Source organism: Adiantum capillus-veneris, chromosome 30, assembly GCF_014529385.1.
Source record: "Adiantum capillus-veneris isolate H3 chromosome 30, ASM1452938v2, whole genome shotgun sequence".
In the NCBI taxonomy this organism is placed as follows: Eukaryota; Viridiplantae; Streptophyta; class Polypodiopsida; order Polypodiales; family Pteridaceae; genus Adiantum; species Adiantum capillus-veneris.
The window spans coordinates 63197659-63341837 of NC_140960.1; the positions used below are offsets into that span (position 1 = coordinate 63197659).

Consider the following 144179-nt stretch of genomic DNA (forward strand, 5'->3'; position numbering starts at 1 on the left):
CCTCTTTTGAGTTGGGTATTTGATTTCTTTATTAAAACTAAGTTGGTGCCAAAAATTAGAGGCCCCTCTTTACACTTGAGTTCATGGGTGGTTCTTATCACTTATTCCATGGGATAGCATAGTAATTAACCATTTCATGCGCAGCTATCCCAATGGTAATGCTAACCACATCATGGAAAATAGGGAGGGATTTAAATGGTAAGCAATGTCTTTTATGATGAACCACACTTCATTAAGGAAGAAGAAGACTTAGAAGTATTTGAAAGCATGGCATGGTAATTGGTTCAAAGCTTTAATCTATGTAGCGAGGATAATAATTGTAAAGAGAGAATACAATATTTGGTAGATAGAAGTGCAATTATTATTATTATTATTGTGTGATGAAAAAAAGTAGAGAAATACATCTCCATATTTCTTCTCAAGAAGAAGGATAGGATAGGAGAGTCCATTTCTAGCTTCTAAAGATTGGTGGCTTTTGGTTTTGAATGATTGGTAGTGGGTGGTGTGACAACAGGAAAAGCTATCTTTACATGCTCTCGTTGTGCTAGTCTTGGCCACAATTCTCTTACTTGCAAAGCTCCAATAGTTGATTGAATATGGACCAAAAATTTGTACCTTTGTGTTGAGCTATGTCTCTCTTGTTGATTGAATATGCACCAAAAATGTGTGCTTGCAAAGCTGAGTCTATCTGTATGTGATCTCTCTTGCCGTCTCTCATCTATTTGTATATGTCTCTCTCGTTTGCCGGTTAAGGGTTTAGGATAACAAAATAGACGGCATGTGGATCGTCTGCATTAACATCCTTTCTACGTTGAAGAGGGTACAATATCTTTGCAAAGAGAATGCTTCCTTATAATTTTGCCCAATTTCATGAAAGTCCATGTGGTCTCTTGGCAAGTTTGTGAAGAAAGCTATGCCAAAATTTACTCCATTATTGTGTATACCAATTGTTTAACCATGCTTCTGCAAGCTGGTGGAAGCTCGATGCGACAAAAATCTCTTGCTTCTGAAGAGAACTTCGAGACTCTCAAATCAGAGTGAAGGTAACTTCTGAACAACTCAACGATGGCTTCTGAATGCTCAAAGAGCAGTAGATGATAGCCTTGTCTTGGAGTACACTAGTTGCACCATTGGGAGAAAGTTGCACTAGCAGTTCCTTTTTCCTCAGAAGCCCAAATCCATCCTCTTCTATTGAAGATTTTTCAGCTGTGGGAGGGCATTTTACCATCGTGCGATTTGGAGGAACTGGTTTTCCACATGATGGTGGTTTTTGGTTTGGCCATGCCTAAAGGTTTGCCGTTGTTGACATGTAACAGACACAAGCGAGAGCTTTGGAGAAGGATTATGTTGCAACTTTGAAAAAGTATTGCGCGTTGCACAATTTAAAGAAGCACTACAAAGTGAGATTATACAAGACGGGTATTTTGGGCCTTTTGAAAATGTGAGGGGTATATTGGAAGTTTTGTCAAATTAGAGGGGTATTTTGGTAATTTTTCCTTTCATAAATATTCTCTCTCTCTCTCTCTCTCTCTCTCTCTCTCTCTCTCTCCACACACACTCTCTCTCTCTTTCTCTCTCTCTCTCTCTCTCTCTCTCTCTCAGAGTGTGTGTGTGTGTGGAGACTCAGTCTCTCTCTCTCTCTCTCTCTCTCTCTCTCTCTCTCTCTCTCTCTCTCTCTCAGAGTGTGTGTGTGTGTGGAGACTCAGAGAGAGAGCACTCAGAGTGTGTGTGTGTGTGGAGAGAGAGAGAGAGAGAGAGAGAGAGAGAGAGAGAGAGAGAGATCTCACTCAGAGTGTGTGTGTGTGTGGAGATCTCTCTCAGAGTGTGTGTGTGTGTGGAGACTCAGAGAGAGAGCACTCAGAGTGTGTGTGTGTGTGGAGAGAGAGAGAGAGAGAGATCTCACTCAGAGTGTGTGTGTGTGTGGAGACTCAGAGTGAGAGAGAGAGAGAGAGAGAGAGAGCACTCAGAGTGTGTGTGTGTGTGTGTGGAGAGAGAGAGAGAGAGAGAGAGAGAGAGAGAGAGAGAGGTAAGTGGCCAATTGAAAAAAAGAAGGGAAAATTACCAAATTCCCTCTAATTTGTGGAAATTTCTAAAATACCACTCAAATTTCAAAAATTCCAGAGAGGCTGCTTGTCTGCGCACCGTGAAGGTAGCGAAAGAATTCATTAAGAACAAGGCGAGAGAGAGCAAGCAGGGTCTGCCTTGCGCCCTCCCCCGCTTACCATCCTTGTTGGCCTATCCGCCCTATAGACATCTCTCTCTCTCTCTCTCTCTCTCCACTACTCGGCCTACTGCAGGCGCTGATATATTGATCTCTCTCTTTTGCTTGGCAGCCAGCCACTTTCTTCTTTGTCGTGCACGAAACGGATGGTTGGAGGTAGTCACCTGGAACTGCTAAAAGTATGCAAAGGATAAGCAATCGTTTCGATGTTCTTGCTCCGAATGGGCTTCTTCCTTCTCCGCTCCTGCCGACCATGGCCCGTGGCTCAGCAGCAATACCTGCCAATTAGAAAGGTGATCTTCCATCTGCGCCACTGCTCCCATGGCCATTGTACTAGCAGCAAGGTGATGAAGGAGGTGCTACTGTAAACATCCTTGCTTCCACACTCTCTTCAAGTATAGGGGATGCAGCCAGCTGCGTACTTTCAGCCTGCATATTAACTCTCTTTCCCTCAGACGAGAATTGCCTTCATGAGAAAATTTGGCCTCTTCATGAGAATGTGATGCCTATTTTGCACCCCCTTTGGTAAGTTGGACAGTAGGAAAAAAGAAAAATTTGCTCCTTACTCAACTACTCACACAGGTTGCAAATGAACCTTGTAATCGAAGCTTAATTGTGCATAAGTATAGTGTGAATCAAGTGCTAATCTTAAGAAACCATGCGTCATGCAATTCAACCATTCGGATTGATCTCTTGTTCTAAGTAAGAAGAAACCATTCGAATTTGGAATTATAACAACGAAAACATACTTCTTTCTTTTGCTCACACGCATTCGACAAGCAACGAGGCACATCATCTAGGTGCATAGATGAATCCTTACATGCCAAGATACCCCCGCTCTTATACCAAATGTGAGACGCTCTTATCTCACGAAGATGGTGGAATCACAAAATTCTCTGGTTAACATGAGAAACAAGAGAGAGAAGATGAAAATAGAGCTAAGTATGTGTAAATCTCCACCCAACCGTTGCGTTTATAGGGAAATACCTTACTTTTTTAGAACTTCTAAAACGATCCATGAGACCTTAAACTTGAGGCTCCATTGCAACATCGTCCATTTCCCTTTGGCATACCTCTCCCACGTTTGCAACTTTTCCTACTTATAAGCACCTCCAAGTGTAAGAAAGATTCCTAGCTACTTGCTACAATCCATGGTTAATTTTGGTACCTTTGTCCTTGTATTCTACAGCTTGCACTTGATATACCTAACCATTGAGCCTACTTCCACACTTGTACTTGGTTTATCTTTAGGGCCTAGGCATTTTCCAAAGACCCTATATACTCCCAAATCTCATAAATTCACTGACCTTTGATTGCTTGCCACTTTGTAATTATGCCAGGTTTTACCAGCAGATGTCTAAAATATGCAAATTTTTCAAAAGACAACTACCCACATTGGAACTAAATGATCCACCATATTCTTATTGTCAAGGGCATTTGGAACACTGTAGTATTGTACAAGGTTTTGATGTAAGACCAAGTTCTATGCATACAATATGTTCTGTGGATGATGGTTTAAGTTCTAGTAGTTTTGATGATGCTTAGTGTTGTTTTGCCTACTACAAAATAATCATGTTGAGATACTAGGGATGCATAAGCTCATGCATTGGTTGCCATTTCCATTAAGTGTTCCATCACTCAACATATTTTCTCAACATAGACAGCAAAATAGACATGGGATACTTCTTATTAGACTTTTTCCTCCACATTTAGCTTGTGACATCATGTGAAGTTTGATGGTCTTGTCTCTGTATTGCCACAAGAGACCCAGCCCAAAAAAAAAAAAAAGATTGAGCAGCATGTTGTTGACCTGTCATTTTTGGATGCAGAGCAAAAGAAGAATGTTGATGTTGCCACTTCTAATGCTTTGGCAAGTTCCAGGTCTCTCCCCATAGCTATTGATTCTTCAAACAACAATATGTCTAAGAATTTGCGTGGTAAAGTCAAGAAGAAATTGAAACTTTGTTACTATAGGGAAAATAATCATCTCATAAAGCAATTCCCTAAGCTTAAAGCTAAAGAGGCTCAGAAGAAAGAGGCAAATGCAGCCATTGCAGATGCTTCTACCAATGCATTGTGCAAGTTGCAGAATGTGCTTTTAGTGTGCAGTGTCAATATGATCCATCTGTTCATAATGCATGTGTTGAAGAATATGTGGATTATGTGTGGTACTTTTACAGTGGTGCAAATCAGCACATGATGTCTCATCGTGATTTGTTCACTTCTCTTGAGACTGCATCTACCAAGAATAAATCATGTCATTTGTGTCAACAATGCCTCTTACCTAGCTCAGGAAATTGGAAAGATTGTGCTTACTATTGTAGGTCGTAGCTCTTTCACATTTTTGGATGCTTTGTATGTGCATGGAATCAAGAAGAATCTTTTGTGTATGTCTACACTTGCAAAACTTTATCTAGTAGTTAAGTTTTTAGGTGATAGATATATTGTCGCTTTTATTGATACTTTTGTGGCATCTGGTACTTTTTTTGTGGTTTGTATAAGTACAATGAATACAAGAAATGTGTGGAGTTTCAGCATACACGGATTTTGATCGCCACATGTATAGATTTTGATTCTAAGGCTATCTCATATACAAAACTTTTTTGTTTTGATCATCTGATTTTGTTAGTTGGCTGATCTTACAAAAATCTAATATGGTTGCTTCATTGTCTCCTCTTAAGGTACCATTGAAACATGTATATCAAGGCTTTATTTTTTGAAAGGTATAGTGTTCTAAATTTTCGAAGGATGGTTATGTGCAGACTATTCACAAATTGAAGCTTATATACAATGATGCTTGTGGTCCTATTCGGGTCCTATGCGTGGAAAATTTGTGGATGTATGACTTTGTGGGAATTCTATGTACTGTCAGATTTACTGCAGCCTTTGTTGAGGGTCAAGTGAGGTTTTATTGAGCTGGGGAATTCTCGAATGTTGAGATCCTTTCGGTTATACAGGTCTTGGAGTGATCCCTCGAGCACCCTTAGATAGGCAGCTAGGATGTATTGACTGTGAGTTAGACAGTTGGGATTGCATCTTTGCTTTACTGCCATTGAGTCATTGTCGCAGTCTATGCTTATAGGACAGTGACAAGACAGTGAGAGACAGTACAGGTGCAGGACAGGTTTACCCACAGCTTACAGTGTTAGAGAGACAGTGTTTTTTGAGTTGTTTTTTGGTCTGTTTTTTAGTACACCAGAGACATTTTACAAAGGAGACTCTGCCGAAATTTTTGCAGAATCTGAAGCTTTCTTGGTTCATTTGACAGGTTGATATTGGTTCAGAGGTCAGTTTACAGGGGAAACTCTGCCGAATTTTTCCCAGGAAAGTAAACTACTATGAAGCGTAGCTATGGCTGGATCACAGGACACTGCTCTTTACAATATCAAGAAGCTGGATGGAACCAATTTCCCATTGTGGAAGAAGCAGATTTGGCACGTGTTGGTACAAAAGAAGCAGATAAAACCTATAAAGCTCAAGGGGATAAAACCACAAGATATGGACGAAGATGAATGGAGTGAAATGGATGAATTGGCACTTTCTACCATTATGCTGACTTTGGCAGAAAGCGTTTACTTTCAATGTAGCAGACGAGATGTCGGCTTATCAAGCATGGACAAAGCTGAGTGATCTTTATGAGAAGCAGAGTACAGCTTCACAAGTATACTGGCTTAAGAAGCTTGTTGACTTGAAGATGAAAGAACGGACACCTATGTCCAATCATCTGAATGAATTCAACACCATCTACAGTCAGTTGTCAGCTCAAGGTGTCAAGTTTGATGAACCTGTTAGAGCTATGTTCCTATTGATCACATTGCCGGAAAGTTGGGACACTTTTCGCACAGCTTTGAGTAATTCTGCACCTCTAGATGGTTTGACCATAGCAGGTGTAGAAGGCAGTATGCTTACTAAAAAAACCAACAGAAAGACAATGGACAAAGGCAAAGGAACATCCTTAGTTGTCAGGGAAAGGACCAAAGAAAAGTACAAAGGTGGAAAGAGGGATCAGTCTCGTAGCAAGTCCCGCAGTGCTAAAGGCAAGAGTGACATAGAATGCTACCATTGTGGCAAGAAGGGTCACATGAAAAGAGACTGCAGAGAATGGAAAGCAGAAAAAGGCAAAGAGAAAGCAGAAGACCATGGTGAGAAGAACAAGTCCTCAGTGAAGATTCAAGAAATAAATGTGACAAACACTGTTGCAGAGGATGACAGTCTAGTGTCAGGAGATATCTACTTCTTGAAAAATACAATGGACTCAGCTCTTCTTACAGCATCTGATGGAAATGCACTGAGTGACTGGATTATAGACTCAGGGGCATCACTTCCTGTGTCTCCAAACAAGGAGTGGTTTACCTCTTATGTGACCACTAAAGATCATGTTCGGCTAGGCAATGGGCAGACATGTGAGAACTTAGGTGTTGGAGATGTTCAATTGAAGTTTCAGAATGGCTCTTCTTTCACGCTGAAGAATGTGAGACATGTTCCTGCAATTACAAAGAGCTTGATGAGCACACGTTTACTTGATGATGCTGGCTATGTCACCACTTTTGGACAGAACATGTGGAAGATATCCAAGGGTTCTATGACAGTAGCACATGGAGTAAAGTCTGCAGGACTTTACATGATTTATGCATCAAATGTCTCTAAAAATTCTAATCAATGTAACCGAGCAGCCGAACGTTTCTTTGTGGCATAGCCGGTTAGGACATATGTCCAAGAAGGGAATGGAAATCTTGTCTCGTTCTGGTTATTTGCCTGGCTTGTCATTTAATGATTTTGAATTCTGTGAACATTGTCTGTATGGTAAGAAAACACAACAGCCACATAAGCATAGAAGCAGTAGAAGAGATCCACAGTTGGCACTTGTTCATAGTGATTTGTGTGGACCTATGCCTAGCCTATCTCTAGGGGGAGCTTCTTACTTTATGACATTTATAGATGATTACTCGAGGAAAGTATGGGTTTACTTTCTCAAGCACAAGGATGAAGCGTTTAGTGTTTTCAAAACGTTTGTGACACTTGTGGAGAATCAGAGTGGCAAGAAGCTTAAATGCTTACGCACTGACAATGGTGGAGAGTATGTTTCAAAGGTTTTTCAGGACTTTTGTGAGTCAAAAGGTATAAAACGTGAACTTACTGCTCCTTACAATCCTCCTCAAAATGGTGTTGCTGAGAGGATGAATAGGACCATACAAGAGAAGGTCAGAAGTATGTTGTCTAATGCACAATTTCCAAATGGGTTTTGGGTTGAAGCTGTATCAACAGCTGTTCATCTTATAAATAGATCTCCTAGCAAGGTTTTGCAGAAGAATTCGGTGTGGCAGAGATGGTATGGTCAGGCAAAATTCCCTCATACAAGCATCTCAGAGTCTTTGGCTGTGAGGCATATACTCATGTTCCAAAGGAATTTAGGAACAAACTTGAGCCAAAGAGTAGAAAGTGCATCTTTCTAGGCTATGGTAATTCTGGTGAGATGGGGTACAGACTTTGGGATCCCGAATCCAGAAAGGTTATCCGCAGCAATGATGTTCACTTTAATGAAGCCAAATATCATTCTAAACCAGAGAGGGTTGAGGAGATTAGAAGAGTTGTCTTCCAAGAAGATGGACCTCCACGTGCAAGACAAAATGCCAGGGCTCAAGAGGAGCAAGGACAGGATAGAGTGGAACCACAGGTTGTGGTTGAGCCTGAGCCATCTATTTTGAGTAGATCTGGACGTATCACGCGACCTCCTGATAGGTTTGTTCCATCTATGAACTATGTCATGTTGACTGATTGCAATGAGCCTTCATGTTACAAGGAAGCAGTGAAAATGAAGGACTCCGGGAATTGGCAATTGGCCATGCAGTCAGAGATGACAGCTCTGCATAAAAACCAGACATGGAAGCTAGTTAAATTACCACATGGAAAAAAGGCTCTACCTTGTAAATGGGTTTACAGGTATAAGATCACCGCTCATGATAGTCAGCTAAAGTACAAAGTAAGGCTTGTTGCCAAGGGCTTTAAGAAAGAACAAGGCATTGACTTTGATGAAGTCTTCTCTCCGGTGGTCAAGATGACTACATTGAGATGCTTTCTTGCATTGGTTGCCATATTAGATTTGGTGTTGCACCAAATGGATGTCAAGACAGCGTTCTTGCATGGTGATTTAGATGTGGAAATTTACATGCAGCAGCCACAAGGTTTTGTTGAGAAAGGCAAGGAAGATTTGGTATGCCAGTTGTTAAAGAGTCTTTATGGCTTAAAACAATCACCGAGGGCATGGTACCATAAGTTCCACAAGTTTATGCTTTCTCAAGGCTACAAACGTAGTGAGTTCCATCACTGTCTATATACAAAGAAGGCTAAGGATGGCAGGTTGCCGATCCTTATTTTGTATGTGGATGACATGTTGATTGCTGGCAAGCACTTGGAAGAAATTTCAGCTTTGAATTCAAAGATGGCAAAATCGTTTGACATGAAAGACATGGGTGAGGCAAGTCATATACTTGGTATGTGCATTGAGAGAGACAGATCAAAGAAGTTGATTTGGTTATCTCAAACATAGTATATTGACAAGGTTTTGCAACGTTTCAATATGGAGAAGGGAAAGGCATTGAGTGTTCCATTGCCACCATATGTGAAACTTAGCAAACAAGATTGTCCTGTTTCTGAGGAAGAACAGGCTGAAATGGATAAGATTCCATATGCATCTGCAGTGGGTAGTTTGATGTATGCAATGATTGCTACTCGCCCAGACATTGCATTTGCAGTGGGAGTAGTAAGTCAATACATGTCAAACCCAGGCAAGAAACATTGGGAGGCAGTGAAAGGAATATTGAGATACCTGAAAGCTACAAAGAGTATGTGCATATGCTATGGGAGTCAGGAGCTAAGTGTAAAGGGTTTTACAGACTCAGATTATGCAGGTGACTTAGACAACCGAAGGTCTACGTCAAGATATGTCTTTACATTGGCTGGTGGAGCAGTATCATGGCGTTCTAGATTACAAGATTGTGTTACTCCGTCTACTACAGAGGCTGAATATGTTGCAGCATCAAAGGCATGCAAAGAATCAATTTGGCTTAATCGACTAGTAACAGATTTGGGAATCAAAGAAGAGATGCATGTGTTATATTGTGATAGTCAAAGTGCTATACAATTGGCTCGCAATCCAGTTTATCACTCAAAGACAAAGCATGTGGATGTGAAGTATCATTTCATCTGGGAAATGCTTGAGGATAAGCAACTTCAGCTTGTCAAAGTTCACACCACAGAAAATCATGTTGATCTACTTACAAAAGGACTTCCCTCAGAGAGCTTTGCGCATTTTCGCAAGCAGTTAGGTGTAGGGTAGTACATCTCTTGTATATTAGCTTGTATAGTAGCTTCTCTCACACTTAAAGTACCACATTGGACTTTAAGTGGGAGGTTGTTGGGGTATAAAGCCCAATGTGGTCGCCCAGGTAAGTGGGCGGGCCGCCAGGTATGTACACATATTCTTTTGTGAAAACCTAATAAGATCTCACTATGCTCTACACATTATAGTAGAGCGAGTTCACCATATCGTCGTGCTCTTCTTCTCGCACTCTCTCTCGCGTCGCACTTCCGCTCGTACTCCTTCACATATTACTAACCTTTAAGGCTAACTTCAATACCTCTTTTGAGATGTCAGATTTAGGGCTTTTGCATCATAAGCAGGTTTATGGACGTATTGCTTTGTGCCAGACAAAATATATTGAGACACTAATGTGTAGACTCAGTCTTGAGTGTTGTAAGCCTATTTCCTAGCCTTCAAGAGATAGGTTTAAATCTTAGTCTTCATGATGTTGAAGATTGCTTTGATGTCACGCTCTATCAACAAGCTGTTGTTTGCATCATTTAGATATTCATTATTATGAGGCCAAAAGTTTAGTATGCAATCTCACAAGTGAGCTAACTTATCCATAGCCTAGTGTCTATGCATTGGTGAAGACAATTAAGCACATCTTTCGCTACTTGAATGGCACTATATATCTTGGGTTGTTTTAACTCAAGGGGGATTATAGGGGATTATTGCTATTAGACTTACATGGTTTTTCAAACTTGGATTGTGTTGGTTGAGCTATGACACTCGAGTCTGCACTAGTGATCTTTGTTCCATGCTCGGTAGCTTATGCATATCTTGTTTGAGCAAGAAGCAGCCTACAGTGGCCACTTCTAGCTATGAGGCTCACTCCCGGCTCAATAAAGGGTCTTCACAACTAATATTGAGTGCATTTGGCTCAAACACCTTCTAACTACTAGGTGTGGCTATCACCACCACCTTTACAAATGGCAAGAGTGCTTTTGCAATTGCAAGGAATCCAATGTTTCATGCTCGCATAAAGCACATTGAGGTGCATTATCATTATGTCAGGGAGAGTATCTACAGGAGAGGTCAATCACTTATGTACCTACACAAGACAACCCTGCTGATCTTTTTAAAAAGATTTTTCTTGTGAGAAGTTTCAAGAATATTTATCTCTTTTGTGGACTAATCACATTGGCACAAGGAACTATGTTGCACCACTAGATCCATGCCTCCTTCAAGTCGAATGGGTTTCATTGGGGAGCCATGAGTATGTATCCGCATGGACTTGTTAAAACACCTTTTCAAAGTGCATATAAACTTGCAACCATCATTACTAGAGTTCTCAAAATCAGTGTGAAAGTCCAACAACAACATAGCATTGCCTTTCTAACCCTTTTTCAAGTAGGTTGTGGGGAGCCCCATCAACAACCAACATAAAAGACGTAATTTAAGCAATAAACTCGTAGAGCAATCAAAGGATATTTCGGCCAATACACAAACCAAATTGAAAATGGATGCTTTGGACAAAAGAAATCTTGATTGGTAAGAGAAATATCTACATGATAAAAGTAATCTTAACTACTATTGCATTGTATGTGGCTAATTACAATCTCTAGCAAAGTTTACAATAAAGGGCAAAATAGTTAAGAACGTGGTTGCTCCGTTAGAGACATATCACTTTCTAGGTACTTAGATGGATGATAGGGTAGACAAATAAACAATAGTAAGGGGGTATTCCAAGATTTTTCTTCAAAATCCACGATTACCATCAACTATCTTCAAAATGCGCTCCCCAAATCTAGGCATATGGTCACTTGCCAGAGAGTTCCCTATACATAACTTCTAGCTCATGTTCATCACATCACTCCTAGGGGGATTTGTTATCGTATTATGGTCACTCAAAATAGTCCAAGTACCTTTTTCCCTCTTTAAGAGATATTTTTTCCCCATCTTTTTAAATGCATATCACCCGAGGGCAAGCCTTATCTTTATATTTGTGCACTTAGTAATACTACTTCCCATGTTGTGTGCTCTTCAGCTTCTCCTCCTCTTCTCTATGCTTGTGCGCATTCTTGCGGCTATATTTCCAACATTTTCTTTTCTACTATCTTCTCTACCTCTCATCTCCTACATCATGTACATGCATAACACTCCACTTATACAGGTGCATATGGCCATTGTCTCTCACTCTCTCTCATATTTCTCCATGGATGTGATGTCGGACTCAACTTTCAATGAATGCACAGCCAACTATGGTATTTTGAATGTACATTCATGTATTTTCCATAGGATGTTGTGCCTCCATGGTTGCTCAATGCTCCTCTCGGCCCCCCATGGCTTATGGAGCAAGGATGTAAACTCATCAAGCCTGGAAATATCTTGAGATTGCATCTCCAAACGGGTTTTAAGGTTTCCCTTAGGCAATGGAGGAACTAATTTGTACTCTCTTTTAGAAAAAGCTCCAACAACGGATCGGAATGCAATTGTTCCTAACATGAATCATCTATTTTCTCTCATGTTGCTGCTCTCCAACTCTCATTTGGAATACCTCACCAAAATCTATCACATAACCTTTTGTGGTTGGTAACCCCATGGCCAAACATCTTTGCAATTAGTCAAAGTCTCACTTTCCACGTATGGTGATTTTGTGAAGAGAGAACCTTTGTAAAATTGCTCATGATCTCTGCACAATGCAGAATGCCACAATGCATCAAAGATTTATTATTGCATCAAAGATTTTTCCATGTCACAGCAAAGCATCAAGGATTTACTATTGTACCAAGTTTGAGAAAGTAGCTGATGGCCAAATCAGCCACCATTAATTGAGTTTATTAATTTTTATAATCCAAAATGGCCTTTGTTTTCTTCGTCTAAAAAACAATATATCTCTATGTGTCACCATAATGTGCAAGATTATGAGTCCATTGGGGAGTTAGTGTCCTCCTTTCTTGCTTTTATTTGAGGAAGAAATAGAGAAGTACTACTCAAATTACCCACTCGAATATTTAGAGTCAAGAAGCTCACTTAGTGTCAAGAAGCTCAATTAGTACCCTCAATAGTTAGCATATAAGTAGTGTGTTATTCTCCTACAAACTCTAATTTTTCAGCAATGAGATAATCCAATTCTATGGGTTTTTTTTTTTAACAATCCTTTATCATTTACCTCAATCCCATTGTTGTACCCTATAACATTACTTGTTGAAACATATAGTCAAGAGAGGTTTTTGTGTCAGCAAATGAGTAGGTCCCCAAAATTTATCATAATATGCTGGATTATACCTACTTTATTTAAGTTAGATTTGAGGAAGGCTTAGAGAAGCGTTGCTAATTACCCTCTTAGATATCAAGAGCCATGAAAAGTCAAGCATTTTTTAGCATTCTTATGGCAGTATCAAGATAACTTAAATGTATGGTTCAACAAACCAATCCCAAGACAAGGCAACTCAATCAACTCACAGAGGTTTAGAAAAGCTAATAGTTAGAACAGTGAGTCTCTGACTAGTAGGGCAACATGTATATACCTGTGATTATTTCTACCATCAAAAGAAGGTGAGAAAGTTATTGTCCTACTAATCTTCAAGCAAGAATGACAACAAAAACCCAAATTTTAGAGATATCATTTAGTATCAGATTGTAGATTAGGATAGCCATCTAAAATCAACATGATCATCATCGATTATAGGTCTACTTTGAGTGATATTTTTAACATATAGCATGTACTTAAAGATAATGAAGTTAGGTTAACTAAATAGTTTTTAACAAAATAGCAATGCCCAAAAACAAGGCAACATCTAAAGAATGATTAATATTAAAAAGCAAAAGAATCATATCTTTAAAACTTATTCGTTTCAATAAGTGTGTTTCTGTCCATATTCAACATCTAGATTGTGAAGCAAGGTACCATGGTAAACAACCTTTCTTGATGACATAATCTTAAGTTCAGAGTGAAGATACTATAGTCCTCCTCCTCAAAGCACAAATTAGTCCAAGCATTGTTCTAATCTATAAGTCTATTGAGAAGGACCGGTAAAGGTATTGTCTCCTCGGGCATAGAATCTTTTATGTATAATCAAAGCTTTTTCTGGAAACAGAAAAGTAGATCAACACAAAATGCTTCCATTTACCCAAGCAGAGCTTATTCTCAATCAAGTGCATCTTTTTAGGTATATAGGACATCCCCATCAAGGTCCAAGGGCAGAGCATTTGCGCCGTTCATTTACTTACCATTAAAAGCCGCACTCTACCAAAAGCCGCTGGATCTCTGACAAGTCAATTAATAAACACTGTATTGGCACTACTAAAGAATTGTTGTGCACTGTTACAAGAAGATCTTCATGCTCAGAGACCACTCTTTGGCACCCCTCCCCTAGATCTTGAAGGCCATGAAAAGTCTTTAACATATTGATGTATGGGTTTTGACCTACCATACCTGCATAATGTGTGCTTAAGGCAAGTTGCTTCCCTCTTTCTTTTACTCTAAAAGCTCCCCCCCCCCCCCCCTCCCCCCCCCCTCTCTCGCTCTCTCTCTCTCTCACGAGCAACTCCTCGTCGGCTAGATCTTTAAGGTCTCTTGGGATAGTTTCCTACGACGTTAAAACTCTCTTATTCTTCTTCTTCTTCTTCTTCTTCTCTCTCTCTCTCTCTCTCTCTCTCTCTCTCTCTCTCTCTCTCATGCAGGCAGTTATGCCTTGTGAGATCCTTAAAAGTTCTTGGCCTTTTCAGTTTGTTTCAATGGAAGCACATGTGAACAAGTTAAAATATGTTGGTCATCACAATATTAATAATCCACATGATCACAATCTTGTTGACCTTCTCTTTAACACCTATGAAAGCATCCGGCGCACGTGATCATGGCTCATTAAATTACTAGCAAGGAAATTCAAAGTTATGGTTGTACAAAAAGTAAAACTAATAGCATAATGCAAAACCTCATGCTTAGTTGAAATACTCTAGAAGCTTTACACATTTCTTCTGGACAATGTTAGTAGGAAGCATAATTAATTAGAACTTAAGGACTATTCAACAAGGCCACTTAAGAGGTCTCAATTTTCAGCACGCCTTCAGGTTCGACCCCTGCGACATGCACATGCAGGTGTGCGGGCACAACCCTATAAAACTACCTGGTGTGAAGCATCACAGAGGGGGAAAAAAAAAGAGAGGTCTTCATTTTGAAGTTGAATGCAATAAGTGCCCACCATAAGACAAGGCTACAGAGAAGGATATCAAGCCACCAAAAGCAGTCACTGGTGAAGAGCTCTCAATTTATTACGAGGATAATGAAAAACTTGTGGAAGCTTGATACAAAAGCCGTGTCTTCTAACAAAGCGGTTTCTTTTATGAATGCATGACATTTTTTGGACAACTGTCTCTTGGCAAGATAGATTACAACTTGACAAAAGTGTGTTTTTCAAGTAGAATGGTCAACCTGACAGAGGAATCCTGCTGTACCTTGCAGATGGCCCTCCAGCAGTGCCTTCAAGCGTAAGGACTGAACGCAATCACTTTCGACTGCTTTCGCCTGATTTTGCTCCAAGTTTGGTTGCCTCAAGTGCTTTCATTGTAGAAAAGAGATCGAGCACCTTGCGGCATGACTTCTAAACCCGCAGCCACTTTTTAACTGTGCTTGAGTTGCACACATTCAAGCAGGAAATGGACCAGGGTTTAATTGCTTCATTCATCAGGTATAAAAGATTTTCTTGAAAAAAACAAAACCGTCCTTGGCTAATCATCTTCTTCTCTTTGAGTGGGTCGGCCAATTTTCTGGGCCTGATACATCTCAGCAACCTGCAATTGGATCCTTGTGATAATCAGAACAAGCTCCATACTACTTATGTGCACTTGAGATACTTACCTGTTCTGCTGAAGTGGCTTGTTCAGGGGACTTGTCGGTTCTGAGACGCAGAAGACGGGGAAATCGAAGAGATATACCCTACAATTTGTGCCAAACCAAAATGGCAATGAGCCTAAAGCTTTGCTCTCTTTCAAAAAGCAAACCTCTTTAAAGCATATTGAGCTGACCTTGGCCGGGTCTACTTTCCCTATGGCTGCACGATGAACAGGACTTATTTAAATCTGCAGCCTTTACTTCCCAGACCTGAATAAATGAAAAATTGTTAGAAGTGCACTAAGATAAGAGAAAATTGCAACCTTTAAGCTCACCTCTACAGGTTCAAACCAAACATCAACTCCAAGTGTTTCCCCAAATCGATAATATTGCTGTGAAGAATAAAAAAATTGTACATGGTTGGCGGACTGATCAAACAAGGAAAACAAAGTACCATTGGTTTTTGGCTAATAAACCTTTGGCATTGGAATGACCTTGGCCCGCAAACTTGCGGACCGCTCTTCCAGCACAGCTTCTGAAAATCCAGTTCCTAAAATACCACAGGTAAATTACTGACGATCTTGTAACAGGATATAAAACAAAAGAGAATATGCAAACTCTAGGTCGTTACCAATCTTGCAAACACTTTGATATTCCTCCGTCTCTTCATCGTAGCAGGCCAGAAGAAAAGCCCCATAGACCCCTGCGAGACAGCAAGACAGTTTTAGGCTGCAATCCTTACCCAAATGAAGGTCCAGATAACGATACTCACCTGTCCTCTTTCCTCGTCCATGAAACGCTCCAATAGGCACAAGATCAAACGAGTCTCCAACACTGCGAGCAATTTACACAGGCTCATTTTCCACATCTTGAACACCTCTCAGTAGACACAAGAGATCAATTGTCATCAAGATAATTCAATAATAGATTATGTACTGGTAGAGTTCAAGCCTTGCATTGTCAAGGTTGTGGGATATTATCCCTCGACACACCCGCATCCAGTAAGGCAGGTCCATAGGCACTGTGTAGTAAGTGAAATGTGAGGTCTTACTTTGACTCTAAAACTGCATCCAGTAAGGCAGGTCCATAGCCACTGTCTGCTGAGTCCCCATAACCATCTCCTAACCATAGTCATTCATAATCATATATGTATGGCAGAGAGACCAGGCTGAACAATATCTATCCAGCTTGTGTTACTCAAATATAAGGCACATTTATTTGGCTTACTACCTGATTTAAATTTTGTAACGTCTAAAATGAATAATAAATTGGTCACATGTTATCCTTGTTCTCTGATTTACCTGTCCTCTCTACCCTTCGGTCTGACCTCAAAGTACAGAAAACATCCAAATAAAGAAGAAAAAGCCACAGCTCTTCGTACTTCAACCTTATAAGAGAAATTGTTAGCAAATACTAAATACTGGCAATAAGTTTTTCACGAGCCCTTGATAAGCTGACCTCTCCATATAGTCCTTTTTAAGCTTTAGCCAGTTGTTGGAGCGCTTCGAGGGTTCATAGGTAGCCTCCTTCTCAAGAGTCTTTATAATCAATCCCTCACAACTGGAAGCACAAAGGATTGTGCAACCACAGTGAGCAAATACCATAGAGCTTTTACGGCAGGTAGTGAAAAACATTCAACAAGAAAAACATACCTGTGATTTACAGCATCTTGCAAGAAAGTCTGTATTGTTTCTAAATCAGTAGAGATTGTCGCTTTTGCAAAACTAAACTCCTTTGGAATCTCCACAAAAGATTTGTACAATTGCTACACCAACTTCTAAAAAATGAGCTCTCTCTCTCTCTCTCTCTCTCTCTCTCTCTCTCTCTCACACACACACACACACACACACATGGAGCCAGCACAGTGGATTATGTCATGGCACAGCCGAGTCACGGTTGGACCCAGACTTGGTGTGGCAGTGGATCATGCTCTTGTATCGTTGACCATCTCTTTTTAGTTTAGTGTAGCACACAGGCCACGGGCAGCAGCCCCTACTCGCTACACCTTCACGCGGGAGACGGACTCTGTATACATAGATGGGATCTACAGACGCCTGTGCACAGAGGAGCCAGAGCGACCTCTAGAGGAGCTTACTCCTATACTGACACAGACACTACATGATGCAGCAGTAGAGGCATACCCACATACCCAGCCTGAGCAGAGACGCCGTTCGGGGAGCATGCCCCTGAACAGTTGGTATGATGAGGAATGCCGGGACACTAGAGCTAGACTTCAGAGGGAGGTGCTTTTGGGGGACATCACTCACAGACAATCACAAATTGACTTCCGACGCCTAGTGCGGCGGAAGAAGAGGGCATTTTTGGCTTGCCTATAGCAAGATCTATACCAGCTATTCTTGATTCAGGACTTACATGAGCATGGCAGCTCTTTCATGAGCACTCCCCCCCTCCATCACTTTTATAGAGGCCTGGGGCCAGTACGCATCATCTCTGTACACAATTCCTGAGCAGCCCCCCCTTCCTAACCCCCCCCCCCGTTCCATGCCCACACACATGTGCTTTTTTCACCGCTGAGATGGTGAGGAAGGCCATTGACAAGATGAGGACTGGGAGAGCATATGATCATGATGGCTTAGTGGCTGAGCATTTCATGCATGACAGAGATCTACTAGCAGAGCTTCTAGCAGTTATGTTTAACCGTGCCATGTGTGAGGGCTTGCCTAATACTTGGAGCCTATCTACTATTGTACCTATCTTCAAGTCGGGAGACCCTATGGAGCCTCACGCATTCACATATGGCCAGGAGACAGTGGAGTATACAGATGCTTACACTTACCTTGGAGTGGTTTTTAGTGGGCCAGCTTTTTCATTGAGGAGGGCAGCAGAGACTAGATTGACCAGAGCCCATGCAGCATTGGGTAGATTGGAAAGGATGTGTTCACAGGTTCAGTTTCAGGAGCCTCGGACGAAGCTTTGGCTCTCTGACACTTTGGTGGCTTTTGCATTGCTTTATGGAGCTGAGATTTGGGGACCTTCATTGGATCATCACGGGAGGACAGGCCGCATTGATGGATGGGGAGACATGGAGAAGCCTCTGGTCTCTATGATCTCGCGGCTCATTAGAGCTAAGCCTTCACTACCACGTGCTATTGTCCGAGCAAAGCTAGCTGCCCTCCACTAGTGGTTGAGGCACTCACCAGATCTGTCTCCTTCATACACCGCATGTGGGAACTTCCCAGAGACAGATATGCCCGCCTTGCACTTGAGTCCTCTCGACAGTTAGCCATGCAAGGAGATACATCATGCTGGTATGGGGAGATGACATCATGGTTTCAGGCGCATGGGTTCAACATAGACAGATTGCCTCCCTTCCAGTACTCACAGGATGCACCCTCTCTGACTCTTACACAATCCGAGATCACCAAGCTCATCCGCCAAGACCTGACTCAGCTAGACACCAGGAGGACATGGATACAGCCAGCACACGAGCTGGGCACGAAGATGGCTTTCTACAGAGAGCATCTTCTCCAGCTTACGGAGGACGGTTTTGTGACGAGGCCCAAATACATGGACACCCACTTGTCTCATGGGATACGATGTGCTATAGGCTAGATATACACATCTTCACACCAGCTGTGGATCGAGACTGAGAGATACAGCGGAGTACCAACAAAGGCCAGGACATGCTCCCTGTGTGACATCGAGCCTGAGACAGAGTTGCATTACACATGCCACTGCCCCGTCTACTACGAGATACGAGGCCGCTTCCATTGCTTGTTCAAAGAGGGCTTTGGACCACTCTCCAGAGTCATGCAGTACGAGGATCGAAGATGCCTGGGTTTGTTTTTGCTCGAGCTGCGCAGACACAGAGAGAGCTTGATGAGAGGAGAGGCTAACCAGTCTCAAGAGACAGATCACAAACTTCTTCAGAGCTGCCACTGGACACCCGGAGGAGCTACTACCACAGCAGAGCTCGTCGCCTCACACCAGAGGCACACTGATCAATCGAACTACTGAGTTGGGGAGATCCAAACGCCCACGACTGCGGAGAACTACACAGCATCAACGGAGGCTGCATCAGAGGATTCGGATCACTTTGGCCCGACATGCACGACGCCCAGTCAGACTACTGACCATGGAGGAGATTGATGAGATCCGCCAGCGATCGATGCTGGATCTTTTGTGATCTAGCTATCCCAGCTAGCTGCTTAGTTCACACCTAGCAGTTTAGGATTCCATAGTATTTTATTTTGTCATTTTGTCATCTTGTTACTCTAACTTCGTATCAGACCCACCACATTGTAACTTTCTTGTCTCATAGGTCACTTTGGCCTTTTGAAGACGTTAATATAACATTTCATTTCATTTCATCATCATCATCTCCATCTCTCTCTCTCTCTCTCTCTCTCTCTCTCTCTCTCTCTCTCTCTCTCTCTCTCTCTCTCTCTCTCTCTCTCTCTCTCTCTCTCTCTCTCTCGAAACGTTTCAAAAACCTCAAAACCCCGAAACGTTTCATGTCACACTGTTCACCACATGTAACCTTTTGGTCTCATAGGTCATTTTGGCCTTTTCAAGACGTTAATATTACATTTCATTTCATTTCTCTCTCTCTCTCTCTCTCTCTCTCTCTCTCTCTCTCTCTCTCTCTCTCTCTCTCTCTCTCTCTTTACCATGCTTTCGTTTAGGGTTTGCTGCTGTATTTTAGGGTTCGCGACCTGTTTTTAGGGCTCGCGACCTGTATTTTAGGATTCGCGACCCTTTTTTTTTCCTTTTTTTTCTTTTCTTTTTTTTCTTTTTTTTTTTGGGGTTGTTGGACAGATCTGCGTTTTAGGGTTTGCTGCATTTTCTGCACTTTAGAAACATCAATCCTCTCTTCTCTCTCTCTCTCTCTCTCTCTCTCTCTCTCTCTCTCTCTCTCTCATGTCATCCCCAACCTCACCTATGGCAACAAGCAAACTCAAATATATGCTTCACTCCAAACGAATTTCCATCATTGAATTGGAAATGAAAGCATGGAGAAAAGAGATGGAAGATTGGAGGAACGCGAAGACCGTTTTCCTCCGAAAAAATGAAGAAAAGGAGAAGAGGTGGAAGGACGAGAAGGATCATCTTCTCAACAAGATCGCCACGTTGGAGAATAGCATTTTGGACCTCCACAAAGAAGTGTTGGAAACACGGTCAAAAAATGGGCTTGAAGAGGGGGAATTTCAACCCTCTTTGAGGGAAGAAATTGACAACATCAATGAGGAGAAGAAGTCATGGGCCGCGGTCATATCCGAAACGCAAAAGAAAGTAGAGGAGGCCGAAAAATGGATTGAGGTTGCCAAGAAAGGGAAAGGTAAGGAAGCTCCTTGTACACCCACTCTTATCAACATGACCCTCGAAGAGGAACAAAGAAGGAGGATGCGGGCTCTACATGTGAGGGTAACCGGCCTCAAGGACATAAACAATGTGGAAAAAGAGGTCACAAGCCTCACATCAATGATGGGGGTGGAGAAGCCTTCACACACAAAGGCATGGAGAGTGGGCAAGAAGAGTGAGGGCCCCGGAGAATCTTCAAAGGAAAGAGCTCTCATACTACGCTTCCCTTCATTGGAAGAGAAGAAGGAATTCTTGAGGAAGAGACCTACTCTCAAGAAGACAGGTATTTTCTTAGGCGATGACCTCACTCTCTCACAACTTGCGCATATGAGAGAAGTAATGCCCGAGATTCAAGCGGCAAGGGAGAAGGGGAAGATGGCCTTTTACAGAGATGGTCGGGTGGTGATTGTAGAGCGGCGCTCTACATGACGGTGCGAGACCTATGGGACCACATTGAGGATGGCGACTTGGAATTGTAATGGGTCTATGAGCTTGGATGTTGGTGCCTTTGAGGACAGTTTCAGAGACAAGGACATTGTTTTCTTTTCAGAGACTCACCAGGCCCCTGGCCAACTGTTGCCACATGTGGTGGGATACAAATGGGAGACAGCCCACAGAACAGTCACGAGATCTGAGCATGGGAGTAGAGGTTCAAGAGGAGTAGCGGTGTTGTTTAGGGAGGAGCTACAGCCACTACTACATATTGTACGGAGAGATGATCAGGCTAGATACATGTGGGTGAGGCTGAGAGCTGACACAGGTCGATTTCTATATATTGCTATATGTTACTTCCCCCCCAGTACGTCAGTATATGCTGTATCCAGAGGGCAGTCGCCTTTCTCAATTCTAGATGATGATATATGGGAGTTTTCTAGGGATGGTGATATCATCCTCCTAGGAGACTTCAATGCTCGAACGGGCAACTGTCAGACAGTCTTCTACGACACTTCAGATGAGATGCTTAGAGAGTTGGATGTGGGTGAGCTGGGGTTTGACAGATGCTCACATGACAGAGAGCAGACTGAGTATGGGAGACGTATGGAGAGGCCCTTGGTATCTATGATCTCCCGATTGATTAGAGCCAAGGCCTCCGTACCTCACGCGATCATTCGAGCAGAGCTAGCTGCCCCCCCCATGGAGATTGAGGCGCTTACCAGATCAGTGTCCTTTCTGCACAGCCTATGGGATACTACTAGAGACAGATATGCTAGACTGGCCCTTGAGTCTTCCAGACAGTTAGCTCTACAGGGGGACACTTCATGCTGGTATGCACAGATGACTTCATGGTTTCAGACGCATAGCTTCACCATGGACAGGTTGCCCCCTTTCCAGTATTCTCTTCAGGCACCCTCGCTGTCTCTTACACGGGTGGAGATCACTAGACTCATTCGTCAGGACCTGATCCAGCTCGACACCAGGAAGACATGGATAGAGCCGCCTCAGGAGTTGAGCACGAAGATGGCTTTCTATAGAGAGCATCTTCTCCACCTCACAGGAGATGGGTTTGTGATTCGACCCAGCTACATGGACACACATATGTCTCATGGTTTGCGTTGTGCCATTGGTCAGATACGCACATCCTCACATCAGCTCGAGATTGAGACTGGTAGATTCAGAGGGATACCAGCAGACAGCAGGATATGCCGATTATGCCAGAGAGAGCCAGAGACAGAGTTGCACTACATATGTCATTGCACAGTGTTCTATGAGATACGGGGGCGTTTCCACTGCTTATTCAGAGAGGGTTTTGGTCCTCTATCTAGGGTCATGAGTTATGAGGATCAGAGATGTCTTGGACTATATCTACTTGAGTTACACAGGTATAGAGACACTTTACTGGGGAGAGCTAGAGAGAGGCAGTCCCAGAGACACATTACAGATTTCTTTTCACTAGATATGGGACAGCCAGAGGAGCAGCCACCACTGCAGAGCTCGTCCCACACTCATTCGACCACTACTGGCACTCTCATCGACCGAGCATTGGAGCTACAGAGATACAGACGACCGCGACTGAGGAGAGGAGCTACACAGCATCGACGGAGACTACAACAGAAGATTCGAGCCATACTCTCTCGACATCCAGAGTGCAGATGAGGATGGATCCTCACCATTTCTTCCATCTTTGTTTCACACACTGTTACATCCAGTTTACCGGGTACCTATTGTATCAGCTGCTACACCCACGTAGTTTTAGATTGTAGTAGTAGTAGTAGTAGTATTTTGTTCCACTTCTAGTTCTTTTCTAGTTCTTTTGTACCCAGACATGGTATTAGATTCACTATTTTGTAACTGATTGGTCTCATAGGTCATTTTGGCCTTTTGAAGACGTTAATATAACATTTCATTTCATTTCATTTCTCCATGCACGACGCCCAATCAGACTACTGACCATGAAGGAGATTGATGAGATCCGCCAGCGATAGATGTTGGATCTCCTGTGATCTAGCTATCCCAGCTAGCTGTTTAGCTACTTAGTTCACACCTAGCAGTTTAGGATTCCATAGTATTTTATTTTGTCATTTTGTCATTTTGTCATTCCGTAATTTTGTCATCTTGTTACTCCATGTATCAGATCCACCACATTGTAACTTTCTGGTCTCAGAGGTCACATTGGCCTTTTGAAGACGTTAATATAACATTTCATTTCATTTCATCTCTCTCTCTCTCTCTCTCTCTCTCTCTCTCTCTCTCTCTCTCTCTCTCTCTCTCTCTCTCTCTCTCTCTCTCTCTCTCTCTCTCTCTCTCTCTCTCTCTCTCTCTCTCTCTCTCTCTCTCTCTCTCTCTCTCTCTCTCTCTCTCTCTCTCTCTCTCTCTCTCTCTCTCTCTCTCTCTCTCTCTCTCTCTCTCTCTCTCTCTCTCTCTCTCTCTCTCAGACGCCTTGTGCCACGGAAGAAGAGGACTTATCTTTCTCGGTTAGAGGAGGAATTGTACAAGCTATTCCTGAGCCAAGACTCAGCGAGGCATGGAGATTTTTTCATGAGCATTCCCCCCTACCGGCTATCACATCAACCAAGATTTGGGGCGCATATGCAGCATCTCTTCACACAGTTCCAGGACAGCAATCTCTGCCCGACCCTCTCGAGCCATGCCCACAAACATGCACTTTCTTTACTGTTGAGATGGTAAAGAAATCCATTGACAAGATGAGGACCAGGAGAGCATACGATCATGATGGATTGATGGCAGAGCACTTTATACATGAGATATGCCTGCAGAGCTTCTTGCAATAATGTTCAACCGAGCCATGTGTAAGGGTTTCCTGGATACATGGAAATTGTCTACTATTGTGCCTATCTTCAAGGCAGGAGACACCATGGTACCAGGGCATTACCGTACTATCATGATTGGGCACACGCTAGCCAGGTTGTAAGCATCCATTCTTGAGCAGCACCTGAGCAGATGGGCAAAGAGAGCTGGCATTCGGGCATTAGACTAAGAAGGTTTCAAGAAGGGTTTTTCTACTCTTGATCATATATTGACACTTAGAGCTGTTATTGAGGAAAACAGATCACATTGTAGGAGGATTTAATGTACCTTTGTGGACTTTCGCAAAGCATTTGATACAGTTTCGAGAGCTCAATTGATGCAAAGACTATAGGAGATGGGAGTACCCACAGAGCTGATTTGGACAGTCATGGCTTTATACAGGACAATTGTGGGGCAGGTTCGTACTCCCAAGGGGTTATCTGAGCATATTCACTCCACTGTTGGAATGAAACACGGATGCCCACTCTCCCCTACATTGTTTGGTTTGTATGTAGACGAGGTTTCTAATTACATTGAGAGGGGAGGTGATAGAGGAGCACAGCTAGCAGGGACATGGATTTCATTACTACTCTATGCAGATGATATTGTGTTGATCTCAGATTCGCCACAGGGTATGCAACGACACTTGGATTGATGCATTGCACACTTTTGCTAGTGATAGCACTTCTCCGTGAACCTTGGCAAGACCAGAGTTCAACACCACAGCACAATGGGTCATGCAATCTGCACCGACCTTCACATATGGTCAGTAGACGTTTGAGTATAAAAACGCATACACTTACCTGGGAGTGGTCTTCAATGGTCCAAAGTTCTCCCTGAGGAGAGCAACAAAGACCAGACTGACGAGAGCATATGCAGCTTTGGGGAGCATGGAGAGGATGTGTTCGAAGATTCAGTTTCAGGAACATCGAACAAAGCTCTCACTATTTGACACATTGGTTACTTCAGCTATACTTTATGGGGTGCAGATATAAGGACCATCATAGCCGAGCTGGCAATACTGATGGATGGAGATGTATGGAGAGGCCTCTGGTCTCCGATTTCCCAGATGATTAATGCACGAGATTACTCGTGCAAAGCTTGCTGCTCCCCCGCTGGTCATAGAGGCAATCTGGGATCTCCCCAAGGATAGATATGCTTGCCTAGCTTTGGAGTCTTCTCGACAGCTTGCCTTGGAGGGAGACACATCTTGTTGGTATGCACAGATGACATCCTGGTTTCAGCTACATGGATTGAGTATGGACAGACTACCCATAGTCACAGGGGACGCCCATTTTTGGGCTTCCTGCCCTCTTTTTTACACTAAAACTCCATTTGAGCCCTGTCCCCCGTTCCCCGTCCCCTAACGCGTCCCTTGTGACTATGAGACTACACCAGATGCACCCTCCTTGTCTCTCACACGGACCGAGATTACCCACCTCATCAGTCAAGATTTGATTCAGCTAGACACCAGGAGAACTTGGACAGAGCCGACACAAGAGCTTGGCACGAAGATGGCTTTCCACAGAGAGCATCTTCTCCAACTAACAGAGGTTGGCTATGTGATCAGACCTGCCTATATGGACACTCATTTATCCCAAGCAATATGATGTGCTATTGGTCAAATGCACACATCATCGCATCAACTAGAGTAACAAGAGGATTTAGTTTACAAGCACTGACAAAAGAAGAGAAAGATTCCTCTACTACAAAAACTAAAGAAAAAGGGTGAAAGAAGAAGTACCATCATAGTATAGGGTAAGTGAACCTGATAAAGGAAAAGTCCAAAGGAAAGAAAGTTGAAGAGCCAAATGTGCCAAAAAGTTGGAAGCAACCATGAAAAGAGTGGAAAAAAGAAGTGCAGCCAAGGAGTCTACTACCAATACTAAGCGAACAGTAACATGAAGAACAAAGTGAAGATAATTTCACCTACCTAGCAGATCGTACGGATGCTGGCGTGGCGAGGCCGTACAGAATTTCTGCAATTTACGTTGCAGGTGCCATGTGGCAGGCTGTACGGATTTCCACAATTTGCACTGGGCTGCTGACGTGGCAATTTTGTGAGCTTTTGGGATCAGCTGCTTTTGGGCTTAGTGCTTTTGAACCTACTTGCTTTTGGGGCTTTGCTTTTGGGTATCCCTTCTAAGAATAAAAGATTTCACTCTACAGAGGTCCCTCCGGAGTTGTACTTTACAATGATCAATGATAAAGAAATACCGAAAGGGGCGCCAATCTTTGGGGCCAATGCTTTTGGGCACAGAACTCAATGGTGCCATCTCTCTCTCTCTCTCTCTCTCTCTCTCTCTCTCTCTCTATATATATATATATATATATATATATATAAAATCAAGTTCAATGATTTTGAAGTTTCTGTTCGTGTGTTGCTATTGATTTCTCGCTTGGAGTGTCCAAGCCGGTTACAATGGTATCAGAGCTCAGAACAATTCTTCTTCTACGGAGGATCTGGTCCCCTCAGCAGCACACTGATTTTCTGTGAAACACCTTTCGGACAAGCAGATGCGGTGGGCAAAGACTTGGTCACAATTTCACTTTCAGATTGTGCATGATCAGGGACACAACAGTGTGGTGGCAGATGCACTATCTCGTAAGCCTTAGGTCTTGGCTACTTCAACAGTTCATCACCACAGCTTCGAGGATATGGTAGATTAGTATGCCACAGATCCAGATTTTGCAGACATCTTTAATCGACGAGAGAGTGGGAAAGTGGTTGCGGGCTATCCGCTCATGGAAGGCTATTTGATGCGGGAAAAAAAAAAAGAACTACCTGTGTGTGACACAAGAGTTGAGAAATAAGGTTTTGACAGAGCACCCAATCGCGGTATAGAAACAACCAGTGACAGGTGTGCAACGGTTCTTCTACGGGCCAAGGATCAAAAAGGATGTGGACGAGTTTGTTTGATATGCCAAAAGGTCAAGTTTGACAGGCATAAGACACCAAATCTTTTGCAACCTTTATCGGTCCCTAGCCAACCATGGGAAAGTATAGCAATGGATTTCATTTTTTATCTTCCCAAGACTCCGAGTGGGCATGATGAAATTTGAACAGTCATCGACAGATTTAATAAGCAGGCTCTTTTTTTTTTTCCGATCAAGAAGAAGTTAAGCTCGATCATTTGGCTAAACTGTTTGTCTCACAAATTTTCCGATCACATGGTATGCATGAGTCCATTGTTTCGGACAGATCCCCGATTCACTAGTTTGTTTTGGAGGGCAATCTCGGAGAACAGTGGCATGCGGTTGCAGTTCTCGACAGACCGACAATTTGAGATAGCCAATTCAGTGGTTTGGGGCTTCAACAAAAGGCTCAAAAAAAGTATTTACCCTTGGTGGAGTTTGACTACAACAACAAAGTGCATACGAGGAGGCGCCATTTGAGATCATCGAGGGTGCTGAGAAGGTTCCACCTATTCTAGGCACCCAAGATAAGATTTTTGAAGCAGATCAGTATGATCTAAATCTGGAGATTGCTTTTGCAAAGGTGCACGAGTCTCTTGAGAAGTCTCAAGCAAGGCATAAGAAGGCACTGAACATGCATCGATGTGACTTGCAGCTGAAGGAGTGATTGGGGGTTTGAGAAGGCAAGCCTTTGTAAACAAAAGGGGAAGAAGCGGCTTTCTCCAAAGCTAAGTAGGCGATACTATGGCCCTTTCTAGATTCAAGAGAAGATCAATGATGTATCCTTCAAATTGAAGTTACCAAATACTTGGAAGATACACACTGCATTTCATGTGAGTTTGTTGAAAACCTTTCAAGGGTGAGGTGCCACTGAATAGGGAGCCTGAGGAGCAACCTAAAGTGGAAGAGAACGAGGAGATTCTCGTTCCGAACACATTCTGGCTCACAAGGAAAGGAAAGTGAAAGGTAAAGTGAATGGCGGTTCATAGTCAAGAACTATCCGGTATTGGGTGCGACAGTGGATGGTGGAGAACCTAGCAGACACTCCTCGGATAGTGGAACTTTACTTTGAGGCTTTTGGTCTAGCTTCGACTATTCCAAGAGATCCCAATGATCAACGGGTTGAGTCTAGTGCAACCAAGAACTCCACAAGAAGAGAGTTACTCCGCTCCTTTGTCATAGATTACCTAGATGGAATAAAGTCACTGACTTCCTTTGGATTTCACGGATACTGACGGCGCTGACAGTATTCTGTTTAATGACTTTATGAAAGAAGTACTTTGAACTGGGAACTCTAGAAATAAATCTGTTACATGTGCTCTCTCATGTGAGTAGTGTTTGAGTGCATGTTTGAAAGACGAAATGACTACAACATTACAGTCTTGTTCTTCGAAGAGATGAGATGGACATGATAGTAACAAGATTTAGTCAATCAAGACATCAACAAGAGATCAGTGGAAGATCTGGATGTGATTGCTAAATAAGTTACAATAGATCAAGATGCTCATCCAAGATCTCAACGGGGGTAGTGATTTGAATGTTCATTGACTACCGTCTTTGTCCAAGTGTTGGATATGTGTTGTCTAGTGCATCAGTACTTAGAGTTAGTATCTATTGAACTAGTTTCTGGCTTTTGTCGATTTTACAGGCCTAATCAACGGCGACAACAATTCTTTCAAGAGGAAATGTCACAAGGAGATAGCGTGGCATGACCAATTGGCAGTGAAATGGTCGAGTGAACAAGAGAAACTAAACGGACTAACTTGAAGGACTTTTGAAGCACCGATTGTGGGGCCTAAAATCCTAAAGACCAAAAGCTTGAGAGGTTTTCGTAAACTGCACTGACATGCTGACCTGGCAAGGCCGTACGGAATTTTTGTGTTTTACGCTGCAGATGCAAGGTTGAACGCATTTCCGCGATTTATGTTGGATTGCTGACGTGGCAGTTTTTACGTGAGCTTTTGGGATCAACTGCTTTTGGGCTTAGTGCTTTTGAACCTGCTTGCTTTTAGGGCTCTGCTTTTGGGCATCCCTTCTAAGAATAAAAGAGCCCTTGGGACCTCACTCTGCAGAGCATCTAGACGCAGAGTCTGAGAGCAGAGGTCGCTCAAGAGTTGTACTTTGCGATCATCAATGATAAGGAAATACCGAAAGGGGTGCCAATCTTTGGGGCCAATGCTCCTGGGCGTTAACTATGTCGTGTCGTGTCGTGTCGTCTCTCTCTCTCTCTCTCTCTCTCTCTCTCTCTCTCTCTCTCTCTCTCTCTCTCTCTCTCTCTCTCTCATAACAGGTCTTGAGTTCAATTCTCGTCGAATAGATCTTTGAGTCTCTTTGGATATGTCACAAGACGGGCACCAAGTGCCAATAGAAAAGAACAGACTAAACAGACTTTTAGCACTTCAATAACAACTGAACTGAAAGAGAGAGAGGACACGGAGTGGCGGAATTCCACCCCAGAGAGTATTGGCCCCAAACCTAAGCGCCCCTTTCGGTATTTCTTTATATTGCATCAACATAATACAAGCCAGAACTCCAGACTCTGCACCTTCTCTAGGAAGCATGCCAAAGAATGAGCCCTAACCTCATATTTAAAGGCCCTAGGCCCCAAAAGCAGTTTACAGTAAAAAGCCTTTAAACTCAAAAGCTTCTGGTCCAAAAAGCAATGTCAAAAGCTGCTAGCGTAATTTACGGAAATCCGTGCAGCCTGCCACGTCATCATGCCAATGTAATTTTCGGAAATCTCTGAGGTCGTCAGTTTTTGTGTATGTACGGATCCTGCTTTATTTTAATCCTTTATGTCACTTGGGGCCCCATCGAACGGGGTCCCCATAAGTTGGTAGGACTTTGTAAGGTCTCTGATCCTAATCAAAAGAGCACCATTGTACCTTGAAATGAATATAATGAAAAAAGTTACTATTTTTAGCAGTTTTCCGAATTCTGTCAGTGCCATGATGTTTAGAATGTTTTAAAGCTTCAAAATGTGAATTAAAATAATTTTTGTAAAAAAATTACAAAAATAGTAAGTTTTTGGTCACCCGACTCGTCCAGTTTTGACCGTCTCGAAAAACTGCACCTGTACCCCGAATTTGAAAAAATGCATTTTCGGACCCCGAGGACTGCTAAATATGGCAGGTACTCGGGCCGGTACGCCTTAGTTAGAGCTTGCTATAGCAATTTTCGGCATCAAAATCCGACTCGTACGATCCATTTTAGCTTAAAATCCATTTTTCCCAAAATTGTCCGGGGAGGCACCGGAGACTCGAGGCTGTGTGGGAGCAGGTTCCAAGCCACTCCAGGTCAGCTTTAGCAGCTAGGGGACGCCCTCTTGCCTCGTGGGAGTCTTGGGAGAGTTTCTAAGCTTGCTACTAAGTGTGAGAGTCAGTTAACCAAGCCACCAAGTGTCCAGTCAGTTAACTGGACACTTGGTGGGTAGGCAACTAAACTTGCCATGCTTAACTAGAGAGGCTCCCAGATGCAAATAGCAACCCATATCGATTTTCAGCTTGAGGAGGCCTATTTAAAGGTGTGCTCTCACACACACACCTACACACACCTTGGGGAGGTGCTGCCGGTACGCACAGTTTTTGAAGGAGAAGCAAGGAGGGAGATGCTGCCGAAATTCTCATCTTGAGGATTCATTGGATCAAAAAAATCAAAGGATTCTCAACCCCTAATCACGGTACTTATGGTTAAATTACGGCTCTTCTTTATTCTCATCATTACTCTCTCATATTCTTCGTCTATTATGCCTACTTGTAGCTACAATTCCCAATAGCTGCTCTCTAAGTTTACATAGCTATACTCCATTACATAATCATCATTCAATTAGATAAATTATGCACCCATTCATCATCCTTAATCAAGGTTTAATACATGATTAGGAAAGATTATCTCTCTAGGCAGCTTAGTTAATAAATTGTCAGTTAGTAATAATGTAGATTTGATGGAATTCACTCTCTTATCATTCAATAGTATTGTAATTAAATTAGACCCAATCTTATCCCACATTAAAATGTGATTAAGGCTGAAAAATTAAACCGTCATTAGGCCATTAGGAAAAAGGATTTCTATCACACATGCCTGCGGTAATTCTGCATCTTCAAGTGCACTAGGAAAATGATTGAACTTGCTTACTTCATCTCTTTTGTAAATCAATTAGTAAAATTTTGAATTTCTTAATCATCTAAGCCAAGTGATTACCTTTAGAGCCATTTCCCATAGGACAAGTAAGAAACTGCCTATAAAATTGCTAGGTCTCGAAGGGGAAATCTAAACTCTTGCATAAGGAGGATTCTTTAATAAATCTAATCTGTCAATTGGTTTGTTATGATGCTCTCGAACTTTAGCTCTTTTTCAAGTTCATCATTTAAAGTAGTGAGTAAAATGACCCCGGTTAAGAGAACTCGCTTCGGTGGTGCCCACGACCGCGAGGCGGGAACAAGCAATGTCAATGGAAAGGGAAAAGCTCCCATGGACGAACAAATACCGGCCATCTGACGGACCATTGACGAAGAAATGGAAGAGGTAGGTCATAATTTTATTCAAGTCGTTTGACTTAACATTGCACACGTTTAGTTAGGAATGAACATATCCCCAAAACATGTTGGAGAAATCCGACGGAAACCTCGGCACTGAACTCATTTGTACATTAAAGTCTAAAGTAGGAAAGAAATGATTGATGGATATGCTGCTAGGAAAAATTTAGCTCGACATGTTCATTCTATTTCCAATGTTGAATCGGTCCTAACCCCCCTATTGATCACAGGGGGCAGAGTTCCTCGTTAAAGGGCTCTTGAATCCACGACTTGCTTTTTATGCGATGGATACCCACGACTTGCTTTCTATGCGGTGGGAACCCACGTCTTGCTTTCTATGTGGTGGGAGTGTCCATACCGTGCTTTCTATGCGGTGGACATACCTAGTTGTATGGACAGCTAGGCGACAACGGAAGGAGTAAACTCTCGCTGGAGGTAGAATGTTGTACCTCCAGAACATTGGAATTTTAATGAATAAGTTTCAGTAGAATTTTTACTAGAATACTTTCTTGGTGTTGTTTGCAATACTGGTTGAAGGGCTTTCTTAACGAACAATGTGATTCGAAATTAATCAAGGAATGTTTATGTTGAACAATCATTGTGATAGTAATTAGGTCACACAAGGAAGTGTGAGTGTGGGGATGGAAAGTGAGGGCTTGGCGCAGGTTGCCAATGCCTATGAGATGGGTGGTCCCGATTGGTCGGGAACTCTCTGTCCCCATAGTGTTCAATTCGATATTAGTAATACTCATTGCCCCTAGAGCGGTGAAATCTCGAGAGTACGTGCCTCTGAAACATGGGGAAAAAGACACTCGGGGTTTCTCTCCTCTTGGATGGTGGGTCTTAGGATCGCTAGATAGTTTAAGTATGCTTCCCTTGCGAGATGGAGCTAGATCTCATTGCTAGTAGGTTCGAGCTTGACTCACTTTGTGATGAGAGATCGTCCGCTAGCTGAACCCCGAACCACTTTGTTTGCTTTCCCTATAGATCTAGTGGCCACCAGGTTCACCATCAGATCCGCTGTTTGATATGGCGGGGTGGGGACCTCACACCTGGTATCAGAGCCTAGGTTAGGCTGGGAAATAAAGTCGTACTGTTTGAATATTTAAAAAGGAATTGAAAGTATATAGGTAGCTGATCCGAATTCCTTGCATTGGTGTTGCAGGAAGACCCCGGCTAGAATATCGGAAGTTCCAAGTGTTTGAGCTTACTTATGAGCAAGCTTGACGATCCCCAGTTTACCAATTTAGGCGAGGTGTCATGGAGATACTGATGAAGGCTCATACTGCACACTCCACTCGCATTGATAGAGGATAGAAACTTGATTGGACATTTCCAGGAGGGGTTTACTACATCAACGCTCGGAAGCTAGGATCCTTGGCTACCGATTTGAAGAAGATACGTTGGAGAGAAGAGTTGAGGGTGGTGGAGTTATTCTACTTGTTGCCTACCCGATTGGACTTGACTGTTTCAGGCGACTCCAATCAAACCATCAATGACTGGCTCTTGGAAAAGGTCACCGAGGTGATCTCAGCAAACAGAGTCAAAACTTTTGGAGTACCAAAAGAGGAATTCCGGCTTGATATCTTAGTTTATTATCAACTCAAGGATGAGTACAGGAACTACTTCACGAACGAAGTAGTGCATCATGTGAATACCATCTCCTAGGCGTATTTTATACGCAATCCATAAAGCCATGTAATAAGTTGATCATCAGTTATCCTAAACCTTGAGGGGTTTCGATTGTAATAAATTTTCATCAATAAAGTGCTTTTTGTCTCTGAATCTCTATCTCTTGATAAAGTGGAATCTTGAATTTCAATTAAAGTCTCGTGTCTATTTTGAAATCCAAGTAATGGTATCAAGAATCTCATATAACCCATGTAAGTACCGCCTGTTGCTCTGTACTCGGCAGCGCAAGAGAAGAAGCTCCTCCTTAAGCAAGCCAAACCTCCGATCTTTAAGGGCGAGGGGACAAACGTGGAGAGAGATACGGAAGTGTGGATGGAAGCCATGGACGACTACTTTGAAGCTGCGGGGACCCAACCCGTAAATCAGACCACGCTTGCGATGTTCCGCTTGACTGGCGATGCCAAGATATGGTGGAAGCAACATTGCAGGGACATGGATATTAAGGGATCTTCCCAATCTTGGGAAGACATCAAAGCTGCGATAATGGAGCATTATTTACCACCTGCCTATAGAACCTTGAGGATGAATGAATTCTTTTCACTTCGGCAGCTGAGTTAATCTGTCGAAGAATATTATGCAAAGTTTGTCACTCTTCGGAGATATGCTCCTAAGATGACCTTGGAACAACAGGTGGCGAGGTTCTGGCAAGGGCTAATCGACCCTTTGAATACTCGGTTGGAAGCTCTCAGGCCAACGACACTACAGGATGCCTTGTTGAGGACCAAACCTCTAGCTCTTGAAGTACAAAAGGTTAATCAGAACAAGAGGAATCATTGGACAAAGAGGGCAAGGACAACTGTTTGGAATAACAGACCAGCCAACCAAGCATATGACCAACGCCCTATTCTGGCTACCACCACAACCATGGAGTTCCTTGATGTTCAATGCTATGGTTGCGGCGAGTATGGGCATTACAGATCCAAGTGCCCCAGGAACATTTAGGCAACCAACGCCAATGCCATACCCTTGAATGCCCATGGGCGTGGCCAAGCTAACGGAAGAGGAGGACGTGGAAGGATGAACAGAGGGCGAGGACGTGGAGCTACCGCCAGAGTAAATGCCGCAGTGGTACAACCAACTGTGGGTGACGAAGCAGTGGAGAGAGCAACCCTACATGCTGCAATTGACAATCCCAATGGTTGCGAGCAATACGCAGTCATTCATACGCCAGGATCTCTCAGAGGTGAACAAGTTAACTTCCTTATAGATTGTGGTAGTACTCTTTCATTTCTTTCACCCAGATGCATGAGGAAGTTAAGGCTAGATAAGTATCCAACAAGCAAGCTAGTTGTAGAGTTAGCAAACGGCAAGGAAGTAGTATCTCAACATTCTGCAGGAAAAATCGACTTTGATTTAGGAGGACACCCAACTTCTGCCCAATTTCGAACCCTACCCTTAGGATTCTTTGATGGGATACTAGGGATGGACTCGCTAAAGCAAAATAAGGCCCACATCCATTGTGCACAAGGAAACTTTACCTTTACAGATAACTTGGGTGATGAAACCTTAATCTAGGGGGAAAATGAGAGACCTAGGGCTACTCTAGTTAAGGCCAGCAGACTTTTGAAGGGACTAAGAAAGGAACAACAAATTTATGCGGTAAAGCTCAACAAAGTTGACCAATCAGATACCTCACTTCGACCAAACTGGTTGAGGGAATATGATGATGTGTTCCCAGAAGACCTTACGAATCTTCCGTCACATAGAGAGGTAGATCATGAGATTGAGACTATCCTTGGATGTGAACCTATCTCAAAAAGACCTTATAAGATGTCACTTCCAAAGGCCATCGAACTCAAGGAACAACTTAGGCAACTCATTGAGCAAGGATTCATTCGACCCAGTACTTCTCCTTGGGGTGCACCAGTTCTTTTTCAGAAGAAGAAAGATGGAACCTTAAGGCTATGCATAGATTATCGTGGACTGAACCAGGTAACTGTCAAGAACAAGTATCCAATTCCAAGGATCGACGAACTTTTGGACAGACTCCACAACGCCAAAATGTTTACAAAGATTGATCTAAGGTCAAGATATTACCAAATCAGGATCAAGGAATCAGATATTCCAAAAACAGCTTTCAATACTAAGTATGGGGACTACGAATTCACAGTAATGTCTTTTGGTCTAACAAATGCTCCTGCAAGCTTCAATCGACTTATGCAAGATATTTTCAGACCTTACCTGAATGATTTTGTCTTGGTTTTCTTTGATGACATTCTGATCTATTCTAAGAACGAGACAGATCACGAAGAACATGTTCGCAAAGTACTTGATCTTCTTCCGGAACACCAACTTTACGCTAAAGAGAGCAAGTGCACTTTTTTCTCACCAAAGGTCAACTATTTTGGATTTGTCATATCGGCTAAAGGGATTTCAGTAGACCCAGACAAAGTCAAGTATATCGTTGACTAGCCTCAACCATCCACCGTCAGCGAAGTAAGAGGATTTCTTGGAATAAGGGGATGGTACAGGATTTTTGTCAAGGATTATGCACGTATTGCTGCACCTTTGACGGAACTCCTAAAGAAAGGAATGAGGATCGAATGAAAGATCGAGCACGAGTCTATAGCTTTGCTAAGCTAAAAGAATTCTTGGTCTCAACTCCTATTTTAAAGCTTCCAGACTTCAGTAAAGAATTTGAAGTAGCGACAGATGCTAGCAAATTTGCTCTAGGCGGAGTTCTTACTCAAGAAGGAAGACCAGTGGCGTATACTTCGCGAAAGCTGAGGGATCACGAGAAGAATTACCCTACTCATGATTTGGAACTTTTAGCAGTTATACATGCGCTGAAGTTATGGAGACATTATCTTTTCGGACGCAAGTTTCAGCTGGTTACAGACCACAAGAGCTTAAAATGGATTTTTACTCAACCTATTCTCAACATGCGACAACGGCGATGGATAGAGCTATTACAGGAATATGACCTTGACATAAAGTATAGACCAGGAAAGGAAAATACAGTTGCAGATGGTCTTAGCCGAAAATCCTTTCTCGGAGCTATCTCTATTCCAAATAACCCTATCTGGGATAGAATCAAAGAAGCATCCTTGGTAGATCCAGAGTATCAACGTATAGTGTCATTAGTTCAACAGAATGAGATGCCTGAAACTAAAGATTACTCTCTTATGAGAGGATGTCTTTACTACAGACATAGACTCTGTGTACCTAGAGACTCAGCTCTAAAGAAGGCATCCGGACATCCAGGCTATGCTAAAACTCTTCATGCTGTCAGGAGGAGTTATTTTTGGTCTGGAATGAAAGGAGACATACTTCGCTATGTGAGGCAATGTCTTTCTTGTCAGAGGATAAAGGCCGAAAGAATCAAGTTACCAGGGCAACTTCAACCTCTTGACATACCCCAGATGAAATGGGAATGCATCAGTATGGATTTTGTTACAGGATTACCTTCTACAGGAGGTTATGATTCTGTTTTTGTGGTTGTTGATATGCTCACAAAAGTGGCTCATCTGATACGCGTAAAGACAACCTTTACTGCTTCAGATATTAGCCGGATATTCATCAAGGAGATTTTTAGGCTACATGGTCTACCCAAGCGTATCGTCAGTGATAGAGATGCCAAGTTTACATCAAAATTTTGGACTTCTCTTTTCCAATCTATTGGGTCACAATTAGCTTTCAGTACAGCGTATCATCCACAGACAGATAGACAAACTGAAAGAGTTAATCAAGTCATCGAGGACATTCTCAGAGCCTTATTGTTCGCAAGAGCCAAAGGTTACAATATCTACCTTTGGTGGAGTATGCTTACAACTCTTCCGAACACAGAAGCATTGGAATGTCACCTTTCAAAGCTCTTTATGGACAGGAGTGTTTAGCACCACTGAACTTCTCAGATCCAACCATCAGGGTAGAAGCCTCTAGGAAGATGTTAGAAGATATGGAAGCGCAGACTAGAGCTATTCGCCAGGACATTCAGGCCGCTCAGGATAGACAGAAGCACTATGTAGATAAGAACCGTTTAGAAAGAACTTTCAAAGAAGGGGATAAGGTTTTTCTGCGAGTCCGACCAAAGAAAAGCAACTTATCTCTAGGCAGATAGAAGAAGCTAAATCCAAGGTATTGTGGACCATTCGAGATCATTAAGGTTGTGAGTGACCAACCTTACAAGCTAAAGTTACCTGCAAACTTGAAGGTTCATGATGTGTTCCATGTCAGCTTACTCAAACCCTATATTCCTAACCCTGATCAATTCTTGGACTCAGATCAGATAGTCATGCCAGCACAAGGAGTTCTCGAGCTCCAACCCAACTACGTACTGGAAACAAGGGAAAGGAAGTTACGCAACAGAACTATCACGGAGCATCTGGTAAAGTGGAAGGATTACCCTCAAGAAGATACAACTTGGGAGGACGAACCAACACTCATAAAAGATTACCCAAACACATTCTTGAGACGAGGACATCTCAAATTTTTCACGTTGGGGAGGTTGTAAGGTCTCTGACTCCGATCAAAAGAGCACCATTGTACCTTGAAATGAATATAATAAAAAAAGTTACTATTTTTAGCAGTTTTCCGAATTCTGTCAGTGCCATGATGTTTAGAATGTTTTAAAGCTTCGAAATGTGAATTAAAATAATTTTTGTAAAAAAATTCCAAAAATAGTAAGTTTTTGGTCACCCGACTCGTCTAATTTTTACCGTCTCGAAAAACTGCACCCGTACTCCGAATTTGAAAAAATGCATTTTTGGATCTCGAGGGCTGCTAAATATGGCAGGTACTCGCGCCGGTACGCCTTAGTTAGAGCTTGCTATAGCAATTTTCGGCATCAAAATCCGACCCGTATGACCTATTTTACCCTAAAATCCATTTTTTCCAAAATTGTCCGAGGAGGCACCAGGGGCTCGAGGCTGTGTGGGAGCAGATTCCAGGCCACTCCAGGTCAGCTTTAGCAGCTACGGGGCACCCTCTTGCCTTGTGAGAGTCTTGGGAGAGTTTCTAAGCTTGCTACTAAGTGTGAAAGTCAGTTCACCAAGCCAATTGGACACTTCGTGGGTAGGCAACTAGACTTGCCATGCTTAACTAGACAGGCTCCCAGATGCAAATAGCAACCCAGATCGATTTTCAGCTTGAGGAGGCCTATTTAAAGGTGTGCTCTCACACACACACCTACACACACCTTGGGGAGGTGCTGCCGGTACGCACAGTTTTTGAAGGAGAAGCAAGGAGGGAGATGCTGCCGAAATTCTCATCTTGAGGATTCATTGGATCAGAAAAATCAAAGGATTCTCAGCCCCTAATCACAGTACTTATGGTTAAATTACGGCTCTTCTTTATTCTCATCATTACTCTCTCATATTCTTCGTCTATTATGCCTGCTTGTAGCTACAATTCCCAATAGCTGCTCTCTAAGTTTACATAGCTATACTCCATTACATAATCATCATTCAATTAGATAAATTATGCACCCATTCATCATCCTTAATCAAGGTTTAATACATGATTAGAAAAGATTATCTCTCTAGGCAGCTTAGTTAATAAATTGTCAGTTAGTAATAATGTAGATTTGATGGAATTCACTCTCTTATCATTCAATAGTATTGTAATTAAATTAGACCCAATCTTATCCCACATTAAAATGCGATTGAGGCTGAAAAATTAAACCGTCATTAGGCCATTAGGAAAAAGGATTTCTATCACACATGCCTGCGGTAATTCTGCATCTTCAAGTGCACTAGGAAAATAATTGAACTTCCTTACTTTCATCTCTTTTGTAAATCAATTAGTAAAATTCTGAATTTCTTAATCATCTAAGCCAAGTGATTACCTTTAGAGCCATTTCCCATAGGACAAGTAAGAAACTGCCTATAAAATTGCTAAGTCTCGAAGGGGAAATCTAAACTCTTGCATAAGGAGGATTCTGTAATAAATCTAATCTGTCAATTGGTTTGTTATGATGCTCTCGAACTTTAGCTCTTTTTCAAGTTTATCATTTAAAGTAGTGAGTAAAATGGCACCGGTTAAGAGAACTCGCTTCGGTGGTGCCCACGACCGCGAAGCGGGAACAAGCAATGTCAATGGAAAGGGAAAAGCTTCCATGAACGAACAAATACTGGCCATCTCACGGACCATTGACGAAGAAATGGAAGAGGTATGTCATAATTTTATTCAAGTCGTTTGAATTAACATTGCACACGTTTAGTTAGGAATGAACATATCCCCAAAACATGTTGGAGAAATCCGACGGAAACCTCGGCATTGAACTCATTTGTATATTAAAGTCTAAAGTAGGAAAGAAATGATTGATGGGTATGCTATTTGCAATAGGAAAGAATGTCTGCTAGGGAAAATTTAGCTCGACATGTTCATTTTATTTCCAATGTTGAATCAGTCATGACCCCCCTACTGATCACAGGGGGCAAAGTTCATCGTTAAAGGGCTCTTGAATCCACGACTTGCTTTTTATGCGGCCGATACCCACGACTTGCTTTCTATGCGGTGGGAACCCACGTCTTGCTTTCTATGCGATGGGACTGTCCATGTCGTGCTTTCTATGCGGTGGACATACCTAGTTGTATGGGCAGCTAGGCGACAACGGGAGGAGTAAACTCTCAATGGAGGGGGAATATTGTACCTCCAGAACATTGGAATTTTAATGAATAAGTTTCAGTAGAATTTTTACTAGAATACTGTCTTGGTGTTGTTTGCAATACTGGTTAAAGGGCTGTCTTAACGAACAATGTGATTCGGAATTAATCAAGGAATGTTTATGTTGAACAATCATTGTGGTAGTAATTAGGTCACACAAGGAAGTGTGAGTGTGGGGGTGGAAAGTGGGGGCTTGGCTCAAGTTGCCAATGCCTATGAGATGGGTGGTCCCGATTGGTCGGGAACTCTCTGTCCCCATAGTGTTCAATTCGATATTAGTAATACTCATTGCCTCTAGAGCGGTGAAATCTCGAGAGTACGTGCCTCTGAAACATGGGGAAAAAGACACTCGGGGTTTCTCTCCTCTTGGAAGATGGGTCTTAGGATCGCTAGATAGTTTAAGTACGCTTCCCCTGCGAGGTGGAGCTAAATCTCATTGCTAGTAGGCTCGAGCTCGACTCACTTTGTGATGAGAGATCGTCCGCTAGCTGAACCATGAACCACTTTGTTTGCTTCCGCTATAGATCTAGTGGCCACCAGGTTCACCATCAGATCCGTTGTTTGATATGGCGGGGTGGGGACCTCACACCTGGGACTTCTTCTTCTGTTACTTGTTCTTCTTAGGTTTAGGCCCCTCGGCCGGCTTCTGTAAGTTGACTCCATTCTTTAGGCTTTGACACGTCAGCAGTTTGTTACATCTCCCCTTCTTGAAAGAGAGTAATCGTCCACGATACAGCATATCTGCAAAACAACTCAAGTTAGCTTAAAAATTTCCGAGGGACATTCCAAGGGACAATCAATTTGCTCTTTTTATTAAGGAGTTAGCTTCTCCTTTCTGCTCTTTTGATTAAGGAGTTAGCTTCTCCTTACTGCTCTTTTGATCAAGGAGTTAGCTTCTCCTTTCGATTGTTTTAATCAAGGAGTTAGCTTCTCCTTTCTGCTCTTTTGATCAAGGAGTTAGCTTCTCCTTTCGTCCAGATCGGAACTCTTGATATTCCGGTGTAGTAAAATTAGCCATCAGACCTAGACCGTACTGATCTTCCACGGGTGTCTTGATGCACTAAAATTACATACCCAAGCAATCTCATCCAATTAGGAATATTCAGTAGTTGGTACATCACAATGCAACACAAATGCTCACATATGCATGTTACAAGACATAGAAACATAAAGTCGCCGATGAACACTCCCCCCGCAAATAGCCATCTAGGTCCGGGCCATGAGCTATTCACCAATCATTGAAACCAGTATTAAAACCGGAGTCAAACAATTCAAATCGGCACCAAAACAGGTTCAAAACAGATACCATCCATTTCAAATAAATTTCAAACAGGATCATCAAACAAGTTCTCAAACAGATTTCAAACTTAAAAAGCAATCTCGACATCAATCGAGCTCGAAAAGTCGATTGACTTTCCATCCTGGAACCTGCATCAAAAATTAGGGTTAGGTTCATTCCGTAAGGTCGTAGCCGAGCACAGCATGGTCCATCAGCTTGGACAGATAGTGTTTCGTTGGCGGCGATGGTAGTCCCAAGATAGCAATCGCACCGAACTTCCAAGGTTATCAACTCGAGAGAGACATCTACTGAGAGATGTCGAGAAATTTCAAGATATAATCTGCTAGGGTTTCCATGGCAAGCATTTTAGGATACCCCACTCTGCCAAAAGTTGCACTCCAAAGAAGATGTCAGAAACCATATAACTTCGGGCGAAAAAGTTTTGAAAGCTTGCAAGTCCTTGGAGTATGCTGCTTGGTAGCTGTAGACATCAACATCTGCATGGCCCTGCTTCTGAGAAAAACAGTGACTTGAAACAAATCTGGATCCTTCTCTTGCAAGTGATCTTAATTGGCTTATGCCTTGTAAGACATGAGCGGTGAAGACGGGAGTGCGCCCGATGCACGATGAAGTAAGGGTGGGAGTGGCTAATAAGTCCGGGTTGGAGGGCGAAGATACCTCGAATAAAATTCCAATAGCTCTGTCTGTTCTTTGGTAGGACCGGTATGCTTTCAGAAAAGCACACGCCTGATGCTTTGATACCACTGTCACATGACGGGCACCACATGCCAATAGAAAAGAACAGACTAAACAGACTTTTAGCACTTCAATAACAATTGAACTGAAAGAGAAAGACGACACGGAGTGGCGGAATTCCACCCCAGAGAGTATTGGCCCCAAACCTTGGCGCCCCTTTCGGTATTTCTTTATATTGCATCAACACAGTACAAGCCAAACTCCAGACTCTGCACCTTCTCCAGGAAGCATGCCAAAGAATGAGCCCTAACCTCATATTTAAAGGCCCTAGGCCCCAAAAGCAGTTTACAGTCAAAAGCCTTTAAAACTCAAAAGCTTCTGGTCCAAAAAGCAATGCCAAAAGCTGCCAGCGTACTTTACGAAAATCTGTACAGCCTGCCACGTCATCAGCCAGCGAAAAACACGAAAATCCGTACAGCCAACCACGTCATCATGCCAACGCAATTTTCGGAAATCTGCCATGTCATCAATTTGGCGTGTGTCCAGATCCTGCTTTATTTTAATCCTTTGTCACTTGGGGCCCCATTGAACGGGGTCCCCATAAGTTGGTAGGACTTCTTCTTCTGTTACTTGTTCTTCTTAGGGTTTAGGCCCCTCGGCCGGCTTCTGTAAGTTGACTTCATTCTTTAGGCTTTGACACGTCAACAGTGTGTGTATTAATAAAACGAGGAAGTGTCACGAGCAACGGAAGATTTAGCTCAGATCTAGTACTCCGCACAAACACAAGGGACACTTTAATTCACTTGAAAGAACTGAACTGAACTGAAAGAAAAAGAGAGACGAGAGAGAAAAGAGACGACACAAGGATGTCGGGTCCCAACCCTCAAGGGCTCCCTTGCTCTGTTGCCAGAGCGAGTACTTTCTTTATTCTTACACAAATGCTCATACAATGACTAAATGTTGAGAGGCTGATGCTAATGGGTACTGATGTTGTGATACTTGATGACGACGATGTCAAGGCTGAAATCTGAAAACGCTAGGTACTTCTGTTGTGGATCTGCAATCTGCGGCGAGGATCTGCAATATGCGGGGAGGATCTGCAACCGATCGAGTGCCTGCCTCCTTATGTCTCTACATTCATCTACCAATCCTAGCACCCAATGGGTTTCTTTTATAGTTTCTTTAGCCATTTGTCCTACCTACATTCCAACAAGGGTAAATGAAAAGTCACTTATTAATAAATGACTTAAAAGGGGTGGTAAAATGCATGCATGATGAAATGTTGTCTTGTGCAAGAGAGGGTAATGCAACTATGACCGGCGGCCTGGACATGCACGTCCTACTAGAGGCTCACAAAGGTGCCAAGCTCAGTCCTAAGCTATTGGATCATGCTAGACTATGGTAGAACATGTCCACGTAGCGCAAGTGAGGTGCGCACGTGACATCATCCCCTGTTGAAGGTGAGACACAACTACCAGACTTCTATCTGTACTTCTGATGTTGATTGCTTCTGGTTCATGTGGATGCATAACCAATGAAGATTCCTCCAAACGGGTGGGTACTACGGATATAGTTCTAGTGCAATGTAAACACCTACCATATGAATTATCAGGTAGCCTTACTACTGTCGTAGAATTCTAGCCTTCCTGCTGACTCTGCCTTGCGAGCAAGTACGACCACTCGAATAGTCTTGTCATGAAAACATTGCGGATGAAGCTGAAAGGTAAGGGTGCTCATAGGTAAATCTATCGCAAAATACCAGCCTTCTTGCTGACTCTACCTTGTGAGCAAGTACGACCACTCGAATAGTCTTGTTGTGAAAACATTACGGGGAAGCTGAAAGGTAAGGGTGCTCGGAGGTAAATCCAAGGGTATCTTGTCAACGGAAGTGCATGCACGCTACATGCGAATGCAAATGCAGAAGAGGTTGGGGATCCTGTCTCCAACTCCTTCCATATCCGTATAAGAGGCAAGTGGTTGCCGTGTATCCGATGCCGATCTTCCTCCAAAGACATGGCAATGAAGATGGGATTTGTCAAGTCCATGGTCGGGACTCGAAGATGCTTTCAAAAAAAAAACTGGGAGAGGTTCCTTGCGTTCTTGGTTCTGCTTTGGTTCTTTGGGTTCTTAGGTCTTGATGGTTCTTGAGATTCTTCCCTTGAGTTTGCGAAGCCGAAGTACGCACAGAGCTCTAATACCAATGTTAGGTGCAACGGAAGTGTTTATGGATTTAGCTTAGATCTAGTACTCCGCACAAATACGAGGGAGACTTTACTTCACTTGAAAGAACTGAACTGAACTGAAAGAAAGAGAGAGACAAGAGAGAGAAAAGAGACGACACAGAGATGTCGGGTCCCAAAGGGACCCCTTGCTCTGTTGCCAGAGCAAGTACTTTCTTTATTCTTGCACAAATGCTCATACAATGACTAAATGCTGAGATGCTGATGCTAATGGGTACTAAAGTTGTGATACTTGATGACAACGATGGCGACACAATGATGACGATAACAATGTCGACGACGATGATGATGTCAAGACTGAAATCTAAAAACACTAGGTACTTCTGCTGTGGATCTACAATCTACGACGGTACTGCGGCGAGGATCTGCAACCGCCAATGCATGCAAAACCGAAATGCAAAAATGCTAGCTGATCTGGGCTGAATCTGCAAAGCACTGGCTGCTTTGAGCTGAAACCAAAAACGTTAGGCTGATCTCGGTGCTCATGGTCGATGCGGCAAGGTTCCGCAACCGAGAAGGGTGTGGTACGGCAAGGTTGTAACAAACTTGGACACCCCAAGTTAAGATTCTACCGCGACACAACAGAGATTCACTTCAAAACAATTCACAAAATTTACACGACCCGACGTAGTTCCATGCCCAGAGGTATTGGCCCCAAAGACTGGCGCCCCTTTTGGTATTTCTTTTTGTATTAACATGTGTTCAAAGTACAAGAGAGCGGACAAGTGCTCACTCTCAGACTCTGCGTCTAGATGCTCTAAGAACTGAGGCCTTGCCCACTTATTTAAAGGTACAAGGGATGCCCAAAAGCAAAGCCCCAAAGCATTAAACTCAAAAGCTTTTAATTCTCAAAAGCAATTGTCCCAAAAGTTGTCATTAAAATCAGCCAACGTAGATTGCGCAATTCCGTACAGCCACGTCAGCAACGTAATTTCCACCGCAATTTTTGGGCTGCCACATCAGGCTTGTTGGCGCAATATCCGGGACCTACTGCCACGTCAGCAGTGTGGTCCATGTGTGTGGGCACTGCCACGTCATCAATTTGTGACATATACCCCTCTTGAAAAGAATTGTAATTGTCCTCGATTATGCCTGCAAAAACAGACAGAGGCCATAAAGTCTTAGTAGACATTGACTGTTAGTACCGACGCACTAGGCACAACACATCTAGCACATGTACCAATCGACAGTCACATCACTAGACACCACTCGACATCATAGGACATCACATGACAAATCACATTCAAATTCATTCCAAATCTCAGACCATGATTAATCGGCAACGTATTTAGTAATCGCATCTAGATCCAGTCGGGACCTCACAGATGCCTGATTAACTAATCCATATTGCAATCATGTCTATAGAGATTTATGAGACGGAAATGCTGCAGTCATTTCGTCTTTCAGTTTCTGCACTCAAACAAGTCAAGTACAAATCAATCAACATCATTTTCATTTTTGGGAATTCCAATTCATAAAGTCATACAGCAGAATATTGTCAACCTAGCAGTATCCCTGAAACCCAAAGGGACATCAGTGACTATATCAAAAATCGGGGCAATCTGTTGACAAAGGAGCAGAGTGACTCCCTTCTTGTACAAACCCGCTGCACTAGATTCACCCATGCTGAAATCAGGGTTCTATCGGAGTAGACTATGCTAAACCGAATGCCTCAAGGTAAAGTTCCACAATCTGAGGAGTATCTGCTAGGTCCTCCTCCTCGATCCACTTCGCATCCAATGCAAGATAGTTCTTGGATTTAACCAAGAACCGCCTAATCACTTTACCTTTAATCTTTCTATCTTTATGTGCCAATATATGTTCTGGAACGAGGATCTCCTCGCTTTCCTCCACTTCGGGTTGCTCATCTGGCTCCCCATCATCGGCACATCGCCTTTAAAAGGCTTCAAGAGACTCACAAGAAAAGCATTGTGAATTCTCCAAGTATCAGGCAGCTTCAATCTAAAGGAAACATCATTTATCTTTTCTTTTATCTAGAAAGGTCCATAATATCTCATGCTAAGCTTTGGAAAAAGCCGCTCCTTTCCCTTTTTCTTTCTCAAGCATGCCTTCTCAAATTGTAAGAACATCCAATCGTCTTCCTTTAATTTCAAATTGCAACGGTGTCGATCTACTGCCTTCTTGTGTCTTTCTTGAGATTTCGCTAAAGCCTCCCGGACCTTGGCAAAAGCAATCTCCAAGTCCCTCGTGTACTGGTCGGCTTCAAAAATCTCGGGGATCTCTGTCAAAGACTATTGTCTCAGGCATGCCATGTAATCTGGGCAATGAACAGTCTCGCTAAATGGTCCGGCTTGACTGTTTTCTTCAGTGTCAATAACAGTCCAGATACCATCGTGTCCACTCTGTGTCTTCTGGAGATCAAAAATGAAATCCATAGCAATACTTTCCCAAGGGCGGGTGGGAATGGCTTTATGCCTGTCAAACTTGACCTTCTAGCATACCAAGCAACTGCGTACAAAATCGTCCACGTCCTTCTTGAGTCTCGGCAAAAAGAAGTAACGCTCCACACCTTTCAAGGTGGTGTCAATGACGCGGTGACCCATAAATGGTGGACAATAGCATTCAGTTGGAACCTTTTCCCTCAACGGTTGTGTAACGCACAACATCGTTTTCTTCATGAAGTAGCCATCCCGTATGGAATATCCTGCTACTACCTCCCCATTCAGTATCCGAGTGAATACATCCGAAAAATCTGGATCTATGGCGTACTGATCGACCATATCCTCGAAGCTTCTATAATGAATCGCGGAAATAGCCAAGACTAACGGCTTCCGAGACAAAGCAGTTGTCACTAAGTTCTTTTGTCCCTGTACATGGACAATCTGGAAGTGAAACTGTGATAAGATGTTAGCCCACCGCATCTGCTTTTCCTAAAGCTGCTTCTGTGACAAGCAGTAGAGTAAACTCTGACGATCAGTGAAGATCGTAAAATCGGCTCCGAGTAGATAATGTTGCCACTGAGTAAGAGCATGGATAACCGCCAAAAGCTCTTTCTCATAAATCTGTGTTGTCAATTCCGACCTTGAAAACAATCGGCTCTCATAGGCAATGACACGGCCTTCTTGCATTAAGACCGCACCCAGACTACGACCACAAGCATCACAATATACTTCGGATGACTTTTGCGAATCCGGCAAAGTCAAAATTGGTCTCATATCAATTTCTCTTTCAAAGTCTGAAAGGCAGTCACCTCTCTGGGTCCCCACAAGAAAGGGACTCCTTTCTGTGTCAGAATGTGCAAAGAGGAAGCGACCTCTACAAATTTTCTAATGAACCGCCGGTAGTAAGAACATAAGCCCAAGAAGCTTCTAACTTCAAGAACACTCTTCAAATCGGGCCAATCACGTATCGTCTCAATCTTGGCCGGGTCCATCTGTACTCCTGCTATACTGAGACGATGTGTCTCAAAAAGTGGATCTCCAGTAAGAAAAATTCACTCTTCTTGGCATTGATTACTAACTTGTGATCTCGCAATGCCTGAAAGGCCAGTAGCGGATGGTGTCTATGTTCTGCCTCATCCCTGGAGAAGACAATAATGTCATCAAAGAAAGTGCCAACAAAAGATCTGTGCTCTCTGAAAATCCTATCCATCATTCGGTTGAAAGTCGCTGGAGCATTGGTAAGGCCAAAAGGCATCACCAAAAATTCATATAAACTGAAGCTCGTCCGAAAAGCTGGCTTATAGACATCTCCCGACGCGATTCGGATCTGATGATATCCGCTTTTCAAATAGACCCTACTGAAGCAAGAGGATCCCTATAATCTATCAAGAATATCATTGATCGGCAGCCACCACAAGATCATTTCTCTCCGTGCTGGACCCGGCTGACGCTCGCTGCTGATGCACGCTCCCCCCCCCCTGCGCCATCGCTGCCCCTCACCCCCCTTCTCTCTCTCGCCCTCGGGCTGCCCCCAACCCCCCCCCCCCCCCCCCCCCGCCCTCGCGCTGCATCCCCTGCCCCCTCTCGCCCTCGCGCTGTTTCCCTCACCCAGCCCAGCCCGCCGCCCTCGCCCCTAGCTGCCCCCTACCCCACCCGCTGCCCCCCATTCCTTGGCTGTTTTTTGGCGAAACAGCTTGATCTCCCTCTCCCCCCCCCCCCCCCCCCGGCAACCTTTTGTACCCTCGCTCGCCACTTTATCCTTCCCTCCATCCCCCTCCCCTATCCTCATTGTCCTCGAAGGTTTTCTGCACCTGGCTCTGCAACACTTTTTCTTCGGACAAGTGTTCGGTGCTCTCGGTTGCAGTTTTATCTTCACCGTCCGCTTCTTCGACTCAGCAGTAGACACAGATGGAGGCTCCAGCTCCGCCACAGAGGGACTCGCTTGAAGCCCCCTCGCCCGACCCCGTTGAGCCCACCATTCGACTTGCTCTTTCGCTGACAGAGCAAGCGAGCCTTGCCGCAGAGGTAGAGCGCTTGCAGGCGACTTTTGTCATCTGCAAGGTTCTCGGCACCCGTCCTAGCAGAGGAGAGCTGCGAGACCTTCTCCAAGCCCGCCTTCTAGCAGAGGTGGACAAGATTTTGGATGTCCAGATCCTCGGACGGGGGTACTACCAGATCGAGTTCGAGACTTCCGAGATGGCCTCCAAGGTCATAGCTATGAGTCCACTTGCTATCCGAGCATCACGTGCCCACTTTTGACCGTGGCAACATGGTTTGACCCGACTTCGGATGTGCTAGTAGAGGAGGCAGACATCCCCATTTCAGTCTGCTTTCCAGGTTTACGGAGGGAGTACCTTCCACTTCTCTCCAGCATTGGCTCCGCCATCGGGACTGTTCTGGACACACCTCGTATGGCAGCATCAGTAGCTGCCAAGGCGGTCGGCATCCCTTCAGTTCGAGTTTTGGTCAGAGATACCCACCCGCTCCCGAAGGTCATCCTTCTGCCTCGAGTGAGTGGGGGTTGGTTTAGACAGAGTGTGGAGTACTCGGGTCTCCCGAACCAGTGCTTCATTTGCAGACAGATGGGCCACCTAGCGAAGGCCTGTCCACGGAGGAGGCCTCGACCTGCACCTCAGCCTCAGCCCCAACCTGCCAAGGCTGGGCCGCAGCCTCAGCCAGCGGCTCAGATTCTGAGCCACCCTCCGAGCCTGGGGCTCCAACGGAGGAGGGGTGGCAGCAGGCCCGTGGTCGTCGACGCTAGGGGCCACAGCGACAGCCTTGCACTCAGAGTGGCCCTAAGGTGCCTACTCAGCAGCAGTGGGTTCCCACGGGGAACCGCTTTGGTCCTCTTGAGCAGGAGGAGCCCCCTACGCCTGCCTCCACTTCCGCTTCACCCTCGCCAGCCACCCCACCTTCAGATTTCCCCTCTTCCTCCTCATCCCCTCCCCCGCCCTCTGCTCCCGCCCACTCCCCACCTCGCCCCCCTGTCTCTGTCGCCCCACCCCGCTTCTCTTCTCCTCCGCCCCCCCCCCAGCTCCTTCTCCCCCTCCTCCTGCTCCAGTACCATAGTCGACTCAGGAGACGGGTCCCTCGCCGGCGGCTAGGAGATCTCTTGGCAGCGCTTTTGCCACGAGTCGCCTAGCGAGAGAGGGTCAGCCCTTCTTACGGCCCCCTCTGCAAATTCAGACATCTTCCCTTGCAACTATCCCTCGTGGTCTAACGAGCATTGACCTCCGACGCCGCTGGGATTTCTTCGATTACGGATTCACTCGCTTTCTCGGTGATTCCGCAGCAGACCACGAGGCAACCTGCTTCAGGGTCCACACTCTGTTCCTCGCCGCTAGGGGGACAAAGGCCTTGGACTCAGTAGTTGGTTTCTCCTTTCCCCTCTGTGGTAGGACCGAGACAGAGTGGTCCCTCGACTCAGTGGTGGGATGGTTGCATACACAGGTTTTCGAGTTCTCTCACCACATGGGAAAACTTGGAGTTACAGATTTGCTGCAGACTTTGTGGCCACTGGCCAAGTTTGCGGTGACACCCCCAAACTCAACAGGATGTAGGCACATTGTGGTGTACTTTTTTGCTGATACGCAGTGTTTGCCTTGCTATGTATACATACATGAGGACTCCTGGACAGAGGAGGTTGCTTTACGCACGGCTCGCTCCGCTTGGGCCTGGGCCAGGCAGTCACTACAGGCTCGCCTATCTAGAGGACGCTCGGATGCGGATTACTCCCCATCCAAGCCTGCCTCGAAGATAGCCCGTCTTGCTGCTGCGACAGCATCTTTTCTCTCTCGCTCCCCATGAGGATCGTCTCGTGGAACGTACAGGGATTAGGTGGGCCCCAGTTTCAGCGACAGCGGGGCCGATTGCGTCAGGAGCTTCAGCGTTGCCTTTTGGGAGGAGAGATTGATCTCCTTATGCTTCAGGAGCACCATTTGTCTGAGAGCCGCATTCGGCGATGTGGTCAGATTTTGCGTGGACGTTAGGATACCTTTTGGTCAGCTGCTTTTGGACCTAGAGGCATCCAGGGTGGGGTATGTATGACTATTGCGGACTCATTGCAGCAGGCCATTGTGGGCAGAGGGATTATTGTGTCAGGCAGGGCTCAGTGGATTACTTTGCAGGTTCAAGGTGGCCTTGTGGGCTTCCTGAACATCTATGCGCCCAACGTGGCGAGTGCTCGTGCAGAGTTTTGGTCACAGATTGTTGAGTCTTTGCCACAGGTTGACCATTGGTGTGTAGGAGGGGACTTCAACATGTTGGAGGACCCCTCTGACAGGATCGGAGGCAGCCATGCTACTGTGCATGGAGTCAAGTTAGCAGCTTGGGAGAGGTTGTGTATGACTTTGAGGGTCTCGGATACATGGCAGCATTCTAGCTTTGTGAGGCCTCCAGAGAGTCTTGCCTTCTCTAGATCGGACCGCAGAGTGGGAGGAGTGAATCTATCGCGGATAGATCGCTTCTACACTAGTGACCACTTCAGTGACTTGGGGGGATCAGTGGGCATCCTGGCAGGGACATCCTTCTCGGACCATGCACCAGTGATCCTCACAGTGGCAGACAGGCAGAGGAGTGGGAGCACGATGCTTCGCATCCCAGAGCGGGTCTTGTTGGACTCAGCACTCAGAGAGAGGGTAGAGGCTCTCTGGACAGAGGGCATGGACAGCCAGGCTCTACCTGCAGACAGAGTAGCCTTAGGCCTCAGCTTAGCCACTTTTTTCTCCAGGAGTCTCTGGCTCGACGGGCTGCAGCGAGAGAGGAGGAGCAGCGTCTCAGACAAGGCATTGCTTCACTACAAAGGATGCAGGAGCAGCATCCAGACTGTCCATGGTTGGAGGAGCAGTTACAGCAGGCTCGACAGGAGCTTGCTTGCACAGAGGAGAGGCGCCATGAATTTGCCTTTCACCGACAGGCATCTCAGTGGACTCAGGTGGGTGACAGAGTGACACGTGCTTTTTTTGAGACAATGGGACCTCGGCACTCGCATGCCAAGGTCAATCAGCTGAGGAGACCCGATGGGTCAGTTGTTTGTGAGCCTGAGGATATGCGTGCAGTTGCTACTGACTTTTACCGTGAGCTACTGTCGGTTGGGCCCCAGTCAGAGAGACAGGATGCATGCACGGAGCAGGTTTGGGCGCAGATGCCTTGTCTTGTGACTGAGGAGATGCGCCAGAGGCTAGAGATACCTCTTCAGCTTGAGGAGCTGCACACGGCTCTTAGGGCCCTCCCTCGTGGTAGCTGTCCAGGTGAGGATGGGCTGACTCCCAGCTTCTTCTTGGAGTACTGGGACCTGCTTGGCCCAGATCTCTGTAGTGCCTTTCAGTACATTCTGCACACAGGAGTGATGCCGGATAGCATGAGTGAGGGCCTGATTTACCTCATTCCAAAGGAGGGTGGCTCCTTGGATGAGATTCGACAGTGGCGCCCCATCACCATCCTCAACTCAGCCTACAAAATTCTTGCCAAGGCTCTGAGTTTGAGGATTCAGCCACTTTTGGAGAGCCTTATACATGGGACTCAGACAGGTTTTGTCAAGGAACGCAGTATCCTTGACAACATCTTCACTTTCTGGGAGGCTTCTGCCCTGGCACGTCTCCGTGGAGAGGACCTTGTGATTCTTCTTCTCGATTTTGAGAAGGCATACGACAGAGTTGACTGGGACTTCCTAGAGGGCACGCTTTACCGGATGGGCTTTTCAGATGCTTGGATCAGAGGGGTGTCAGCTTTGTACAAACAGGCTCACAGTCAGGTGCTTTTCGCAGGAGGTAGAGGTGAGCGCTTCATGCTCACACGATCGGTCAGACAGGGTTGTCCTCTTGCCCCCTTTCTCTTTCTGTTTTATGCGGAGGCGATGAGCAGATTTTTTGGTGTCACAACAGGTTGGTTTGAGGGGCTTAGCACTCCCTATACGAGGAGATAAGCTTCTGGACGCTGAGTTTGCCGACGACTCGGCCTTGTACTTAGAGGGCCAGGAGGCCAATTTACACAGATGTGGGAAGGCTTTGGAGACCTTCTGCTGTGCATCGGGCGCACTGATCAACTGGAGAAAGACAGTGGCTTTCTCGGTTGGCAGTGCTCCTGTGCCAGATTGGATGCCAGGAGAGGGTTTCAGGTGGATTCCTCCAGGGACTGCAGTTCGATACTTGGGTTGTCAAGTTGGTTTGGATTTGTCCCCCGAGCAGCAGATTGCTCCTCTTCTCTTGTCCATCAGGAGAAAGCTGTTACATTCGAGCTCAGCACGACTTTCGTTGGCTGGTAGAGTAGTAGTTGCCAACCAGGTGTTGTTGGCGACTATGTGGTACATCACTTCTTGCTGGATCTTCTTGAGTTCTTGTATCAGCCAGGTAGAGAGGCTGATCAGGAACTTCCTTTGGTCAGGTCGCGACACTCAGATTGCTCGAGCCAAGGTGGCTTGGTCGGTCATCACACTTCCTTGTTCTCAGGGAGGGCTTGGGATCATTGATCTAGCACAGCAGAGCAGAGCCCTTCTTGGGAAGTTCGTCGTCAGAGGACTTCTTCCAGGCGAGGAGCCCTGGAAGGAGTTCTTGCTGCAGAGGCTTCGTGCCAGGGTGCCTCAGTCAGGAGGCCCTTGGCAACCTTCAACCAGATGGATCTTTACAGAGTTGCGCCGAGTTGGTTTGAGCAGGAGACTGGAGGACCGATTCGCTGTGAGTTTGCTTCGTTCTTGGGAGCTCTTACGGCGTGGCCTAGAGCAGAGACAGTCGACGTGCACGGAGGAGAGCCTGCGGCAGCCCCTCGTCTGGAACCCCATGGTTAGCACTCAGAGAGGCCACTTGGTTGGGAGTAGGCCTCATGTTTCTTGGGGTCCCATGGCAACAGGTCCAGCGCGCTCTCTAGGTGACTGGCTAGAGTTCACAGGTTTGTCAGAGGAGGTGCAGGCTGTCCAGCTACAGGGCATGAGAGGGGTTCAGAGCATGTGTCAGGACATCTCAGAGTCAGTTCCAGCTGAGTGGCTCATGCCTCTCGAGCCAGTAGCACCTCGATGGATGGGAGCCTTCACACGACTGGAGGTTCTCATTTCAGTCAGGGCTTGTTCAGAGACTGTCCCAACCCTGTTCTTCGAGCTTCAGGGTGGGGGACGATTACAACGAGTTGCAGTAGAGGCCCCGCAGGTAGCAGAGTGCTGTTTCCAGAGGATCCAAGTTGTGGGCATCTGTGGGAGGACTTGCGTCATAGACCCTGACCCAGCAGCTCTTGAGGCAGGACACTGGAGGCTATGGGCTTGGGAGTGTTGTCCACTGGCACGAGTACAGTGGGATCCTGGTGAGTGGCTATGGAGGGACCCCTTCTCTTCTGCAGACCACCCAGGAGTCCCTTTCTTTCAGTACACTGTTCGGCTTGGACGTCAAATACTTGCAGCACAGAGAGAGGCCCGCCCCGCTGCAGCACGTCATTGGCAGGAGGAGGGCCTCACAGTCGAGTTCTTGGCAGCTTTTTGACAGAGGCTGTGGGACTCCAGACAGCCGAGGTGCGTCACTTTGTTCCAGTGGTTGGTTGCACACAGCCAGAGCAGTAGGGAGCTGGCTTGTGCATAGTGGTCTCTCGGCCGCATGTACAGCCTGTGACCAGTTGGTGGAGAGTCAGCGTCATTGTCTTTGGGACTGTCCCTCGGCCCAGCAGGTGTGGCTACGAGTTCTTCGGCTGATGCCTGCCCTCTCCACGGCTCGACAGTACACTTGGGGGGCAACGGCTTGGTCCACCCTCACAGGCCCGGCACTTCAGTTTGAGCTATCTTCTACCAGCAGGATGATAGTGATACAGGGGGGGCGACCTACACTCCAGCCTGCTACAGATCTTACTCCACAGGAGTGGTGCAGTGAGAGAGAGGAGTGTTGGGAGCTCATCAACGGCCTAGCTCTCTGGTTCATCTGGCGGGCCCGCTGTTTCCGCATCTTTGAGGCTCGCCCTGTGCCACCAGCAGAGACTGTTCGTGACTTTTGGCTAGAGCTAATCCATACTCTCAGAGGACAGCTTGAGGGACTACAGGGCAGCTCCGACCGCATGCGGGAGCGCCGCGAGGCTTTCCTTCAACTCTGGCGCCCTAGGCCTTTCTACACCATGGTCCAGGGGGTGCTCAGATGGCACTACTATCCACCTGTGTGGCTCTTCCCTCCTCCCATCTCTTGATTTAGCCCCATTGTATATATGTTGTTTTTTCATTGGGAGAGTCTCCCCATCATACTTGTTGTAGCCCTCTCCTGAAGAGGTGGATGTAGCCCTATGGGCAGTTCTCATTAACTAATAGAAGGATCTTTTTCTCGGAAAAAAAAAAAAAAGAATATCATTGATCCTCGAAATCGGAAATCTATTCTTGATGGTAATTTTATTGAGAGCTCTATAATCAATGCACATTCTCAACCAACAACACCGAAGAGCAGTAGGGTGACTTACTCGGCTGGATAAGACCCTTTTCCAAAAGGTCTTTCACTTGATTCATAATTTCTTCAATCTGGGCTCGGCTCACACGATAAGGTGGCCGGTTCGGTGGTGTGCTTCCGGGTATCAGATCAATAGTATAATCCTCAAGTCGAGATGGTGGCAACTCGCCTGGCAGGCCCTCTAAAAAGCAATCGGCATGAGTGTGGAGAAAATCTTGGCGTTCTTTATCAAGTTCAGACATATTCGTCCTGTGTTCATCATTTAACTCTTTCAAGTAGATCGGGTAAACAAACAGACTAGATTCTATTAATTTAGAAACAACCGAAGCCAATATAATAGGGACAAACTCGCCCTTCAATTTCACATCAAGTACAATTTTTTGGCCCTTTTCAATTGTCAATGTTGCTTTCTTCGCCTGATAATCAACCACGGCATTGTTCTTATGGTACCAAGGGACTCCAAGGAGGACATCACAACCTTCCAAGGGCGTTATGTAAAAGTCCTCGTGCCCCAAATACCCTTGACAATGCAACCGAAGTTTGCCAATGACAGGTGTAATGGCTATGTCCCGTCCGGGTGCCGCTAGAACTGCCTCTGTTGGTGGTCCCATCTGATCGGGTGTAATCTTGAGCCGCGCCGCCAATTCAGGTGAAATGAAGTTAGCCTTGCTTCCTCCATCAAAGAAAATCAGGGCTTCTTGATCTTTCACTTTGCACCAAGCTCGGTAAAGTTTTGTACTTTCATCAATCGTGCTTAGGTCAGTACCCATGCAATCTGGAACCAGTCTTGCTTTCATCTTGTCTTTTCTGCCACGTTCATCAGCTGCTCTCAAATTCTCTGGCATGTCTTCATTCTGTTCTTGTTGTGCCTTTTTAGGGCACTTCGAGGAGACGTGCCCATGTTCCGCGCATCCAAAACACTTCCCCTCTTTGATGTAGTTGGCCCTCTCTCGAAGAGTGAGCCGGGGTCGTGAATCCTTGTCTTTCTTTTCTTGAGAACTCTCTCTCTTTCTACTTTCATTGTTAGAAGTCTGTTGGGTTCTCTGAGTCAAGATCTCATCACTACGGTAAGTCAAATTTTCGCAAAACCCCGTTTCGCATGACCCATCAATTCTTGAATAGAATTTGACTTTTGTCCCAAGCAGTAGTCTTGGATCTTTGTAGAAAGTCCGCAGTAAAACCGCTCAATCTGTTCTTTAAACGAGACCTTCTTAAATGAAGAGGCAGGTAGAAAAGTTCCAAAATCTCTCGCAATAAGCGTCAAGAGAATCTCCCTTGGTCATCCGAAGATGATTCCAAGCAGTTCGTATATCTCGTTCGTACTCCCGAGCCAACCAAGAAGAAATAAAAAGCCTTTTGGATTTCAACCATTTAATTGGAGCTTTCTTCCTCAGAAGAGCAGTGGACCACCATGTTCGAGCATTTCCCTTGAAAAAAGATGTAGATGTCCTAATCTTGGAGTGCTATGAGTAATGCCCTCCAGAGAAAGCTATGTCAAACTGCTGAATGAAGTCCAAAGCCCTCGGAGCATCTCGGAATCCAGAAAAAGAGTCAAACTTAATCGACTGTCCACCTTCTTATTCTTTTACTTTCTTGCTTTTAGCTTCGAGGAAGTCATATTGGTTGGCTTTGTAAAAATGCTTCTTTGCATAAAACATGCGATCGTCGGAGTCCGAACTGTCTGAGGATGGCTCCTCTGTAGACTATCAAAAACTGGGCGAAATCTAGGCTTCTTTGCCTTTTTCTTGCCCTTCCCAAAGCTTTGCTTTTTGCTTTGAATTTTGTCTTCTTCGCTCGAGTCAGAAGAGCTAGAAGAACTGTCAAAAGAAGAAGAAGAAGAAGAACTGGGTAGTCCTTCAAATCACACACGCTTCTTTTGCTTTCTTGCCAATGCAAAAGAAGATTGACGACCCAAATAACCCAGGAAGTCAGTTCCTTTCTTGTGCTTTTTCTGATGCTTTTTGGATTTGTTGTTTGCCTCCAAAAGCAGGCTGATCTGGTGAATCACCTCTTGTGATTCTTGCTCTGTAGACATCCTCGGAGAAGGAGGTTTCTTGATTGCCGGTTTGATGGGTGGTTCAGTGGCCTTCTACCACTGGGTGTGTACTTCTATGAAGGATTGCTAAGACAAAAATTTTGCAAATTTTGGATCCTTCGCAATTTTAATCATCTGCTTTGTTGCCTCATCAACCAATTGTCGACGTTCCATCTCTTCAATCTTGAACTGAGTAGGCCGAGGTGGGCCGTACTCTTCCTATGTTTGCTCATGAGAATCTTCTTCGTGATCTCCTCCCGCACTCGCAGATGCAGAAGAAGTCGATTGTTTCTTGTTGGAATCCATAAGTGCCGCGAGAAAAGAATCGGACTTCCTGGTAGAAGAGAAATCGATGGCGCTCTGATACCATTGTAACAAAGTTGGACACCCCAAGTCAAGATTCTACCGCGACACAACAGAGATTCGATTCAAAACATTTCACAAAATTTACACGGCCCGGTGTAGTTCTGTGCCCAGAGGTATTGGCCCCAAAGACTGACGCCCCTTTCGGTATTTCTTTTTGTATTAATCTGTGTTCGAAGTACAAGAGAGCAAGCTAATGCTCACTCTCAGACTCTCCGTCCAGATGCTCTGAGAGTTGAGGCCTTGCCCACTTATTCAAAGGTACAAGGTTGAAAGGATGCCCAAAAGCATTAAACTCAAAATGCTTTTAATTTTCAAAAGCAATTGTCCCAAAAGCTGTCATAAAAATCAGCAAGCGTAAATTGCACAATTCTGTACGGCTTGCCATGTCAACAACGTAATTTTCGCCGCGATTTTCAGGCTGCCACATCAGGCCTGTCGATGCAATATCTTGGACCTGTTGCCACGTCAGCAGTGTGGTCCGTGTGTGTGGGCACTGCCACGTCATCAATTTGTGAATGACGTTCCGGGCTGATCTGAAAATGTTGCTTTTAGGGGCTGAAAACGCTGGTTTTCTGATGCTGAAAACATTGGGCTGACCTTGAGAAAACGCTAGAGCTCCTGAGGTGCTGCCAATCAAGTGTCTGCCTCCTTGTGTGTCTGCATTCATCTGCCAATCCTAGCACCCAATGAGTTTCTTTTATAGTTTCTTTAGCCATTTGCCCTACCTACATTCCAACAAGGGTAAATGAAGTCACTTATTAATAAATGACCTATAAGGGGTGGTTCACACGGTAAAATACCTGCATGATGAAATGTTGTCCTATGCAAGAGAGGGTAATGCAACTGTCACCGGCCTGGACATGCACGTCCTGTTAGAGGCTCACAAAGGTGCCAAGCTCAGTCCTAAGCTCCTGGATCATGTTAGACTGTGGTAGAACATGTCCACGTAGCGCAAGTGAAGTGTGCACGTGACTGGAAAACAATATAACCTTTCTACCACCCAAGTGTGGTAGATTGATTATGCCATTTCCCTCTTGAATAACAGGTCTTGAGTTCAACTCTCGTCGAATAGATCTTTGAGGTCTCTTGGGATAGTTTTCTTCTTCTTCTTCTTCTCTCTCTCTCTCTCTCTCTCTCTCTCTCTCTCTCTCTCTCTCTCTCTCTCTCTCTCTCTCTCTCTCTCTCTCTCTTAAAGTCAATGATTTTGAAGTTTTTATTCATGTGTTAGAGAGAGAGAGAGAGAGAGAGAAATGAAATGTAATATTATCGTCTTCAAAAGGCCAAAATGACCTATGAGACCAAAAGGTTTCATGTGGTGAATCTAATACCAGGTCTGGATACAAAAAGTACAAAGAACTGAAAAGGATATAGTGGGTAGAGGTGGGGTGAAAGCTGATACAAAGGGAATACAAAGAGAGAGAGACAGAGAGATGAAATGAAATGAGATGTTATATTGACGTCTTCAAACGGCCAAAATGACTTATGAGACGAAATTGATACAATTTTGGTGGATTTGATACAATGTTTGGTGAAACAGTAAAAGTGTGTACAAAATAACAATAAAGAAAATGATAAACTCGGTGGGTAAGTATCTAGGGAGGTATCAAAGATCAAAGGCTCGCATGGGTCGATGCCGAATGGTATTAATATCCTTCACAAAGAGGGGTTTGCACAGGACAGCTCTCGTGTCTCGCCAAGATAAGTCTAAAATCTACTATTGTAGTCTCTTGTGTCTGCCTCTCATCTTGGGTCTCTTGGATCTCCCAATCTCGATTGCTCAATCACTGAGTATGCCTCTACTGATGATATTGTCACAAAGTGATGATGCGGCGTACCCAACGGGAAAGAAATGGCCGAGAGGACAAGAGAAACCGTACCTGAAGATGTGAGGAAGTATTGAACCCAAAAAGCACCGACCGAGGGGCCTAACCCTAAAATCTCAAAGGCTTGAACTCTGGCTAGAAGGCTCGTAAAACACGTTGACATGCTGACGGGGCAGATCGCACGGATGCTGACGTGGTAGGGCTATACGAAATTTTCGCGTTTTGCGTTGGCTGTGCTACTTGGCAGGTTGTACGGAATTTCCCTTTGCTATGATACAGCCTTTGGCAGTTTCTATGCTAGTTTTTCTGAGCAGATGCTTTTGAGGTTAATGCTTTTGGACATCCCTTGTATTGTTTATAAGGACCCTTGGGGCTCTAACTCTATAGCATAGTCACAAGGGACTCCCTTTTTTGGGCTTCCCGTCCCCACTTGCAGTCCCGCCCTCTTGAATCTGGTCCAGTTCGGACTGCACAAGAGGGGAGCCACTGCACTCCTTTGTCACAGATTGCCTAGATTGAATAAAGTCATTGATTTTTCTTTGAGGTTTTGAGGGTAGAGATGGGTTGACAATATTTTCCAGAATGACTTTATGAAAAGATGTGTATTGAATTGTAAATTTCCTTAATTGAACTAAAAACGTGTGCTCTTTCATGTGTGTATTGCTAGAGACATGTAGAGAAGGATGAAATGACTGCAACATTTTGTCTGATCAATGATCTGAACTTAGTGCATCTAGACATCTGTTAGTAGAGATCAACGAGATCTAGATGTGATGGCTAAGTGAATGAAATCTAAATGAGAGCTGAATGAGATTCTAGTGCATCAAGATGTCTAACCGGATGAGGTGACTGGATATTGTTGTGAGAGCATCAAGAGTTCCGGAAGGAAAAGATGGTTGCACAATGATCTAGGTGCATCAAGAGTCCCGGACGGAATGAGGTGACCAGATTGAATGATTGAAATATGGTGTTCAATGTGAAGTAAGTGTCTGATTTTGTAAATTGCATGCTATGTGGATGTACCGTCTTGTGGAGATGGTCATGGGCATGGTTTGCTTGATTGAAATGTGAAAAGAAAGGAATATAAATTTGATTGTAACAAGATTTAGTAGATCAAAACAACCGTGGAAAGATCAACGTGGTCTAGATGTGATTGCTAAATCGTTACAATGATCATAATTTGTATCAGAGAACCTTGATAGAAATGGGATTAATTAGTGATTGATGTCTTTGTAGAAGTGCTGGATTGGTGGAGTCTAGTGCATGAGTACATGAGTCGGTGTCTATTGAAGAAAGTTTCTGTCCTACAACTGTTTTGCAAGCATAATCGAGGGTGATTACGATTCTTTCAAGAGGGGGGAATGTTGCAAAGTGATGTGGCGTGCCCAACGGGCAAGAAATGGCCGAGAGGACAAGAGAAACCGTACCCAAAGATGTCACAAACCGCTGACGTGTCAAAGCCTTGAAGAATGGAGCCAACTTACGAATGCTGGCCGAGGGGGCTAAAACCTAAGAAGAACAAGTAACAGAAGAAGAAGTCCTACCAACTTATGGGGACCCTGTCTGATGAGACCCCAAGTGACATAAAGGATTAAAATAAAGCAGGACCGGCACACATGCGTAGCAACTGATGACATGGCAAATTTTTGGAAATTACGCTGACAGTGCTGATGTGGCAGGCTATATGGATTTCCACGTCTTACGTTGATTGCTGAAGTGGCAATTGTACGGAATTCCGTGATTTACGTTGGTAGCTTTTTGGCATTGCTTTTGGACTAGAAGCTTTTGAGTTTGCAAGTTTTTCATGTAAACTGCTTTTCATAGCCAAGGGCCTTTAAATATGTGCTAAGGGCTCATTCTTTGGCATGCTTCTTGAAGAAGGTGCAGAGTTTGGAGTATCGGCTTGTACTGTGTTGATGCAATATAAAGAATTACCAAAAAAGGCGCCAAGGTTTGGGGCCAATACTCTTTGGAGTGGAATTCCGCCACTCCGTGTCGCGTGTCGTCTCTCTTTCAGTTCAGTTTGTTATTGAAGTGCTAAAAGTTTGTTCAATCTGTTCTTTTCTATTGGCACGCGGTGCCCGTCTTGTGACAAAGATCCGAGAAAGTGTTGAACCTAGAGAACACCAACCGAGGGGCCTAACCCTAAAAACTCAAAGGCTTGAACTTTGGTTGGCAAGTTCGTTAAAAACGCTGACATGGTGACGTGGCAGATCGTACGGATACTGACATGGTAGGGCTGTATGAAATTTCCGCGTTTGGCGTTGGTTGTGCATGTGGCAAGCTGTACAAAAATTCCGCTTTTTATGCTAGCAACTTTTAGCAATTTCTATGCTAGTTTTTGTAAGCTTTTGGGTGAAGTGCTTTTGGGGCTCTGCTTTTGGGCATCCCTTGTACTGTTTATAAGGACCCTTGGGGCCCCACTTTGTAGAGCATCCGGACACACAGTCTGAGAGCAGAGAACCCTCGGGAGTCGTAACAAGCTTGGACACTCCAAACAAGAAATCAATAGCAAGAGAGATGTCAAAAAATTTCAAGTTGTAATCTGCTAGATTTTCCATGGCAAGCATTTCAGGATACCCCACTCTACCAGAAGCTGCACTCCGCAAAAAAATGTCTTAGCTTTGGGCAAAAACTTTCTTGAAAGCTTGCAAAGTCCTCGCAGTGTGCAGCTTGGTAGCTATAGAAATCCACCACTTCATGGCACTACCTCTGAGAAAAACAATGGCTTATGCTCCATAACACAAAGCGATGAAGACGAGAGCGCGCCCGATGCGCGATGTAAGGGTGGGAGTGACTAATAACTTAGGGATCTGGACACGAAATTCTTTGATTAAATTTCTTGTAAAACTTAGAAGCACCATCTTGCTTTGTGTGCTCTTTGGTAGGACCGACATGCTTTGAGAAAGTGAAAGCTAAAGTCTACCGGCCCGGAGAAAAGCTTCAAGTTCTAAAAGCATCTGGCCTCCCAAAAGCAACCAGAGTAAATTCTCAAAATCTGTACGATCTACCACGTCATCAATCGGCACATTTCACAAACGTCCCTCCAGTGCCGCATCAGCATGTCATCGCAAAATCCAAAGCGCCCGTATTGGCCTGCCACGTCATCAGCTTCATACGCAATTGATTGGTTGTGTCTGCGGAGGTGGGTCCTGCTTTTAACTGGCTTTGGGTTACTTGGGCCCCATCAGACAGGGTCCCATAAGTTGGTGGGAACTTTCTTGAAAATTGGGCCCCATGGCAAGACTTTGTAAGTTGGTAAAACTTTTTCTAGTTCTTGTGCTTCTTCTGCTACTTCTTCTCTTAGGGTAACTTTTTCTAGTTCTTGTGCTTCTTTTGCTACTTCTTCTCTTAGGGTGTAGGCCCCTCGGCCAAGATGTGCAAGTCGGCTCCGATCTTCAGTGGCTTGAGACGTCAACAGTTTGTGACATAATGGGTTGTGCTTAAGCACAAGGCTAGGTTAAGCAAGGGGGTTGGTTGCTTGGAAGCAAGCCCTTGCCTACAAGGGAGCAACTTGCCGCTCTTTCTGTCACATTCACCAACCATACACACACACGTGCATTCACACAAACACATTCCTCTCTCTCTCTCTCTCTCTCTCTCTCTCTCTCTCTCTCTCTCTCTCTCTCTCTCTCTCTCGTGGCTTCAGCTATGCTCTATGCCTCAATGGACCACCAAGGCAGATCTGGTAGCACTGATGGATGGAGATGTCTCTATGATCTCTCGGATGATTCGAGCTAAGGCCTCAATGCCACATGAGATTATTCGAGCTGAGCTAATTGCCCCCCCTCTCGTAATTGAGGCTCTTACTAGATCAGTTTTCTTCATGCATGTGATTGCCCTTAAACAGCCAAAGGACGGAAACTTTCTTCAGTAGACACTGACTCTATATACTCATGCACCACACTCCACCAATCCAACACTTCTACAAAGACATCAGTCACTGATCAATCACATTTCTGTCAAGGTTCTCAAAAACAAATCCTAATCATTGTAACCATTTAGCAATCACATCCAAACCACACTGATCTTTTCACGGATGTCTTCATCTTTTAAATCTTGTTACTATCAAATTCATATCCTTTCACATTTCAATCAAGCAAACCATGCCCATGACCATCCTCACAAGACAGTACATCCACATAGCATGCAATTCAAAAATCACACACTTAGTTCACACTAAACACCGTGTTTTAATCTAGCCATCTCATTCCGTCCAGAACTCTTGATGCACCTAGATCACTGTGTAGTCATCTCATCCTTCAGAAACTCTTGATGCCCTCACACCAGTATCCAATCCACTCATCCAAATAGACATCATGATGCACTAGAATCTCATTCAGTTCACATTCACTTAGGCATCCAATCTAGATCTCACCAATCTCTAACAGATGTCTAGATACACTAAGTTCAAATCATTCATCAGACAAAATGTTGCAACCATTTCGCCTTTCTCTACATGTCTCTAACAATACACGCATGAAAGAGCACATGTTTTCGATTCAATCAAGGAAATTTCCAATTCAGTGCACACAGTTCATAAAGTCATTCCGAAAAATACTGTCAGCCCGTCAGTATCCTAAAATCTCAAAGAGAAATTATTATGAATCTGGAAAGGGCCATAGTATCGTATACTCAAATTAAGAAAAAGTAGCTCCTTACCCTTTTGTTTCCATAGGCGTGCCTTCTCAAATCATAGAAGCACCCAGTCATCCTCCTTCAATTGCAAGTCACATCAATGCTTGTCTGCTTCCTTCTTATGCCTTGCTTGAGACTTCTCAAGAGCCTCGTGCACCTATGCAAAAGCAATCTTCAGATCTTGAACATACTCATCTACTTTAAAAATCTTATCCTTGGTGCGTAGAATAGGTGGAACCTTCTCAACACCCTCAATGCACCTTCCTCGTAAGCACTATGTTGTTGTAGGCAAACTCCACCAAAGGCAAATACTTTGCCCATTGAGCCTTCTGATCAGAGATATAAGACTTCAACAAGACCCCTCAATCTCCGACTACCCATCTATCTGTGGGTGGAAAGAGGACAAGAACTGTAACCGAGTACCAATATTCTCTCAGATTGCCCTCCAAAACAAACTAGTAAAACAGGGATCTCTATCTGAAACTATAGACTAAAGCATGCCTAGTAGTCGAAATATATGTGAAACAAACAGTTAAACCAAATGATCTGGCTTAACCGTCTTCTTGACAGGAACCAAATGAGTCTCCTTATTAAATCTGTCGATGATTGTCCAGATGCCATCGTGCCCACTCTGACTCTTGGGAAGATCAAAAATGAAATCCATTGCTATACTTTCCCAAGGTCGGCTACGTATAGGTAAAGGATGCAAAAGACCCGATGCCTTGTGCATGTCAAACTTGACCTTCTAGCATACTAAACAATTGTGAACAAATACGTCCACGTCTTTTTTTTTAACCTCTGCCAGTAGAAAAACCTTTCAAGGTCGTTTCTTGTGATGGCCCAAAAAAGGTGGACAGTGGCACTCTCTCAAAACCTTATTCCTCAACACTTGTGTCACACACAAGTTTTTTTCCGCATCAAATAGCCTTCCTGGAGAGAATAGCCAGTAATCGCTTACCCACTCTGTAATCGGTCAAAAATGTCTGCAAAATCCGGATTTGTGGCATATTGATCTACCATATCCTCAAAGTTGTGGTGATGAATTGCCAAAATAGCCAAAACCAAAGGCAACGAGACAGTGCATCCACCACCACATTCTTCTATCCCTGAGCATGCACACTCTGAAAGTGAAATTGAGACAAAAATGTTTTCCCATTGCATCTGCTTGTCCGAAAGCTGTTTCTAAGACAAGAAAGAGCGCAAACTCTGGTGATCGATAAACATTGTAAAATTGGCTCCGAGTAGAAAGCGTCGCCACTGAGTACGAGCATGGATAACTGCCAAAAGCTCTTTCTCGTAAATCAGTACAACCTGTTATGGTTTGGAAAAATCGGCTCCGAGTAGAAAGCGTCGCCACTGAGTACGAGCATGAATAACTGTCAAAAGCTCTTTCTCGTAAATATGTGCAACCCGTTTTGGTTTGGAAAACATTCTGCTCTTATAAAGTATAACATGGCTCTCATGCATTAAGACCACTCCTAGACTATGTCTACTAGCATCACAATATACCTCAAACGGCTTTTGCAAGTCCAGCAAAACCAACACTGGGTCAGTTGTCAACTTCTCCTTGAGAGTTTTGAAGGCTGCAATCTCAGGTGGTCCCCGTGCGAAAGGAACCCTTTCTGTGTCAAAGCAAGTAGAGGAGAAGCTATCTCCAAAATCTTTGAATGAACCGTCGGTAGTAAGAGCACAAACACAAAAAGCTTCAATCCTCATGAACATTCTTCAAATCCGGCCAATCTCTGATGGTCTCAACCTTGGCCGGATCCACTTTGACACCCTCCACAGAGAGGATGTGTCCCAAAAAGCGTATCTTAGGTAAGAAAAACTCGCCTTTTCTTCCCATTTACCTAATAGGTGGTGTCGATGTTTTGCCTCATTCTTGGAGAATACGATGATATCGTCGAAAAGATGCCCACAAATGACCTATACTCTCGAAAAATCCTATCCATCATCTTTTTGAACGTTGCAAGAGCATTCGTGAGACCAAAAGGCATCACCAAATACTCGTACAATCAAAAAGACGTCATGAATATTGTCTCGTAGACATTCCCAGGAGCAATTCGGATCTGATGATAACCACTCTTCAAGTCAATTCTGTTGAAACAAGTAGAACCCTAAAGTCTGTCTAGTATACCATCAATCCTGGGAATTGGGAACATGTTCTTGATGATGATTTTATTGAGAGCCTTGTAGTCAATGCACATTCTCCAAGATCCATCTTTCTCTAAAACCAACAGCACTGACGAACAATAAGGTGATGTACTAGACTGAATGAGACCCTTCTCTAGAAGCTTTTTCACTAGGTTCATAATTTCCTCTTTCTTCTCCGGAATCCTCTGATGAACTTGCATCAGGTTCCCTTAGTTTGTCGAAACCCTCAAATGCGCTACCATCTAATTCTTGTACTATTCCGGAATCCTGTGATGACATGTCATCGGGTTCTCAACTTCTCGTGATTCATTCTCTTCACTGGAAGACTCTTGCCCTGATGAGGTGGATACTATCATGTCGGTGGGATAAGTCAACGAGCAGGCATGCATTCGAAATCCTTGCTTAGCATGTCCTATAAGTCTTTAAATAGATTCACAATTATGTTCCATACAAAACTCTTTTTGGCAAACCTCAACGAGACCGCTCAATCTGGTTTCTCAAAGTAATCTTCCGAAACGGCAAATAAGTATCCCAAAACCTCTCACAATTATCACTCAATGTCCCAGATCTCAATGAATTCTATGTGACTTGATTTTACGTTCAATGGCTCTCGTCTTTTTGCAAGTGCTAGATTTGTGTCGTCTAGTGCGTCGGTACTTAAGAGTCAATGTCTAGTGAACTAGTTACTGGCTTCTGTCTTTTTGCAAGTGTAATCGAGGGCGATTACGATTCTTCCAAGAGGGGGGTATGTCACAAAGTGATGACGTGGCAAGACACTAGCAAATGAAAAATGACTCTGTAAGTTGTCCCAACTTATTGTCCCTTTCCGCCAACGGGGCCCAAGGGACACAAGAAAAATAAAAACCAATTGGTTGGTTGGCTGGTTGGCTTGGCAAGTTGTACGCACACTGCAAATCACGCTAACATGCTGACATGGCAAGCCGTACGGAGTCCCGCTAAACGCGATGATAGGTGTTGAGATGGCAACGTACGGATTTTTGTGTTTTCGCTGGCAGCTTTTGGGCCAATAGCTTTTGAGTTTGAACATTTTTTATGTACTCCTTTTGGAGAGGCCATAGGCCTTTAAATATGAACCCAAGGCACTCTTACACTCACTTTGCTGACGAGCAGTTGAGAAGAGAGTAAATACCGAAAGGGGCGCCAGACTTTGGGGTCAATACCTCTGGGCACGAAACTACACGGGCCTTGTCGACTCTACTGAATTGTGATAAAGTTTGTGAAGTGTTTTTAAGCGATTCTCTCGCGTGTCATACCAGATTCCTGACTTGGGTTGTCCAAGTCTGTTACAACCATCACTACAAAGGTATGCATGACTGAATAATCACTCACGGGATTTACTTTGGGAAAACATTGTGTAAATGTTAAGAAGCGCGGGCATTCTTAAATTACTCTCTCTTTCTTTTGCTATAGCTTGCAATCGAGGACGATTGCTTTGATTTAGAGGGTTATATGTGACAAGTTTTAGGGTTAAAGATTTTGTCTCGAAGTCATAGACACAATTGATCATTGCGTTCATTTGGCACTCTCTCTGACGCTAAATGGACTATTTTCTTATTTTTCTGAGTGATTTCTATTTATTGAGATTTAGTATGGCATTTATTAATAATTGTTTTTCAGCCTATTAATTTCCTTGGTTGTGGGCTCTCATTGATGCCTACTCGACCCAGCTTTGTCATGCTATAAAGGAAGCCCATTGGGCGCTTGTAGAGCAAAGAACGAGGGAATTGGTAGTAGCACCAAGCCATGCCACAGAAGCCAGCAGAAGCCCAACGTTTTCTCAGCATGACCAGCCAACGTTTTTCGGCCAGAAGACCAGCGTTTTCAGCCAGCATGATCAGCGTTCTCAACCCAAGACAGCCAGCGTTTTCATCTTAGAAGCGCAAGCAGATTTCAGCCTAGCCTTGTCGTGGTTGCAAATCCTTAGCCATCGACATCACTATCAGATTCCGGCATTCAACCGTAGCAACGTCGTAGTCATCGTCGTCGTCACAGTCATCGACACAGTATCCCAGCACCTAGTACCCTTGTGCATAGGCTCGGCATAAGGATCCATAGACCCATTAGTACCTCATCGTCGACGTCGTCATCGACATAAACCCCATCAGTACCTCGTCGTCGACATAGACCCAATTGTTACCTTGTCGTCATCGTCGACATAGACCCCATCAATACCCCGTCATCATCGTCCACATAGAACCCATCAGTACTTCAGTACCCACAATACCTCAATACCTGCAATACCCTTCAATATCTCAGTAGTACCCCAGCATCATTAGCATCAATACCCATTAGCATCAGCATCTCAACATTTAGTCATTGTATCAGCATTGTGCAAGAATAAACAAAGTACTTGCTCTAGCAACAGAGCAAGGGGGCCCTTGAGGGTTTGGGACCTGACATTCGGTGTCGTCTCTTTTCTCTCTCTCTCTCTCTCGTGTCTCTCTCTTTCATTCAGTTCAATTCTTTCAAGTGAAGTAAATTGTCCCTTGTGTTTGTGCAGAGTACTAGATCCGAGCTAAATCCTTAAACACTTCCACTGCACTTGACACCGAAAAACCCTCACACATGGCTCGATTGAACACGATTGAACATTAAGCTTCTCCCATGTCAATTAAGTGGTGCTCCCCGAAACTAGAAAGCGGTATACTCCAAGGTGAGATGAGCAAGTAAAATGATTGCCATATCCTCTTCAAAAAACCATCTTCCCTACTTGCCAAATCACTCGTTGCATCTTGGGCAGCTTATGAATGTGATCTCTCCTAGTCTTGGACTTCCAAGATCCAACATCTGCATTTGAACCTCAAGGGAAGCCCTTTTCATAGGCGTCATCCGGCTGTGTACCTTGTCCAAGGTAGCAATGCCTTTCGAGCATTTGTTATACTTCGAATGTGTTCATGTGCTGTTCGGGTACAAGTGTGTTGCAGCAAAAGTGATTTATGGTGATAACTCATGATGAGTCTTTTCCAGCCTTCTTCTGCACAGAGAAGTGTTTGGACAAAAGTAGATCGAGGTCCCCTATTGAAGAGTTGCCATGGTCCTCTCCCAATTCTTCAGACAAAAACTTGTCCTCATTGGAAACTCCATTGATTCTCTCAGTTTGGACTACAAAAAACGGATCAGATCTTCCGTCGAAAAAGAATCATATGAGCTTTGATATCATTGTAACACGCTTGAACACCCAAGAGAGAAATCAATAGCAACACACGAACAAAAACTGCAACAAACTCACCTGAATAGAGAGAGAGAGAGAGAGAGAGAGCCAACACCAAGTGGCAGAGTTTTGCTTCCTGAAACGAACGAGAAGATAGGATATCCCGGCTACACGGACCGCCTACAGATACGCGTCGGACGAACCACCCGACCATAGCCACCATCTGACAGCTCCCCCGTGTTGGGGCAGCGTCCGAGGACGTAGGCGTGCACCTGTAAGACCGAGCGTCCCATACCACCCGACCTCACCTCCTCGAGGTGACCTGGTGCACTCCTAGCCTCGAGGGCTAACCACTGGCACTCTGTCAGTGGGGGTCGATAACTGTAAATGAGGCCTTGGTTTCCCTTTTATAATAATGGCCGGCCTCACCTCCTCGACGTGACCTCGCGCACTCCTAGCCTCGAGGGCTAACCACTGGCACTCTGCCAATGGGGGTCGATAACTGTAAATGAGGCCTTGGTTTCCCTTTTATAATAATGGCCGGCCACATTGGCCGGGTTCACACTACGTCCGCCCGGACACTGGACGCCCATCCTGACAGCATCTGGGCTAGATCCCCTCTCCTGTGAGAGCGAGACATAACATACTTCCCCCCTTAAGAACCATTGATGTCCTCATCAATGAAGTGGGGATATTGAGCCTTCAGAGCTCTAACAAGTTCCCAAGTAGCAAACCTTTCAGATTGACCCTTCCATTTAATTAAGTACTCGTCATAAGCCTTTTGACGTGAATGACGGGTACGATGATGTAAAACTGCTTCTGGTTCTCGAGGAATATACTCAATCTGAAAGGTTTGCTACTTCATGAAATGAACGAGGAGATAGGATCTCCCGGCTACACGGACCGCCTACAGATACGCGTCGGACAAACCACTCGACCATAGCCACCATCCGGCAACTCCCCTGTGCTGGGGCCAGCGTCCGAGGACGTAGGCGTGCACCTATAAGACCAAGCGTCCCATACCACCCGGCCTCACCTCCTCGAGGTGACCTCGCGCACTCCTAGCCTCGAGGGCTAACCACTGGCACTCTGCCAGTGGGGGTCGATAACTGTAAATGAGGCCTTGGCCTCCCTTTTATAATAATAGCCGGCCACATTGGCCGGGTTCACACTACATCCGCCCGACATTGGACGCCCATCCCGACGGCATCTGGGCTAGATCCCCTCTCCCGTGAGCGAGACATAACACTTCCCCATGCACTAGCCCCAAAGATTGGCACCCCTTTCGGTATTTATTTCTTGACTGATGATCACAAAATACAACTACCAGCAAGTGTGCTCTACGTCAAGCTTCCAAGATGATTTGCCAGAGCCCACCCCACATGGCACACTTAAATAGGTTATAGAGGTGCCCTAAATCTGGGCGCCCCCAAAAGCAACGAACTACTAACAACAAAGCCTCTGAAAAAGGCCTGCAAGCTGCCATATAGGCTGGCATAAGGATTTCCACAGTTTGCGGAACAAAATCTAGAAATTACCACATCAGCATTGCATTGTTATTTTTTCTGCCAACTTTGCTTTATTTTAATGTCCGGTCACTTTGGTGTCCCCTTGTTAGGGCCAGGCTGCCATTACATTTGTGAAATGGCACCCTTTACCTTTATAATTGTCTTGACTAGAGAACGATTATCCACTTTCAATCACTGTTAAAGCATCTTTTCTTCTTAGGACATAAATCAGTTATGCCAGGGGCCCTAAACTCCATGCTATGAAGGTCCTGCACCCAGTTTACCAATACACCACTAACGGCAGTATCATGATCATCAATTCGCAAGGGTCGGTGATAACTAAGTAGCACTACATGCTCCCAACACACCAACACAAAGCTCTGAGGACAAAATTCTATCATAACTCCAGAGATGCACGACAGACTCAGCCCTGATAAAGCCTAGTATGAAACAAAAGCACCAAGGGAACCAGACCAGATTATGGACCTTTGAGTTGTTTTACCTCCTTAAGCATCTTCCATCAAAAGCTATGTTTCAGCTTTAAAGACGTATTACAAGTGAAAACAATTACTAACTTAAAATTGTCAAAGTCGACGATGCGGAAGCGTAGAGACCAAGGGGAGTGAGCACGAGAGAGAGAGAGAGAGAGAGAGAGAGTCTTCTGAACCAATCAACCTTGGCAATGAATAACTGAATGTGTATACAATGGAGCCAGGGGGTTGCTTATATAGCAATCCCAGTAAACTGCCCTACCCAAGACTTTGACAAATAAGAAAAATAAATACCTAAAAGCCAAACTAAATAATGGGATCACATTGGGCAGTTCACTCGAGATGCCAAAACTTTAATACCCTCTCTGCAGCTCATAGCGGACATCAATAGTGAGACCAAGTCGATGAAGAAGCTACCATGGACACCCCAGTAGTGGCCACTAACTGGATACACCTCGGTGTTGCTCTCCTCAACTTTGTACCTGAAAGTAATGCCATCTTGAGCATCGGTTGCCTTTGTAGAAACTTTGAATTGTAGACCATACTACGCCTAATAATCCCCATTCGTGAACTGTGAACACATCACGTCCAAAATATAAAACTCCAAGATAATGGACTGTTGGAACACATCCTGTCCGTAATTTGACCAACAACAATGAATTGGCTAGCCCATCCATAGTGTTTTAGACGTCTGATTGGTTTCCTGCCAGATGCATGTGCATTGAACTCCGACCTACAGGTCCAAACACCAAAAACTTGAACTCCAACACAAGGGTCCAAATTAATTATAGGGAGCATGTGCTTGCCCCTCTCTGCCACTCACAAGCCTCTCTCTGGTTGAAGCTAGTGGTAAGACCGATCTTCATGTGACTAGAAGACGAGAGTCTGTGCCAATGTAGTCACCACCACACCAACAGCCTCCTTGCTATCCTTCCCTGTCACGTGACACATCCAACCCTATGTGTCCGTGGACAAGCTACAGCATGATCAAGGTTCAGTAAGTCCAGTCAATCTAGATTAGAGAGTCTATTGACCGTGCATGCCCAGTCACTTAGTGTAGATGCATATCCTCTTGTTGCACACAGCATGATCATAAGCATTCCCATCAAAATCCATCAGATTCCATCAGGAAATTTTCCAGTGCATTTAGCCTATTTTACCTATTTTTGACATTTTTCACTTATTATTTTTAAGTCACTTTTGTTGGAAAGTAGGTAGGGCAAATTGAGCAAGTTTGTATATAAGCAAACCTAGACTAGCACTATTTGGCAGAAGAGGCAGCAGGAGCACTCGCTCAACATGCAACTTCTCAACAAAACCCCAAGCCCTAGCGTTTTTGCTCCAAAGCAACCACCAAGCGTTTTTGGACCAGATCAACCAACGCTTTTGCTTTTGGAGATCCCTGGCGACAGAAGACTCAACAAGAAGCCTAGCGTTTTGCATTTGCAAAACAATCGGCGACAGCAGAAGACCATCTCAGCCCTAGCGTTTTTTATTTGCAGATCAGCCCCAACGTTTTGCAGATTTACCGCGACGGAACATCAAGAACCATCAGCGTTTTCAGTTTTCAGCCCTTCGACACCGCAGATCGAGTCCCGAACCTCGCAGATCTCACCTTCCCGCAACAGTTCCTCGCCGCACGGTCAGTTTCGGCAAGGTTTACAGTTTCAGCCCGGAAAACGCAGATTTCAACATCTGCGTCATTGTTGCATCGTAGTCATTGACATCGTCATCGACATAGAGTCAGAATTCAACAGATACAAGATTTGCAGATTTCAGCCCTTAGCGTTTTCAGATTTCAGCCCGTCTCGTCGTCGACATCGTCGGCAAGTCCAAGCATTGTAGAGATTTGTGCAATCATAAGTAGACCACTCTCGCCATAGAGAGCGAGAGCGGCCTTCGGAGGAGGGTTTTACAACGTCTCTGGTTTAGTATTCTCTTCTCTATCTCTCAGTCTCATACACTTCCATTCACAGTGTCCATTCACTTTGTTTGTGTCCATTGCACTCTCTCACTAAAGGAACGAAAGGCTCTCCCTTCCGTAAGTAAAAGGAACCTTGAGCACAGTTCGGAGCACTCATCTTGAGCAAAGTTCAAACATTCATTCCGTTGCACCTAACATTGGTATCAGAACTTTGGCAGTGTTCTGTATCACTCAAGAAAAGAACCACAAGAATCACAAGGATTTTTTTTGCTTGTTGCGGTCGCACGATTCGCTTGGGCGTGTCGATTCCTAATCGTGTTTTTGAAGAGTAACAGGAATCCCAGGAAAGAAGGGCTTGTCCAACCTCCCCTTGTGTCTCTTTTCACTCATTGAGAGCGGACCGTGCACTTAGCGGCCGGCCAATCGACGTGAGGTGGGAAAAAGCAACCTTGGTGTGAGCGCAAGGCCGCCAAGGGATGTGCCCACAGAAAAGAGAAGAACTTGGGTGAAGAGAAGATCTTTCTCAAACACGGTTTGCAAGCGAAAGGAAACCTCAAGACCCTCAAGAACCCAAATCCCTCGTGGACTTGAGAACCAAAGATCATAGTGCATGGTCATCACCCAAAGCGGAATGGATACTTCGCATACAGGTGATGAGCATGAGAGAGGCGACGAAGAATTTTCCCCACCAAGAAATTTTTCCAACCCTCCCCCTTCGCCATCTACGCCACAAAGTGTATCAAACCCTATGGAGGCAATGGTCAAGCAGATGATGGACATGATGGCCACACAAGAAGAGACTCGCATGAACATGATGGCCAAACAAGAAGAGACTCGCATTGCTTTGGAACGCGAACGCGACGAATGAAAAGAAAGAAAAGAACAAAGAAAGGAAGCAAAGGCAGCACGACGCACGGCCTTGGAGGTCGAGCGTGAAGCTCAAAAAGTGACCTTGGCGGCCGAGCGTGAAGCTCAAAGATTGGCCTTGGAGACAGAGCGTGAAGCTCAAAGAGTGGCCTTGGAGATCGAGCGTGAGGCTCAAAGAGCACTACGCACTCAAGAATTGATTCAACAAGTACTTGTCTCGAAGTTCGAACCAACCAAAGATCGTGGGAGTTCCTCAAGTGGCGCAAGCCACGATGCGGATCCCAACCATCCAGTCACAGAGAAGTTGACTTTCAATAAGTATGATGGTAAGATGGATGCTACAGTTATTCATTCTTGGTTGCATCAACTTAATGCTTATTTTGCGACAACTAAGAAGACAAGAAATAGCAAAGTTTTGACGACAGCCATGTACCTTGCCGGTGATGCCATCAATTGGTGCCACGCATGGCAAGAGGCACAGTTAGCCGCGCACCTAGAGGAAGCCGACGAACTCACGCCCCTTTCCTTCAATTGAGTTGATTTCCAAGACAAGCTCAAGGCGCGGTTTATGCCAACTCAATACCTCGCACGATTGAAGGACGATTGGCACGCTTTCAAGTAAAATGGTATGCCGGTTATGTCTTTTTCTAATCATGTTTTGCAGCTAGGTACCCAATTACGCAAGTCGGATGATGAACGCAAAGAGGCATTCCTTTTTGGGTTAGACGACTATATCAAGTTTGATGTAGAAGTCGTCGATCCAATCGATCTCAACAAGGCAGTAGCGATCGCTCTCGCACAGGAGATGAAGCACAACAAGGGAAAGCCTAAGGAAAACAAGACTTCCACAAGTACCTCGCAGACTTCTCAGAACCCTTAGAACGGCAAGAACGGTAAGAATGGTAAGAATGGTAACTCTTCTAACCAATCTTCCAACAGTCTCTCAAAAAAGAATTCTTCCAATGAATCTAAGGGTAAGGGTAAGGCTAACACAATTGCTAAACCTAAGCTTACTCCAAATGAAAAGGTAGCACAAGGAATTGTAGGAGGATACGTCACGTCGGAAGAGCAAAGCACTTATTCTAAGGAAGGTCGTTTTCATTGTCACATTAAGGGTCACATAAAAAGAACATGTCCTAAGCTTGAATCGAATGAATCTAAAGAATCCACAAAACCCACTTCCTCTATCAATGCAATTAATGATAACACGAGTGTGCCCCAAGCTTCTCTTGACCCTCCCATTGATGATTCTCTCATTAAATGTTATGGTCAGGTGTCGGGGCAGCGCTTTCTCATATTGTTTGACCCAGGTAGTATGCATAATGTGATCAATCCCTCTCTTGTTGAGAGAGCTTGCACAGAAGTTAGTCAGAAATCTCCTCTTGAGGTCTCTGGCTTTGTTCCCAGTATGGACTCTCTCATCACACAGGAGTGTCGTTTACAATTCAACAACAAGCTCCCTTGACTAGAAGATTTTTTGTCTCTCCTCTCTCAGGATGTGATATGATTTTGGGCATTCGATGGTTTCGTGATCTTAATCCTCTCATTGATTGGGAGGCTAACACTTTCACTCTCTATGCCAAAAGTGATTCTCCCATTGTCATTCGTGGAGAGGACATTGTTCATTCTCCCTCTCTCGTTGCTAATATGCAAGACAAGATTGAAAGGATTCATGAGAAGGCGACTCTCTCAGTCTCTTCTTCTCTAAAGCAAGACACACATGATTTGCATGATGATTTGAATGATAATGATGAGCATGATGATTTGGATGCCAATGACAAGCATGATGATTTGCATGAAGATGATGTGATTGTTCCCAAGGATGATGAGTTAGTTGATGCTTTTTCTAGCGAAGCTAACCTCGTTGTAGATTCGATCACTCACGAAGAACCGATCTTGGCTTTCGAGTCGAGGTCCAAAGAACCCCCACAGGACGATTCGATCACTCAAGAAGAACCGATCTTGGCTCTCGAGCCTAGGTCCAAAGAACCCTCACAGGAAGTATTATGTGTTCGCATGATTGATACGCACGCATTGTTCGAATGTTTCATTCGTGATCGTTTCTTGTATTTTAGTCAGCGTCTTTATGTAATCCCTTTTCCTAGGCATGACATATTGTACGTTGAGCACATTTCACTCATGGATGAGCACAAATGTATGCGGATTTTTCATGAAACGCTGAAAAGTATGCATTCAAGGAAGTCACATTCCCTGTCTCTTCCTTGGCATAACACGTTCGTAGAAAGAGCACAAGAAAGTATGAGCACCAAGCATAGGCATTTCCATTGTGTTTTGCCACAGTTCATTGATTTAGATCAACACGATTCGATCTCATTGTTTGCGTGTGTGGTGAACAGTTTGGCACTCCGTCTCTTTGTTCATCTACATTACATGCACAGTCTTTGAGGAAGACGAGCTTTTCCAGTCACTTTACATGGAATAGGTATGTACATGTTTTTGTGTTGGAAGTGGTTTCAAGAATTTTCAACCATGGAGATTCTTGAAGAAGGAAAAACATGATTCTCGACGAAGTTGAAGCATTGAAGGAGCCACAGAAGACTTTGTCTCGCTTTCGGCGCGGCCCAAAGAAGCAAGCACTGCAGACCTTTATGAAGTTCAAGTACCGCACGACCCACACAACAGAGTGGGCCGGCGAAGAGTCCCTTCCAGGATTCTGGATGCTATTTGCGATCTCCCTCGACGCCATACAGTTTGGTACCAGTACCTCACTTTGAAAAGGAGGGGATGTCACGTGACACATCCAACCCTGTGTCTGTGGACAAGCTACAGCATGATCAGGGTTCAATCAATCCAGTCAATCTAGATTAGAAGTAATCTGGCACTTTTGTGAGTCTATTCGTAGACCGTGCATGCCCAGTCACTTAGTGTAGATGCATATCCTCTGGTTACACACAGCATGATCATAAGCATTCCCATCAAAATCCATCACATTCCATCAAGAAAATTTTCCAGTACATTTAGCCTATTTTACCTATTTTTGACATTACTTATTATTTTTAAGTGACTTTTGTTGGAAAGTAGGTAGGGCAAATTGAGTAAGTTTGTATATAAGCAAACCTAGACTAGCACTATTTGGCAGAAGACACAACAGGAGCACTCACTCAATAAGCAACTTCTCGACAGAACCCCAAGCCCTAGCGTTTTTGCTCCACGGCAACCACCTAGCGTTTTTGGACCAAATCAACCAACGTTTTTGCTTTTGCAGATCCCTGGCGACAAAAGACTCAACAAGAAGCCTAGCATTTTTAATTTACAGATCAGCCCCAGTGTTTTGCAGATTTACCGCAACGGAACATCAAGCACCATCAGCGTTTTCAGTTTTCAGCCCTTAAGACACCGCAGATCGAGTCCCGAACCTCGCAGATCTCACCTTCCCGCAACAATTCCTCGCCGCACGGTCAGTTCCCGCAAGGTTTACAATTTCAGCCCGGAAAACGCAGATTTCAACATCTACGTCGTCGTTGCATCGTCGTCATCAACATAGAGTCAGAATTCAGCAGATAAAAGATTTGCAGATTTCAGCCCTTAGCGTTTTCAGATTTCAGCCCGTCTCGTCGTCGTCCTCATCGTCGTTGACATCGTCGGCAAGTCCAAGCATTGTAGAGATTTGTGCAATCATAAGTAGACCGCTCTCGCCATAGAGAGTGGGGCCTTCGGAGGAGGGTTTTACAACGTCTCTAGTGTCGTATTCTCTTCTCTATCTCTCAGTCTCATACACTTCCATTCACAGTGTCCATTCACTTTGTTTGTGTCCATTGCACTCTCTCACTAAAGGAACGAAAGGCTCTCCCTTCCGTAAGTAAAAGGAACCTTGAGCACAGTTCGGAGCACTCATCTTGAGCAAAGTTCAAACATTCATTCCGTTGCACCTTACATTCCCTGAGTCACTATCACTGCTTTCCTCTTGTTGCTTGCTTTTACCTTTGTCCTTTGTAGAATTTCTGTCTTTGCCTTTGGATTTGCAATCCTTGGCCAAATGACCACGCTTTCCACATTTGTAACAACGGTACTTTGTCCTCTTTCTAGAATCCGAGCAGCAAGTGCTTCACCATGTGCTTCCACTGTCTCAGAAATCTGAATATTGCCTTGAGTTACCAACAGGGCTTTCTCCTCAATGAGAAAAGAGTTGAGATCATCATATTCCAGATTTTCCTTAGTGACTTGCACTGTTTCATACTCTTGAGGCAACTTCGTGAGAACCAAAGCAGCTAACTGGATACTCGTCAGTGCACTCTTCATAGTTGATAGTTGATCATGAATAACTTTAGTCTTCATAAGAAATGATTGCATGGAACTTCATCGGGAAAAGTGGATGGCAAACAACTGTCCAAGAAGGGTGACTGCTCGCATCGTAGAATCCCGATCAAACATACCTACGAGCTTGAACCACATTTCGTTGGCAGTCTTCAAGGTCTAAATAGCTGGAGAAAGGTCCTTTGTAAGGGATTCCGCAATGGCCGACATTGCCTTCGCATTAGCCGCATCCCAATCGACACACGATTTGAGATATTTGTCATCTTGAAGGCGGGTATACCTGTTGTGGGAATTCCGAGTGGGACGAGACTCCAAGTCGTCAACATCCCATAAACCTTTCCGTGAGAACTAGTGTCGCATAATCAAATTCCAATGAGCGTAGTTATTCCCGTTCAATTTGTCGTTGGAGCTTGAGCAAGGTGAGGCCATGGTGAAGTTGCAAGATCTGGAACTCCGAGAACCTTCTCGCACTCCAAAGTGTGGCCCACGAACCAAGCCGCAAGATCTCCGATTTCCTCGCCTCTGCCAAGCCGCTCCACACCCTCTGCTATCCCTCTCTTCCACTGCAAAGCCGCTCGCCTCGCCATTTCCCAAACCGCTTCACCACTATGGTTTTCACACTTCCCAAAGCCAATCAAGAGACCCTCTTTTGATGCCCCTCTCTTGGGCTCGAGGTCAATTGACAAGCCGCTGGGACAAGCCGCTGGGCACAGCGTTTTGAAACGCTTTAGTGGGAAAAGGGGAGCACTCCTGGCGTTAGCAGGTTTTGAAACGCCCTCAGATAGTTGGTCTCTTCTCTGCACACTGCCACCACAAGGCGTTTTGAGATGCTCGCAGGGGACAGGAGGAAACCGGTGCCGGCTGAAGATGTTCCACTGCAAAACGCCAACGTTTTGAAACACTAGGGGCGGCCAATGGGAATCTTTGGGTGCTGCCGGCGAGAGCACAAGGGGGGTAAGTTGTAACTTCCGGTGACATGGTTCTCTTCTCTTGCGGGACAGCTTCTTCTCCTCCAAGGCCTTCAAACGACACGGAGCTCCACCAAGTGCTTTGATACCATGTCAAAGTCGACGATGCGAGAGCGTAGGGACCAAGGGGAGTGAGCACGAGAGAGAGAGAGAGAGAGAGAGAGAGAGAGAGAGAGAGAGTGTGTCTCCTGAACCAATCAACCTTGGCAACGAATAACTGAATGTGTATACAATGGAGGCAAGGGGTTGCTTATATAGCAATCCCAATAAATTGCCCTACCCAAGACTTTGACAAATAAGTAAACTAAATACCTAAAAGCCAAACTAAATAATGGGATCACATTGGGCAGTTCACTTGAGATGCCAAAACTTTAACAAAAACAAGAGCCAAAATACCTTAGAACTGCATGAAATTTATATAGACTTTTGTGATCCTCAAATCACTGCTGTGGTAAAAAAGTTACCTCTCTGCGAACTTTCAGTGGCTCCTGTAGAAGCTCTTTTCCATTCAAGTAAAGAAGGTCGAAAGCATACACGCACACTTGCACTTTGATGTTGCTTAATGTGACTGCTTTGCGAGCTCTTGTGCTCAGAACCTTTCAGGATCCATAATCAACAACTGCCTTAGAGTTTGCACTCTCAAACAGCATGGTAAGACATAAATAACATTATCAAAAAAATCACAAGTCAGACGGCTCACCTGGAAAGGCAAGATGTGGTCAGCCTCCCTATCATAAGCCACAATCTCACAATCTAGAACAAATGACTTGACATCATCCTTCTTATACCTGCAGGGACCTCAACATTGAATAATAGCACTGGACCAAAATATAGACTTCACAGCCTCTTAGGCCTACAAAGCCATGAAAGAAAAGACATGCCTAAATAGTGTTTATAACCTGATCATGGCTTCAGCAACATCCAAAAACTTCCCTGTTGTACACTCCGCATTGCGACTGTATATTTCAACCGAGCCACTGTCCATGAAATGTATCTGAAAGTAGCTTCACATTAGACTGAAAATTTGAGAACTATATCTTGATACGACAGGCACTTGATAGGCACCTGGGCCCGTTCCCCATCATACTTGTACTCGCACGTAAACTCATTGTCTTGAAACTTGTCCAAGATCTCTGTAACACTTTTTGTGGCTTTTGCCAGCATTGGTCCCACTGGTATACCAGGCGTAAAATGACAAACTGTCCTCAAATTATCAATACCTACTCTTAGTAAAGCAGGAACAATCTGGTCAAAATCCGGAAGCACAGAATACGTTTGCTTTACTACCTGAGCAGCCTGCCAAGGGCAAAAATCAAAATGAGAACACTCGATACATCAGGACAATCTCATTAACGTTCAGAAATGAACAGTAATACATAAGTTGTATACTATTTTGGGGCTCGCACATTTTGTGCGCAGCCCGGAAAGTCACAATAGCTCAATAAGAGCCGTAAGGTTGATTGGCAGATATACGAGCCTCTGGCATAGTCAGTCTTGACAAGTGTGAGGGATACCAAAATGCACACCTGTTCAAGGCGCCCAGGAAGTTGAGCAGCTGGCACAGTTGGGCATTCTGTTAAGCCTACTGCATGCCCCAATGCCACTAAGACGGTCTGCTCAGCAAGACCAATTCGCAGATTTCCCTGAACGATACAATGACAGAAGACTGAAATTTTCATAATGTCAATACTAGTATTCAGAGAGTTATCTGACTGCAGAGGCTTATGACCTGTGCTAAGCGAACAATAAACTGTGGCTCACAATCCATAGCCGCAACAAGAAGCGATTTGATTTTATTTCGCCTATTTTCTTGAGAATTTTTTCCTGTTTCCTAATGTTCAGACATTGGACATGTTCACATATATAGGAGAAAATCCAATTCAACCAAAAAAGGGTACAGAGGTCACAGCAGGGACTTGCTTTGGCAATTTCTTTGAATGTCTTAAGGACTTTAGCACAAGTTAAAGCAACCGGTTTCCTCATCAACCGCTGATTGGTGCGGCAAGCCTTCGCAACAAGACCCAGGTCCCCAAGGGCCTGTTACCAGAAAAAACAACATCATTATGAAACCAGGCAATCAGATGCATAACTGATTGTGCATGTTTCCAGCATACCTTTAGCTGGCTCTTAACCTGTGCCTCACTTTTCCCAAATGTTTCTGCAATTGTCTTAATAACAGCTGCATCACCAATGCCGAGCTCTACTCCATGATGTGATGGTGCTACTCTATTGGCAGCGAGATAAACTGTAGGAAGCAAATCTTCGGGAGTTGTGGTTATTATTGTGCGAAATACATTTGTGAGGATATCTGTCATAGCAATCCTTCCAGATTCGCATGATATCACTGCAACACAACCCAGTACCGTTACATGCAGAAAAGAAAAAGGAAGTACAATCAGTTTTTTCTTTGGTTGGGTTCCATGTATACTTCGCGTGTAGTCTTCATAATCCAACTGTGAATCAAAATAACTTGCAAAGGAAATTTGCCTTTAGCTACTTGATTGCTAATGTTATCAAGGATCGTACATGTCAAAGCTCTGCTATAGCAGTCACACTCAACTCTCCATTTTAACCTTCAGCTTGACATGCTAAAGAGATTCATAATCTCCTATAGCAATACCATTCATCCCTCCATGTTTCAGCTTGAACTAGGCCAATCACTCCTTTCTTTGTTTCAACTCTTTGAAGGCTTAAATGACACTTGCACACTTTTCATCATGCAAGCTCTCATCAGATTTCAATCAGTTGACCTTAGAATTTCCATTCCCTTGGCTAAAACCTAGAATCATCAATGTTGAAGTTTGACAAGTTTGTACTGTGACACGTTCCATAAGCAACCACCAATCTATGGTTTAAACAAGCCATGCTTCTGCTGAAATCTGACCAGCATTGCAGAGCTTTCTGAGCTGAAATCACTCGAACTTCCTGATGATTGAGTTTCAGGGCGGGGGTAACAGGGAGACTTACTATCAAATGCATGGGCAAGGAAGACAAAAGGAACACTCTCTCCTTTTTTCCAGAAAGCAGCAGCACTTGGGTCAAAATCAAGCTGCTTTTTCGTAAGGAGGCCAACACAATCAGTGATAGAGGGCACTTCAGACACCGCAACAGGCAGCATGGAAATTTCTTTAGAGATGCCAGTGGCAGCAGTAGCAGGGGTAGGGCAGGTCACATCGTCCACAGCCATGTCCGCATCCTTTTCCTCCTGTTTCTTTATTCTCTCTCCGTCTTCCACCTTGCTCTCCTCAATCTCCATAGGCACTACAGTACCCTTATCTTTTGGTACAATAACTTTTCCCTTGGTCTTTCTCTTCACCTTCAGCTCCTTGCCCTTATCGTGCTTATTCGCTTGCACCTCTGCTTCATCCTGATCCTTGCGTTTCTCTGCGTTCTCTTTCACTTCAGCGACATGAGATGCAGGCGGGCGACCAGCTTGGGCGCTGCCCTTTTTGGACCGAGCTGCCTGCATCAGCATGTCGTGAACGCTTCTTACACCAGACATTTCGGAAAGGTGTAGCCAGTGCGAAGAGGCAGAGGATCGTGAGGAAAGCGAGGTCCGGATATGGAGAGAGTAATGATGGGGATGAAGAAGAAGGCTGTTAGAGAAGATACCTCTCGTCAAGTTCAACATGTTCGCGGGCTGCAAGGGCGGGAGAGCCCATTTCACACGTGTTCTAACATCAAAAGCGCAAAAGCTGCGTCATGTCCGTCCAGTGGAACTCCCTGCCAGAGTGGGGCCACATCCATGACCAAAATGAACCCACCACCTAAGATGCATCTTGATGATCAACGGCCCAAGAAGGCGACCCACCGGGATCGCTTGATCGTAGATTAAGCTACTAGTAAACTCATTATGATCCCATCTACACTTTACTCAAAGTGAACCTTATGCGAACGCCAAGTAATCTACAAGTTGACTATCTGGCCGAGGTTTCAAGTAAACTCTAATAGCCAAGTCCCGCTATGCTTTTGTGGTATAAGTTGCTTTTCAACTTTCGTGGAGCTTGTCTCCTTAATATCGCTAAACTAGCAAGTGATAAGATCACTAGGTCTGCCATAAGAAGTTGCAACAATGGTAATAAAAACATTGTAGTTTGGAGACATAATGGAGAAATTCTTTTGATGTTGACAACTAATGCATTCACTTTGTCCAAGGTCTTGGGTTCAAACCCCCTTGATAGCTAGTGTGACACTGTAGCCAGCCCTTAGGGGTTGTTCTCCAAGTTATGATGGGTTGGCCAACCTTATCTAGCTAGGATGCTCCACCTCATGGAATCAGCTTTGAAGGAGGGGATAGAGGCAAAGCAATCGACGAAGGGAGGGGCAACAATGTGAAAGCAAAAACTCTCTCTCTCTCTCTCTCTCTCTCTCTCTCTCTCTCTCTCCCCCCCCCCCCCCCCCCCCCCAAACACAGAACCGAAACTTACTGCTCAACAATAGCGATGCTCTTGTGAAGGAGCTAGTGGCCATTGAAGGGAAGCTAATTAGTGAGAGTTGGAAGTGAGGATGTTGCTTGCTTGTGCAAGCATTGCTACGGAGAATGGGATGGGCTAAGCAGAACGGGTAATGAAAGCATGGGTGCCATGCGAACTCAGAAGAGGTTTTTGTCTCATCTCATCGAATGTAAGGTGGAATATCAAATTATACGACGAAGTTCTTTGTATCCATGCGCAGGTTCATGTAGGCAACTATTGAAGATATGGCCACTGGAGTTTGACTTTTGGTTTCTCCATGGGCACAGAGACTCGAGAAGAACTTGCAGGAAGCTGTAGGAGATAGGGAAATAGTTCACCAGAGAGGAGGTTTGAGTTGAAATCAATGTAAACCAAAGAGTGCAGATTGTGCATGGAGGATATAGATTCTTCTAGCTAGTGGGAGAGGTTGGCGAGGGAGGGGGAATGTGTCTGGACTCTAGACCCTCTCTCTCTCTCTCTCTCTCTCTCTCTCTCTCTCTCTCTCTCTCTCTCTCTCTCCATATTGCATGTGCTCCCTGCCAATCTAAGAGCATATTTTCCAAGGCAACCACTCCACCTTTTTTATTGGCGAACAAGTAAATCATTGGCTTTTCCACTCTTGAGTAGGGATGGGGAAGATGAAGATCGTAGCTGGTTGCAAGACCAGAAGCTTCTTATGTTCAGCTCCCTTGCTTATATTGCCAAAGAGAGAGAGAGAGAGAGAGAGAGAGAGAGAGAGAGAGAGAGAGAGCACATATCATTTATTTTACCTAAACTTTAATTTTTTTGCCACATGCCGGCTCATGAGTCTCCTAAAAGTCCTTCTCAATATATCATTGGAAATGAATATATTTGTTTGTCTCTCTAATGAGTATATGCTATCTCTTCTAACCAGTCAAAAAATTATGCATTTTAATAAATTAACCACCACTTTTTCATTAGCAAAAAGGGGAGGCATCACCAAGGCCTTACCCTTTTGGGGCAAGCCAAAAACTCGTGAGTGTGGTATGTAACTAGTACTATCTACTAAATGTCACTAATACGCTTGACACATAATGAGACCCGGCTCTAAGGTTGCCTACGGTAAACCACCAATGATCGCGACCTGACATTTTTTCTTATAATTATAGTTTGCAAGTACACATACATTATCACATGGTGTGTGATAGCTTATTGGTGAGGCACTTACCTTGTAGGATGCCAAATTAATGGTAGTCCATCTTCGCATGGCAACAAGCAAGTTGTTGCAAGCTAGTACTACAAACCACCAAGAGAAAGACTTGGAATGAATTAAGATTTAATTAAGGGTTCATTCTCTAAATTGTCTCGATAGTACGTCCCAAAGAACTCCATAGTCAAGCGACATCAAAGCCTGTCTAAAACTCTCGTTCATTTGGCATTGATCTTAAATATGAAGCATAGAAATGGCGTGCAATGCAAATTGGTTGTGTGTAAGCATCATGCTACCCGTTTCTTACTTGGCTCATTTGTAACCAGCTATAGGTGTCCTTAATCTCAATTGAAAATTTAGCAGATCAATCTCGCAGTGCCTATGTTGTGCCCCTTGATCCTAGCCTAGGGTGCCTATGTTGGTCAACCCACCTCCATGCATTACCAATGGATGGATCAATTTTGCAATCGCCATGTTGGTGGGTTCTCAACCCTATTTGGCACACTAGGCTTTCATTCACACCTATGCATCTTGGGGCCCAAAGTGAACTAGGTGCCATAGATCTTGTCGACCTAAATTTATATTTTGTCGACCTCACTTCAGTTTGGGCCCCAGACGGGTGGGCCCCAGACTGTTGAGCCTCGTCTATGGAGGATGACGACGTAGGAGGACCATGGTGGGAGATGGCGTGCAGAGCAAAAAGCAACGAGAGAGAAGGAAAGAGAGAGAGAAGTGTTCGACACACTAACAAAAGAGAACACCCTAATATATTGTTATTTTTATGAAAAGCTTTACATGATATTTATAGCAAACTTGCCATGCAAAAAGACTCTATTAAAAGAAAGTTATGTTGCATGCCCTAAGAGGAATTTCCCACGGGCAATTGGGCTTGAAACCCAACAAACCATGACAAAGTTCAATCACCTAAAACTATGAGTAGAAGCCCCCCCCTCCCCAACAACAATGTGTGTGCGCGCGCACTTCCCTCAACAACTATCAGTGTGAGACAACAAGAACTCAAAACCTAAAAAAAAGGGAGGTCTTACCACTTTGTTTTCGTGGCAGTGTCTATAACCTGTACAAAAGTTTGGCATGACAATAAGTTAAGCTAAAACAACACTATAACAAAAAATACATGATTGTTTTGACAACATATAAAAGATAACAAATATAAGACACTGGTCTTTGTAAAAATAATTTATGAAGTCTTGTACCGCAATCTCGAAGCAAATCTTCGTGTTCTGCATCTGTCGATGTATCAAATGCTCAAAGAAAAGTGTTGAAAAAGTCATCAATGGCTTACTTATCATGAATTTGGATTCACCTTTTTGCTCTTCTTCGACATCACTATCCAAAATCAAGTTGCTAACTAGTAGATTAAATTTAGCTTCAACATCGTCACCATGAAACAAGAATCTTTGCATACAATTGTCTTTACAGTGCTTTGATACTCTCTGTTGTGTAGGGTCGACATCAAAATCACCTAGGAGACCAAGGGGATAGCATATTGAAATGCTATAAGGAGTCTCTACCATGGTCTTTGCAAGACATTGTTCTAATAAGCATGCCAAAAGACTACCAACAATTCACCCTCTAATGCAAGCTTTCCGACTATGACCATTACAATCAGTGTTTTGGAAAGCTTGCCTTGTCAAAGGGCATTTTGAGATGCTGGTACTTGATGTACAACGTTGCCTTCTATGCGTTGCAGCGTTTTAAAATGCTTGGACACCACAGTGCCATGCAGTAGGCAGCGTTTTGTAAGAGTGCACGTGCGCGGAAGAGAGAGAGAGAGAGAGAGAGAGAGAGAGAGAGAGAGAGAGAGAGAGAGAGGACCACACAACGCTATGTGTAGGAAAGGGGGCGATCAGCCCCCCACTGACTACCAGAGCAAGAGACCCAATACAATCAGATGTGTGGAAGTGGGTACCCCCTTGGACTTATAAATAGGTGCCCAAGGGGAGGTAGAGCAAAGCCTGGAAAAATCCCCCACGACCCAACACGAAAATGATATATGGAAATATATGAGGCCGCCCGAAGAAAGGTGGGCGGCCGGCCTCAAAACTCGGACAACCGGACCAAGGACAACCTAGACTATGGGTGGCCAGGCCGGAGACATACTAGTCGTACGTGTATGCACTAGACCTGTGAAGCAGCAGAGTGGTGTAAGTCTAATAGTTTTGATACGCTCATTGCGTTGCTCATTGTCGCCTATCAAGATGCTGTCTTGTAGCATCTTGGCTCTAAGTAGCGCGTAAAAATGCCCACGATGAAGGTCCTGCCCGCCTGAGCTCGTGTAGGATGACGATGATGATCTGTTGCAACGATCTGTTACCATATACATGTGGTAGTGAGGTGTGTGAACACACTAGGACCGCCGGGGCATTTTTTCCCTCTTTAGGAGGTTTTTTCCCCGTGCATTGTATATACGCCCATCACTCTAGGGCTATCCATCTTTCCATTGCACACTAAGTAACACACTCTCCATTGTGTGCCTTGAGCTTCCTTCGTCTTCTCCAAGTTGTGTGTGTTTCTCTGCAACCCTAATTCCAACAATTGATATCAGAGCAGGTCACGTCCTCCCGGGCTTAGTCGCCAGCTGCTCCAACACGCGCCTGCTCACTTTCTCCGATTTCAGTGAGCTTTGGCGAGCGTTCACAGGTCGACAAAATTTTTGGGGAAGCTAGAAGAGCTTGGTCTGCTCAGAATTTTAATTTGGGTTCATTTCAGCCTCCGTTTCCACTACAAGCAGTACTGCACAGGCTATTTTGTCATTTTGTGCATAATTTTTGTCAGTGTCGTTTTCTGCATAACAGGTGCCTTATAGTCTTCTACGGTTTGTGCTATATAGCACAGGTTGTTCCCGCTCCGTTTCTCCTATTTTCGGGCAGTTTTCACATCAGGTGCACCATTTACCATGGCTGACAACAACAACACAGATGTGTTCAAGATGTTTGTTGCTAAGGACAGGTTGGATGGGGACAACTACCCTATGTGGGCTTATATGATGCAACATGTTCTTGTGTCAAAGGGTGTCTGGAACATTGTGTAGGGCATTGATGTACGTCCTAGTTCTGAGGATGTAGGCGATGTTGAGGATGTTGCAGGTCTTGCTGCAAGGATTGTAGCTGTTAGAGCTGTTTTGCCTACGACAGAACAAGCTCGTTGGGATGTTAAGGATGCGCAGGCTCATGCATTGATTGCGTTGTCTGTGAAGCGCACCATTGTTCCTCACATCCGTTCAACAAAATCTGCAAAACAGGCTTGGGATATTTTAGCAAGTCTTTATGCAAGCCGCAATGAGGCTAAAATTGCTTTGCTGCGTAAAGAGCTGGAGTCGAAGATTATGCATGAGGAAGATGATATGGACACTTTCCTTGCTAGTGTCAAGGATATCAATGAGCAGCTTATTTTTGCAGGTGAAGTCATTTCATACAGTTCCCTTGTGCAGATTGTTCTTGATGCCTTACCAGATTCCTACCAGACTTTTGCTAGTACTTGGAGACTTATGACCCAAGGAAATCCTGAAGTTGTCAAGTTTGATGCATTATGCACATTGTTGGTGCAAGAGTCACTTTCCATAAAAAAATAGGACTAGGCAGCATGCAGTTGAACAGGCTTTTATTGCTTCTCAAAGAAAGGGTGGTAACAATAATGCAGCCACTTCTTATGGTTCTGCTGCGAGTGGCAAAAATTCTGTTCCTAATGCTTCTGCTGGCAGTACTTCGTCTGGAAATTCTGGTGATAAGGGCAAAAAGAAGATGCGTTGCCATTATTGTAAAGCCAATGATCACTTGATCAAGTCGTGTCCTAAGTTGAAGGCCATAGAGGCTAAGAAGAAAGAGGGTGGTTCCACTACAAATGCAGCCATTGTTGAGTCTTCTATGAAAGGAGACTGTGTTGCTGATGTTGATGCAGAATGGGCTTTTAGCGCAGAGTGCACTTACAATCCTGTTGTCCATGATGCATGCTTGTCAGTTGCTGCAGATTCACATGTGTGGTATTTCATCAGTGGTTCTACAAAGCACATTACCTCACATCGTGAATTGTTTACCTCTCTCGAGTCTGTCCCTCATGGGAATTCAGTCACTTGTGCCAACAACGCCTCTTATCCAGTTCAAGGAGTTGGAAAGATTGTGCTCACTACTGCTAATGGCAGTTCCTTCACACTTGTTGATGCACTTTATGTACATGGGATCAAGAATAATCTCTTGTCTGTATCCGCACTTGCTATACTTGGACTTGTAGTCAAATTTGTGGATGATAGATGTACAGTTCATGATCTCAGTTTTGGTGATGAAATTGTTGCATCTAGCCTTTTGTGCCGTGGGCTGTATAAGCTCACTTTGTATGACAAGTGTGGACAAAATTTTGCAAATGCTGTTGTAGATTCAAGGGCTATTTCAGATGCAAAACTTTGGCATGCACGTTTTGGTCATCTGAATTTTGTCAGTTTGCTGCGTTTGTAGAAATCTGATATGGTTGCTTCTTTGCCACCTCTCGAAGCACCTGTCAAACATGTTTGTGAAGGCTGTATTTTGGGTAAGATGCAGTGTTCTAAGTTTCCAAAGGACGGTTCAGTTCGGGACACATGTAGGTTGCAGGTTGTGCATAGTGATGTTTGTGGGCCCATGCAAACTCCGTCCTTGGGCAATTACCTGTACTTCGTGACTTTCATTGATGATTACTCCAGGCATGCATGGGTATTTCCGCTTAAAGCGAAGTCCGAAGTTTTCTTGTGCTTCAAACAATTTCTGGCTATGGCTGAAAATGTCTCGAAATGTACTATGGGCACCCTCTGTTCCGATCGAGGGGGGGAGTATATGTCTCATGAATTTAATGCATTTCTGGCTAGTCGTGGGATAAAACACCAATGTACAGTGCCTTATACACCTCAGCAAAATGGTGTTGCTGAGAGGAAAAACAGGTCACTGACGGAAATGGCACGATGTATGGTCAAAAGTCAAGCTTTACCCCATTCTTTTTGGCTTGAGGCCATCACGTGTGCCACTTATGTACTTAACAGGTGTCCTACGAAAGCTTTGCAGTCTCTTACTCCATATGAAGCATGGCATGATAGAAAGCCTTCTATTGAGCACATGCGTGTTTTTGGCTGTTTGGCATATGCTTTGGTGCCACAAGTGCAGCGCAAAAAATTGGATGATAAGGCTGTCAAATGTATTTTTGTTGGTTATAGTGCTAAAACCAAAGGTTACAGGTTGTATCATCCGCAAACAAAACGTATTCTGGTTTCACGGGATGTAGTGTTTGTGGAAGATTCTGTTCAATACTTACTGTCATGTACCAGAGACAGTAATGTAAGCTCACAGGACATTTATGACACTTTGTTGCCTCTTTTCAGTGGTGGAAATATGAATGTAAGTTCCAATGAGGCAAATGTATAGCCTATGGGGGTTTTTGAAAATGTTTTAGATCAGCCTATTGTTGATGCAGATGTACATGATGTACTTGACGAGGAAAGGGCTGAAAATGAGAAGGCTAGAGGTATGCCAATATGGCTTTTGCACAATTTGCGTGACAGTAAATTGGATGCACCTTTGTCTAGTCGTACTCGTTCAGGCTCTCGCCATGCATCTTATGCATCAGATTGTTATGCTTTGGCTGTGTCTAGCTTACATGATGTTGAGGAGCCTCTGACTTTTGATGAAGCACAAAATTCAGAAAATTGGATGGCTGCCATGCAATCAGAATATGATGCACTTATAGAAAATGACACATGGACTTTATGTGATTTCCTGGCAAGAAGGCCATTGATACGAAGTGGGTTTACAAGTTGAAACGCAAGCCGGATGGTGAGATCGATAGCCATAAGGCTCGACTTGTTGCAAAAGGTTATGCACAACAAAAAGGCCTAGATTATGAAGAGCCTTTCGCTCCCACTTGTCGTATGACTACTGTGCGTTTTCTATGTGCATTGGCATCTCATTTTGGTTGGGATGTACATCAATCAGACATTGTTACTGCTTTCTTGAATGGTGACATATTTGAGGAAGTTTATGTAACGCAGCCTCGCGGTTTTGTCATAAAAGGACAAGAGGACAAAGTGTGCATATGTAAGAAGGCTTTGTATGGGTTGAAGCAATCTCCTCGTGCTTGGTATGAGAAAGCTGACACTCATTTGGTCAAACAAGGCTTTCGTAACAGTCCAACAGAAAGCACATTGTATGTAAAGCGTGAGGGTGATGTACTTCTCATTGTGGTTCTTTATGTTGATGATTTACTGATCACTGGACCAAATGAGAGACATATTACTGAATTTAAGGCTGATTTGAATGCTACTTTCAAGATGAAATATTTGGGGCTGTTGCATCATTATTTGGGTATATAGTTTAAGCAGTGTGATGGTGGTATTGCCTTGTGTCAGAAAAGTTACATAGAGACATTGCTATGTAAGTTTGGACTTGAGGATTGCAAACCTATTGCCACTCCCATGGAAACAGGTTTGAAGTTGAGTCTATATGATGCTGGTGATCCTGCTTATGTCACTCTTTACCAAACTGTTGTTGGCTGCCTCATTTATGTATGCAACACGAGGCCGGATATTCAGTTTGCAGTCTCACAGGTCAGCAGATTTATGCATAGCCCAAGGTCTAAGCATTGGCAGGCTGTCAAGAGGATTTTCAGCTACCTTAGTGGCACTTTACATCTTGGCTTGTTTTATCCGAAGGGGGGATCATTGCCACCAGACTTACATGCTTTTTCGGACTAAGATTGGGCTAGTTGTTTTGACACGCGAGTGTCCACAAGTGGTTTTTGTTTCATGATTGGTAGTTCATGTATATCATGGTTGAGCAAGAAGCAACCTACTGTGGCCACTTCGAGTTGTGAGGCTGAGTACAGGGCAGTCTTCACAGCTACGGTTGAGTGTGTATGGCTGAGACGCCTTATGGCTGATTTGGGTGTTGGACAGGACACTGCCAACGCTATCTACACTGACAGTCAGAGCGCATTGGCAGTTACGAGGAACCCAGTTTTTCATGCTCGCACAAAGCACATTGAGGTGCATTACCACTATGTCAGGGAGAGGCTCTCAACAGGAGAGATCAGCTTGGCTTATGTGCCAACACAGGACAACCTTGCCGATCTTTTCACAAAGGCATTGTCTCGTGAGAAGCTTGAAGCTTTCCGCAAAGCTTTGGGCTTACTCCCCTTTGTGGACTGATCCTGTCCTCAGGGCATGGCACTTCCCTTTACTCATGTGCCAGCTCTCGTTCACCGCATCACTCCAAGGGGGATTTGTTACCATATACATGTGGTAGTGATGCGTGTGAACACACTAGGACTGCCGGGGCATTTTTTCCCTCTTTAGGAGGTTTTTTCCCCCTTGCATTGTATATACGCCCATCACTCTAGGGCTATCCATCTTTCCATTGCACACTAAGTAACACACTCTCCATTGTGTGCCTTGAGCTTCCTTCGTCTTCTCCAAGCTGTGTGTGTTTCTCTGCAACCCTAATTCCAACACGAGCGCCCTAGGGCTTCGATACCATTTGTTGGGCCTCATCTATGGAGGATAGCGACGTAGGACCATGATGGGAGATGGCGTGCAGAGCAAAAGCAACGAGAGCGAAGGAGAGAGAGAGAGAGAGAGAGAGAGAGAGAGAGAGAGAGAGAGAGAGAGAGAGAGAGAGAGAGAGAGAGAGAGAGAGAGAGAGGTGTTCGACACACTAACAAAAGGGAACATGCTATTGTATTGTTAATTTTATGAAAAGCTTTACGTGAAATTTATAAAAAACTTGCCATGCAAAAAGACTCTATTAAACTAAAGTTGTATTGCATGACATAAGAGAAATTTCCCACGGGCAATTGGGCTTGAGACCGAACGTAGACCCAAGTTTACTTCTGCACGCACCATAAAGTCTTCTAAAGAGCGAATTTTGCTTTACTACATCATGAAGGGTGTGCCATCATGGTGGTAAAGTGTGTTCCTCTATAGCTAGAGGCTCCACTTCAAAGCCCATAGGGGGGCATGGGGATGAGACTCAAATTTGCACACAACACGAGGTTGCATCTGATCGTAGTTCACTTTTGTTCCCTATTTTATAATCTAGGGATCCCAACACTTCACATGGTGAGATGCAAAGGCCTTGCATTTCTCACCATTTGTCTCATTCAAAGGGCAACATGCCAAATAGTGTTAGAGGGTAATGTGAAGAGCCAACTAGGATATGTACTCATGACATGATGGATCTATGATCCCTTGTTGATACCTACTACATCTATACATACATTATCGTATCGATGACCAGAGCTAGCATCATGATCATTAATAGGTGATGGGTAGATCATCTCTAAAGTATTCCTCGATTTTGCTTGTATATATGTGCATCTTTGGAAGATTTAATGTTTTTGTGTCCACTTTCCTTGAGAACGTTGCCACTTATGTAGCACAAACTAGAGATTGTTGAGTAGAGGGCGAGTATGTGTCGTGTTTGGTTGTCCACTTTCTAATCTCATATACTAAATCATGTTCTTTATCATAACATAATAAGGAAGATACATTTTGACTTGTAACAATAGCATCAAGCTCCACTATACATGGTGTGTTTTGCTCTCTCTCTCTCTCTCTCTCTCTCTCTCTCTCTCTCTCTCTCTCTCTCTCTCTCTCTCTCTCTCTCTCTCTCAAAAAAGGGGAAAAAAACAAAGCGTTGATTTCTATTACTTGGTCCCCTAAAGGTTTCCTAATGGTGGTTGCCTTCAGGGAAGTAAACCTAATACATAAACACCCAGAGGCAAACCATACAAGGGTTAATGTAGGCATAGAATCTGAAAGTGTCTGGCTAAACTGAAAACTGAAATAAATTGCCCATAGGCACACAACTGAAAAACTACATGAAGGCATACAAGGTTGACTTTGGCTGTTGACTGTGGCTAAAACCTGAAAGTGGCGAGTGGCCGAACTGAAAACTGAAATAAACCACCCATAGGCACACAACTAAAAACCCGCCTAAAGGCAACCTAAAATGATATACTAAGAGGAGAGTAGAGGAGAAGGGGTATTTACAAGATCCTCTGAAAGGTAGGCACCTCCACACTAGCTAACCAAACTAAATTTTTATGAAGTCGGTGAAGGGACTCTTAAAGAGTCGCTTCATGAAGAATTCTTCATGAAATCAGCAAAGGGGCTCCTAAAGAGTCTAGGACTGCAAAGCACCACATACTCAGCACATGAAGAATGTTATTGCCCCAACGAAGGGGAGGATTATGAGAAGAGGACAAACACAACACAAGAAGGCAAACACACAACTTGAATGCCTGCGCACACACATACTAACACTCGACACACGTCGATAGACCCAACGCAAAAAAAAAGGGAACCACACACATGCTCATACACCCACATCAAAACCCATAAACAACATTAGGAGACCACCCACAAAGCTCTACGTTCAGCAGGGGCAAGCAAACTGGCACCAAAAAGGGGGAAGGCGACATAGCCGAAGCATGGAGACAAGAGAAGCAACATGTGGAGGCCAAGGGTGGAGGTTGCCTAGAAACGGCATGAGAGCAGGTTGGCGATGGCGAGGGCCAACTAAACACTGGATGATGAAGCAGCAGGGGAGCCAAAGTGAGAAGGTAGCCTAGGTTGTGCATTGCACAACAAGGATACCCATTGCTAGGGTATCCTCTCTCTCTCTCTCTCTCTCTCTCTCTCTCTCTCTCTCTCTCTCCCCCCCCTGTTGGTATACTTGCAATGCCCACCTCTCTCAGTTTTGCCACCACAATATATGTTGCACAGTTTGTAAGGCCCGCATATGAGGAGAATCCAATGGTGCACATATTTGGTGGATTCTAGCTTTGCGCGCTGATGAGATCTCTATTTGTGATCATGGATGGTACGGAGCAAATTCTTGGCCAGACGACGGTCAGAACAAAATTGGGAAAATGGTTGTCCGATGGCCGATTGTCCGTGATCTTTGGCCGGTGGCCAAGTTCTACGAGGACTTTCTACCCAAAAGTGGATACACATTGAGCGCATGGGAGAGTCCTACTTGGACTTGGTTACATAAGGGTGGCCACACACATGGACGCATGGCTGAGCTCTACTTGGATTTGGCTATCTAAAGGCGGCTACACATGGGCATTTAGAGGCTCCCTTACATCCATATAAGGAGGCCTCTTGTGAGTAATTTGGTAGAATGGTGTGCACACTTGATGCACACAACACATCCTTGTTGAAGGATTGTTATTCCCTTGTATTCCTACTTGCTCTAATTATCTAAATCGTCATCTAAGATCTACCTTAAGAGCGCATGGGTGGATGACGACATCAATTTGTAATAGTGTGCTAATTTAAAGTTTTTGATTTTCCACTAACCTACTTTGCATCATATCTCTCTCTACTCTCCTTGCTATTAGATCCTTATTGTATTCCGCATTTCTTACACACACACACACACACCCCCAAATGTTCTTCTTTGTGTCAAAGTTGACGATGTGGGAGGGAGAAAATGCATGAGAAAGAGAGTTTCTCGAAACCAACCAGCATAGCAATTGAGTTATGCTACCTAGGGTCCTTAAGTACACCCCCCCTTGAAATTTCCCTACCTAGAATCATGTCAAATAAGTGAAATAAGTACCTAAAAGACAAAATAAAATATGGGATCACATTCTCTCAAGATGCTTGAACTTTAACACTTTGAGAGAGAAGACCGTATGTATCAATACCTTCTTGAGCCTATACCCTTATCTGCAATCTACACCATAGCAACGATCAGGCTTATCTTCCACTCCATTTTTTGTGAGATGGGGTGCTTGGGAAGAGTCCCTTTTGTGTATGCACACTATGCCTTTGGCAAGTTCGCGAGTTTGAATATCATACCATACTTGAATGCTCAACTTGTGCTCACATTCCAACTTGCTTCCCTCACATTTCAGGTCATATCACTTCCGACATAACTTTCTCTTCTAGCCACTCCATAGACTCTCAATTGCCATCCTTGTATCCACAGTCCTTGAGTATCAAGATTCATTCATCATCTCAACATAGAGCATAATACATGTTTCATGTAGTCACATAGTCCCATACAATCCTCCCCCTAGACGCTTCCCACTATCAAAAAAGAATTGTAGAGCCAACGATTGTATGTCTTTGCATTGCCACTTTGCAAGTTACAATTTTGCTGGTGAAGAAGACTACTTGTGAAGGAGCAAGCTTTACATTTGGCAAAGAGGAGAGGTTGTGTCAGTGGCGTTTGTGATATGCTTGGTTGTGGCTTTGGAAAGACTCGACAAATTCATGCAAGGGCTTAAATGCGATACACACTTGAGAGCATGCATGTGTCTAGGAACCCTTGATTATGTGTTATCAAAAGCACTAATTTTCAATTTCAGTTATCTAATACTAGATTAGAATGTTTGAGACTTTAAAGCCAATTTTGGAATTACCATTGTCTTAAAGAGTTGGCCACATGGACGAATCTCAAACTACTTTTTTAAGCCAACTCCTTCCACAAGGTGGTACTTGAAAAGCTCTTTCAAGCCATGCTCTCAAAACTTTGGCTAAGATTTGGCCATGCGTTCAAATCTTAAGCTCATTTTGAAAGTGGGAATTGGAAAATTCCCAAATTCACTAATGCTGTGTTATCTCCTTGTTGGGACATACAGATTTGAGCATTATACTCCCCTTGCCCACATGTTCTTGCATGATCTTCAACTTTGCATATGTTATTAAAAAAAAGATTTTGCACCCATTTTAGATACTCAGGACAAATTGGCTACATGGAGAAAAAATAAGTGATAAAATCAGGAGGCCTACCTCTAATACAATGCATTGAAAAAAAGGCGATTGGTCGCGCCCTTAAGGCCAAGGGTAGGCAAGCTGGGCAATGCCTGGTGGGAACCGGGCATCCATAAAGAGGGGTTGGGGTAGGCTGGGTGGAGTGGGTTTATTCCCACTACTCTCTGACCTTAAACTCATATAAAGAGCCAATGTGTTTTCGGGGAAAGGGAGGTTGTGGTTGCATGCATGAAAGCACAAAGTGCATGGAGAGGAGTACGAGAGGAGCACGTCATGGGAAGACTCCCCTACACACACAAGCTACATTTTCCAACTTGCACAAAACCTATTGTGCTTAGGTTTTTTGGCTTGGTGCTAGGGAGTCCTACAAATTTTGTTAAAGCACAGGATGACGAGGACGACCAGACGACTCTCTCTCTCTCTCTCTCTCTCTCTCTCTCTCTCTCTCTCTCTCTCTCTCTCTCCTTTTATGCAAAGGCTGCCGCCGCCATTGCTGAGGTAGGGGAGTTTTGCCTTCACACTTAGGGTCAAAAAAACCCTTCAAAATTTGTTAACCCTCATGCACGTTCCTATCACCTACGATGGACGATGTATTATTTATTTGGTAGAGTCAGGTATCGGGCTTGCCGGTCCAATACGAAAAGGGTAAGAGTGATCGCCGATGAGAGGCACACTCTAACTGGAACATTCAAGGGATTAGTTGGCTAAGCATGGGCGCCCAAGTGTGAATGGGGAGAGCTCATATAAAAGTCAACTAAACCTAAAATTCACTCATTCTCTCATTTGTGCAATTGAAGAGTGCTATTGCTCCATCTCCATCTTCTTCTTCTTCATCTCCTTGTGTGTGTGTGTGTGTGTGTGTGTGTGTGTATGCGTGAGAGAGAGAGAGAGAGAGTGTGCGATCGAGCATTGCGGTGGCACGACGGCGGTGAGGCGGTTGAGCGCGGCAGCGGTGTCTCTCTCATCTTCGCGATGAGGAATCCTCCACGACAGCAAGCGTAGAGCGGTGAGTGACACACCATCGCCATCTTTGAGCTTACTAGTTTAGGCTTGTTGTGTGCTTGGAGCCATTTGTGGCTCGTACACAGTGTATCAACAAGTTCCTTACATTGACACGTGCGACAGACGTACACATTTTTGGCGCCGTTGCCGAGGAATGCCATACACTAAGCTTGAATGGCACTCTGTGCTTCTTTTGTGGTGCAATTTCAATTGTAGGAAAGGTAAGGAAGGAGGGTGTGTGTGTCGAGAAGAAGGATTTTGTGTTGCTACTGTGTATTTCTTTGTTAATGGAGTTTTCAAAGGTAATGTGTTTTTTCTCTGTCATAATGAATTAGTATTAAGGTTGTTAGTTATGTGTAATGCAAAGTACAGTAAGTAGGAAGTAGATCTATGAGAGCTAATGAAGTGTGTTAGTGTGCAACAGTAGGTGTATTAGTTGTAAGTAGGTAGGTAGAGTGTGTGTGTGCTCTCGCGCAGGCCGCGACGACCTTATCCTTTTTTTTTTTTTAAAGCAAATAAAAATTTTAAAGGTAGGACCGGGATCGGGAATATCTTCCAGACCCAAGCCCAAGCTCACGCTCAGGCTCAGGCTCAGGCCTCAGTCGCCCTTTTAAAATTACGTATTTTAGCCTCACACGTAGCTAAAAATCGATTTTTTGAGGACCAATGGAGCTTCAGGCGACCGAACGTTGTGTTGTAAAGCACACCGCGACCCTCTGAGTGATACGCTCGTTTTGAGCTATCACACACTTTAATCAAAAAATCGATCATTCAAAAATATTAAAAAACATTAAAAAAACGAGTGCAAACGGACGCCTAAAAAGTAAGCGGTTAACCTTTGAGGTTATTCACCGACGCTTGTAGAGTGCCAAAGGCACATGCATCTGCGCTTTGGTCGTGTGCTAGAGACGGAGCAACTAGAGAGAATTTCGACTTACGCTAGTTCTCAATATCCACCTACTTTAGGTTCCGGGCCCTCGGCAGTTACCCAAGGTAGTACAAACCAAGACCCGAACATAGCGGCTAGCGACTCTTCCTCTGACTACAACATCATAGAGGGTTTCCCAATGCCTATTCATGATAGCTCAAGCCAAGACATGTATGCCATGGGCCCGCGGTCCGGGCCGAGCGTGCTTAGCCGCTTGAAGGAAACCTTTAGTAGAGCCACTCGCTTCGAACATGGAGCTAATGATGTAAATGAGGGGGGTGGGGAAGTAAATTCTCCATTCATGACCAACATAGACCCTATGCCCTTAGAGAATGTGCACGTGAATACTTCATTCACTGCACCCCCAGACTCTTCAGAGTTATTTCCCTCCGAGGTTATATTACCTGATGGTAGAAGCCTTGCTGAAGTGCAAGAGGTTGAGCGATATATAATTGCGGCTAGGGAAAAGGAAGTCGAGAGCTTACGCAAGGTGGAGCAACGAAGAGAGTTAAAATTGAAAGCCCCTATGTCAATATTCTTGCTAAGAGAGCAATCGAGTGCTCCTGACTTAGCAACCGCTAAGGGCCAACCCTTAGAAAGCAACATTGCATCTAGCTCAAAGGACACCCCTAGCACCTCAATCCTAGATGGAGCGTTCTTAAATGTGAACTGGGAGTATGAACTACAAAGGGAAACTCTGACCGACCTATACACAGGTCACACCTATCACGTGGGTTGGTTAGATGTCCTACAATCCACAATGGGTGCTACTAGTGTGGAGGATCAACGGGGGATCAACAACAACGAGTTTGTGAGGTCATCCATAGGGTCATTGAGTTAGAGAGACATAACAAGGGGATCAACATGCCTTCAATGGGTCTCATGAGATTCTTGGATACAGGAAAGGCTAAACAACCGACCTTATCGCAAATGGAGACTCCCTCGGTAAGTCCGATGGATCCCCCATATGTTGTTTTGCCAGGGATCTCAGTGCAATCTGAGCCCACAAGTGATAGCTTTACATTTCCAAGTCTAGTCCATCTTTCCCTTGATGACACCACGGATACCATGCCTACCCCAATGATGGGCATGCCAAGAAACACTCCATGGACCTCATTTGTTAGTAAAGCACCACTACATGGTAGCTCAATGCCTGCAATAGTACCTACAAGTGTGTACCAATCGTATACACCCATGGGTCCTCGTACTCATGTAGTCCCTACTCCTCCCATTGTTTCAACAACCTATGCTCCACAACCACAACACCCAAGTTCTTATTTCCATGGGACCATATCGGCTAGCATTAGCATGACACATACGACGTCCGATATGCCTAGTGCTACACATATGAACTTTGGGCCACCCAATGGCACAACATCGTGGAATCCAAGGGCTTCCTATGCGCCAAGCCCAATGCCAATACCTACTCCCTGGCTAGTATTGGGAGCACCTACACTCACGGTTCCTGCTCACGTAGGTGACTTGGCAACATTTGCTCACGCTATTGGTCGATCTATTGCTGAGAGTATGCGTAACACGCCTGATAGAGAGCCTAAAAGTAAGGCAATACAAATAGCCAAGCTAACACAAAAAATTAGTGGAGATGGGGATGTGAGAAAGCATATCGAAGTGTTTGAACAAATATGTGATTCTCTAGGAGAACATGATGACCTGCATAAAAGTAATGCTTTAAGCCTAACCTTAAGTGGGAAGGCAGGGGATTGGTATAGAACCCTAAGGGTGGAAGAAAAAACGATTTACCCTAGTCTTAGGAGACTGTTCTTGAAAGAATACATACAAGAGGGAGTGCTTTGGGGTGTAGCCTCTCAGCTCCAGAAAGCCCAATGAGAGGAAGGAGAGTCGGTGAGAGACTTTATTAGTCGCTTGAAGGATTTGAATTCTCGTTGTAATCCAAATGAGCACTTCAATAATAATCAATTGCTTGATAGATTCATTAGGGGATTACGTCATGATGATATCTACAATGGCCTAGTCATTAGAGGTATCACCACTTGGGAAGCAATCACCACCAATGCGATCCAATTGGAGGATAATTTAATGATTCAAGGAGAAAGAGTGTCTGTTGAACCTAAATCTATTAGCTCGCAAGCATCAAGGCATCAACCAATGACCCTAAAGCCTATTGCTAAGGAGCCAAAGATATCTGAGATGACTTTAGCAGATCTCACCAAGGCTATTCAAGAGAGTCTTAGAGACAATCGTGCTTCGCAAAACAATCATATGTATCCAAGAAGGGAGCAACAATGGTGCTTACTATGCTATGGACCGCATAGTACCAGTGAATGCCCTACTTTTAGAGTAAAATTCAATGGCAACTGCAATGCCTGTGGGAGGTATGGTCATCAAGCTAAGGATTGCATAGTATTTAAGCGCTCGATGACCAATAGACCAACCTTAGCATGGACAGACACACCTCAAGTGCCTGCATTGTTGCCGGCCCCACCTCTTGAACAAACAGTACAACACATGGTCCCTAGGGCCCAAAATGTTGTTCAAACAACACCCTTACCACCTCCAGTGCTAGGACCGCAACCACCACATCCGAGAATCACTTCAATGAATCAAGTGGGTTGTGAGTCATCTATTGCTTGTTTGGAAGGCTGTGAGGAAGATATAGATCATAATATTGCCTATGGGATGGATGTGCTCGAAGAAAGTCCACAATACTACATGGAGGACTATTGGGGACAAGTCAAACATGTCTATCAAGTAGCTGCTCTTGCGGCAAGAGGCCAAAATATCAATTACACTGCTAAGAGACCACCTCTTCAATGCTATGAGTGTGGAGGTCCACATCGTGTAGCCGAGTGTCCTATTAGGCTACAAAAGTACGCCACACTAATGCAAACCAATCAAGCGAGCACGTCTACAATGCCGATACTCATGTGTAATCGATGTGGCATATATCATTTGATTGCCCAATGTCCAAATAATCCAAATGCACCGAAGATCACACCATTAAACTTGATTGAAGTTACCAAGGAGCCATCACAAATTACACTTGTGGTACCAGTAAACGTACTCACACGATCGATGCTCTAAAAACAAAATTATATTCTTGAGGAAAGAGACACAGCATCCATTGCCCAATCTCAGAAAAAGAAGAAAACATGAAGGAAGAGATCGCAAATAGCAGCGAAGTTAGACCCCAATTCAAAGACCAACATAGAGACTGGTGACGACCCCGTATATATGAACGACGCTGAAGAGGATTCTGATTCAGGTGAAACCATGGAGACCAAAACGACCACTACGATAGAAACCAACAAGGAAGATCTTCACGAGCCACAATGGCCAGAATCCAAGAAGAAGATAGGAACTTATCCAAACCCTACAGAGGAGATTGAGCGAGTCAAGCAATTAAGGAGTTTGGTAGAAGATACCCAAAGGGATCTAGAACCAGCACCTAGGCAGATCCAGGTTACAGACACCGTGTTCCCTACACAACAACAACCTCACCAAGTCCATAGACCCTTAGCCATACCTAGTGTCATCCAAGAAGCAAGTGACTTAATGTCATGGGAAGGTGGGCGTACTCACTTCTTGATGGAAAGAATGTTTACCGAGGGATTACCTGATCCTATCAAAGAAATGGAGATACCATCTTCCCCACGTCAAGGGACTGAAGCCCAAAAGGTTCCGTTAAACATTGCTAAATTGATGGATTTCATGTCTTTAGAAGTTAGAACCACCATCATGTCCAAACTATATAAAGACCCTGAGTTAGTCTCAGCTCTTCGAGCCTTCCTCAATGGAGAACTAAAGTTTGGGCTACCACAATTTGCACAGATGGAGGGAGCTAGGGAGATGCCAATAGAGGAGGAACACTTAGATCCACAACCCAACCTAGATGAGAACCTTGTTATAGAAATACCTGTTAGCAAGTTGGGACAATACTTTGAGGGTGATGAATCCAATGTGACCATACCAATCACTACTAAGGGATTAGCTGTGTAGGGAATCCTTGATGGTGGCGCTGGGGTTAGCATTGTGACTAAATATTGCTGGAAAACTATGGGAAGACCTCTCACCTTGCGACCACAATCATAGTAGTGAAGATGGCCAATGGGTCTATTGTTTTACCTATTGGGATGCTAGAAGATCTCAAGATCAAGGTCTTTGGACATAAAATAAGAATTACCTTCATTGTGATGGATTTCTCCAAACACACTATGGCATCGGAGATGATCTTAGGATGTCTTTTCATGAGGGAAGTAAAAATGGTGCATGACTGGTCTAAAAACCATGTCTACTTGTAGTTCCAAGATTCTGTCATTCGAGTGGATCTTGTGACTGGTCGAGCACATCCCCTAGGAAACAGGTTTATAATTGATCATAGATCTGACACCACAGCTCACTCGGCCCCATTGCAGTATTGTTACACGTGTAACAATGACACTGATGTTGGGGAAGATTCTCCTTATATGGATGTACTACCTGGGATGACTGAGTCGGACAATGTGGATTGGGTCCACCTAGCAGCAACCATAGACACTTGGGGAAACAGGGGGATGACCTGGGTAACACCTGAGGGGGATGAAATGCCCTGTACCCTTAAATATGCTAGAAGCAATGCATATAGCTTCTGACAAGACTCATCCTCATATAACAAAGAAAACATACAAGTGGGTCCCTAAATCTTCTTTAGCAACCATAGCTAGTGCTAAAAAACAGAAGCCTTGTAAGAAACGTCCCACTTGCTCCAAGAAATGTAAGAAAACGTGGCGGTGGATTCCTAAACGACTATTGGAAACCCAAGGCTACTATCAAGGAAATGATCAAATTTGGGTGCCAAAACGTAGATTGTGTTCTTACTTGTCACCTGACCCATGTGCGCCCAATCTGTAGCTCCAAAACGAATTGACGATCGTGGAAAGAAAAAAATCACAGAATGCTACACACCCGCTTCAGAGCTAGTTTGGGTACCAAAGAAAGAACAATTTGTTCCACCTAGCTCAGGAAGGGGGAAGTCCCATGAAGCTTCTAGCTCCTCATGTTATGCATCCATAGAGGTAAAAGCTTCTCCACAGCCTCCACCTACTATAAGGGGTATGAGCCTCCCGAAGACCGGCCACGGGAGGGGACCCCCCACCTAGGCACGTTAGCCTCACTCCACGCACTCGCGCACCGTGGGGACTCCACGCAAGGTTCCCCGGGGCACGCTATGACCCGTCGGCGGTGCGGCGGAGCCTGAGGCTACGTGGGGCTAGGGACCCGAGACGCGAGACCCGCGAAGACCCGCGAAACACAAACGGCCGTCGACCCATGGAACGCAACCACGCCCGAGCCGGCCCCGTCCGAGCCGGGCCCCCGAGAAGGCAACTTGACCCGAGCCGGCCACGTCCGAGCCGGGCCCTCTTGAGCCGGTGCCGTCCGTGCCAGGACCCCTTGAAGCAACACCTTGGTCCCTTGGCCGCGCGCGGGTAAGAATCCCCGCCGGGCCCTTGAAGGTAGAAGTCCCCTCGGCCGCGTACGGGTAAGAATCCCCGACGGGCCCCTTGAAGACAGAAGTTCCCTCGGCTGCGTGCGGGTAAGAATCCCCGCCGGGCCCCCTCCCCGACGCGCCCAGAAGCTGGGGCGTCACACCTACAATAGTGGACCTCCATAAAGCTGAAAAGGAATCCACACCTCCCAGTGTTCAAGAATCACCTGATGAACCACTTCAAGTTCGATCCTGGGAGAGTACCTTACCACCCTTGCAACTCGATGAGGCACCTAAGGTAATAGAAAACTAATGGCAAAAATAGTCACCTAGTACCAACTGGAACAATTGGTTTCAAAGGGTGACGAGCACATTTCAAACGGTATGATCTACCCAAGGAAGGTGGGAGTGTTTGCTGACAGTCATCATTCACTCACTCCCCTCTCAACCTTCCTCCCTGACCTCTTAATCTCCGATCTTAGGGAATGTACATATAAAGCCTTATACTCACAAAAATAAAATAAAAATAGCAAGAGCAATTAGCAAACGAGTATGCACAATAAAAGTCAAAATATTGACTCAGACCTACACATTCGCATCTGGTACACTCAAACAGAAACCTATGCCATAAAACACCTTTGATTCTCATCACTTGAGTGATGGAGGGTAGGTAGAAGTAGTAGATAGGAGTGTTTCTGTTTTAGAGTTTAGTGATTAGCAAAGTTCCTTCTTCCCACTGATGTGCCTCCTAGAGGTATTCTTTGTGTTTCCTCGTGTGTACAGGAACGTGCTGTTGTTGTTAGGATTTGGACCTTCATGGAATCTTTCTCTCGTTCACACTTCAAATCAAGCACGACCATCAACACAAATAGGTGTTTCTTGTCCATTAGCATTGCCCCTTATCTTTTTGCATCCATGTTTTTCTGCTTTAATTGTGAGTGGTAGCATAATATTCAGTGCATTTGCTTAGTATCAAACATTAAATTCAATGTAACTTTTTGTCATAATCACTTGTCTAGGTTTAAAATCAAGCAGTCTGACTAAGCTAGTTTGACCAAGCTAGGCGTTAGAGATTTTCTCTTAATACCATGGGGAATGCCTTCCTAATAATCAATGGTTACTTAGGTTCTTAATCCGATTTACGCAGCATTGTGTGAAATGTACTAGGGCCTTCTAGTGGGCTTAGTCCCTATTGACCTTTAGCTTAAGTATTATAACGAGAGTTTACTAGTGTGATGAGCCTGGGGAGGGTAACAGTGTTATATGACCGCCCAAAGTTACAAAATTAAAATGTTGAAAACGAACAAACAAAAAAAATCACAGTGTCACAATGTAAAATCTTAAGCTAGAAGAGAAACCTCAGCTTGATTTGGTACTCCAGTCACATGTATCGCTTATGGTACTAGAGCCCTAGAGGTTCCCAATGTGGGCTCTTCTCCTTGAAAAGCAAAAAACCCAAGACATACAAAATAAGCACACACATAAAAAATGAAACAATGTGAAAAGACTTTGGGGGGTCAAAGAAAAGGTAATCAGTCAGGCGATGATTTCATGAGAAATTCATTTTATCGTAGCTTAACTACAAGGTCTTCTAGGTATAGCCTCTAGTCAGCCCTTGAACATGAAATACTTGGCTCTCGCGATTAAACAACTTAATTGACCAGAGAAAATTAAGAAGCTTACCCATGGTATTTATAGTCGATCTTTAGTGCCTTTCGATCGTTAAATTAACAACCCCATACTTATTTAATTTTTTACCTTTACAACTGTTTATGCGTTTGACTATATTGAAATTTAATGTTTATTGCTGACAAATGGTTTAGAATTATGCTACCAATCAATTTGTCTGTCTAAAACTGCATATGCTTTTTAATGGTATATGAGAATGCAATTACTATGCCAATGTTGTTTAATTTTGCAGTGACTGAAAAGGCTAAGGACATTCATCTCAAATGCTCTTCCACCTCGACGAACGAGCCTCAACTCAATAGCTTCCGAGGACGGAATCTACATCAGGAAGGGGGGCATGTTAACCCTCACGCATATTCCTATCACCTACGACGGACGCTGTATTATTTATTTGGTAGAGTCAGGTATCGAGCTTGTCGGTCCAATAAGAAAAGGGTAAGAGTGATCGCCGATGAGAGGCACACTCTAACTGGAACATTCAAGGGATTAGTTGGCTAAGCATGGGCGCCCAAGTGTGAATGGGGCGAGCTCATATAAAAGTCAACTAAACCTACAATTCACTCATTCTTTCATTTGTGCAATTGAAGAGTGCTCTTGCTCCATCTTCTTCTTCTTCATCTCCTTGTGTGTGTGTATGCGAGAGAGAGAGAGAGAGAGAGAGAGAGAGAGAGAGAGAGAGAGAGAGAGAGAGAGAGAGTGCAATCGAGCATTGCGGTGGCATGACGGCGGTGAGGAGGTTGAGCGCGGCTTAGCGGCGTCTCCCTCTTCTTCACGGCGAGGAATCCTCCACGACAGCAACCGTAGAGCGGTGAGTGACACACCATCACCATCTTTGAGCTTACTAGTTTAGGCTTGTTGTGTGCTTGGAGCCATTTGTGGCTCGCACACAGTGTATCGGCAAGTTCCTTACATTGACACGTGCGACAGACGCGCACAAAATTATTTGGCCAAGAGGCCTTTCACCCACGATACATCATCAATATGGTGGGAGTCAAGCCATTGCTTTGATTTTGAGCTTGGCATTGGGAAGAGCTCCGTCAAGTCACTTAAAGGATAATTTCTTGCGTGCAATATTTTTAGAAATTACATTTTTTTTCCTTCTCTGGTTTTCCTTGTGTCATGCATGCTTCCGAGTGAGCAAAGTGATTGCAAATATTTTATCCGCTTTGAAGATATTTTTCACAATCAATCTTGGGCAATCGTCTTGAGATCAAAGTTCCACACAAGAAAGCTTGGTCCCCGATATTTTTATGCAACATTGTACGATGACTTTTTGACCGAAATTTCGCAATCGGCATCGACATCGGCTTTGGTTCGACAATTCATCTTACTTTAGGGATTTGATTTAGCAAGGCCAATCAATTTCCCGGTTTTGCTGTTGCTTGTCACCAAGGTATACTTACCTTCAAATCATCCTCGCAAAGTGGTTATTTTTTACAAGGTATTATCTTTTCTTCTCAACTCATCATACACCATGGATTTAGATATAGATATGCATCATCGATTTGACTTTGAGTGCCCTAAAATTGATGCATTTGATGCTACCTCGCCGCTAGCTACTCTCACAAAGGATGCCCGTACAATAGTAGCCATAAATGATGGCATAGAGTTGCTTGATTTGCAAGAGTTTAGGGCATTCCAATCACTCATGTCTATGACGTAAACAAATTTTGTATGATTGAATTAAAATATCACACAAGCTGTCTGATTTGGTGGTGCAATAACTGCATAAACAAGCCAAAGGCCCCTACAAAAGTGAGTAGACTAGGAATCCATCACTTACTATGCCTGTAAACCCTACCCCTGGCATGGCGGATCAAGGTTCCAATCTGGACTCGTTGTTTGTTCTTACCTAGAAAGAGGTGGATGAGTTGTTGAAAAACACGAAACCATGAAAAAGAACGAACAAGGATGCAATGAGTATCTTCCTAAGTAAATGGGATGGTATTTATGATCTTTGTTGGACTCTACATGCAGTCAAGGCATTACAAACTAGTTTGGCAATAGATGATAAATCTTATAAGTGGTGGATGTCGCTCAAGGAGAAGGGCATTGTGCAACATTCATGAGCTATCTTTGATGATGTGTTTAGGAAAAAAAATTTGCCCACTACTGAGAAGGACACAAACTGGACTACATGGATATGTGTTATATGCATTAGCATAAGAAACTGCTTGAGTACATTTGGCACTATAGAAACATTATTCTCAAGTTAGAGGGTTTAGATGTCTTTTAGCAGGTGAGAGGAGTCGTCCGTGGGCTAAATCTTGAGCTTTAGAAGCACGTTAACACATAGGATCCCAAAACATTCAAGGAAGCAATAGTGTAGGCTCGTGTCCACATGCATGACACTACAAATGCACATGCATCTCACAATCATAATAAGAGAAAATTTATGGTAGCCTCAATTGATGCGTCCAAAAAGCCCAAGGGGCCTCGTGGCCATCTGCCAACTGAGGATTTTGAATAAGCAAAAACGGATAAGTTGTGTTTTAATTTCACAGGAAGTGGGCATGGAAAAAAGGGATTGTCCCAAGGGGAAATTTTCTACCCAAGGCAAAGAGAAAGCTATGCGCACGATTTAATTGATTCTCTAGATCCCTATTCTTGCTATACCAAGGTGGAAGTAACACACGCTAAAGTGGTGCATGAGTGTTGTATTACAGCCTCTATGTGGAAACCAAATTTTGGTCTACACGAGCTTGTGCAAATGCATGTGTCTATCAAGGGTCACAAGGTATGAATCCTGGTAGATGACGGTGCACCTCACAATTTCATTAACTATAAGTTGGTGCCCAAGGTGTGGGATACATGCGTAAAGGGGGTCCCACTTGAGATCCAGGGGTATCACATAGCCTTGGATTTTCAAGTTATGAATATACATAGGGCACATGTGGTTTTGAGTGGTTGCATTGGTTGGGGTCTTCATTACATCAAAGCTATGGGCATAATAGTCTAATGCTTGAAACCAATAGTGGGCATATGCTGCTATTGGGAGAAAAGGATATGCCTTCCTCACCACCTATTTGCATAGCCGAGCTTATGAAGCTTAATGAAATAGAATAACTCTTTTTGTGTTAGTCCTTGTGTCATTTTTAATCTAATGTTGACGATACTTCCACTCTAGTAGATGCTTCCTCAATGTTGCATTTCTTTTCTTCTTCTTTTCTTGCTACTTCTCTATCACCACAACTAGCAAATGTTGCTAATCAATTGAAGGAACTTCTAATGGAATACAAAGATGTATTCCCCAAATATTTTTCTTGTGGATTAGCATCGATGTGTACTATGTGCATGTGCATAGATTATCGTGGTTTGAATACAACTACCATTAAGAATAAGTATTTGTTACCCCAAGTGGATCAGTTGTTTGATAAACTCAGCCATGCCTATATTCTTACCAAAATAGATTTGCAATCAAGGTATCACCAAGTGCAAGTTCGGCCTTTGGATATGCTTAGAACTACTTTCCAAACAAGGTTTGGACATTATGAGTTTTTAGCTACGCCTTTTGGCTTAACCCCACTGTGCCAACTACTTTCATGACACTTATGGACGATTGTTTGAAACCAAATCTGACCAATTTTGTCATCATTTTTCTTAGTGTACACTGCATTTGAAGCAGAGCACTCACAACATTTGAGGCAGATATTTGATTTGCTACGACAACACAAATTATATGATAAGGAAACCAAGTGTGGTTTTTTGAAAGAAGAAATTCAATATTTGGGGCATGTAATCTTTGCTTTTGGATTGTATATGGATCAATCCAAAGTGGATACCATCCAAAATTGGCCTTTTCCAAATAAATTGAAAGAGCTCCAAACCTTTTTGGGCTTCACGGGTTTTTATCAAAGGTTCGTTAAAAACCATGCACAAATTGTTGTTTCTATGATGGACCAATTGAAAACCAAGGGAAAAGAGCAAAGTTTCAATGCACTTAAGGGAGTTCTAGTGATATGGTCGAGCAATGGCAACAATATTCTTCTTCTTCTTTGTGGGATGAGGATCCCTCCTCCATGGAAGTACAGTGAGGTGAGTGACACACCCTTTGCATTCTATTGAGCTTGTCAACACCTTGTTTATGTGCTTGTATATGGAACAAGGCAATTTTCATAGCTCCGACAACTACAACTAGAGCACGCAAATGATCTCAAGCAAGGCGATGTTGGTGGTGTGTTGGTTTTTCAAAGCTCTAGGGAGATACTTTGGATTATCTCGACATACTAGGCTTGCACTTTGCCAGAGGACAATCAATTTGGGTGATTGATGTGTGCCAATTCCTTCTCATGGTGGACAAGAGTATGCAAGGTACTATTGTATCAAGGCGCTAGAGCCATTAGGAATCTTCTTGCCGGGTGACATAAACTATCTGGGGAGTTTCTTGTTTGATCATTTGGGGTTATCCAAGTATCCAATTGCCCTTGAGTAATTCAAGCTGAAGGAGATAAAAATGGACCCCTTTCCATGGTCTGCATGGTTGGGTTTCTATGTGTAAGTAGCAACAGTTACAAAGAAGGGGCCTCTAGAGAACCTATTTGACCACATTGAAGATCCTTTTCACAACAATTTAATGGCCAAAATCTTCTTTGCATTTTGAGAAACATGTTGTTGTAATGGTTATATGTTGCACACATGCTTAGTGTTTTAAAAGTTGCAGCATGTTGGGAGATAAGGTGACTTGGTCTTTGGTCTTTTCTATGCACTATGTGTAATATGTTTCATCTCCACAATGTGCACATATTGGTTTTGTAGTACGAGAGAGAGCTAGAGAGAGAGAGAGAGAGAGAGAGAGAGAGAGAGAGAGAGAGAGAGAGAGAGAGAGAGAGAGAGAGAGAGAGAGAGAGAGAGTTTGACACCTTTTCCTGAGTCTCCTTTAGGGTTCCATCACCACATCACTACCTGGGATCGTCTACACCCTGAGCAATTGCTTGCTAGGTTTATCAACTATATTTTCACGAGCTTGTTGATTTAAGATGTCTTTTGCCTTCGTCTTTATTGATCTCTCTACCTTGAGGCCTTCCACTACCTATGGCATAAACTCTCATATTATGGACCCACAATCACACATCCTACAACAAACAAGCAAGAATGTGTTCTACATTATAGAACTTAGTTCTGGTCTTACTAGGTTTATAACAAGGATTTAAGCTACTGTCATATGTACAACTTAACAACATCAACCCAACTTTGAGTTTGAATTTGGTCTCTCAACTTGCTAAATTGGGTTGGAAGGTCATCATCATGCACATTTGCAATTGCACAGTGATGCCTATGGCAAACAAGTTGTGAAGATCACCCCATTGAAGGAGTGGATCCGTGACGTCTTGTGTAGAGCTTGTCTAAGTTGTAGGATACTCGGGTTGTACCTTATGTTGTAGAAATTTGGTCGACGATGAGAGCAAGATAAATTTTGGTCCATGTGTGATAAATGAATACATATGAAAAAAGGATTTGGAATAGCCACAAAAGTTAGTTAGCCTTGCTCTCAAACAAATAGGTTAGAACGTAGTAAAGATTTTGCTAGAGTTTGAGACTTTCAGGACTCGTGATTGCATCACTTGTTTTTTAATGGATTTTGCACGTTTAAGGCCAGAGATTAGTGGGAAAAAACTCACTCCACCCAACTTGCCCCAACCACTCTTTATAGGTGGTCGAGCCCTCGTGCCTAGTTCCCACTAGGCCCTACCCGGCTCGGCTATCCTTGGCCTTACATTACTTCCCCTTGAAGAAGTGTTTTCGTACTCGAAAACAAAAGTGGCATATTTCTTTGTAAGAACACTAATATTTTCCCAAGTGACAACTTTTTCAAGTGATCTTCCACTTAACTAATGCTCGACGATGCACATGGGGATGAGTTCATAAACCATAGCAACCAATGATGTGTTTGGGTTCATGTGGCTAGGTTGGAGGTTCAATAAAATTGACAAGAACTCGATGATTAATTACATTATCATCCCTATGCAAGTGTTTACTAAAATGACTTCCATAAGAGACCGGATAAATACGAGTATTTGTAGGTATAGAAAGTTTGTAGGCCATATTACTAACTTGCTTGAGTATTTTAAATGGCCCACAATATATAGGAAGTAATTTAGGTGTTGGCCTAGTTTTCAGAATTTGAATGCTCTTCAACACATAAAAATACCTATTCTCCTTCCATGAAGGTTAGTTGCCGATGTTTCTCATCAGTATACTTTTTTGTATCAAACTTGTGCTTGTCAAACATTTTGACGAGCAATTTTTAGCATATCCATATGATCTTTGATAAAGTCCTTGATTTACTAAATTTTCTCTATAGCTAACCCCACCATTACAAGTAATCTAAGTTGAAATCTGTACATAAATATGAAAGGACTAAATCATGTTGTAACATACTTAGCACTATTATAATCAAACACCAAAAGAGGTAGGTAATCTTCCCAATCGGATTGCTTCTTGCTAACATATGCTCATATCATATCCTCTAGCACGTGGTTAACTTGTTTATTTTGCCCATCCGTTCTATGATATTGAGTTGTGTTCCCATGCATTTAAATACAGCCCTCCAAAAGTGTCTGTTAAACTTGGGATCATGATCACTCACAATGTTGTTGGGAAATCCATATAACCTATATAGAGTGTCAACAAATAACTTGGCAAACTTTAGAGTTTTAATATTGGATTTGATGGGAATAAACTTATATATTTTAGTTAATCTGACTACAACTACCCATATTGAGTCATGATCTCTGACAGTATTTGGTAAATCCACAATAAAATCCATAGAGATACTCTAGCATTTACCATTGGGAATTTCCAAAGGATGCAAGAGGCCTCCTGCCTTCAGGCGCTCTGCTTTATTAACTTCACATTTTTGGTAATGTAAGACAATATTCTTCAACATACCCATGTCAATTTGGCCAATAAAACTATCGTTGTATGAGTGCATAAGTTGTCTTTATGCTTGAGTGTCCTACACTAGGACTATCATGACATTCATAGAGAATTTGACACTGAGTATATGCATCCATCAGTACACAAACTCTTCCCGTGTGCAGTAGGTTCCTGTCATCTATGGCAAGATTCTTCCATCTTTGTATCTCATCACTCAAAAGAGGAGAATTGGGTGTGGAGGAAGTAGACACTACCAGAATCGGAGCAAAAAGGATCCCTCTTTTTAACATGGCTCCACACTGTGGAGTACCCATCATCATGCTCAGATTTACCCTTCAAAGATTCCAAAAACTCACATTCAAAGTTCCACGAAGAGAAGAGAGTTTATCTCGGGCATGTGATTAGGAGCATCAACCACATTGTATCATCCCTTACAATACGGAGCTTTGTGTCATACTCTTCAAGGATCTCAGCCCCACTTGGCCTTTCGACTCTTCAAATCAATCTGCTGTGTAAACCAGTTTATACTTTCATGGTAAAACACAAATTCAAGTTGAGCACCATACAAATAATGTTGCCATGTCTTCAAAGCAGACACAATTGCACAGAGCTCGCATTCATACGCAAAATAATTTTGTTGTGTCAAATCGAGTTTCGTGCTTGCAAAGGCAATTGGTATGTCTTCTTGAAGAAGAGCTACTCCAATAGCTCAATTATTGGCATTAGTCGTAAGCACAAAAGGTTTCATAGGGATTGACAATAGCTAAAATGGGTGTAGTAGCTAGAGTGACCTTAACCTTTGGGCCACCACTAAGCTATTTCAAAGAAATTGAGCATTAGAGAATCAATTCCCCACTAGACCACTCAGATTCCTCCTTTCCCTTGCGGTTGTAATCATATTTTCATTGCATTTTTCACTTGCTTGATTGTGTGTGCATTGATATTGTTTGGTGGATACAACGATTCGACACATGACAAGCGGATGCACATCGGACCTGTAAACACTCGCTCAATTTTTTGAAAGAAGCCGTGTAATTCAACTTATGAATCTAAGGGTTTTTTACTTAAAGGTTTTTCTCGCTCAATTCCCTTAACCTCTAAGTAAAAAACCCTTAGATTCACAAGCTGAATTACACGGCTTCTTTCAAAAAGTTGAGCGAGTGTTTATAGGGTCCGGTGTGCATTCGCACATTTTTCAGCACATTTTTTGTGATGGAACGTGATTTATGTTGTCATAAAATATAATATCTAACTTTACCAAATGATTTTCTCATATTAAGACATAAGTTTAATAAACATGGCTGACAATAACCAAGAGAGTAGAATGAACATTGATAACTTTGATTTTGCACATGAAGGTGCTAATGATGATGCCCCCATGTTTGTTAATTATCTTGTCACTAGGTTGCAACAAGCTATGAGCAACCCCGCTTTGAAGCCGAAGTTACTCAACAACTTTGTGCTTATGGGATTTCCTTTCCTCTCCAAGAGGAGGGAGAGCTTAGGAGGCCTCTTGATGAGAACCCCAAAATAAGACTCTCTACCATACGAGAGGAGGACTCCAAAGATCAAGAAAGCAATGAATTCCTAAATTCCTTTGAAGATGTGGATCCACAAAGAAGGCAGACTAAACAATCGCCAACTCCTCCCAAGAGGAAACGGTTAAACCATAGTCCTTCTCCTCGTCACTCCAAAAGGGAAGAGAGGAAACAAAGGAAGAAAAGGGCAAGAAAGAGATCACCCTCTTCTCCTTCTTCTTCGCCTTCCTTATCTACCAATGAAAGCTATGGCTATTCTCGTAGAGAATACAAGAGGGGAAGACATCGCAAATCTTACCCTGTATAGTGAAGGTCACAACAGCTCTAGAAGTTCAAAGAGGGAGGAAAGAGTATGTCTTTTCTCGCCTATGATGGCACCATTGGTGCTACCGACAAAGTATTGGCCTTCATCCAACAATTTGATGCGGCCTTTGGAGACGAGGGCTTCACGGAGTCCTCCAAGCTATGCCATGTAGCTATGCACTTCCAAAAATTGGCTCGTCAATGGTGGGCTAGCCTTTGTGGCAACGGTGAAGCCCCAAAGACATGAAAAACTCTATGATTTTCCATCATGAAGCAATTCCTTGCAAGTGATGCAAAGGACAAAGTGCTTACCAAATGGTGAAGTTTAAAGCTTCTCTCTCATGAGTCTATTCACAAATATGAGTCTATCCACAAATATGTGGACAAGTTTTGGGATTTACATCTCAAGGCTACTATCTTTCAAAAGATAGACTTTGTCGAGCAAAAGCAACAATTCTGTGCGGGATTACCCAAAGAGATGGCCGAGTATGTCAACTCTCAACGGCCTAGTTCTATCACCAAAGTAATCCACCACACCATGGTTGCTTTGCGCATCAATTTCCAACAAGGGGCTAGACGGAATGTCAAGCCCATGGAAAATAAAGACAAAAGTGATGCCAAGAGGAAAACCAATGCCTAAAATTCTTACCAAGGCTATTCCAACAACAACAACAATCAGTCCAAGGAGAAGGGAGTTTACAAAGGTAAATATAAACTCTCTCCTAAAGAGCTAGAAGCTTTTTGTAAGGACCACAATTGTTTTAAGTGTGGGAAGCAAGGCCATGGTTATTATCCTTGCCCCAAGAGAATTTCCCGCAATGAAACTCCTAGAGCCTCTATGTTTGAAGCTCCAAAAGAGGATGCTCATTGCCAAGGATTTCTCCTTTCCTATGCTTAGGGAAAGATGTAAGAGCATGATGCCTTTATTTTGTTTGACCCTGGTTCAACTCACAACTTCATATCCACAAAGTTGACCACCAAGCTAGGCATACAAACCCATGAGATGGGAGATACATTAAAAGCTGATGGATCTATCAAGGGACAAGACATCTCAATTACTCCCTTAATTGGAAAATTGAGGCTTCATGTCTAAAGATATGTGGACAAAAAGGATTTCTTCATCTCCCCTCTCAAACATGAGAATTTTATCATTGGGGCACCATGGTTTAACCGCATGGCTTCCAACATGAAGTTCCCTTAAAGGAGAATCTACTTCACCTAACAGGGAAAAGAGCATGTACATAGATGCTAATGAGTTGGGGAACACCATATCCTTGCAATAAAGGGAATCAAGAGGAATTAGAGTTGTCTAATTTCCTAAATGGATTCCAAGATGTTTTCATTGATGACATCCCTAGTGAACTACCTCTAAAATTAGGGATGATGACCATGCAATTGATCTCCTATCAAGAAGCTCATTGCCTAACAAGACTCCTTATTGAGTTTCACAAGCTCAACAAGAGGAGATCATGAGACAAGTGTATGAATTGGTGGAAAAAGGGATGGTTAGGTCTAGTTCGTCTCCATTTTGTTCACCATTTCTTTTAGTGCAAAAGAAAGACGACACATATCACATGTGTGCCAACTATAGAGCGCTAAATAAGAGCACTATAGAAAGAGATTTCCCGTGCCGTGGGTAGAAGATCTATTTGATAAGTTACAAGTTTTGGCCTGAAAAATTCTCCAACTGCATTCAAACTCATGATGGACAAAAATCTTCAGGCCAATCAAATTTTCTTGAGGAGTACAAGCGACACCTCCAGGTAGTCTTTCAAGTTGTGAGAGAGAATAAGCTTTTTATTGATCAGAAGAAAAGAGAAATTTTCCTACAAGAGATTTAATATTTAGGTCACATTATCTCTAAAGATGGCACCCATATGGATGCAACAAAATTAGAGAATAAAAGGATAGCCTAATCCAAGTGTTGGGGTATAGGCGTCTGTGCCTTGCCCGGCCGCCCAGAGTCTGGGCGCCCACTGACTTGTATACCTTATACATAGCATAAGTGTATAGGGGGCTGCTCACTCTTTGGAGTCTCCCCACCCATATCTGTGTTGTGTGTCTCCTTCTCTCTCTCACTCTCCGTCTGTGGTGCTCCCCGATCCCCTTCAATTGGTATCAGAGCTATGGTGACCGCGGAGAGCACGACGGCTTTGAGAGCTTCGAGACGATAGCTCGCTCGCTCTCGACGGTGGAGTTCGATTGCGGAGTTTCACGGAGAGCGATTTTAGCTTGAGGAGCATTGTCTTTGGAGCTTAGGAGCTTGGTGTGGTCAAGCTTGGTCTAGGAGGCAGTTGCGGCTTCCTTGGTGAGAGGAGCTTTTGAGCTCAGTGGAGCTCGTTAGAGAAGTGCTCGACGGAGGAGAGCTTGACATTCGAGTGCTTGGATGCTGTTGTGGCAGAGCTCTTGCGTTGGAGCTTGCATTGAGAGGACATTGCATCACACAGAGTGGAGCAGGAGCAGGTTCAAGACTGTGTGCAGCTCGTTTTTGCCATTTTCGGGCTCTAAAACGCAGTTTTTTGCGTAGCTCCGTCATACAGAGTCAGATCTACATGATCCAGGAGTCTAGGTCGGGGTTTTGGCACACTCCGGACGCGATGGTGATGTCTATTTACTGAAATTATGCTTTGAATTACAGCAGGTACAGCAACAGGTTTATTTGTGCACTTTCGGGTCCCAAAAACACTGTTTTTGGTATATCTCACACACACGGAGTATTTTCTGCAGCAACCAGCAAATTCATAGGTGTACACAGGTTTTTGGATATGAATTTGTCCAGAGAGCCACTCATGCGAGAGTGAGCTATGTTGCCATGGTCTTGGCGGTTTATGTATGCCATATATGGATTTGTGTATTTGTTTATGGCTGAGATTATTTGAGTGGTACTCCGGCAAGAGCGGGTATGCTCATATGTATGACTTTGTGAGGTGATTCCGGTCGAGTTTATTCCCGGATTGGCCATTGTGGCATATATTATTGTCTCTTTGAGGTTTACTATTGAGATTTTGCTCCAGTTACAAAGGAGACTCTGCCAAAATTTTGTCAGATATTTATGCGCAATTAAGTCATATTGACTTGTGATTTTGTGCAAGGTTTTGCACGTTTATTGGTGCAACTTTGCATCAGATTTTACAGCCATATTTTCAGACTTTTGTTTGATGCGATTCAAGTCAGTTTAGGGCTGATTTGGTTGACATTGCGGGAGCTCTATTTTGGAGTGTGTCTCACAGGTTTTACATTGTGTTTCTGGCCATATTTGTAGACAGTTTTCAGGTGTTGTTGGTGAGGTGGTTTTGCTTTCTAGTTTGCTACATTGTGCTCATGGCAGAGACAGGTGATCGATGAGATTGTGACCTCTCACAGATGCGCATGTTTGATGGGTCAGAGTTTGCGACATGGAGAGAGTGTATGCTTGATGCATTGACACAGTGAGGGTTGCATCGACCATTGAGTGGTGATGCAGGTAGACCTTCAAACATGTCTGACGATCAGTGGTAGGAGCTAGAGGAGATGGCACTATCTACACTCTCTTTGCACCTTGCGGAATCTGTATATGCTCTTGTTATGTATGAGGCTACTTCGAGAGCACTTTGGCGCAGATTACATGATATGTATGATAGATCTGAGTCATCAAGGACTCGTGTGAGACATGTACATTCACGAGTATGCCGACAGGTGATATGTTGGTATTGTGGTCATTCTGGACACGTTAGACAACGTTGTTTTCGTCGTATGCGACATGGCACTCTCAGAGATGTATGTAGTGATGCCATGGACTCAATTGCTTTGACAGTTGAGGCACATGTAGTGTCGGAGTATACTAGTGACGGGGATATCACTTTTACCTTGAGCTATGCACGAGATGCTATACATGTGGATAGTGCACTCCCTTCGCAGTGGTTGCTAGACGCAGATGCTATGTTTCATGTCACGCCGCATCATGCATGGTTTTGTAGCTATTCTAGCGGGATGCTTGGTAGTGTACGTTTGACCGATGGATCGGTGCATGCGATAACAAGTGCAGGAGATGTGAGACTGTCATTACCGAGTGGTGCATCTTACTTGTTACGACATGTGCGCTATGTACCAGATTTGACAGTGAGTTTGATCTCGATTGGTCAGCTTAGAGATTGTGGATGTCAGATTTCGCTACGAGAGCGAGATTTTGTGATGCATTTGGGTTTGCTAGTGATTGCGAGAGGTGCCAGGAGTGGTACAGGTTACCCATTGCATGTGGATCACGCGAGAGACGGTGTTGTCTCTGTGATCACGCAGCCAGGTGAGAGCGAGAGAGCAGGCGAGTCTCTTTTGCTCATGGGTTACAGGGTACTTTGCATGGAGTGCAGAGTAGTGAGTTCGTTGTGCACACAGTTGGGGCACGACTTGAGCAATCACACAGAGAGGTGATAGAGTCAGACATGCATGCTTTGCTAGTGACTGAGCAAAGCAGAGAGTCAGTTGTGCGAGATACTTCTATGCAGGATAGACAGGTAGAGCGGTCTTGCTCTAGTGAGTCACGACAGGAGGACGTTGTGCAAGAGTCTATGCATACGGAGTTAGAGCATGAGAGCTCTAGTGAGTCACAACAGATTGAGTGGTCATGTTTGCAGTGGATGATTGCAGAGAAGATTGAGATGTCAGCGATTATGCAATCATTCCTTTCTATGCTCGACAGTGACCATGGGGATATAGTTGTGCAGGATATGTCTTCCAGCAGACACCTAGAGCAGCTGGTTTGCTTTGAGGTTGCACGACAGGTTGATGCGTCTTTTGCGGACAGTCAGGAGATGCATGTGGCTGACACGCCTTGTCAGTCAGAGATGCCTATTGCCAGGGATATATATGTTGATGCATGCTCCATAAAGCTAGCAAGGCCCGCTAGCATTGCATCGGCATTCGGTGGTCTCATGTATGAGATGCTGATCTTGAGACCGGATATCGCAGCTGCAGTGGGAGCATTTGCAGTTGGGGTTGTCAGTCGTTTGTTGACTGATGATGGCATAGTGCACGAGGGAGATATGCAGGTATTGCGTACATACTTGCAGTACGTGTGCGGTACGTCTGGTGGTGTATGGACTTACACGGGAGCAGGACAGCCGGATGCACACGATCACAGTCAACCAGTGGGCATCGGTTGAGAGCGGTTTTCTCTCACCTTTTGTAGTCTTTAGACTAGGTTCCCTTGCTTAAAGGCACAGTCGCCTTTAAGTGGGAGGTTGTTGGGGTATAGGCGTCTGTGCCTTGCCCGGCCGCCCAGAGTCTGGGCGCCCACTGACTTGTATACCTTATACATAGCATAAGTGTATAGGGGGCTGCTCACTCTTTGGAGTCTCCCCACCCATATCTGTGTTGTGTGTCTCCTTCTCTCTCTCACTCTCCGTCTGTGGTGCTCCCCGATCCCCTTCACAAAGGAATCTACAGGAGGTACGAAGCTTCATATGTATGTGTGCATACTATAGAGGCTTCATAAAAATAAAAATAAAAATTCTCGCTAATAGCAAGCCCATTACATGACTTAATAAAAAAGAATGTTAAGTATTCATGGACTGCAAAAGTGCAAGAAGCTTAAGGAGAATCTTATTTCTCAACGTGTGCTCACACTATTAGATCTTTCAACGACATTTGAGGTCCGATGTGATGCTTGTGGTGATTGCCTTCGGGCTATTTTGCTTCAAGAAGGGCATGCCATAGCATATGAGAGTCAAATACTCGACTTCGATAAGTGAGTGTTGGGAAAATACGAAAAAGAGCTACTAGCTATTCTATATGCTCTAAACACGTGGAAACACTATCTCTTGGGGACTCCATACATCCTATGAATGGGTCACAAAGCCTCAAGAACTTCATGATGTAAACCAAGCTTTCCAACAAACAAATGAGGTGGGAAAATTCTCTTTTTCAGTTTAAATTTCATATTGTTCACATTGCTAACAAGCACAGTCAAGTGGTCGATGCACTTTCACAACAACGACCAAGGGTAAATGTGGTGTCTATAGCAACTCACAATGATCTCTCTTTTATGATAGATGAGTCTGCTACTGATCGAGACTTTAAGTATGTAATTACAGCCTTTGCAATAGGGAAGAAAAAAGAACAATTCACCTTGAAGGACGGTTATCTTCCAAATGGCAATAGGCTATGTGTTAACCACCCATACAATAAGAAAGTCATGTATGAATCCCATACTTCTCCTTATGCGAGGCAAATAGGGATTCCATAGTCTATTCTGCGAGGAGTAGAAATGTATATCTGTTGGTCTACCATGAAAAGTAAACATACAATAGTATGTTTCAAAATGCGTGGTATACCAAAAGTTGAAATTTGATCGAGGGAAGAAACTTGGATTGTTTCAGTCAACAGGCTTAACAAGAAAACACATTGTATGCCTGGCAAAAGGACTATTAAGGCACATCAAATGGCAACCCTCTTTAGATCTCAAATTTTCAAGTATCATGGCTTTCCAACATCCATAGTGTCAGACAAAGATTATAGAATGACCAGTAATTTCTAGAAGGGTCTCTTTGAGAATCTAGGAAGTAGATTAAATTTCTCTTTTGGCCTATCATCCACAAATGGATGACCAAAGTGAAATAACTAATCTAATGATTCTTGATCTACTAAAAGCCTATGTCATGGAAGTGGATCAACGTTCTTAACGAGAGAGAAACCTACCTCTTATAGAGTATGCGTATTGTTAAGTATGGAGCCTGATTTAGCCCTTGTAATTTTTTGTGTTAAAAACACGCACATTTGTAAGGCCCCCATTATGAGGAGAAGCCATCGTGCGTGAAGAAAAATAACTCGCCGAAAATTAAAATCACTCGAAACCAAAAATTTAACGCCCAGTCTCAAGCCTAAGCTTGAGATTGGCTTCGTCGGAATATTCCTTTTCATCGTAATATTATGACCGGACAACGGTCAAAAAGTGGTCGGAAAACGACCGGTCGGTTGGCTGATAGTCAATGGCTGGTGGCCGAATTCAAAAGTGGACTTGTCTTCTCAAGGGCGGCCACACATGGGCAGATTGGAGGGTCCAATTTGGACTTATCTACACAAGGGCGGCTACACATGGCTGCCTCTCATGAGAGAGGGCAGTTCTTTTGGCCTATAAAAGGAGGCCATTTCGACACACATTTTATAGTGTGAAGTTGATGCAACAAGGTGGGTGTGAGGTGGTGAGAGTGAAGCAAGGTGGGAGATCCAAAAGGGTATAATCCCTTTGTAACCTACTTCTTGTTTTGAAGTACTAAAGCCATTGAGTGACTGCTTTCCCGTGGACGTAGCCCACATTGGGTGAACCACGTATATTGTGTATACTCTCTCTCTCTACTCTATAATCTCTTGTGTGTGTAAATTATCTCTCTCCATTAAGTAATCTACTCAATTATCTACTTAACTACGTCATATTTCCTAACACGTACAATGACATTGTACATACTTCTATGGGGAAAGCACCTTTCGAAGTTAAAGAGGGAAGATCCAAAAGTCCCTTACTACTTAAAGTACATGGGAAGATCTTCGCTACTTATGAATATAGCCGAGACTCACAAGAATCTTTTTCAAAGATTAAAGAGGTTATATCTATCTCAAAGCAAAGGCAAAAAGGGTTGCTGCTAATAAGCGCAGAAGAGCGTTAGCCTTTAAGTAAAATGATAGGGTCTTGCTAAAGTTTTTCAAGGCTTGTCTAAGGCATACTACGGGCAAGAATCCTATGGGCCACCAAGAGTATTATGCTAAACTAGCAAAAAGATACTATGTTCCTTTTTAAATTCTTAAGCCAATCAATGAGATGGCTTATCAATTAAATATGTGTCCCAACCATTAGCTCTGCACCATGTTTTCCATGAAAGCCTACGTAAGCCTTACAAAGGAGCGCCATCAAAAGGAGAGATGGTTGCAGACCCTCCAAACATTGGAGATCGAGTACTTCAATCTGAGTCCATCCTATGACATGAAGACAAGGTATTAAGAAACAATAAGATTATATGATGATATCTTATTAAGTTTAAGACTTATTCTTTTAAAGATGCTAGATCGATGCAAAGAACCTAGCTTAAGGATAATATGAACCTTGTCAATGCTTACAATGATGCCTTAAAATGCATTTTAAATGAAAAATGTTTTTGTATTATAAGACTACTTCTCTTTTTATTGTGCACAAATTTAAATAGTATGCATGCTTAGGATCATGTTTGTTGTGACCACGTCTCACAAACACCAAGTAGAACTTGTCACTCTACTTTGGAAGTATGATATGGACTAAAGAGCAGACATGCTTGCGGCAGCTACGTCTCCCAAGCACCAAATGGACTAGTCATCCATCTTGGAATGATGTCGTAGGGTAAAAAGGGATCCTCTACCCGCTAAGAAACATGGACTAATGACTACGCTTTATCTTCTCTACCTCATAGTCAAGGACGACTATGACTTCAAGAGAGAGGCAATGTCAGAAAATATAATATTTCATTTTACCAAATGATTTTCTCATATTAAACTGATCATTTAATATGAGTTCTACCAAACATCGAGCAAACTTATCCGAGCAAGCTCAGAACCGAGCAAAGTTATTAAGTGAGTTGCTCAGGTATATGTATTCTTTTCTAGAGAGAGATAAGAGAGAGAGAGAGAGAGATCTTTCTCTAAACCCAAACCATAAATGTCAGCACCATTGCTCCCCAAAAGCATGGTTATACAAATCTAGTCATCATTATACATGTCACCATTGCTAGCAAATCGAGCAAATGTCAAGCAGGCCATAATTTGTTTGCAAAAAACTTCAGTCTCTTTTGAGCTTGTTTCTGCTCAAGAGAAGGTGGTAAGGAAATCTTGCTAGTTGGATGAGGGAAAGGGTTGCATCGTATTGACCATGCATTGTTTTGCAAATAATAGGGACTTGCCAAACCAAGAGCTACCATGTCCATCCACTAGGAAGAGTGCTAATAAGTAAGAGAAGATGCTTAGATTTCTCTCTCTCTCTCTCTCTCTCTGTCTCTCTCTCTCCAAAATTCTCTGAAAGAGTTCTTGCCTCTTCGAGTTTTCAGAGTTCTCTAGGCCAGTTCACGTGAAGGTAGGGTGGAAACCAATTGAGAACTTTTTTAGTTTCCATGAGATGTTTTTTTTTAAAAAAAAGGACGTAAACTGGTTGGCAACCAGTTGCGACCCTACTCCTAGGCGCAATGGTGGAGCAGGCTGGGAACCACCAACAATGACAAGCAAAGTGAAACTTGTGATATATTCTTTTGGGCTCTCACAAAATTTTAAATCACACAATTGCTTGCAGTTCTCACAGGAACGTAACATGGCTGGTTGTCAGTTGCACACAAATGGACAACCATTGAAGCCAATGTTCAGGAAAAGTGTACCTCAACATAGAGCCGAGTCCTGCTAGAAATAACTTTAGCAAAATCAATCCTTAAAAATCAATCCCGCTAGCCCGTAGCTGAAGACAAAAATGAGAAGAAAGCGAAAATGTCTCCTAATTCTAGAATCAACGGCAACCATTGCCCTATATTGAAACACAAATGCCACGTAATACTAGTAATGTAGAAAAAAGCTGCATTTGCAGCACTGCACAGATCTCGGCTTCATGTTCCCTTGGCATTGGTTATATTTTGGCTTGCTTGCCATCGTGGCAAGCAGTCGGAACCAGTCTCGCAGTCAAATGAACCGGCTAGCATGGAGCTGACCAAAAAGGTCCACATGGTTTTCACACGCAAGCTTCAAACCTAGCACTACGTGTTAGCGACCTCAATTCTCAACCACTACACCTGCATGGGAGCTTTGAAAGGGTCACGACCGGCCATGCTGGTAACTTCCACCTACATACTAGCTAGCTAGCCCCGGAATTAATACAGAGTGAGGCGCCCCCTTCATTGTGCTAATATATAGTTCAAGTGCAAGGCCACAATTTACTTAATTTACTTAGTTTTATTAATCTTGCTAAAATACAATGAGACTCGGATCTTAGCATTGAGTCGATTGAGAAATTAAAATAGCCGATTGAAGGGAGGGAAAGAAGGATAAAATCCGCTTTGAAAATTCAAACAAATAAAGTTAAATTGTAAAAGATGCATGCTATTTTGAAGAATTTCCTTTAATTTTTGCCAAATCTCGACTTAAGCATGTGAACTTGCTCTCTCTCTCTCTCTCTCTCTCTCTCTCTCTCTCTCCGGCGCGCGCTCTTTCAGACAGTTTTTTCAGAGAGAGAGAGAGAGAGAGAGAGAGAGAGAGAGAGAGAGAGAGAGAGAGAGAGAGAGAGAGAGACTGTTGCTCCCAAACAGTTGCACTTGGCGATGGTATTGCTCGCTCTTCTCTGTCGCATTTCTCCATTCTCGCCCAGCCCTCGTGCCTCTGCAATATCTACTCCTCTTAACATGTCGCCCAAGCACAGAGAGAGAGAGAGAGAGAGAGAGAGAGAGAGAGAGAGAGAGAGAGAGAGAGAGAGAGAGAGAGAGAGAGAGAGAGAGAGAGAGAGAGAGAGAGAGAGAGAGAGAGAGAGAGAGAGAGAGAGAGAGAGAGAGAGAGAGAGAGAGAGACCATCATTGCCTGTCCTTGAATTTTGAGATAGGGCGGCCCAGATTGGCCAGCCTCAGCTTCTTGCGCAAGAAAGAGAACATCTTGTGCAGTAGCAAGCAATAACGTAGGCTAGCGACGCACCTCGCAGGACCTCCATGGTGTAGCTTGTGCTTGCCTTGTCTTTCAGGCCAACAACAGAGAACCTCGATGTGGAGGTCTAAGTTCTCTCTCTCTCTCTCTCTCTCTCTCTCTCTCTCTCTCTCTCTCTCTCTCTCTTGTGGTGAAGTGTGTTCGGAGTAAGGAGGGGCGGCCTCCATAGCGTTCACGCGTGTGCCTGCTTGTTCGTCGTCCATCTGTGAGGCTCGTCATGGCCAACATGCGTCGCGTAAATCGGCGCACAGTCCGTGCTTCGAAAGCCGACGATTGGATCTAACACTGTGACCACAGGGACCCATCACCTTCAGAAATCCCCTTCTCTCCACAGCTGTGTCATCAGAGTTTGCTAATAAGGTATCTTATCAGTTTTGTGAGTTTCTTGCTGAGGAACTTGGGAAATATGACTCTCTTTCAGATGCCCGTGGACGAATAGAAGAGGTTTGCGCAAAGGTGCTGCATAATTATACGTCAACATATTCTGGTGGGATTGACGCGAAGCCTGTCGAAGACCTGAAAAGAGCTCTCATAGAGGAAGGTCTTCCCCATCAGCAAGCCTTGCTTTGCTCAATTTGGTGGCTGCGAGTGAATCTTAGGAGGGATTGGGAACAATATTGTGCAGCCCAATGATAAGTGTAGTGTAGTTTGGGTCTTTTGGAGTCTCGCAAAGTTTATGCACTTTTTTTTTTTTTCATTTGAGCCATGGAGACTTCATTTTTTGAATGATATGAGATTGAACTTTGAGCAGGCTCAGAGAGAGAGAGAGAGAGAGAGAGAGAGAGAGAGAGAGAGAGAGAGAGAGAGAGAGAGAGAGAGAGAGAGAGAGAGAGAGAGAGAGAGAGAGAGAGAGAGAGAGAGGAGACCCTGCGAGGAGGAGTCTGGTATCAAAAAATGTACAATGAGGAGGGAGAGAACGTGGATTTGTACATCCCTAGGAAGTGCTCGGCTTCAAATCGGTTGACAACTGCAAAGGGACAATGCTCTTCACAGCGCTCCCTCAGTCCTTGCAAGATAGCCTCATCTATGGAGGTAGTGAGTACTTGCACTTAGCGGAATTGACATTCCAGTGCAATAGCCTTCTAGATTGGCTTTCAATACATTAATCAAGTTCACCACAAGATGTCGGCCTTGTCTAAACCTCTTCTCAAGACTCCTGCACTTCAGCTACGAAAAAAGGATGATGTTGCCTTGCCCTTGCACTAGTCTTATATCGCGTCTTCAAGCATTTTTGAAATTCTTCCCCAGCTCGTGAGCTTGCAATAATCTTTCGAACAATCCTCTTTGTAGCTATGGCCTCATAAAAATATGCACCACGAGCAACCATTCGGGCAATGATCTCAATAATGGCAGTCTAGCCCAAAACAAGGCATGGATTGCTCTTATCCCATCAGCCCCAGGAATCTCAATTGCACGATTATTGGTTATCTTGAGATGTCGACCAATGAAAGGGTCAAACATACCTAGTTGGGAAGCTTAGTGATATATGCAATCTTGCATTGCCGCATCGATGCGGCTAGAGTCATGGGGATGCCGTCAGGACAGTGTCCTGGACAAGATAGAGATAAGGCAGGGTAGGACAAAGCATGCACTCCCACCGAGGTACGGCTATGGTAGAAAGCATACCAGTGAAGAGCCAAAAATAATGAGCACTGAGCTCACCATTAGAAGCTAAGCTTTATCCTGGCAATGGCACATGCCTAAAATAATGAGGCATGGCATTAGTGGACGAGAGAGGGATCTGTCACCTACAGATCAAGCAACACATCTATATATACATATGCATATATATATATAGACACACACACACACACACACACACACACACACACACACACACACACACACACATATATATATATATATAGAGAGAGAGAGAGATTTTCCAGCTCGCCACTTGGACTGCGAATCCTTTGCTTTTTTTCATTTCATTGCATGCAAAGTCTAAGATATCGAGTAAAAACTCTTTTGCACCACCTTCTAGGTTCTCATATTTAATGTTGAGGATTTCATTGTTAGCAACATTTTACGTATGCATTTGTAAATATGTATCAATATTTCATGAAGTATTGTCGAGCAATAGTTTGCCCAAAGTGTTCCATAGAATTTCCCCTAGCTTCTAGAGTTGATTTTATCAACTTGTTCTTGGAATTAGTGTTAACTATCTCATTGCTATAAACATTTTATATATGTGCTTATGAATATGTGTCAATGTGTGTGTGAAGGCATCAAAGTACAAGTATGGTTCTTTTGTTTGAAACTATTTGATAAAGAACGGGTTTATTTTTCTACCCTATCCTCTGAGAGGAACTATTAAGGTGTTGATATGGTCTATGGCTACATGGGATGAAGGTCTTCTTATGTAAGGTTTTATGGGGAGCCATGCAGATTGGGATAAAGGTTTGCACCAGGGGAATTGGTTTCAGATAAATGCTTGCAATGCAGAACGGCTAGTGAAGACTTCCCTCACCTTTTCAAAGAGATTTTGTCAATTTTTAGCCTTGCAAGGAAGATTTGCAAATGGGTTCAAAAGACCTGGAAAATAGGATTTTTCAAGAATGATCTCTTCTTGGAAGGGAAGGCATTCAAGATACAAGTGCTACTCATCACAACACCAATCATGAGATCATTTTGTTACTTCAAACATGTTTGGAAGGCAAGGAACTATCGGATCTTTGAGAACACCATGGAAACAGCTAAGTTCACGAAAATAATACAAGAAAGCAAGAGGTTGTTCATTGCCAATGGGGAAACAAATGAACTCTGATGAGTGGAACATGCCCATAGGTGCCGCAATGACTGACTTTGCATGGGTAAAGATATGGGCTCATCCATTGTTGTGGGGTGGCTCCCATATCAGTAGATGTATCTCTGTTCCCTTGAAGATGTCATGGTTCGTCACGAGCATGGAAAAAAAATATATTGTCTTGGTTATGCTAATAAAAATCACTCACCACGTGCACTATGAGTTTGGGGGGGGGGGGGGGGGAAAGGTGTTGATATGGTCTTTCATTGTGTATTCTTGCTCGATTTCATCTTTGCTCGGAAGTGCTCGCTTGGGGATTGGGATTCCCCATTTAATATGGGAGAATAAATGGGAACAAGAGTTAGAATAGAGACATGTGCTTCTAGACCTATCTCAACACAGGACCAAAAGGAGAGATGGTTGCATCTCAATAGGGGTCCAAAAGGAGATGGTTTATCAAAGAGCAATGTGCAATAAGTGTTTCTAGACTTACCTCAGCAGAGGACCAAGAGGAGAGATGGTTACATCTCAATAGGGGTCCAAAAGGAGGTAGTCTATCAAAAAGCAACGTGCATCTAATGGAGCTTAAAAGACCTTAGGGTTAGATTTATTAAAGACCTCCAATGGTTAGTGTTAAAAGTCCTTTGACCTTAGGCAAGATAGGGCTGAGCTTGAGGTGGGAACTAAACCTAAGCTTGAGGTGTTTGTCGTGCCTGGTGACTAAGGTGCGTGCTTGATGACTAAGGTGTGCGCTTGATGACTAAGGTGCTTGAGGTGCTTGATGACTAAGGTGCATGCTTGATGACTAAGGTGCTTGAGGTGCTTGTCATGCTTGATGACTAAGGTAAATGAGGTGCTTGTCATACTTAATGAGGAAGGTGCTTGAGAAGCTTCCCATGCATGGGGGGTAAGGTGCTTGAGTCAAAAAGAGACCCTACAAACTTAATGAGGAAGGTGCTTGAGAATCTTCCCATGCATAGGGGGGTAAGGTGCTTGAGTCAAAAAGAGACCCTACAAACTTAATGAGGAAGGTGCTTGAGAAGCTTCCTATGCATGAAAGTCGTAAAGTTAGGAGAATCTTTGACTTAACCTTCCACTCACCCAAAGGGAACCCCTTTTCTCAAAGGGCACATGAGACACATGTCAGCCTCTCCCTATGCTTAACCACATGGTGCGCTTGAATGCTATTGGTTGGGCTAAAGAGGGGTCCAATGAGCTTCTACTTACACCCAAAAAATATCAAAATATTTTCAAGCTCTCTCTCTAAGAGATAAGGAGGACACTTGTCCAAAGACTATTCATGTACTTGAATGCATGCTGCATGTGATTGGCTAGGGGGGAGAGGGGTCCAATGAGCTTGAAACATGTGTAAAAGCTACAACTCCCCCCAAGCAAGCAAGGGGGGTGCTGAGGGGATATACACCAGACACACACACTCATTTTGTGGATCATTCTCACTTGGTGAAAGTTGAGGAACTCCACCTCCTTCTCCATGAGGAAGTGAGAGTCTACACCAACACTCTTGGCTATGGAATGCAAATCCAACCAAGAGCCATGCTTCAATGCTTAAGCCTGCCATCTTCTCCATGTTCATTACTATGTTATTATGTATGCTAGCAAGAAGAGTGATGATAAGTGAGGAACTATTTCTTTCTCCTGTGGAATGTTTCTTCTTCCTCTTCCCTATCCTCATTCCCCGCTAGGGCTCTCCACCTTCGAAGGCGTTTGAGGCCTTGGGACTGAGGCTTGGGATAGTTAATGCTTTTTACAAAGTTTATGTTATGCTTGTGATACACGAAGCTTTCCATCTTCATTGCATCACCTAGGTCACAAGGAACACAAAGATTGTTTGTACCAAGTCTCTCTTGATGGAAGAAACTATAATACATATGCCTATTGGAGGGGGGACCGGCTCCGTATGAATCCGGTCCTCAACTATTATCATGTTCTCTAAACTCTCTCTCTTGCAAAAGTATTGTTCATGCCAAGTTAAGTAAGTACCATGTTTATGTTGCTACCATCAATTAAGTTCACCCGTTATTCTCACAAAGTAATCTCACAAAAGTGCTTCACCTAATTTCCTAATTCTGCTACTCTCAAAGTTCATAGGCCATTTCCATTACATATGTACCTTCCCAGATGATGACTGAACTTGGTAGGATTGTGCCCCTAGGTATTGTAATACCTCTCCTTTATTTTCATTGCATTCCGAATTTGTTTGGATGTCGAAAAGGCGTGATGACCTAGAGCGGTGAGATTGGACGCATATTGATTTCCTGACTAGGAAGTGGTTGATTTGCTTTTGTCGTAATGTGAGTATCCCTCTAAGTTCACTTTTGTGAGATCGACACTCTCATTAAGTCTTCATGCCCCATCCCGAGTTGCTTCCTTGCATATTGACATTATGTTAGTACAAAAGAGCTATGCTGCAGACGTCCGTCGTGGTGCCCGCTAACATTGGTGCCACTGCCAAGGAAACCGAACCTTAGGTGGTGAGTGACTAAGTGTATGAAAAAATTCATTCCAAAGCTTTTGAAACCCATTCCGCTTATGCATAGACAGTGAAGCAACTAGACGTAGGTTTAGTGCTTAGTAGAGACCGGAGTCCGAGACTAGCCAGTGCTACTCCTTATGAGCAAAGAAAGCTGTGAGTGAGGTACAAGAGAGTATTTCGTTCTTTGATTTTTCCATTCTTGGAAAGGACTATTTCACCACACACCTCGTTGTCGTTTTTGCATTGTTAAGTTCATTTATGTTTGCAGATTTATTTCAGTTTATAGGAGTAGGTTAGTAACAAATTACACCATCATTTGAGGCCAAAAGGATCGAAGAAAAAATTGTCAAAAACCTTATTTTGGTGTTGAAGACCATAACTATGAAAAGTTGAAAAATTGATGGTCAGAGCTTCAAAACTGAACCAAACCCAGCAAAACCTTCAGAAAGGGGATAGACACACTTGCTAAAAACAGACTATGCAGAAAATTCCCAGTTTGCATGTCCAACATGGATCGCGATCCATGTACCTTTTTGGCAAAAAGTGCTAAAGTTGTTTCCCTTGCTTAGAACAGGCTCTCAGGCATCAGAACTTTGAGTTTGGTCATAAATAGAGTGCTAAAAGATCACTACAATCAAGAAATTGGGTTGAGCAGAGCAAAACCTTGGAAATTAAGAAAAAACTGAACTTTTACTTGTCCAAATTCAAAAAGGGAAGAGAATTGGGATCAACTAGAAGCAAGGAACCAAAAGAACCAAAAATCATGACCAAATGCTTCCCAACGTGGATCGCGATCCATGTTCGTGGTAGACATCTGACAATGAGATTTGACCAGTGCACTCCTGATTACTAAGGGAACAACTTTTTCAAAAGGAGCCATAGACAAAAAGTGAAAAAGCCTGATCAAAATACCAAAAAAGGAGTTGTTTGCAAAAAACTGCAAAACAGACACAAAATCTTGCTTTTGACTAGGAAAAAGTTGATCAAATCCAAAAAGATTTGGGGAATAGCATCACCATACCTTTCGTTACAAACTCACAAAGTATCAATCCAAAATCTTGCCAAACATGGATCGCAATCCATGTACCTTTTTGGAAATTTGAGCTGATATTGGGCAAGCAAAAAAGTGATAACATTTTGAATCACTTTCTCCCAAGAGACCCATATCAGAAAAGTTCAAAAGAAGGGCAAAAGGGGGCAAAAATCAGATCAAGGGAGAAACCACTGGAACAAACCCTAAAACAGACTTTTGGCTGACCTAAAAAACTCCAAAACATTCAAAAACCATATAGCCAACATCAGTAGGCCAAGGACTTGCTGTGGGTCAAGTTCCAGTGTATTCTGACACTAAGGAACATGGATCATGATCCATGTTCCCCTGACACATTTTGATACCAAACTTGAACCATAGCTAGAGGGCATCACAGAGAGTCTAGTGGTCCTTTCAAAAATGAAATTAAATGCAAAAGACCATACCAAAAGCCCAAAACTGGCAGGAACTCTGGCAAAGTGATAGAACTAACCTAGCTTCCAATCTAGAGGTTCATTTCTAAAGATTTTGATACCATAAAACCTACTAATCATGCTGAACCTGATGGTATCAAGAAAAGTCCATTTAGCTTCCAAACATGGATCGAGATCCACGTACCTCTGAGTCATAACAAAAGCAGAATTTCACCACATAAAGAGCTAGTCCAGAGTACCCTGGTGTCCTTTCAAATTTGAAATTGAACCTGAATTGTTGATGTTGTCTGAGAAATTGAGTGCTACTGAAAAACCTAGCTAAATTATGTTGATTAAAAGCTAGAACTAACAAGAATGGCTGTAAGCTCACAACTATCAAGCATTTTTTGACAGGTTGCAGGTACTAGTGGATACTACCGAGCAAGTACGATCAAACGAGGGATTCAAAGTAGCTAATGAGGTAACCCGGTTTGGATTTTGTAATACCGGTTCTTCATGAATTTGTGATCAGGAAGATTGTACCAAAATAGGAATCCCAGCATCTTTGACCAAGAGAGCAATCACTCAACGGAAGAAAGCATGAATCAGAGACCATTGCCACGTTTAGAACTTATTTTAGAGGAGAGCTTCTCTAACACTTCGTCGAAAAGATCATACAACCTCATGACTGAGGATTCTAACAAGTCGAACCCTAAGGGAACAACTTTGATGGGGGTAGGTCCTTCTCAACCTGCATATGATGTAAGATTGTTGTATTTGAAGTTTCAATTTGAAAATGTGCTTAAGGACAAAATCTATAAGGATGCAATGGATCGCTACTGTGTTAAGTTGGAAAATAAGCCGAGCGAGTTCAAAGACCTTGTAGATGTTGATTATGACGGGGATAGATATTTTGACCGAGAGGGAATGATGTACCTAGTGGCTCATAACCCCCTTATTGGGGATAAATGGGGAATGACTGGCACCAAGGACAAGGTAGATTACGAGCTGGCCGATGAGCCACCCAAAATGGAGAAACAAAACGTGGTGCTCAGATGCACAAATGCGACAGAGTGCCTTAATACAGACAATATGTATGTGGGGCTGTATAAGTTTAATTATGGAGAACAAACACTCTATTATAGATGTGATGAACCCCGCATCAAGGAACCGACTTACCGTAAAAACCTGTATGTTTTCATGTACACAGAGGGGAGAAGTATTCAGGAGGTCATAATAGACAAGTATGGCCGAAAGTACTCTCCGATAAATCGTAAGGAATTAGAGAGATATACATATTTTGGAGGACCACTCCACCAATACTATGTAAATCTGGAAGAGGTGAAAACCAAGACTACTCACACGAGACCTGAGACTATACATGTGAGCCCAATGAGAACCAGGGTGGAGGATTCTTTTGGACATGAACGAGTCCTAAAAACAGGGCCTTTAGGATCAACGGTGTCTAGGGCTTCCATGAACACACATAGGGACAGTAATGTTCCTAATGTCACTTACACCACTAGAATCCCTCGACTATTACACGAGATTGACTTGACAAATGTATAGCGGATAGGATACCACTAGTAGTACCAAGAGGAGATTATGAACCTAGAGAAGCCACACCAGGAGGACAAGGTGTTGTCAGAATGATTGTGGAGTCCAAATGAATGTGACCATCTCAAGTGGCAAAATGTGTACCCAAAAAGTATAGTGGATCAGGAGATCCGTATGCCCATGTTTCGATCTTCAAACAAGTGTTGAGAGCAGAACAGGTAACTGATTTCTATACTCAATATGAAGGTTTTGGGTTGACGTTAGAAGGTACTGCTTTGACCTGGTTCCAACCGTTAAACAGTTTGGAATTCCCAAGTATTGAGCAACTTCTCCGAGAGTTTGCTAAGGAATTCTCAAAGAGAGGAATCAAGCATAACACTGTGAAGGAGTACGAGCGGAAGTGCGACGTGAGAGAGAGTGCAAGAAGAAGAGCACGACAATATGGTGAACTCGCTCTACTGTAATGTGTAGAGCATAGTGAGTTCTTATTAGGTTTTTACAAAAGAATATGTGTACATACCTGGCGGCCCGCCCACTTACCTGGGCGACCACATTGGGCTTTATACCCCAACAACCTCCCACTTAAAGTCCAATGTGGTACTTTAAGTGTGAGAGAAGCTACTATACAAGCTAATATACAAGAGATGTAGAGAAGTGATGTACTACCCTACACCTATATGCTTGCGAAAATGCGCAAAGCTCTCTGAGGGAAGTCCTTTTGTAAGTAGATCAACAGGATTTTCTGTGGTGTGAATTTTGACAAGCTGAAGTTGCTTATCCTCTAGCATTTCCTTGATGAAATGATACTTCACATCCACATGCTTTGTCTTTGAGTGATAAACTGGATTGCGAGCCAATTGTATAGCACTTTGACTATCACAATATAATACATGCATCTCTTCTTTGATTCCCAAATCTGTTACTAGTCGATTAAGCCAAATTGATTCTTTGCATGCCTCTGATGCTGCAACATATTCAGCCTCTGTAGTAGACTGAGTAACACAATCTTGTAATCTAGAACGCCATGATACTGCTCCACCAGCCAATGTAAAGACATACCCTGACGTAGACCTTCGGTTGTCTGTAAAACCCTTTACACTTAGCTCCTGACTCCCATAGCATATACGCATACTCTTTGTAGCTTTCACGTATCTCAATATTCCTTTCACTGCCTCCCAATGTTTCTTGCCTGGGTTTGACATGTATCGACTTACTACTCCCACTGCAAATGCAATGTCTGGGCGAGTAGCAATCATTGCATACATCAAACTACCCACTGCAGATACATATGGAATCTTATCCATTTCAGCCTGTTCTTCCTCAGACACAGGACAATCTTGTTTGCTAAGTTTCACATATGGTGGCAATGGAACACTCAGTGCCTTTCCCTTCTCCATATTGAAACGTTGCAAAACCTTGTCAATATACTCTGTTTGAGATAACCAAATCAACTTCTTTGATCTGTCTCTCTCAATGCGCATACCAAGTATATGACTTGCCTCACCCATGTCTTTCATGTCAAACGATTTTGCCATCTTTGACTTCAAAGCTGAAATTTCTTCCAAGTGCTTGCCAGCAATCAACATGTCATCCACATACAAAATAAGGATCAGCCAACTACCATCCTTAGCCTTCTTTGTATATAGACAATGATCGAACTCACTACGTTTGTAGCCTTGAGAAAGCATAAACTTGTGGAATTTATGGTACCATGCCCTCGGTGATTGTTTTAATCCATAAAAACTCTTGAACAACTGGCATACCCAATCTTCCTTGCCTTTCTCAACAAACCCTTTTGGTTGCTGCATGTAAATTTCCACATCTAAATCACCATGCAAGAACGCTGTCTTGACATCCATTTGGTGCAACATGAAATCTAATATGGCAACCAATGCAAGAAAGCATCTCAATGTAGTCATCTTGACCACCGGAGAGAAGACTTCATCAAAGTCAATGCCTTGTTCTTGCTTAAAGCCCTTGGCAACAAGCCTTGCTTTGTACTTTGGCTGACTATCATGAGCGGTGATCTTATACCTGTAAACCCATTTAAAAGGTAGAGCCTTTTTGCCCTGTGGTAATTTAACTAGCTTCCATGTCTTGTTTTTATGCAGAGCTGTCATCTCTGACTGCATGGCCAATTGCCAATTCCCGGAGTCCTTCATTTGCACTGCTTCCTTGTAACATGAACGCTCATTGCAATCAGTCAACATGACATAGTTCATAGATGGAACAAACCTACCAGGAGGTCGCGTGACATGTCCAGATCTATGCACAATAGGTGGCTCAGGCTCAGCCACAATCTGTGGTTCCACTCTATCCTGTCCTTGCTCCTCTTGAGCCCTGACATTTTGTCCAGCACGTGCAGGTCCATCTTCTTGGAAGACAACTCTTCTAATCTCCTCAACCCTCTTTGGTTTAGAATGATATTTGGATTCATTAAAGTGAACATCATTGCTGCGGACAACCTTTCTAGATTCGGGATCCCAAAGTCTGTACCCCATCTCACCAGAATTACCATAGCCTAGAAAGATGCACTTTCTACTCTTTGGCTCAAGTTTGTTCCTAAATTCCTTTGGAACGTGAGTATATGCCTCACAACCAAAGACTCTGAGATGCTTGTATGAGGGCATTTTGCCTGACCATACCATCTCTGGCACTGAATCCTTCTGCAAAACCTTGCTAGGAGAAGCTGTTGATACAGCTTCAACCCAAAACCCATTTGGCAGCTGTGCATTAGACAACATACTTCTGACCTTCTCTTGTATGGTTCTATTCATCCTCTCAGCAACACCATTTTGAGGAGGATTGTAAGGAGCAGTAAGTTCACGTTTTATACCTTTTGACTCACAAAAGTCCTGAAAGGCCTTTGAAACATACTCTCCACCATTGTCAGTGCGTAAGCATTTAAGCTTCTTGCCACTCTGATTCTCCACAAGTGTCACAAACTTTTTGAAAACACTAAACGCTTCATCCTTGTGCTTGAGAAAGTAAACCCATACTTTCCTCGAGTCATCATCTATAAATGTCATAAAGTAAGAAGCTCCCCTTAGAGATAGGTTAGGCATAGGTCCACACAAATCACTATGAACAAGTGCCAAATGTGTATCTCTTCTACTGCTTCTATGCTTATGTGGCTGCTGTGTTTGCTTACCATACAGACAATGTTCACATAATTCAAAATCATTAAATGAAAAGCCAGGCAAATAACCAGAACGAGACAAGATTTCCATTCCCTTCTTGGACATATGTCCTAACCGGCTATGCCACAAAGAAACGTTCGGCTGCTCGGTTACATTGATTACATTTTTAGAGACATTTGATACATAAATCATGTAAAGTCCTCCAGACTTTACTCCATGTGCTAGTGTCATAGAACCCTTGGATATCTTCCACATGTTCTGTCCAAAAGTGGTGACGTAGCCAGCATCATAAAGTAAACCTGTGCTGATCAAGCTCTTTATAATTGCGGGAACATGTCTCACACTCTTCAGAGTGAAAGAAGAGCCATTCTGAAACTTCAATTGAACATCTCCAACACCTTAGATCTCACATGTCTGCCCATTGCCTAGCCGAACATGATCTTTAGTGGTCACATAAGAAGTAAACCACTCCTTGTTTGGAGACACATGAAGTGATGCCCCTGAGTCTATAATCCAGTCACTCAGTGCATTTCCATCAGATGCTGTAAGAAGAGCTGAGTCCATTGTATTCTTCAAGAAGTAGATGTCTCCTGACACTAGACTGTCATCCTCTGCAACAGTGTTTGTCACATTTATTTCTTGAATCTTCACTGAGGACTTGTTCTTCTCACCATGGTCTTCAGCTTTCTCTTTGCCTTTTTCTGCTTTCCATTCTCTGCAGTCCCTTTTCATGTGACCCTTCTTGCCACAATGGTAGCATTCTATGTCACTCTTGCCTTTAGCACTGCGGGACTTGCTACGAGATTGATTCCTCTTTCCACCTTTGTACTTTTCTTTGGTCCTTCCCCTGACAACTAAGGCTGTGCCTTTGCCTTTGTCCATTGTCTTTCTATTGGTTTCTTCAGTAAGCAGACTTCCTTCTACACCTGCTATGTTCAAACCATCTGGAGGTGCAGAATTACTCAAAGCTGTGCGAAAAGTGTCCTAACTTTTCAGCAATGTGATCAACAGGAACATAGCTCTAACAGATTCATCAAACTTGACACCTTGAGCTGACAACTGACTATAGATTGTGTTGAATTCATTCAGATGATTGGACATAGGTGTCCCTTCTTTCATCTTCAAGTCAACAAGCTTCTTAAGCCAGTATACCTGTGAAGCTGCACTCTGCTTCTCATAAAGATCACTAAGCTTTAACCATGCTTGATAAGCCGACATCTCGTCTGCTACATTGAAGTAAACGCTTTGTGTCAAAGTCAGCATAATGGTAGAAAGTACCATCTTCGTCCATATCTTCTGGTTTTATCCCCTTGAGCTTTATAGGTTTTATTTGCTTCTTTTGTACCAACACGTGCCAAATCTGCTGCTTCCACAATGGGAAATTGGTTCCATCCAGCTTCTTGATATTGTAAAGAGCAGTGTCCTGTGATCCAGCCATAGCTACGCTTCACAGTAGTTTACTTTCCTGGGAAAAATTCGGCAGAGTTTCCCCTGTAAACTGACCTCTGAACCAATATCAACCTGTCAAATGAACCAAGAAAGCTTCAGATTTTGCATAAATTTCGGCAGAGTCTCCTTTGTAAAATGGCTCTGGTGTACTAAAAAACAGGCCAAAAAACAGCTCAAAAAACATTGTCTCTCTGAGACTGTAAGTTGCGGGTAAACCTGTCCTGCACCTGTACTGTCTCTGACTGTCCTGTCACTGTCCTGTAAGCATAGACTGCGACAATGCCTCAACGGCAGTAAAGCAAAGATGCAATCCCAACTGTCTAACTCACAGTCAATACATCCTAGCTGCCTATCTAAGGGTGCTCGAGGGATCGCTCCAAGACCTGTATCACCCAAAGGATCTCAACATTCGAGAATCCCCCAGCTCAATAAAACCTCACTCGACCCTCAACAAAGGCTGCAATAAATCTGACAGTACATAGACTTCCCACAAAGTCATACATCCACAAATTTCCCACTGTATGCTGTAATCGCTGCGGCGGTTGTTTGCTGCGTGACTCACAGCCAGCAAACCCTCAACAGACATACATCATCTCTGACAATACATCCCATGTGGAAGTACCTGCAATGTCAGGATGAAATCTGGAATATCAAGCAACAAACACAAGCTACCTGATGAACTAGTGGATGTCGCCTACAGTCCGTGTGTAGATGCGCCCTTGTCGTATGTGACACGCCTCCAAGAACTGTGAGCCGTCCTTCGATGTGTAGACAGCCACAAATCAACACTCTGGGAGTGTCGATATCCTCAACACCTGTAGTCGTAGGCCAAAAACCCCAAATTTGCAGAGTTGGATTTGCACCCGTCGAGACCACGTAGTCGAAAATGGCCTACGCAGACCTTTGTCGAAGCCGAACGGTGGCCGAGATGACCTCAGAATGAAATTCTGACAACACCGAGGCCTTCGGGCTCTCCCACGAGATTTTGGGGCCGTGTCTTCGCCTGCCGAATTTTACTCCAATCTGAGTTGGTGACTCTAGCCTCGTGCAATGCTGCCCCGAGCCTCGATCTGAGCTCTGATACTAGTTGAAGGAGTACGAGCGGAAGTGCGATGTGAGAGAGAGTGCGAGAAGAAGAGCATGTTAATATGGTGAACTCGCTCTACTGTAATGTGTAGAGCATAGTGAGTTCTTATCAGGTTTTTACAAAAGAATATGTGTACATACCTGGCGGCCCACCCACTTACCTGGGCGACCACATTGGGCTTTATACCCCAACACACTGTCTCCCAAATTTAAGCATTTAGGCAAAAGGAGAAAGAGAAAGTGAAGGAAGCATCACTTTGTTTCAAGCAGTATATAGAAAGATGCCCTGCTCAAGAACTACCTCAGGATGAGAGACTGTCAATCCTTTTCATAGAAGGATTGCAAAATGACACGCTCAAAAAGGACTTGCACTTGAAGGCATGTGTAACTTTTGAGCAAGTCACAAAAGAGGCATTGTTCTGGTAGATAATTGCAAGGCATATGGGGAGGTGACTGAAGACACAAATCAGGGAACAAGTAGCACCTCCTCAACCAGTAGCGAGTCCACGATGAAATTGGGCAGGCAAAACCAAACTATGCCGGACGTTGATCAAATGATCGAGGAAGTGATCAGAAGGATAAACCAAGGAAACAGGGCGAAACCAAACACAAGACAACCGCCCACCCAAAAATGCGACACTTGTGGAGGAGGAGATCATCCAACCCAGTGGTGCAACCTTCAACAAAGACCAGAAGTAAACACACCGCGAGTACTGAAGTGGTGTGCTACCGAACAAAATGGACAAACCATGAAACCCACTAATGTGTCTATAATCAAAACTATGTTAGAGAGAGACAATACAGACCACATGGAGGGCAACAATTTCCACCCCCCCAAGATACCAAGTAGGGCCAAATAACGCAATTCAAGGGTAGGAAAAACCTCAACCTGTGTTGGGACATCAACCTCCTTTACCCCAGGAAAATAGGGCCATGGTAAGGATATCTCAACCCATAGAACCACCTTCTGATTAGAGTATGGTCCAAGTAGTCTCATATCGGGAAAATTCAGACAATACCTATGAGAGGGGATTTGATGGGAATGCATATGCTCAGAGGGACAAATTCCATGGATAATTCCTGAAGAGATGCCCGATCCCTCATACATAGCACAGCCAACTAAAAACCATTACTTGGTTGATGAAATTATGCTTATGTTCATGGCAAACCAAAACTACAAACCTAGGGGGTACCCTCCTAGAGCAGGACAACCGATGGGAGCTCCATAAGCTTCTCCACCACCAGTAGAACCATGCTATGAATGTGGCGGTGATCATTGGGCAAGAGTTTGTCCAAAAAAAGGAGAACGGATAAATTTTTTGGGTTCTGTGATGGATGTACCACTGATCATCTCATTCCACACTGTCCAAAAAACCATGACAACAAAGGGAAAGCAACCATGAACAAGATGGGGATTGTGCCAAGCTCAAGTGGATAAAAAACAGAACCAAACATTTTGATAAATGTGGTAACTAGAGCCCAAGCACATGAGGCTGCAAGGAATGCCCTAGCCAGTCAAACTGAGTTAGAACATTTGTCTGTCGAACCCCTAGGAAATCTTGGAAGGCAAAACGAGACAAGATGAAAGCCAAAAGAGAAAAAGAAAAAACGGATTTGGAAACCAAATTACTACAAACAAAGGAACAACTGAGAAGGGAAAGAGACCTTAAGGGAAACAACGAGGTAAAAAAAAACCATCGGTTATACCATCGGGAGGATCTGTCTTGGTAGACAAGGTTTTTGAACCTTTGGACGCAATTTTAAAAGCTTATGATGCAAAGCTAAAGCCTAACCAAACCCAAGAGGATAGGTGGTTAACGTACCCTCATCCGGGCTATGAGAAAGAGAGGCTAAAGATGTGCAAGGAGCTCATCCAAGCCGCTCATGCGCTTATGGAACCATCAGTTCCTATTGCTCCAAAAATTGAGGTATTAAGCCAAGAAAAAATTCAAGAGTTAGAGGGGCGGGGAATTGAAAAGGAAGACCAACCAGATTCTGTAAATGAAACACCATTGGATACGAGGGTGGCAGCCAATACGACAGATGGAATGTATTTGCAAGCACCATTACCAATTTCGGAAGTAGAAGAACAATGGCCTTAGTAGCTATGGGAACAGATCAGGAATAGAAAATATGGAAGTGCTACACTTTTGTCAGCTCCCATCACAAAGATCCACTTGGAGCATGAGCTCTACCCAAATGACATCAGATCATTGTATGGTATGCAGGTACAACGATATCAGAAGACAACAAACCGCAGTCATTGAAGATTTACCTTCATTTATTAGTAACCATGAAACCCGATCAGAGGCGAAGAAAGTACCATCTCAATGGAAGGCCAATCCTAAGACGATGGATACCAAAACTCTTCATGAGCCGATGACATCCCCTATCCGTTGTATGCTAACTCTGTCAAAGTTACTGCAAATTAGACCGCATCTTTGGGAGGAGGTTGGGAAAATTTTGGAAAAAATAGGGCTGAGAATTCCGCCACCCAATGCTTCTCCAAACACACTAAAGACACAACCCTCGAAACAAACTAAACATGAGCTAGTACCAGTGAACAAGGTAGGGGATTATTGTGAAGGTGAGGAAGGAAATACTACCTTGTTGGTGGAGTACAAAGAGGTTAGGTTGATAACAATATTGGATAGTGGGGCTGGAATAGGCATAGCTACCAAAGCAATGTGGGAAAAATGGGGGAAATGTGCTCTCCGAAAGACTAGGATGAAACTCCAATTAGTTGATGGGTATTTGGAGAGACAAATTGGCATCCTAGAACAAATTGTAGTAACCTCTTGCGGAATTGCATATGAACACCCGTTCGCAATTATGAATTTTGATGAGAGCAGCAACTTCGATATCATATTGCGCAGACCATTCATGCGTTAGCTCAAAATGGTGCAAGTTTGGGGTTACGACTATATCTATCTAAGGAACAAGGATGTCACTACGAAAATTAGTGTCACAGATCATAGCTATAGAGATGTAGAATGGACTCCAGGAGAAGACCTGAACTCCACAATTGACCAAGAAGAGGGAATACCGGCTTGGTTACAGAGCAAAGCTCACCATGGGACAAGAGAAGCTTTTGAAGGTGGAAGTTTAAAAAGGGAAGATTGCAGTCCTGATAGAACTACACAAGAAGAGGCATATATACTAGATCCTTTTTCAGAAGAGATGTTCGAACCTTTTGGATGGCAACAAATACTAGCTACTCTTGATGTTTGTGTAAATGAAGTGACCCTCACCAAATTCTGTGATGAGGAAGGATATGATATCATTCCAATCCAGATGATGGGTGTCAGCCTAGATCCAAAATTAGAATGGGAAGTCCCTGACGAGGAGGGGGTTGCCGAGTGCCGATGCATAGTGGATGAATTCTTAGTAAGAGACCTTGACCAAATGGATGAAGAAGATTTCCAAGACTCGACTGATAAGCTGTTAGCGGACAACACAGACGACGAGCTGTCTAGTAGCTCAAGTCAAACATCAAACGGAAGGATCGACAGGTAATCTACTATGCTTTTTCAAACCAAAATCCTTGAAGGCAATGCAGATATATCGAGATAAACACAGAAACAACCAAAACAAGCCCAACAAAGACTCGGTACCTCTGTTAACCGACAAAACGTAGTACTTAAGTTTAGTAAAAGCAACTGATTGCCTCAAAGACGGGATATCAAAGAGGTACATGAAACTTGACTCAACCAAAACAAAAATGAAAAAGAAGAGCGCATAAAAACCAAAAAAGGAGAGCAATTCCGAGAAATCGATGAAGTTGTCCAAAATGGAGCGCAAAATCAAATACAATGAACTGAAACGAGCTTTGAAGGAAGTTTGGACAACAGAAATGGAAACTGACAAAGAATCAAACGATGATAAATTTGATGCTTCTTCCCACTATAAGAAATATACTATTCAAGATAGAAAAATCGTGGTGTAGAAACCCAAACGAGATACCAAAGAACCAGGAACTTCATATGATGGGCCCGAAAAAGCCAAATGTATCAACTTAGCAGAACCAGGCGAGGAGCCTAAACCGGCGTACATTGCCATATTCCTCACTGAAGAAGAAGAGAAACTTCTAATCGATATGCTCAGATGATACAAAGATGTCTTTGCATGGTCATACAAAGATCTAAAGGAGATAGATCTTGAGATCTATCAGCACATGATACCCCTTAAGAGTGATGCCAAACCACGCAGACAACGCCCTTACACATACAACGAGACTTCTGCCAAGAAAATTAAGGAAGAGATAGACAAACTGAAAGATGCCGAGTTTATCTAGAAGATTGAACACACCGATTGGGTGTCCCCTATTGTGGTAGTACCCAAAAAGAATGGCAAAGTGCGTGTCTATGTAAACCTCAAACAAGTAAATGCATCCATCATCAGGGATAGCTATCCATTGCGAATAACGGATCATGTTATTGAGAGGGTAGCAGGGAAAGAGGCCTATAGCTTTCTGGATGGGTTCTCAAGCTACAATCAGTTGACAATTAAAGCAGAAGATCAGCATAAGACAGATTTTGCAACAGTGGAGTATATTTGCCTACAGGTTAATGCCTTTCGGCTTGACCAATGCCCCGGCTACATTTCAAAGATTAACGAGTCATGCATTCAAGGAATATCTCAGACAATTTCTAGAGATATACATGGATGATCTTTGTGTTCATTCTCATCGAAGAAGTGACCACATAACTCATCTAGGAAAAGTCTTTGAAAAGTGCAAAATGTATCGTATTTTCTTAAACCCTGAAAAATGTGTCTTCATGGTAAGACAAGGTAAAATTTTGGGCCACATTGTGTCCAAAAATGGAATTTCCACTGATCAAGAAAAGGTACAAATAATTGCCGCACTACTGAGACCAACGAAGATGAAGGAAGTGCAAGCATTTATGGGGCATTGCGGGTACTACATGCGTTTCATATACATGTATGCTATAATAGCTAAGCCGTTGTATGCCCTCATTGCTAAGTTTGAACGGACGGAAGAATGGGAGCAGGCTTTCCATAAATTGAAGCAGCAATTAATTTCTGCTCCAATTGCAAGCCCTTGACTGGAGCAAAATCTTTCATGTTCATGTTGATGTGTCAGCCCATGCCATAGGGTGCATACTAGCCCAACCACAGGAGAGAAGAAAATGGATTTTCCCATTTGCTTCTCTAGTCAATAGCTAAACAACAAAGAGAAAAACTATACCACTATGAAAAGAGAAGGTCTGGGAATGATATATGCTGTCAAAAAATTAGACACTACCTTCTTGCAAACAAGTTTGTTTTCTTCGTGGATCACCAAGCACTACTATATCTAGTAAACAGACCTTGCAACACTAGAAGAATTGTTCGCTGAGTTATACTATTGCTTGAGTTTGACTTCATGGTAGTCGTAAAAAAGGGGATTACACACACACACACACACACACACACACACACACACACACACACACACACACACACACACACATGAGCAGATCATCTTTCACGACTGTTTCCTGGGGAAGTACCTAAGGG

General features: G+C 43.7%; 1 protein-coding gene and 1 pseudogene across 1 annotated transcript; one reads left to right on the forward strand and one right to left on the reverse strand.

Annotated features, from left to right (window-relative positions):
- Positions 1–14777: 14777 nt before the first annotated feature.
- Positions 14778–82571, reverse strand: LOC147418077 (DNA ligase 1-like). The gene is given in 19 exon segments (XM_086506846.1): positions 14778–15317; positions 15385–15462; positions 15552–15600; positions 15602–15627; positions 15693–15749; positions 15834–15907; positions 15989–16060; positions 16130–16191; positions 16816–16917; positions 17010–17122; positions 79379–79510; positions 79615–79702; positions 79814–79908; positions 79980–80210; positions 80441–80557; positions 80644–80745; positions 80835–80951; positions 81029–81258; positions 81882–82571. Coding segments are annotated over 19 exon segments (2472 nt in total). The 5' UTR covers positions 82546–82571; the 3' UTR covers positions 14778–15254.
- A 40221-nt stretch (positions 82572–122792) lies between these two features.
- Positions 122793–125377, forward strand: LOC147418078 (uncharacterized; annotated as a pseudogene).
- Positions 125378–144179: the final 18802 nt, after the last annotated feature.